This window comes from Vulpes lagopus, chromosome 3 (genome assembly GCF_018345385.1).
Source record: "Vulpes lagopus strain Blue_001 chromosome 3, ASM1834538v1, whole genome shotgun sequence".
Classification (NCBI taxonomy): domain Eukaryota; kingdom Metazoa; phylum Chordata; class Mammalia; order Carnivora; family Canidae; genus Vulpes; species Vulpes lagopus.
In genome coordinates, this window is record NC_054826.1 from 139,938,180 (window position 1) to 140,082,358 (window position 144,179).

The 144,179-nt window shown below is 36.2% G+C and overlaps 1 protein-coding gene across 4 annotated transcripts; it reads right to left on the reverse strand.

The window, feature by feature from the left end:
* Positions 1 to 15,622: 15,622 nt before the first annotated feature.
* SNX7 (sorting nexin 7) lies at positions 15,623 to 109,960 on the reverse strand. 4 transcript variants are annotated; one of them, XR_005986838.1, is made up of 10 exons: positions 109,736 to 109,959; positions 85,873 to 86,055; positions 80,365 to 80,475; positions 79,856 to 80,020; positions 77,819 to 78,017; positions 72,170 to 72,369; positions 69,278 to 69,364; positions 40,908 to 41,060; positions 16,386 to 16,458; positions 15,623 to 16,034 (listed from the first exon to the last, which is right to left on the reverse strand). XR_005986838.1 is itself a non-coding variant. In XM_041749112.1 (9 exons), exons 1-9 carry the CDS (start codon positions 109,913 to 109,915, stop codon positions 15,948 to 15,950), a joined length of 1,365 nt encoding a protein of 454 aa, XP_041605046.1. In that variant the 5' UTR covers positions 109,916 to 109,958; the 3' UTR covers positions 15,623 to 15,947. The 4 variants fall into 4 exon arrangements, 3 of the variants coding, with proteins under 3 accessions (XP_041605046.1, XP_041605045.1, XP_041605047.1); XM_041749112.1 differs by lacking the exon at positions 16,386 to 16,458 and having other exon boundaries at positions 109,736 to 109,958; XM_041749111.1 differs by lacking the exons at positions 15,623 to 16,034; positions 16,386 to 16,458 and adding an exon at positions 30,899 to 35,049 and having other exon boundaries at positions 109,736 to 109,960.
* Between the last annotated feature and the right edge of the window lie 34,219 nt (positions 109,961 to 144,179).

Here is a 144,179-nt window from a genome sequence, read left to right on the forward strand (position 1 = left end):
CTAAGTGGTGAATAATCCTGAGGTTTTGATAATATTCAGCCCACTAGTTGATCAATACCTAATAATTGGTGATAAATGTGTTGATCAGTCTTTTTAGGATTATCCAGAAAATTAATATCTAGGTTGTACCAGGCCTTAGAGAGAAATAATTTCTGTAAGTTCAAGGAGAAAAAGAACAGTATTGGCATTTATTTCTTGAGTGATGTAAATATGTGAGAACATTTTTGAGAATTTCTTTATTATAAGGAAAATATTGAAAACTTCCAAGGCATTAGTAGCTCAAGCTAGCCTGTGTGCTGAGACTAAGTTTCCCTACCCCACAACAATGTAAAGTGAGAACAGACAGACAGATAGATATGCAATGGAATATTATTCAGCCTTAAAAAAAGAAGGAAATCCTACCATTTTGACATCGATGAACCTGACAGAGAAAGAAAACTACTGCATGGTGTCATTTACATGTGGAATCTTACAAAAAAAAAAAAAGGCCAAACTTATAAAAATAGAAAAGCTGCCAGGGGTGGGAGGTGAAGTAAATAGGGAGAGGGTGGTAAGAGGGTACAAATTTTCAGTTCTAAGATAAATAAGGTCTGAGAATATAATGTATACATGCTGGCTAGTTGATAACATTTCATTGCATCCTTGAAATTTGCTAAGACAAGACTTATACTTTCTCAAAAAAAAAAACAAAAGGAAGGGAACTATATGTAAGGTGATGGGTGTGTTAATTAACTCAATGAATGAAATCTTTCACAATGTATACATATGTCAAGTCATTTCAAATATCTTATAATTTTGTCAAATCTTTATTGAGATAAAGATCTTTTTTAGAAATAATTAAACAAATAAGTCTACCTATAAACTGCCATAGAAGAATGGAAGGAAAAGTGATTTGGAGATAGTAGATAAATCAAAGATTGGGTAATATTAAAGTCAATCTTTTTTTTTAAGACTTTATTTATTTATACGAGACACAGAGAGAGGCAGAGACATAAGCAGAGGGAGAAGCAGGCTCCCTGTGGGGAGCCCAATGCAGGACTCGATCCCAGGACCCCAGGATCACAATCTGAACTAAAGGCAGATGTTCAACCACTGAACCACCCAGGTGCCCCTTAAGGTCAGTCTTAAAGGATGCATAGAAGTTTGAAAGCCAGGAGTGAAGAACTTATCAGTACAAAAAAAAAAAAAAAAAAGAACCAATTTTCAGAGTCACGAACATATACTAAGTGCTTAGAGAATGCCAGGCAGATCCAAGCAATTGGAATTTATTGGGTAGAGAGAAAAGCATGGAAGATCATACAGGCCAGCAGTCTTCACAGCCTGAGACTGCAGAAGAAAAAAAAAATTAAGATTTTATTTATTCATGAAGGACACAGAGAGAGAGAGAGGCAGAGACACAGGCAGAGGGAGAAGCAGGCTCCACATGGGGACTTCAGAATCACGCCCTGGGCTAAAGGCAGACACTCAACCGCTGAGCCACCCAGGGGTCCCCAGAAGAGAAAAATTTAAGAGCTATTCTGTCATGGGTAATCTTTTTGGTAACCAATTTCTAGATACTTAACTCCTAAATATAGTCCTTTCTAAAACTCCATGAGAATGTTTCTGTTTTCTAGAAGTCATGCCTTATTTTCTTTCTCATCCTTCCTTTTATAGCAGACTTTCTTCCATTTTACAAAAGAGAGGTCCTTCTCTTACACAACTTGAATTTTACTATGCCTAGTTGTCCAGAGGTAAAAGACACTGGTCACTAAACAATTTATATGTGTGTGTATGTGTGTTTGTGTGTGTGTGTGTGTGTGTGTGTGTGTGCAATTTAAAATGCTGTATTCTTGTCAATGCTGGGAATTTTGGCTACAGTAGATTATTTAGTTTTTATTTAATGACTTCATCTTATCCATCTCAGAAGATCAGAAAAGAATGCATTGCTCCAGTGAGCAGTGAATGCGTTTCATGACCAAAGCTAAGAGTCCATATGAGAAATGCTGAAGACTGTGATGGTTTATTTTAACCAAATGAAAAGCTAGCAGCAGCCTATCTATTTATTTATGTGTGCACCCATCTTCTCTTGTATCACTTATATCTCCAGGCAACTATCTCAAAATTCAGAAAGGAAATGATGGTCATGGAAATATGAATTTATACATTTCTTTGGATTGAAAAATAAAGACACACTTTAGTTTTATATGGTAGGCATTTTCTACAAATTGAATAATCTAAGACTATAAATCCAAAGTTTTGACAAAAAATATATTTAAAATACCTAAGATTAGGGGCACCTGGGTGGCTCAGTCAGTTAAGCATCTGCTTCTCAATTTCGGCTCAGGTCATGATCTCAGGATTGTGAGACTGAGTCCCATGTAGGGCTGGCTCCACACTCAGCGGGGAGCCTGCTACAGATTCTCTCTCCCTTACCCTGTGCCTCTCTTCCCCCACTCTCCCTCTCTCTTTCTAAAATAAAAAAGGAAATCTTTTTAAAAATACCTAAGATTAAAGCACTTTATCAAAACTTATTATAATGGCAAAGATTTACTAAAATTAGCAATATTAATATTTTCCCAAGCCCTTATTCTGTAGAACAGGGTAGGGTGCCTCAATGCAAAAGAATCAAAGTAGTAGTAATTGTCATCGAATAAGTTTTGGTAAAATCTTTCTATATTCCCAGAAGCGGAAAGCAAAGAAAGACTGTATGACAACCACACAGACAGCAGCTGAGTATGTCACCACGAGAGGTGCAGGCAGCAGGCAGCCTCCAGCTGCCACACGCTGGGATCCACGGTGATGTTCAGGTCATGCTTGCCGCAGGCTGCTCACAGCCAGGGACTGAGCCTGGTAGCCGGGTTAGAGCCAGGCCATTTCTGCCAACGCAGGGCTCTTAGTAGTCATCTTGGCTCTGGGGCTGCCTCCTGAGCCCGGGACCTTCTCGGGGCTATGCTACATCCTGGGCCCTTCGAATTGAGACCCAGTCTCCTTTCTTTCCACCTCTCCTTTCTCAGGTTCAGATCTGCATTGCAGGTTGAAGCCTTTCCTTTCTCTACTCCTCTCCCCTTTATCTCTAATAGGTATATCCTGCCTGAATCTTTGACAGTTCCAATTTTGTCTTAGAGCCTGCCTCCTTATCTGATACTCTCTAATAGTAGGGTATGAAATCCTATCTGATTCTCTACTTTCAAAAAAATTGAGAAAAAGCTAATCAAATGGTCCAGTGCTAACTAATAAAGAAAACCAAATTTTGATAATAAACCAAGGAGTGGGCTAGATAGAATGAGTAATCTCATTCCCTTGGGGGTGTTAAGCACTGCCTTCAGCTCAGCTAATGATCTCAGGGTCCTGGGATCTGGCAACATCGGGCTCTCTGTTTAGTGGGGAGTCTGCTTCTCCCTCTTCTGTGTACTCTTTCTCTTGCTCTCTCTCACTCTCACTCTCCAGCAAAATAAATAAAACCTTAAAAAAAAAAAAAAGAGTAGGGATGCCTGGGTGGCTCAGTGGTTTAGCACCTGTCTTTGGCCTGCCTTTGTCCCAGAGCGTCGATCCTAGAGTCACTGGATCAAGTCCCATATTGGTTCCCTGCATGGAGCCTGCTTCTCCCTCTGCCTGTGTCTCTGCTTCTCTTTCTCTGTGTCTCTCATGAATAAATAAATAAAATATTTTTTTAAAAAAGAGCAATCTCATTCCCCTTTTATGAAATTGGTTCAGGAATTCAGGTCTAGGTAAAATGTTGTACAACAAAATCATCACAGGAATTGGTTCAAGTGGGGATAAATTCCAATTTGGAGAAATGAGCCACAAAGAAAAGTTTATTGGTTATTTTGGAAAAGAGTTTTCCTACTCTTCTTTTTAAATATTTTTTTATTTGAGAGAGGAAGAGAGAGAGAGAGAGAGAGAGAGAGAGAGAGAGAGAGAAAGTGGGAGGAGGGGCAGAGAGGGAGAGAGAGAGAGAGAGAATCTCAAGCAGACTCCTCACCGAGCATGGAGCCTGACTTGGTGCTCAATCCCAGGACTCTGAGATCATGACCTGAGCCAGAATCAAGAGTTGCACGCTCAACCAACTGAGCAATCCAGGTGCCCCAAGAGTTCTCTTCTTAAAATCAGAACCATGGGAAGACAGTTTCTAGATACTGTGTATGTGAATGTGAACCACAAGCCATCATCATCACGCTGTGAGGGAAGCAGAAAGAGGACACACAGGCCAACAAGACAAGTACTCAGGGACAAGGATCTGCAGAGGCAGAAGTGGGGAGACCTGATTAAGCTGATCCTAAACCACCCTTTCCTGTAGCTCCTCACTAAGTGGTACATTTCTGCCTAGTTTAAACTTAATAGAGTCAGTTTCCTACTTATTCTAGCCAAATGGATCCTACTTTTTGTCAGTATTAGCTTTCCATCTTGGGCCAGTTCTCTCCAGCAGAGTGGATCCTGTCCTTCATACCTTGGTTGCATTCCTGGAACTGGTGTGCAGTTATTCCTCTGCTTGAAGCCTCCAGCTTCTAATACTTCCTCTGTGAAATGGGACCAATTTGGATGTGGATACCAGCCTGGATCAAGTCCAAATTGCTGGATTTTCTGCTACAGAGTTCATTTCCCCAGCTACATCTCTGTTTCCAGCCTCTGTAACTTCCCTATCAGCTAATGCTAAGACTCATGCATGCATTATTGATATTTATTCATTATTTATGTATGGTACCTGTCTCCTCATTAGACTATTAGCTTACTGAGGGGAGGTTATGTTTATCTTACCATTATTGTTTACAACAGCACAGATAAAGGTGTCCGGCACCTATTAGCTGTGGAATATTTATGGAATTAGTGAATTACTGCATGAATGGACGCATATATGATGATATTTGAATACAAAATGTTTCAAAAGATTTTAGAATCTCAGGTTGTTCAAATAAACCACTTATAAGCAATAATAATTTAATTTTAACATCAGTAATCATAATACTTCAAGTAGAAAGAGAAGATCTTTTATGCATAATTATCAAATGACTCATTTAACCAGCTCTGATTAGCTATTTAAATTGCATGTTCTGGGATGATTCCTCTTAAAATGAGAAAGCATTGTTCTTCTGATCTTACCAAAAGATCACCGTAACTGTCATGTTTTAGAAAAAAATACAAACAATCTCTTCAATCCCCATGACTCATAATAAGAGAAACATAAACAGGAACTGGGGAAGTTCAATTTTTCCCTCTCTAACATGTGTAATTATAGCCTTAAAGAATTACACATGCTAAAGTGGCAGCAGGCACACACAAATAGTTGTCTCATTTTAAAGGATCTCATTGTTCGATAACCTTGCGAACACCAACATAGTTTCACACCTGGGAGAATAGTAATACATGAAGAAGGGAGGAAGATAAGCAGTAGTATGCATGCAGTTGGCCTCCAGGTCCAATTATTTTTAATTCATATGTGTTTCCACTAATTACTATACACATATGCGTACCACACAAGCATACACACACACATTCATGTATGTAAATATGAACTTAAATATGTACCTATATCTATTTTTATTCACACATATGCATCACATTCTGAATCTTTTCTACTGTAATATACTTTAGCCATTATGACCATTAATTTACCTTATCTCAGGAAGTTCTAAATTCATAGATGGACTCTAAGTTTTAAGTATTTGGGGGTAAATAGGAGGAAGCGATGTAAAATTTAATACTTTTTTTTTTTTTAAAAGAAAGTAGTCAAAGTCAGCTGTGTTTAATTTATTCTTGTACTCCCAGCAATGTAGATCTTGGCAGATTAATTTCCCCCTTCCACAGATGGGAAATTGGGGCCTAGAATACTTAACGAACAAGCTCAGAATTTTAAATGCTGAAATGTCTTTTTTTTTCTTTTTTACAGTATGCTCAGAATTTAATTCTACCTCTAACAATCTAAGAGTTTATCTAAAGCCATTATTAAACACACAAGAACATTATTTCTACATTTATAAGCTAGATGTCAGAATTGGGTTGCCAGGAAGAATGTTTCCAGATAACTTTTATTTCTTTCTGAATTTAGGTTGCTCATAGATCACCTTGTTATAACCCTACATCTGGTTAAAAAACATAGAGCTAGAAATTGGGAATGTTTTCTTGATTAGTATAATACCTGTGGGTTTGTCACTGCCTAATAGTTGCATGTTTCTATTTTAGATTATGTAACAGTGAAATTGATTTTCCCATTTAGGAAGAAGCCTATGCTGTAAGATTGATCTCTCTGGGAAAACAATTATATCCTTCTAAGATCCTTTTATTTTTTATGCCCAACCTGTGGCCTGAATATATATCGACCTTTCTTTACATACATTATTTTACGCAATGCCATATTAATTAGTTATTATTATTAGTATTTCTATAAAACAGGTAAAGGAAATTAAGCAATTTTTTTAAGGTCACAGAACTATAAGTGATAGAGCCAGACCAAAGTGTGACTCTAATGCTCAAGTAAACAGAGGATTTTATATATATCATGTAATAGATTCTCACAGTGTGCACACTCCCAATAATGATATAACCTTGGCAATTCAAAATGTAGTCTTTGGGCTGGAAGTATCAACATCCCCTCCAAGCTTGTTAAAAATGTTGAACCCACTCAGATCCACTGAATCAGAATCTGCATGTTGACAAGATCCCCAGGTGATTCTGATGTACATTAAAGTTTGAGAAGCAGTGGTATAGGACACAAAGATTTTGAGAGGAGACTTGGGTTATCCTTGCTCCATTATTTCATAGCTTGATTATAATGGATGAATTAATTTTCCGAAGATCCAGTCTGCTCCTGAACAATAGAGATCATAGTATCTATGAATCTGAATTGACAGAAATGGGAAAGTGCTAGGAAATCATAACCAAGCTTGCCTGACACATAAAAAGGACTTGTGAACTGGTAAATATTATTAAATATCTCAAAATTGCACTTAAGTTTGGAATACTGAAAAGATTATACCTTTTTTAAAATAATTAATCATAGTGGAACAATATATTGGAATACCAATCAAAATTTCTTCTGCCTTGTACTAATTAATATCTTCTCAACTTCATTTAGACTATAAAGGCAAGTGATGGCCACAAGAATGAGATTATACAGTCGGCAAGCAGATAAAACTGAGTGCACAAGTTTAGGCCCTGATAGGCTTAAGACAGAGACAATAGACTTAAAGGAATAGAATGAGATAAAGGAATAGAATCAGATAGAGCAAGTAGAGGGGACAGAGCACAGATTACTTTTGGATTTCTCCAACTAGTGCAATTTAAAAAATGAAAGACAAAATGATGGTGCATTAGTCAGGATTCTCCAGAGAAACAAAACCAATAGGATGTGTGTGTGTATGTTTGTGTGTGTGTGTGTGTGTGTGTGTGTGTGTGTGCAGAGAGAGAAAGACAGAGACAGAAAAAGACACAGTGTGTGTTATAAAAAACTGGCTCATACATTATGGAAGCTGACAAATCCCAATCTGCAGTTGGCAAGCTGGAGACCAGGAAGACCCAATATTTTAGTTTGAATACAAAGGCATGATAAAAGCCAATATCCCAGTTTGAAGACAGTCAGGCAGCTGGAGTTCTTCTCTTAGTTTTGTTGTTCTATCTAGGAGTTCAACTGATTGGATGAGGACCAATTTACCTTAAGGAAGGCAATCTGCTTGACTCCGTCCATGAATTTAAATAATCATCTCAACAGAAATACTTTTTATAGAAACACCTAGAATAATGTTTAACCAACTATCTGGGCACCCTGTGGTCCAGTCCAGTTGACGATGAAATAAATGATTACAGATAGTTAAACTCTTATTTTACCAGTTAAGGACATTGCATTACAAATACCTCATAAAAGAAGAGGCACATTAATGACTTTAACAAACACACGGTTTCTAAACAATTTATAAACTGAATTTTTAGTTTGGCAGTATGAAAACTACAGTGCATTGTCCTTAATTTTCTGATTTTAATGCGAACCAAAGAAAACTCTGCCAGAATGAAATGAGTCAGAAAATTGTGGTTTGGAGACTACAGGGAGAAAGCCTGCAAGGGAGTAAAATATTGAAGGGGGAGATGCTGCTAAAATCCAGGGATGCTGTGGCAAAGACTTGATTTTCCATTAGTGAGAGTATAGAAGGAATGATGAAATTGTTAACCTTAAAAATAAAACTGCCAGGGGTGCCTGGGTGGCTCAGTAAAGCATCTGCCTTTGGCTCAGGTCATAATCTCAGGGTCCTGGGATAGAGCCCTGTGTTGGGCTCCTTGCTCCATGGGGGGTCAGCTTCTCCCTCTATCCCTCCTCCTCCCTGCTGTCTGTCTGTCTCTCTCTCTCTCTCTCTCTCTCTCTCTCTCTCTCTCTCACACACACACACACACACACACACACACTCACACACACACATACATTCAAAAAAATCTTTAAAAAATAAATAAATAAACTTCCAGGATTTTACCAAGGGGGAAAAAGATGTATTCAGGAATAGCAGAGAATTACACTCTGGGACAAGCAAGCTACAGCAAAACCATAGGGCAATCTGGAGAACAAAGGGGAGGAATACTCTTTTATAGGAGAAAAGGGGGAAGTTAGGAAAGCAGTTATAAACAGAAAGGCCATTGAAGTAAACTGAGAGTTCAAAGGATAACGGCTTTTCACTGGCTGAGCCATGAGAGCCTCTCATTGGCTAGGCTGTTGCCTGATAGAGAGGAGAAACTTTTCTTCCTCCTGCTGGAACAGTAACATAGTAGCTAAAGCACTATCTACCTGCAAGATAAGTCTCTTCCTGCTGGGTCTGCAATTGATGACACGTTGTAGGGCAGGACAGCTACCCCTTCGGCCTCCAGACTTCTTCTTAAATGAGGTTTCCTTTTATTAATTTTTACAAAATACAGAGAGCAAGCAACTAAGAGTCATTTTACTCCTTGGAGCTTTTATCATATAAGAAAGGTTGATTGAGATATTATTAAGATCTGGTTGTCAAATGTCATGATTCTAGATTTCCAAACAAAGTACATCTGCCAGGTGACAGAAATAAAACAGTATGACGAAAGCTTAAGCTTCCAGGACCTGATGAATGATGGACAGAAAATTGTGAAGTCATACTATATCTACCAGGTGGCTCTAGTCATTCTGCAGTTGTAAGAAATCCATGATTTGTTCCTTTGATTTACAGAAGAGAAAGAAAATAGGGCTTGATCTTATGTAACAGCAAACTATGTCCTTTGCAAAATATCTATAGAGAAGGAAATAAGAGGGCACGATACTACTGCGTTAGCTGTGAAACTATTTTTTAGATACTGTATATTTGTGCAAGTCCCATTTGAGACATAATGAAAAAAATTAGTTGCTTTTCAAATGGACAATCATCCCTTCTCTGTCACAGGTTGCCAGAATAAAGCAGTAACACTGCTAATGGGGGTAAATATATAACACGGTGGAGGAGTCTAGGAACAGACTGATTATAAGATCAGTAAGAGATGTCATCTGTTACATTTAAATTAAAGGTGCTTAGCTGCCATTTCTTAGGTGATAACCTGGTTTAAAAGATCTGGTTATCTCCATACAGTAGCTTAATTTCATTATTCTTAAATTTCAAATCTTTATGAAACAGTGAGAATATTGAATTGATCTTTAGTGAAATTGAGTGTAGCAGTCCCTCAATCTGCCATTCATGTAAGATGATCATGTATTTGAACATATTTGTAAAAGAATCACAGCTTTGTCATTCAATATATTCTTCACATCAGTGTACTTTGATGGAATCTCAATGCCTTATTTCAGCGTAGGAAGATACTTTATACACTGGGCTCAATCAGACCCAATCTAAAGGTTGTATTTTCAATACAGATGAGTATACTAATGACTCTAATTTCATAGTCTTGTGCTATTTCTTAGCCAATAGAATTATGATTGACTTCCTATGTAATTATATGTGCTGGACTAATGGTTTATTTACACTTATAATCTCTATTCATGTTCTTTGAAGAGCTATTTTTAGTCTTTTCTCATTGAAGAATTCTAGGCATAAGAATAGAGTATTGTTAATTATATAAATGTATAGAACTTGAAAAATTCTAAATGAATAAAATGAAATCTTCATTTTAAAATGAGAACATAGGTTCATTCCTACCATTATGAGGTGGACATAATGTATTATTTTATTTTCCCCAATATTCTTCTTACTTCTGCATAAAGTAGCTCTTTTCTTTTGGCATGTGAACATCTAATATGTGGTCTGAGTGAAAGCTGCCATCCTCGTTTGGTCATAAGCTCCCTGCCTGTTGCAATTTGTATAGAAGTGAGAACTTGACCAAGGCTGTGTTGATAAAAGTATTTTGGCTTCTAGCCACCAAGATTGGCCGGAGGCAGGGCTTAGCGGGGTAGGAAGGCTTTGGTTGTATCCCAAGCCAGATCTTCCCTAGGAATTTTCAACTAAATTAAAACTGGAAGGGAAGAGCTCTTTCCTTCCTCATAGATAGCTGGGAACTCAAATCCAGGAGCTACTAGTGGACACTAATCTAGCCAAGAATTTCTCAACTTCAGCAGTCTTGACATTTGGGTCAAATACCTTCTTGTAGCAGGGGCTATCTTGTGCATCATAGGATGTTTAGTAGCATCCAACTTCTACCAACTAGATGCCAGTAGTACCCTTCTCCCACAGTGTGGCATCCAAAAACATCTCTAGATATACTATACTATACTATACTATACTGTACTATACTATACTATACTATACTTTTAGATTCTGCTAAATATACCCCCGTTGAAAACCACAGAACGAGTCTCAGGTAAAGGTAGCAATAGGAGGAAAGGAAGTCAATTCTTTCAAGAGAAGTAGAAAATAAAGACAGAAAGAGAAATATACCTGTTCAGGACCAGTATATACCCTTTTCCTTTTGGTTATGTAAGTGCATCAATTCCATGTGATCTAAAGTAGTTTGATATGTTCTTTTGTCAAGTGGGATGATCATAATTCTGAAATAATAACAGGAAAAGACAAATGGAAGAACAAAGCCAAAGCACAATAAAAAAGGAAATCAATCCATTATAGGGCTTGATCAAGGCATAGATTCTACTGTGAGTTTTGAAAAATAATAACTTATAAACCTGCTTAAAGCAAGGAGAAGATAAAGAAATTATTATATAGATGGTCAGTAGCATAAGCAGACTTATCTTCACTTCATAGCCTCCTATCTTAAGGTAGTCTTGGCATGAGGAAAAGAAAGGAAAGGGAAAGGGAAAGGGAAAGAAAGGAAAGGAAAAAAACAAACCTAGACTTTTATTTGTATCTTCTTGGGAGTATACACATGTCCAGTGATGATTTCCTATTTAAAGTATGTGTCTGTGTGTGTCTTTGTAGTTCTCTAAACATGGGCCATATATGTTTCCTACCCAATCAATTGCCAATAATACAAAAAGAGAAGGGGGACGCCCAGGTGGCTCAGCAGTTAAGTGTCTGCCTTTAGCTCAGGTCATTTCCCGGGGTCCTGGGATTGAGTCCCACATTGGTCTCCCCACGGGGAGCCTGTTTCTCCCTCTGCCTGTGTCTCTGCCTCTCTCTCTCTCTGTCTCTCATGAATAAATAATTAAAATCTTGAGAGAGAGGGAGAGAGAGTGAGAGAGCGAGAGAGCGAGAGAGAGAGAGAGAAAGGAAAGTACAAACTGTGGACCAGACAAGTAATATCCCCAAATCGGATCTTATACCTGAGTCCACTGACTCCAAAGCTTACATGAATATCCTCTATGATGATGACTTTCATCCAAGTACAACCTCATTTTCCGTGAACACAGGAAATAAATTTCTTTCTCCCTAGGATTTCAGGTCAAAATGACACAGAAATTCAGCATTAATGTTTCTGCTTTGAATAGTCAGTTTAGGTGAAGACTTAATTTCCTTCTAGGTAAATGGAGTGAGGGGAGTGGAATCCACAGGGAGCGTGTGGCAAAGAACAGTAACACCTGGCTACAAGTAATAGTATAAGATGGACTTAAACTGTTTTCAAACCATACTGTCTATTACCAATTCTATATAATAGCCATGGCACATCCATTTAACATCCTTCTTTGTCTTTTTTGAAAGGCTGTACGACTTCAAGAAAACTAACTGAAAGTATGAAATCTGTGTTTGGGAAGCAGGTATTGAAAAAAGGCATGTGTTGAATGAAAAGTACATGTAAACTTCAGGGCAGATCTTTCTTTTAAGTAAAAAGAAAATGAGTTATTTTGTTCTTGTTAAGCAGCTTTTTATGATGAGGTATACAGTAGTCATATTTCCAAATTAATAACAACAACCATCATAACACACATCTCAACAACTAATTCAAAAGCTATACCAGGTGTTCCATCTCTAAGATGACAACATAAGGAGTTCCAGGGACTTGTCCCCTAGTGTTGAAAATTATAGTGCTCAGACAACTGGATAGCCTCATATAAAATAATGAAATTAGGCCTTTTCTTCACATTATATGCAAAAATTAACTCAAAATGGATCAAAGATCTAAGTCCAAAAGTCCCTCTTAGAAGAAAACATAGGGGTGAATCCGCATAAACTTAGATTTGAGAATGGATTCTTAAAAATGACACTAAAAGCATAAGCAGCAAGAGAAAAATAAATAAATAATGAACTTCATCAAAATTAAAAACTTCTTTGCTTCAAAGTGCACTATCAAGAAGTGAAAGCAGTATTTGCAAATCAATATAAGGGATTTTTATATAGAATATATAAGTAACTCTTAAATTCAATAATAAAAAGACCACACTTTAAAAATTGGCAAAAGATCTGAATAGACAGTTCTGCAAAGAATCTATACAAATAGCCAAAAGCACGTGAAAAGATGCAACAGGCAATACAAATCAAAAGTACAATGAAATATCATTTCATCCAATAGGATAGCTATAATACAACAAAAACAAACAAAAACAGAAAACAAGCATTCATCAGGATGTGAAGAAAATCAGAACCCTCATACACTGCTGGGTGGAATGTAAAATGGTATAGCCACTTTGGAAAATAATCTGGCAATTCCTTATATGATTATAGTTGCGATTATGACCAAGCAATTCCACTCCTATGAAAAAAGGCCCAAGAGAAATGAAAATATATAGTCTCATAAAAATGTATATACATTACACATTATAGCATTATTCATAATAGTCAAAACTGAAAATCACTTAAATGTCTATCAATGAAAGAACAAATAATAATGGATAAACAAAATGTGGCATATCCATAAAATTGAATCTTTTGGTCTTTTTTTTAAATTTTTTTTTAATCTTTTGGTCTTTAAAAAAAAAAAAGAATAAAGTGCTGACAAATGCTACAGTATTTGTTAAGATGTGTTAAGTGAAATAAACCAGTCATTAAATATCACATATTATAGGACTCCACTGATATGAAATAATGAGAATAGGCAAATTTATAGGGACAGAATGAATGGTTTCTTAGGCCTGGGGAATATGGGAGGGGGTGGTGATTAGAAACTGATAGCCAAATGGTATATGGTTTCTTTTTGAGGTGATGAAAAATTTGAAGCAAAATAACTATAAACAAAATATCTGCATAAATTACTACATATTCACACCTTGGTATATTGTAGAGCTATTTAAGAAATGTATTAGAGCTATTTTTGACTTTGAACATTTCCACAAGATATTGTTGAGTGATGAAATGAGAGGCAAAATAGCATGTATAATAGGACTTCATTTTTACAAAACAAATTTTAAAACTGTGTGTGTATGTGTACTGAATACTATGAGGATGGAAAAATGTAAGGAGGGATCATACTACTTAACAAGAGTTAGCTGTGTGGGTATGCATGGGGTGTATGTGGGTCGGCAGTCATGTGGTTAGGAAGAGAAGGAGGAGGAAGGACATGCAAAACTAAAGAGGAAAAAGAAAAGTACTGTATCTAAATATAAAGCATTTTTATGTGACTCCCACTTAAATAATTAATGATCTTATTGGTTACCATTTCTCTGGCAGGTATTCTTTCTTTCTTCAGTTTTATTGAGATATAATTGACATCTAACATTTATAAGTTTAAGGTGTATAACATAATGACATATGATTTATTGCAGAATGATTACCACAATAAGATTAGTTCCCTTTCATCACATTAGCATAGTTAGACAACCTTTTCCCTTTGTGATGAGAAGTTTTAAGATCTATTCTCTTAGTAACTTACAAGTCTACAATACAGTATTGTTAACATAGGCATCATGTACACTATACCCCCAGGACTTAATTTATAACTGGAAGTTTGTACCTTTTGACGACCCCACCTAATTCCTTCACCTCCTACTTTCCTCTGGTAGGCGTTCTAAGTTTACTATATCATTTTAACAATCTGTGAGATAGAGATTATTATCTCCATTATATCTAGATGGGGAAACACATTTTTGAGTAGTAAAATAGCTTGCAAAGCAACATGGTTGCAGCCATCCTGATAAACAGGAAGGATTCTCACCCAAAATTTGCATCAGATGTCAAGGCTAGTGATGCCAAAAACACACTAAGAGGTTTTGAAAGGTTTACTATTTACACAATGAGGCTTTCTAGGGAGAGCTAGGCAGGCCTCTCAGGTTGTTCTGTAAACAGTTTGAGAGATCTGGAGAAGGAGAATGACTTGGAGTTTTTATGGTGGGTCAGGGAGTGGGTTTCTGCACACAGAGGAGTTATATGGTTTGAACTTTCTATCAATGCCAAAGGAGGGAGCATTTGGGCTTTCTTAACAGCTTGACCAGAAGCGACAAGAGGGGAAGAGGGAAAGTGCTTAAAAGCTTCCAGTGATCTAACATCAAAGAATGAACCAGGGCAGCCCGGTGGCCCAGTGGTTTAGGCCACCTTCAGCCCAGGGTGTGATCCTGGAGACCCAGGATTGAGTCCCATGTTTGGTTCCCTGCATGGAGCCTGCTTCTCCCTCTGCCTGTGTCTCTGCCTCTTTCTCTCTCTGTGTGTCTGTCATGAATAAATAAATAAAATCTTTTTAAAAAATGGAGCCAGATTCTTCATTATAAATGGGTTAAAAAATTATACATGCCGGTATTTATGAAAAACATTTAGCTTTATATCTGCATTTGTGTATCTATTGCTTTGATTAAAATAACTGTCCAGGTTATTTTTTTGTGACACTTATTTAAGGCTAATACCCAAATGATACTTAATGTCATGCATGTAATACAACATGCATGGCCAAATACCTCAAACTTTAAAGTCTTGAGAAATAATCTATTTTCAAGAAATTAGCAAATATTAAATAATCAACATATTCAGTTTCTGAATATAGACACAAAATAAACATGAAATCACTTTGTATCGTCAGTATTACCAGCTTGCATAGGATTACTAACTAATAACTCAAAGGATAATTTAAATCTATCTCAGTAATGTTTTTTAATTGTGAAAAACAATTATTTTATTCCTACCAAACCAACTTGTGAACACTTATCATTAAATTTAATAATACTAAATAATTCTTATATATTTACTTCAAGTTCCTAATGTCAAAGTGAATAGTATTTTAGAGAAAATCATGATAAAATAGAGGTGAATGCATAGGCTGCTTGGTAACATGCTGAATTCTTATTAGAATCTGCTTCAGAGGCTTGAACTACTAGTACAAAAGGAACACACCACACCCAATCATTTCATATTAAACTTTTTATTAAAATTGAGTCTTCATAATATATTTAAAATGACATGTTCCACAAACAAATATCTGGGCAAAAAATTTCTATATGTAATTATTGGCACATAAATTTAAAATAAAAACTAAGCTAAATATATATATATTTATATATATATATATATATTTCCAAATTCATATCAATTATCTGGAATACCTGAGTTTCTAGCTGTTGGTTTTCCAGATAGTGTGAAATGTTTTTCATCCACCTCGTCAAGGACACAGCCCATCCAGAAAGAATAACTTTGGTTAATAGATGCTGTCTCCCAAAGATCACACAGATGTCCTCAATGGGATTCAGGTTTATCTTCTGAGGTTTCTTCCATATGGAGGTCAGTCTGTGATGCAAGGAAGGATTCCCATGTAGCAAGGCACTGAATAATGGAAATACACCACGAGGAGATCAACAGTAGTTAACTTTCAGTAGGAAAGGATAATAAATCCTTATATATTTGTTCCTAGAGCAATCTACCCTGCTCCTGTCTCCCACCAGAAACCTTGTTGTTTCCTACATATTTTAATTTCTAATGAGGGATACCATTGCTAAATAAGAGGAAAATATAAAAGGTTAAAAAAAAGAGCATGGATTAGTTTTCTGACATGATCCAGTATTACCCCACTGTCAAGAAAGAAAATCACTACATTTTGGAGAAAAAGATGGACCATTTGGATCTGAGGAGTTGGGCATTAAGCATCTAGTCAGAGAAGTGGGGATATAAGCATACCTCTATCAGATTTGAATCCCACTACAAGTCTGAGTTTGGCCAAGCTGACGAATCTTCATTATAGTTTCTCCAGCTATAAATTAGATTAATGACAGTACTTACCACTAGGGCAACTATAAAAATTAAAGTTCCATAATCAGTATAAATCTCTATGAAGAATGCTTAGCCCAAATAAGTGCTCAAAAATTAGTAATTATTATATTATGATGGTCTCTTGGGACTAAGTGGTGAAACTTGGTCATTAATATGCAACAGGAAATGAAAAAGGTTCAGACGAGACTGAAGGTGGTGGGGATACACCAACAGGAATGTGGCCACCTTTGTGATGTTGCTTAGGACTGACCTGCCTACTTGCCTAGTCTCAGTAAGCTGTATGAAGTTTATCCACAGCATAATTTTAATAGTTTACATATATTCAGGATTCTTCTAAAACAGACTTACTCGAACATGTATTTGGCATAAGATTAAATTAATTAAAAGTCATATCTTTTCCAAATGTGGATAGACTGCTACATACAAATACATATATATCTATTTTTTTGATATAATACACTCTGAAGTTGGACTGATTAACACCAGTTTATTTGCCAAACTACTTTCATGTCATTTCTTTAGCCTCTAAACCTTTTATAGCTTTAATATATCTACTTCTGACAATAGGAACTAAGTGACAGACCAGCAATTTCCCAAACATAATACAACTCAAAATTTAAACCTCTCAAATTATAAATGTGCTGTGTTTCAAAAAGTATGTATGTATGGACTTTTGTATGTGTATATATGTGTGTATATAATATTGTTTCAAACTGAAGATTTAGAATATGGGAAGCATTTTACCAAATAAAGTTTTTATAAAGGTCATACACAGTGATTTGACTCTGAAATAGTTTCCAGAGCTTAGGATATGAATAATATGGTTAGAAAATTGTTTATTTGCATGAGAGCAGAAGTACTGTTGAAACCTTAACTGCCAAATTAAAAAAAAAAACAACAACAGTAAATTACTAAGTAAAATGTTAAGTATTTATTTTCTGATATATGTATTTTGAAAGTCAGGCATGGAATAATACAAGTCTCATAAGAATAATCAAATCTATCAAGACTTTAAGGGGTATTTTTTATTTAAAAACTTTAGAGAGTAGTGGTACCTGAGTATAAGCCATAAGGCATAAGTTTTTAGTCACTGTGATGAATCAGTTCTGGGATTTACCTTTACTCTTTAGTAAGTTACTGACTCTCTTATTTTCTCCCTCTTTGGATGTGCAATAATAATAATACCTATCTCATTGGTATGAGGAAATAACAAAGCAAGATAAGGGTAAAGAAGGTGAAGGTAGGGAAAAGAGAGAAGACCAGGTAACTGTAGGGACCATGAGGCAAGAGGGGCCTCTTCTGATGTGGTACAGGAGAAGAAGCAAATGTATTTACATTAGATCCTTATACCCACAAAAGGGCATTAAAGAGAAATACCTCACATTTGACATATGTTTCAACTTTTAGACCTTATGTCTTTTATAACTGTCCAAAGTATACATAATTTGGGAGGTAGGGGTTGACATAAAACATCCATTCACTCAGAAAATATTTTTGAGTTCTTATTATGTCAGGTGCACAATCCTTGACCTTACGGAACTTATGATTTAGCAAGAAACACAAGTAAGCAAATATAATCAATTATGGAGTCTATGAAGTTTACAGGGTATGATGGAAATAAATAGTAGTGGGATCTAAATCACACTAGAATGAGTTAACGAATGTTTCCTAGTAGGAGTATGCCAATAAATCTCTGGCATGTTTGTGAAAGGGTAATGTGAGGAATAGTTTATGGTAAAGTGGGGCTTAGGACTTCTCTTGCTGACTAAGATGGCATAATAAGGACTGAATTTACTCCTCTGATGAGAGAAGACAGAAGGACAGAAAGAAAAGAAGGAAGGGAAGGGATGGAAAGGGAAAGGATGGAGGGAGGGAGGGAGGGAGCGAGGGAGGGAGAGAGAGAGAGAGAGAGAAAAGAAAAGAAAAAATATATGAAATATATTTTTCAAGACCATGAACATCAGGCAAAAAAGGACAAGAGAGACGTGATAAAAACAATCTGAGCCCTATGCTTACCCTACTGTTATGGGCAGAATTGTGTCCCCAAAACTCATTTGTTGAAGTGCATTCTGAGATACTTCAAAATTCATTTGTTGAAGTACCACAGAATGTGTAAGTATTTGGATATAAGGCCTTTAAAGAGGTGATTCATTTGAAATAGGGCTGTTAAAACAGGCCCTAATCAATCTGACTAGTAGCCTTATAAGAGGAAATTGGTTATATAAGGAGACTACAGGAATGACAGCAGAGAGAAAAGATGATATGAGGACATAGGGAGAAGGCTGTCATCTGCAAAGTCAAGAAGAAAGGTCTCAGAAGAAACCAAGAAGCTAAGCCTGCCAACACCTTGATTTTGGGCACCTAAACTCCAGAACTGTAAAAAAATAACAATTTTTTGTTGCTTAAGTCACTCAGTTTGTAGTATTTTGTTATGGCAGCCCTAGCAGACTAATACACCAATTTATTGCCTTAAGAGATTTTCCAAGCCATGGTTGAAGAAGGTGAATTTTGATGTATCCAAGCAGACTCCCTGGGTTGAAGAGATGCAGCTAAGAGTCTACAGAAAAGTAATGCAGGAGAGTTCGTAGAGCATAGCACCAGAGAAGAAAGAGTGGAGAGAGAGCACTCTGGAGATCTGTGGAGGTCTGCCTAGGGAATTCAATGGAGTCCTGCTTAGTACATGCATGTAGAAAAATACTTGAGGCCTGGAAAAAGAAGCCACCAGTTAGGATTAGAGTGAACAGTGCCCATGTTCTCCCCAGGGCCAGGAATAGTACAGGGTTCCACCAAAGAGATGGGAAAAATCTCATAATTCATGAGTTACTGGGTAGAATACAAAAAAGGGTCTTTCCTCAATACTGGGAAATAATTTGCCCTATACTAAAAGCTGCTCAAGTACCACCTAAAAAATCTTAAAAGTAAGACCTTAAAGGATCAAATTGTGTCCAAGCAACTTAATTAACTGCTATAGGAATACAGAAATATTCACCACGCAACAAAATTCAGAATATATGGCATCTAATTAAGGTTACCAGGATAAAAAGCAAAAAAATATGACGCATAATGAGAAAAAAATCAACCAAGTGAAATTTATATACAATGGAATATTACTCAGCCATAAAAAAGAGTGAAATCTTGCCATTTGTAATGATGTGGATATAGCTAGAGAGTATGATGCTAAGTGAAATAAGTCAGTAAGAGAAAGACAAATACTGTATGATTTCACTCATATGTGGGATTTAAGGAACAAAACAAATGAATGTTGGGCAGGGGAAAAAAAGACAAACCAAAAACCAGACTCTAACTATAAAGAACAAACTGATTGTTACTGGAGAGAGGAGGTGGGCAGGGGATGGGCTAAATGGGTGATGGGGATTAAGAAGGGCACTTGTAATGAGCACTGGGTATTGTATGTAAGTGATGAATTACTACATTGTTTTTTTTTTTTTATTTATGATAGTCACAGAGAGAGAGAGAGAGAGGCAGAGACACAGGCAGAGGGAGAAGCAGGCTCCATGCACCGGGATCCCGATGTGGGATTCGATCCTGGGTCTCCAGGATTGTGCCCTGGGCCAAAGGCAGGCGCTAAACCGCTGCGCCACCCAGGGATCCCCTGAATTACTACATTCTATACCAGACACCAATACTACACTGCATGTTAACTATTTGGAATTTAAATAAAAATTTGGAGAAAAAAAAAAGAAACTGACCCAGAATTAACAAAGATGCTAGATTTAGAGACATGGACATTACAAGTTATTATAAAACTGTCCTAGATGTTCCAAGAGTTAAGTAGAGGCATGGAATAAATGAAGAATACACACAAATTGGACTTCCAGAGATGAAAATTACTGGGTGAGATGAAAAAATAGAATGAATGGAATTAATAATGTATAAGACCAATGCAGAAGAAAAAGATTTGTGAACATAAAGGTATACGAATGGAAAGTATCTAAAAGAAGACACACAAAGAAAAAAGATCAATGAGAAAGAAGAGAAAAAAGCATCAGTGAGTCAGAGGACACAGCTTGCAGTAGTATAATATACTTGTAATTAGCATCGCTGAAAAGGTGGGGTGCACAAAATCTTTTGAAAATATTAAGGCCAAAATTTTCCCAAATTTTATAAATTATAGACCCACAAATCCAAGAAACTTAACAAACCCTAAACATAAAAAACAACATGAGAAAGAATGCATCAAGCCACTTTTTATAACCAAATCACTCAAAATCGAAAAGGATCATCTTTAAAGACAGAGAAAAATGATAATCTTAGAGACAAAAGAAGGAAACAGAGGCTGAGTATTTCTCATCCAAAATACTGTAAGCGAGAAGATAGCAGAGGAACATTTTTACGGTAGCGAAAGAAAAAATACTGTCAAGATACAGGATGCTATGTCTCACAAAAATACCCTTCAAAAACAAAGGTGGAATAAAGATATTTTCTGACATACAAAAGCTATAGAGTTTATCACCAACAGACCACACCACAAGAAATGTTTTTAAAAAAGAAAAATTCCATCAAACAAAAAGAAAATGAGACCAGAGAGAAAAATATGAATCCATTCAAAGGAATGAAGAACACAGGGCATGGCAGTGATATGGAAACATGTGTATTTTATTACTTAAATGTATTTAAAATATAGTTATTGAATTTATTAATAATTATTAATAATAGTAACAAGATTTTTTGAGACTTATAATACATGTACAAATCAAATACATGACAAAAGAGCAGAGAGACCAGGAAAAGAGAACAGAAGAATACAATTGTAGGTTCTTTTTTTTTTTTTTTTTTTAAGATTTTATTTATTTATTCTTGAGAAACACACAGAGAGAGGCAGAGACACAGGCAGAGGGAGAAGCAGGCTCCATACAGGGAGCCCGATGTGGGACTCGATACCGGTCTCCAGGATCAGGCCCTGGGCTGAAGGCAGCGGTAAACCGCTGAGCCACCCGGGCTGCCCTGATTGTAGGTTCTTATATGATAGATGAAGTGGTGTGATATTACTTGAAGGTAGACTATGGGAAGATTAAACGACCCACAATAAACCCCAAAATAACCACTAGAAAAATAAAAGGTATGTCTAATATACCAACAAAAGATGTAAAACAAAATCATACAAAATGGTCTATTATCCAAAAGAAGGTATAAAGAAGAAAATGGGAGCAAAGAGCAGATAGAATAAAAAACAAATAGCAAAATAACAAACTCAAACCAAGCCATATCAATAATCAATTTCAATGTCAATAAGCTTAATACTCCAACAAGACAAAGATATTTCTATTCAATAAAAAAACGAGACGTATCTATATTCCACTTATAAGAAATACACTATAAATATAAAGACACAAATACATTTAAATTAAAAGGGTTAAAAAATACATACTATGTAATGCATGTCAAAAGAAAGCAAGATATACTAATATCTAATAATATAATAATAATATATATTATAATATTATAATTATTATAAGCTATATTAGATAAAACAGATTTTAGAACAAAGATTTTCATCAAAAATAAAGGTTATTTCATAACGATTAAGGCATCAATTCATCTAAAGGGCATAATTTAAAATATTTTTATATATAATGGGAGAGGTTTAAAATACATGAAACAAAAACTGATAGAAATGTAAGGAGAAAGCCAAATTCACCATTACGATTGATTTTGGTATGCCTCTTTCACAAGAATTGATAGAATATGTGGACAGAAAACCAGCAGTGATGTAGAAAACTGGAACACTATTATCAATCAAGTTGACCTAATTGATATCTATACAAAGGAAAATTCACATTTATTCTTGTATGCACATACAACACTGACCAAAATAGACCATATTCCAGGCTACAAAAGAAGTCTCAGTAAATTTTAAAAGAGACAAGTCACATAAGTTTGATCCCTGAACACAATGGAATTAAATTAGAAATCAGTAAGAGAGAGATATCTGAAAAATCTCCAAATATTTGAAATCTTAACAGGAAACTTACATATATACTACCTCCCATGTCAAAGAAGAAATCAGAAGGAAATTTAGAAAGTACTTTGAACTGAATGAAAATAAAAACATGGCATATAAAAAAATTTTGGGATCACGAAAGCAGTACATAGAAACAAGTTTAAAGCACTAAATGTCTATTAGAAAAGAAAGGTTCGTGATGAATACTAGGTGATGTATGGAAGTGTTGAATCATTATATTGCACATCTGAAACTAATATAATACTGTCTGCTAAAAAAAATACTGTCTGCTAACCAATTGAAACTAAAACAAAAACTAAAAAAAAGAAGAAGAAAAATCTTAAATAAATGATTAGCTTCCATCCTAAAAACAAACAAATAAATAAAACAAATTAAACTCCCAGACTAGGGAGAGCTAAAAGAAAGAAGAAAGAAAGAAAGAAAGAAAGAAAGAAAGAAAGAAAGAAAGAAAGAAAGAAAGAAAACTGAAAAGATCAGAGTGAATCAATGAAAGATTAATAAAAGTGATAATCATTAACCAGACCTAAAAGAAGAGATGACACAAATTTACAGCTGTGAGGAATGAGAAATACGACATCAGTATCCAGATCCTACTGAAGGAAATAAAGGAACATTAAGAAAAACTTTATACCAATACACTGACAACTTAAATAAAATTTCCCTGAAAGACACAAACTATGCAAATTCAATAGATATAGACAGAAGAAATAGATAACCCAATGAATTTGAATTTGTTGTTAAATATCTTCCACAAAGAAAACTCTAGGCCCAATGGCCATTACTGGTGAATTTTATCAAACATTTAAGGAAGAAATCATATTAATTCTACACAAACTCTACCAGAAAGTTGAAGATATAGAAATGCTTTCCAATGTGCCAAAACCAAAGACAGTGTAAGAGAAGAAAATTACAAACCAGTATTTCTCATAAACACTGATACAAAAATTCTAAATAAAATTGTGGCAAATCCAGCAATCTGTAGAAAGAATTATACATCATGGCCAAAAGGGGTTTATCCCAGGAATGTAGGATTGGATTAACATTCAAATTTTGGTCAATATTAACTGTATTAAATGCAGTATCTTCTCAATAGACACAGAAAGGGCATTTATCAAATTATAATGTCCATTTCTGTTTTTTAAAAACTGTCAGCAAATTAGGAATTGAAGAGAGTTCCTACAACCTGAGGAAGAACACCTACAAAAGACCTAAAGTGAACAGCACAGGCAGACATGCATTAAATATTAGCTGTCATTAACATTTTATCTCTTTTCAATTCCAAGGGAAATAAAGAAAGGAAAACTCAACTTTACATATACTCAAAAATCTCCTTCACCAAATTTTGAGTATCTAACAAATCAGGAAATAGAAAAATACCAAAATACAAATCTCTTTACGTCTCTAGCTACAGTATCTACAAAACAAGGAAAGTTATTAACCGGGACTGGTGGCCCAATAGAGAGCAGACTTTGCATTTGGGAAGAGCCCTGTTTCCCTAGTGAACCTCATTTCTACTGGAGCCGTCTGGCCTCCTCTGCAAATCCACACAGTTCTGCTATCTGGTAACCCTGCAGGGCAGCCCAAAGCTATTACTGCTTTCAGGAGATATCACGTCTTTTTGATAACTCTGCCAAACTATCATTTGAATAAACTTCTGAAGTCCTCAAGGTAAAATTCAAACTGTAATTCTGAGCAGTCTATTCTATTTAGAATTCCTGTCAAATAAGTGATCCAAATTACACGGCAAAGACAGCATTAATTCTCCCGCAAAGAAACTTCTATTGTCATATTCTGCTTCAACTATGGTAGCTTAATAAACATGTAAGGAAGATATTCAGTAGACATCCATGCTGATTAGTGTTGTGAATTAACATTTTCATTTTGCAACTAAGTCCCAAATGGGACGGTGAAATTTAGTAAAAAAGACAAATTAGCCACAGAACTCTTTACCAGCTATCATACTTTGGGAAGAAAAACAATTTATGTATTTTTGAAATAGGAGTTCTAGAATGTTACCATAGAAAAACAGAAAAAAACACGACACCTGCAATATATATCAATATGAATACTTGCTCAGGCATTGAAATGGTTGCTTTATTTTTTTTTTTTTTTTTTCCTTTTTTTTTTTTTTTTTTTTTTTTTTTTTAAATTTTATTTATTTATTGATTTATGATAGTCACAGAGAGAGAGAGAGAGAGAGAGAGAGGCAGAGACACAGGCAGAGGGAGAAGCAGGCTCCATGCACCGGGAGCCCGATGTGGGATTCGATCCCGGGTCTCCAGGATCGCGCCCTGGGCCAAAGGCAGGCGCCAAACCGCTGCGCCACCCAGGGATCCCGAAATGGTTGCTTTAGTACATATTACCTTCATGTTACCACCTTACAATGACTGCTATGTATCTTATTTCACAGATGAGAAGGTTGAAGCACAAATGGTTAAGTACGTCTGTGATATTACAAATCTGGTAAGTAGTACAGCCCGTGTTTATTCATCAGCAAATGGAAAGTAACTCATCTCCTGAAAGACCACCAGGATATACTTAATAAGTTACTGGGCCATCAAGATGAGATACCTTCCTTTTACATACTGGAAAAAGGACAATTTTGGAAAGAGACATGGGTAAGAAAATGCATGACTGCAGGAGGCATTAAGCTGAAAAAGTTTTAGGAAGTGTACATACGCAGGCTGAACGTTAGAAATTGATTCCCTACATACCTCTTGGAAATTCTTTATGTATTTCCAGGATCACACACACTCTTTGAAGTGGACCTAAGTACTCAGCAAATGCAGGCGATTATACAGTAGGATTGTATTGACGACACATACAAACATGCTGGTCATCACAAAAAATGCGGTCTTAAATCTGAATATTAATTAATTGACACCCTGGTTTCTATTGCTCTCTAGGTTCTGAACTAGGTTCAGCACCTGATGCTACCAGACCTCTTTTGGAATTTTGATAGATTTTCTTGTAAGTAAATACATCAGCTGTCCCCTCCTGCCAATATTTAATAATAACCTGTTACCTATTTGCACAATTATCTAATTAATGCAAATAAATCTATTTTAAAATAATAAGAGATAATACCTAAAACTCTTTTAAAAACCTCTTTTCTCTTTTGCTTGTTTTTAAAGTATGAAAAACCAAGTAAAGATTCAAGAAATGGATTGTTTATATCACATATTTAAGCAATTTAGTTCAGTATCTGCTGTGTACGGGACTGTGATAATTGGAGGAGATAAAGAGTCATCAAAACAGTAGCAACACAATCTCAAAATCTAGTATGAGACTTGCTCATAACTGTAAATCATGTTTTTTTAAAAGACATTTCTGTTATTTGGCTTCTCATTGCTTTCTATCAAGGAATTGATTTTTTTTTCCACTTTTAAATCATTACAATTATGAAGCAAGCTAATATCTATTAAAATTATATATTCGCAGTACTGTCAGCCTGACCGTTACCAGTACCCAGCCTCTCATTCTAGTTTTAGGTTCTCATATCACCAGAGGATCAACAACAGGCTGTTAGTTGAATAGTGTGTTATAATCTTCCACACTATCATTTTCTTTGATACAACAATACTTTGACAAAATCAAGGAATTGCATCTTTTAGTTAAGAAAACTGTGTCTATAGATATCAGTACTCTTTTTTTTTTTTTTCTACTGCCTTCTGTGCCTCACTGCAGTAAAGTGAGCCAATAAATATGCTGTACATGCTACTAGGCAGGATGCTGGGTGACCAAAAAGTAAATTGATCACAAATCCTCATTAATTGAGACTCCAGTGCACGCTTTCCCTAGGTGGCTCCTGTTTGTAGCCCAAGGCCAAAAACTGTAGCTTCTCTTTGAAGGGCAGAAGTGAAAAACAAAGCTGTACAGTTAGGAAGGTGAGCCAGAGCTGGGGGAGACAGATCCAGCAGGTAAACAAAGGCCTTTTTGTTCCTATGCACATGCTTAACGACTTCTCAAATGCACAGAATGTTTAGAAAATAGGTTTTAATTCCAAAGCCAGTTTTAAAAGTAAATCTGTTGCTACTTCAACAAAGGTGGTAATGAGAATTCGCCCTCAGAAAAGATTAAATATCTCTTCAGGTCCTGTAAGTGTGTAGTAATCCTACAAGCAGATGTGACTAAGTTTTCCAGAGAATGAATGATACAACACAGCTTCCAATGAAAGCTTGCATGTTTAAGATAATCAGTATTTTTTAACCTGGTAGGATATGAAGGAGTTCTGTCCTACAGTGTGACTTCGGACAAATATCTTCACTGCTCTGGGCTTGTTTAATCAATCATAAAGTAAGGGGCTTGGATTGTGTACGTCCAGTAACTGTGATCCTAGAACTAGGAAGTGAATGCTTCCAGGGGCTAACGGTAGCTAACAAGAGGTTGGGAAATGAGATCACACACAGTTTATAAATCTACCTTGCTCTCCTTGGCTTGACACAGTATGGAAATGCATCAAACATAAAATTTTACCTCTTTCCTCAGTATTTGATATTTACAAGATAATTATCACTATAAATAAATTCCAAAGAGATGATTCATAAATTAATGAAAAATATTTTCAATTACTACTACTGCTGCTCCACTGATAATCTACATTTACTGAAACCTTATTATGTGCTAGGCACCAAGCTAAGGATATCACATATATTTTTATCTATCTATCTATCTATCTATCTATCTATCTATCTATCTATCTATCAGCTTTGAAACTTATTTCCTACATTGACAATTCCAGGCTCAAGTAGAGTAAACTGGCTTGAGGAATAACCTGCAGGAGACTCCTAGGAGGATGTTTATGAGTATAAAAGTTTCAAAATCATTTAATTTTAGTGACTTATAGTGAATATTAAATTTTACTTCTAGGAATTTTCTTTCATCTTTCCTTATTCCATTCCATATATGCATACACATGCACATAGAGACACATTTTAGTACCCAAACAAGGGGTGCCTGGTGGCTTGGCTCAGTTGGTTAAGCGTCTGCCTTTGGCTCAGGTCATGATCCCAGGGTCCTGGGATTGAGTCCCACATCATCGGGCTCCCTGCTCCGTGGGGAGCCTGCTTCTCCCTCTCCCTCTGCCTGCCACTTCCCTGCTTGGGCTCACTCTCTCTGTCAAAGAAATAAACAAAATCTTTTAAAAAAATACCCAAACAAATCTGTGATGTACTATTATTTTCAGCACTTTACAAAGGATACTGAGGCTCACTAAAAGAAAGTCTTCAAAGTCTTTCAGCTCTAAGTTGTGCCTGTTCAAAGCCATGCTCTTAGCCAACATGGGATGTCAATATAAAGTTTGGTGTTTCCATCAGTCATCCTACTATCCTGTTTGTGGAACAGCTAGTAGAAAATTTAGTTTCATCCATATTATCACATAAATCAAATTAATAAAATATTATTTATGTATTCCTATAATAGCATAAAATAACTATAAACTTGCCTAAAACAATAACAATGAAACCTATCATTATGAAATGTGATAAAAGCCAAACTTTACCATGTACTTATAATTGTATGTCTTTTAATAAATTAGAAATGAAAAATATGACTGAGTGTCCTCTAATTATTTTAATGCTCTCTCAAGTGATCTTGGGCATAAATGACATCATCTCATTTGAGGAAACACTGAAGCTCACAGATGTAAACATCTCTGCGCTAGGCCCATTTCACTGCAAAATAAATTACATTATAAAAATTATAGATCATACCTAAAATGAAGGTAATGGGATGTGTAACATTACAGTAATAGCTTTTTACCACCTAAACCTAAGATTCAAAACAGTATTGAAAACTTGCAGGAACTGCATATTTTAAATTGTGAATGTAATCAATCCAGAAAGAAATTAGAGACTATGTTGCTAGAGGAAAGCAACTTCCATTATCTTGTAATAGCTCAAAGTTGCTCATTATATTTCATTTTTGGAAAAGTCTAAATTCAGCCTCTAAGAATCATCTGCCAATTTATAATTTTAGAACTATCAACAACTTTAAAATAACAGAATTTGCATATTTTTCTAAAAATTACTTTAACATATCTCTCAAGAAGATAAGTAATAAGCTTGATTTATAAATCCTGCAAATACTTAAAAGACTAACAGTTAATGCAAAAGGACTCATTAGCTACAAACGCCATCTTGTGGTCCATGCTTTTACTATTTTGTCGTATTAGTCTGTATCTCTAACTCAAGATCTGCTAAAGATAGAACCCTAGATACAATGTATTCCCTTTCTCTTATTTTTACACATGGAAAAAGTCTAATGAACCGGAAATCTTTAGAGGAAGAATTAATACAGGAACTAAAATCTGAATTCAAATCTTTCCAACTCATACTTTTTCTATACCTTACCATCATTGTTTTTGACTGATAATACACATAATGTCCAGTTTAGTACTACACTTCAAACACCAAGCTTTTCTGTGTTTGTTTAACCACATCTTGAAAGTACAGCAAACTATAAAGAATAGCACCTTTGAATTACTGAAAAATTATCAAGATAGAGCTATGAAGTTTTACATTATTTTAAAGCATTTCATACACGTCTTCTAATTTTATTCTCCTAAAGATTTATGAGGGGGATGTCTCGGGTGGCTCAGCAGCTGAGCATCTGTCTTTGGCTCCGGTCATGATCCTGGGGTCCGGGATCGAGTCCTACATGGGGCTCCCTTGAGGAGCCTGCTTCTCCCTCTGCCTGTGTCTCTGCCTCTCTCTGTGTGTCTCATGAATAAATAAATAAAATCTTAAAAAAAAGAAAGATTTATGAGGGCAGTGTGTGGATAAGGGGGGAGGGGGATTATCAATACCTCTACTGACAGATTAGAAAATTGGGTTAGAGAAGACATGACTAAGATTTTACAATTAGCTAGTGGCAAGCATCCTGATATTCAAGTTTAATTTTTTCATTAGTAAATCCACCTTTTTTTCTTCAAGATGTTATATCAGGCAGTGTGTACATGTGCCCGTGTCTTAAATCCCTTTCTCCTTTTCTTTATAGGAATTACCATATTTATTGGCCTGTAGAATGCAATCATCATTTATGAAGCACAATAAGATGAATGTTCTTGATTCGGAAACTAGATACTTTTGAAATTATAAATATGTAATCTATTCAAATCCGTGATTAGCTTAACAGAAAAATTTATCTGATCCAAAGGAAGGGAAAGAGGCACATACAGTCTATGATCTAGTGTAACTGTCCTTTTCATACTTAAATTTAACTTCATTTGTATAGATAATTGAGAAATAATATCACAGAATATGAGATTAATGAGAATATTTTTAAGAGAGGTTTTTAAAGAAAGCAGAAACCTGAAAGACAAAAGCCTTCAAGACTTATATGAAACCTAATAAAAGATGTACATGGTTATGTGAAAACATGAGCTGTAGCTATGGCTTTTGAATGTACAATTCAGAATCGAAATGAACACTTAATAAAACAACAGGACACAGATGACCCTTGAATGACACAGGTTTGAACTACATGAGTCTACTTATCTGCAGATTTTTTACAGGATAGCACTGTAAATATATTTTCTCTTCCTTCCGATTTTCTTAATAACATTTTCTTTTCTTTAGCTTCCTTTAGTGTAAGAATACAGAATATAATACATATAACATGCACAACATGTGTTGACTATTTTACTGATAAGGCTTCTGGTGAACAGAAGGTTATTAGCAATTAAGTTTTTGGGGGATCAAAATTTGTACACAGATTTTCAGTTGCACAAGGGGTTGGCTCCTCTACCCCCCACAGTGGTTACATAATTAGTTTGGAATTCTAAAAATGACAATTGATTTCAAGGTTTCCTTAGAAGTAAATAAAAATCACATTCTGTTGCATTTAAGCTTAATTTTCTAATTGACTGTATATTATATATTTACATGATACTTAAATTTTAGGTAGATTATAAATTTTTAAATGGAAAGTACACTATGTTAAGCGTAAGAGATAAACAGACTCTTAGAAAATAGATGGAACATTAGAGCAGTGTTTCTCAAACTACTGAGGTGAAGAACACAACTTTTTCTTTCAATCTCCAAGGATCATTAAGTGGTCCTACTGAGCGTGACTACTCTGCAGCTGCATGTCACATGAGTCACCACAAAATCTGAACAATACTGGCCAATATTTAATTAGCCAATACTTAATCAGGAAAACAAGTTTAATCATCCACTTGTATGTCATGGTGATGGTTAATTGCTGTAGAAGATGTTAATTGATTACTTTCAACTTTTGACTTATCTTGTTATGAATCTGTAATAAACAACTTATGGACTGGACATCAGTCCACACTTTAGAATTACTTTAGAGATCGACATAATTACCCAAGGTTTCTCAAATTGTGTTCCATGACATGCTAATCCTGCAAGAAGAAATGCTGATCTAGTCAAGGAAATTATACCTTCAGATTCACAAACCATATAAGCACGTAAAATACACTAAGAACTCTTTTAACTTTATTTAATCCAAATTTCTTTGACCACAGAACTTTTTATTTCAAAAGCGTCACTCATTAACATTACAAAACACTGATTTTCTATAAAATGCATTAAGAGGCTCTAGTACAGACAGAATTACTGATTTATATTATTCAACAATTGCTTAAAAATTTCCAGTGGCAAGGAATTTATGTCTTTACAATGCAATTTAATATAATTTAGAAAATTATAACACATAGGAAATAATTTTGTTGCATGTGAGTTCAAATTATATAATTTCCAAGAGCTGGTTTTAGATCTATTAACTGAAGCAAAGATAAAACATGTAATCCTTCTTCCATGACTGCCCTCCAAATATCTTTCTTCTTTTCCAATTTTTTGAATGAAGATGCATTTCTAAGACCATTAGCATCATAACCTTATCCTGATTACATCTTAGTTTGTCAATATTACTTTCAAAATGCATCATTAGGACTGAATTCAGTATTTTGAATAGCTAGTAAAGGATGTAGATAATTACTTTGCTCTATTTTTTTTTAGTCAGAAGTTGTCTTCTAGCATAACAAGACTGTAACTGTAACTCTCATAAAACTTAAATTTTGAATAGAGCAAATTTCAGTGTGGTCACCAAGATAAAAACCTAGTGAACTAAATGAGTTGACCTCTAAAAAGTATATCATTTCACATGCTGAAGATCATTTCATTGCAAAATAATTTGGTTTGAGTACAAAGGCTCCTTTGGAAAAAAACTAGTTAGAGGTAGATTTACGACTTGGAATATGAAAGCAGGGCCCTGTCATCACTGTGGAGGATAATATTTACCTTCTTATTTGTAATAGTAGGGGAACATTCACCTGTATCACTAAAACCATGTATCAAATTATTGAGGTATAAGTTCAAAAGGTAGTTGGCTAGAATAGAGCAGTCTTTTCAGCCAAGTAGAACTGCAATTTACTCTAAGAGCTCATAGTTACCAAAACTTCAGATAGATAGTTTTACAATAAAGGTCCAAGTGAAGATCAAAAGCCTCACATTTCTATTAGTTCCCTGTCTTTCCTAAAGAATATTTGTTTATTCCATAAGCAGCTTCTGTGAGCAAATAAATCTAAGACATCCAACAAAGGTGAACAGGTTTTCTTCCTAAAGAGTTTCTTGGGAATGTAAAGGTGCTAAGGTGCATTGTCGACCTTCTCCAATAAAATGAAGCAGTATAACCTAGATGGAAAGCACTTGGCTATTCAACTGTCATAACCAATGATAGCCAAAGTAAAATCAATGCAAATAAATGACTGTTGATCAACTATGCCCCCAAATATACAACAGTTACAGATCCAGAGAACTATACACAGGGACTTCCTCTGAAACTTGCAATAGTTGATTTTAAAAAGTTACTTACAAACTGTCTTTAACCTGGTTTTCCCTCAGGTCAGATTCTTACATCTTCACTTATCCAAGAATCCTGGTATAATCTATCAAGCTGAGAAGGGAGCTTCCTGGCCTCTGTGGTAGCTAATCTCCAAGGATGCCCCTCCCACAACTGACAATAGAGAACTATAACAGCGTCCCATGAACATTCTAAGCAGGTTTTCACTGATGATTTTATTTCCATATTCAATGGGGAAGCCGCTAATCAAACAGTAAGAATATGAAGTTTTTACATCTTAGGATAACACAAAGTTATTCATCTGTTTTCCTTGCTGTGATCATTATTACTGTGTACCTTTAGATTCTGTGTAAAATAGGAACTGATTGCTCACCAAAAAGTGATTTCCATGGCATAAATAGTAAAAAGAAAGACAAGGTGAATCATCAAATAATCAGCTGTATTGGTTTCTATACTAAAAATATAAAAGGAAAGGAATGCCATTTAATAGTAGGAAGATGAAAACTCAGTGTTTTCTTTTTGAGGATAACCATCCCTAAATGAATTGGATGGTCCACAGAAAAATGGTAGGATGTGGCCTGCATTTGCTAATCCAGACATTCAGGTCCCCCAGTGAATGACTTCCACTAAGTAAGAAAGTAGATAATGTGGGCACAAGAATGTAATGGGTTGAAAATTTTAACTGGTATAAAAATGTTTAGGCTGATTAAAAATCTCAGCATCTTAGACTCTCAAAGATGGGTATGTTTGCTTTCCAGGAAATCTAGTCTACACACAATGGGAATCTATCCAAGACTGGGGTCTACATAATGTAGTTCTGAAACATTCTTCAAAGAGTTTCAAAGATATAGACTCTTCTGACGGGCTGTTTTAACACCATCAAGAAATCTGTCTTCTGGGATCCCTGGGTGGCACAGTGGTTTAGCGCCTGCCTTTGGCCCAGGGCATGATCCTGGAGACCCGGGATCGAATCCCACGTCGGGCTCCCAGTGCATGGAGCCTGCTTCTCCCTCTGCCTGTGTCTCTGCCTCTCTCTCTCTCTCTCTCTCTCTCTGTGTGACTATCATAAATAAATAAATTTTTAAAAATTAAAAAAAATTTTTTTAAAGAAATCTGTCTTCTTGGGTCCTAGGGATCAGGTCAGGTACCAGCTTTAGTAAATGGTATGAGCCATGAATATAAAAAGAAAAGTCCCCTGACATGAATTCAAAAATCCTTGTCTGAGGTAACTGAATTACTCCCAGCTATAGCCAACTTCTTTGTTCTTATGATCAGGTAATTGAGACATTAACTTTAAAGAAAGTATTTGTTTACTTGGTTTCATCCTAAGAGACTGTCAATATAAAAAATAAATGGTTCAATATAGACCATTTATTTGCCTCTGTCCCAACATGTCAAAAACTACCTGTCATTCCTTGGGATCAAAATAATTAAATAAACTCTCTCTGGGTAGATCCTCTGGCACTCCCACTCTCCTCTCTATAAGGAAGGGTGTTCACAAAGACTTAAGGAGTTATTATGTGACTGTATATGGGATATATAAGAAATTACAGAGGTTAACTATTTTGGAAATAGGTGTCACTATTCCCGTATTCCCCCCAAATTTCTCTGAAGCGAATTTTAGTATTTACCTAGGAAAGAAAAGCAGTCTGCATTTCTCCTGGGTGAGCAGAAGTCTGCTGATCTTCCTGACATAAGCCAGTTTAGAATTAAGGGCTATAAGTTACAGGCTTTGTAAGCACTGCTTTTGAGTTGGTAAAGGAAGGGCTTTTGCATTGCTCACTGGAAAAAAGAATATAGTCAGACTTCTCTTTTTGTGGCAATGGATAGCTGCAGTTTTATTATCCCTTCAAATATACTGGATTTTAGTTACCTTTTTATTTAGACTTGCCTAAATCTTTCAACTTATATTTTCATTCTCCTTAATAGAGACAACAGGACTTCCCCAAACCTCACTTCTTCCTGAAATGTGCCTCCTGACACCGTTTTCTCTGTCTTCATCTTTGACTGTATCCGTCTTTTTGGATCTTTGCCTTTCATAATCCATGCAGCACAGGTCATATCTGATTCTTTAGCTGCTTCACTTTTAGTTTTTAGAATTGTTCATTCTTCTTATGTCATATTCTCTTTTTGAGTCTGTGACTTTGAAATTAAAACTCAATTTTCTGTGACTTTTTAAAACTCACATTACTATAATCTAGGGAATATGACTGAAAATGGGCAACCCTGAATTTGAAAAGGATACTTTCTCTCCAGGTTTCTATCATATTATATAACATTTCCCTTTTTGGGATGGAATTAAGACCAGGGAAGCTATTCCCCCTCAGTGTTCTTTTAATTCATGCAGATGAGCACAGAGACCATAATTTATATGATTCCCAGTTTTCAAAAGAAGAAAGAAATTTTGGACAGAAATCTAAACGCCACCCAGAATCCTGCTTGTCTGGCAGTTTTATAATCATAAAAAATCATTATCAATATAGATTAAACTCTTAATGTCACAATGCTTGAGAGCTATATTTATCTGGATCAAGGCGTTTTAAGTTTACAAAATTTACAACACATTCCAAACTGTTGTGCCTCACTGATTTTAAAACAATCAACTCTTGGGATCCCTGGGTGGCGCAGCGGTTTAGCGCCTGGCTTTGGCCCAGGGCGCGATCCTGGAGACCCGGGATCGAGTCCCACGTCGGGCTCCCGGTGCATGGAGCCTGCTTCTCCCTCTGCCTGTGTCTCTGCCTCTCTCTCTCTCTCAATCTGTGACTATCATAAATAAATAAATAAATAAATAAATAAATAAATAAATAAATAATACTAAAACAATCAATTCTTTCACCGGAATTTATTTTACCATTTCCCCAACATAACAAGGAGTACATTTTTAAATAAATACAAGTGTACCTGAAGAACTTCTAGGGTGTTCAATGCTTATCCATCCATTACTTTGTAGAACGATTATCTATCTATCTATCTATCTATCTATCTATCTATCGTCTTTTTTTAAAATTCTCTAATTGTTAAGGGGTCCATAAATAGCTACACTTGTATTTTAGGAAAACAGTAGCTGTATTATTCATCTGGCTGTATGATATCCTTTTGCAATGATTTTTTTCTTTCTTCATTCATTTTCCAGCAAAAGGCCTATGCTATAATCATTTTTTTGTTTCCTACACTTCCATGTTGACACATGTATTCTATTATTCAGTAGTGATACAACCCTTCAATTAAATCTGTTCACTACAATTCAGGTAAATACAACTAATGTAAATACTCTTTCAATAAAACAAAGCTGTAGTAATCAAGTGAAAAATACATATACTTGCTACTCTTCTCCAGTAAACTATTAAGGCCCTAATGGCAAGACTTAAAGTTTGAATTTGGATGCTCCAGAGGACTTAGCACAAGATTTTGATGTTAACAGAATCTTAAATGATTTCACATGAGACAACTGACATTCTTAAAAATAAGATTGATATAATTTGAAATGAAATGACCTCTGACCTGGTTATTTCTTGAATTCTTATCCAGAAAGTTTTTACCGTCTAATGCTCATAATTACTTGTAATAGTATTATCTGTGAGAGCAAAAAAAATGTAATGTGTTATGTTAAGATGCATCATTATTGAGAAAAAGTAAGCAAATAAGAAATTTGGAGCTCAAAATAACATATCTACTATAATCATCATGATGCAAAATAAATAAGGAATCATGTTTTTATGCTGACACATTCAGAAAGGGTCATGTAGAAATCTTAAAATATTTTGATCTGAACAAAGCAAATGATTTTTCTATATTGGATTTAAATATGCCACTCTCTCTAGGAGAAAAGGTTACAGGCATTCTTTGTTTTTAATTTATATATTAGTGTACCTAGCTTTTGTTGTTGTTTTTAGTGTGCGTGTATGTTAATTTTATAACCACAAAAATAGGACTATTAAACAAGGACTTCCATACATTAATACTGTAAAGTAAACTGTGCAAAGGAACAAATTACATTACTTTAAGTATTACATTCACTTAAGTATTTTATTCACTTAACTATAAACTGCATTTTGGCAAAAATTAACATTATGTGATCTTTTCATTGATATTAAAAGTGAATTTTCTAAGAGTATATTCTTTCAGTTTGTAACACTGACCAAGGATCACTTAGCCTTTCAAATCTCTCCACCACCATCATCATCACCATCAGCATAAATAACACATAAACAGAAACTGTTCTCGTGTTTTAGCATTCCTTCACATTTTATAAGGAAGTAATTTTCTCTGGTTATTTGAGTAGCAATATACTTTGAAATTACTCAACCCATGTTCAATTTGATTTTTTTGTTGTAGTGTTTTGTTAATTCTTGTTTTTAAAAATAAGTGAAATTTCTTTTTTTTTTAAGATTTTTATTTATTTATTCATGAGAGATGAGAGACAGAAGGCAGAGACACAGGCAGAGAGAGAAGCAGGCTCCCTGCAGGGAGCCTGATGCAGGATTCGATCCCAGACCCCAGGATCATGCCCTGAGCCAAAGGCAGATGCTCAACCACTGAGCCACCTAGGTGCCCTGAAATTTATTTGTAATTATTCGTTATATAGGACAAAATGAAAATAATTTCATTTTATCCATATAGAGTTCACCTAGAGATATCTGTTTTTTATTTGGTGTCAACCATCTCCAAGTAAATTCACATATCTAAGTACTACATTTCAATATGACGATAGCTAGCTTCCGATAAAGACCCACGCCTCATACTTAAAATCTGATTTTCCTCTGTCACTTTGATATTTAACTTTTAAGTTATAAACAAGCTGTGACCATTTCATTTCATAAAACAAGTCCAAAGGCAAATGTTTATATCCCAATTCATCTATCATACTAGGAACAAACCCCTTTGGGGATTTGTATTTGCAAATGTTGATAAAAAAAAAAGTATTTCCATAAGAATGTGATTAAATTAAAAAAGAAAATGGAAAGATTCTGGAACATTTTACTTCTCTGTATATCTAAGATATTCTGAAGTTAACAGATAACAGCAGACTGTTACTGTTTCAGGCCACACAGTCTGTGTGCTAATTAGGAAGCCTTGATTATTTAAGGGCTCCAACTTCCTGATTATGCTTGGACTGATATGGCAAATCAGTTAAAAGTTATTCACTTGGGAAAAAAACAACAAATAATTGAAACTGTAGGGTTCTTTTGAATTTAAAGGAAACTAATGATTACTTCAAAGTTATACATCTAAGATGTATTACACTCAATACATTTTTTTTTTTTTTTACACTCAATACATTTTTATGAACACTTAGAAATGTAATTCATTTGGAGGAAAGAGTTAAAAAACATACTGACATAAACTGCCGTGAAGAACAAAACTGGCAATATGGCACAGTGATACTAATTTAACTGTTTCTTAAAAAACAGTATTGTATATAGACTGAATTCAGTCTATAAGAATGACAAAAATACGAATTTATGTGACAGGTATAGTCAAAACCCAAACACTTCAGTTATAACTCAGTGGACTGCTATGAACACTTTCCCTTAAAAAATAAAGTCCAAACTTAGAAAAAAAATTTCACAGATCCTATCATTTAAAGGAAAATACAGCCCATGCCTTTGTCATGTGATTTTTATACCCTAATATACTTCTGTTTTATAATCACAGTCACGTATAGTATATTGCATATTTCAATTTTTGAGGCATTTTCTTTTTTCTTTTTTTAAGTTTTATTTATTTATTCATGAGAGACACACAGAGAGAGGCAGAGACACAGGCAGAGGGAGCATCAGGCTCCATGCAGGAAGCCAGATGTGGGACTCAATCCCAGGACCCTGGGATCATGCCCTGAGCCAAAAGCAGATGTTGAACTACTGAGCCAGCCAGGTGCCCCTTAAGGTATGTTCTTATAAATTATTTTGCTGATTGTCATAACACTTCTGTAATATCAGAATGGACAGTTCTAATGTAAAGGAGAGAGGAAGTTATTTTTGTGGATTTAAATAGTTAAGTGTTAGTAAACCCTATGTTGGTCAATGTGCTTTATTCAATAAAATATTTTAAATCATTTCAAAATCTGAGACTTATGGGAAATTTCTTTGAGATATTTGAACTTAAGGTGGTTAACGCAGAATAAAAAAATTAAGGAGACGGGTGCCTGGGTTGGCTCAGTCGGTTAAGTGTCTGCCTTCGGCTCAGGTCATGATCCCAGGGGTCCTGGGATGGAGCCTCATGTCTAGCTCTCTGCTCAGTGGGGAGTCTGCTTCTTCCTCTCCCTCAACCCCTTCCCATCTCTTGTGCTCCCCCTCTTTTTGCTCTCTTAAATAAATAAAAATCTTCAAAAAAAAAAAAAAAGTTAAGGTGAGAGAGAGAATGATCTTTTCAATCACTTGCATTTCCAGGCCACTGCCACTAAATCCCTCTGTCAGTTCACATCTGTCTGGTGCTGCAACAGTTCCCTAACTATCAGGTCTCATCATATCCAGTTTTGTTGCATTCTGACCCATAAAAGCCCAAATGACCTTTCTAAAGGTAAGTCTAATAGATAATGTCATTTCCCTGCTGAAAACTCTTCAATGGTCTCTACTATTTCCCTTAGGATGAAAAATAAAAGACTTCTATGATAAAGCACTCTTTAGCCCAGTGGGGTTCAGGACACATGGCAGCAAATTATGGCACCTGGCCATATTGAATATTTTAAGCTGAAGGGGTTTGAGATTATGGCAGAGGCAGGAAGATCACTTCAACTTTACATAACCCTCATTTTCCATAACCTGATAAAACCCTCATATGGGAGTACCTGGGTGGCTTGGTGGCAGATGCCTTTGGCTCTGGTCATGATCTCCTGGGAGGGAGTCCTGAATCAGGTTCCCCATGGGGAGCCTGCTTCTCCCTCTGCCTATGTTTCAGCCTCTCACTGTGTGTCTCTCATGAATAAATAAAATCTTAAAAAAATAAAAATAAAAAAAACCCACTCATATGAAAGGTCCTTATATCCAGGGGAATGGAATGTCCTTATCAAAGGAAAGGAACAAGCAGGCCTTGTTAAGTTTCCCCAGTTTATTATACTGACCTCATACTTCTTAATCTACCATAATGCTCTATGACTGCCCACCCTTCATCAAACCTAGCATAAAATACTTGGGTCTGTTGCTTCTAGACACTATGTCCTTAGGAAAGCTGTAAGTTCTCGGGGAACTTACATTAAATCAATTTGTGTGCATTTCTCCTGTCAATTTATCTTTCTCATTTCAATTTTCAGACCTAGCCAGGGACCCTAAGAGAGTTCAGGAAAACTTTTTCCTCCCATACAAAAACCTCGTTTTTCAGTTCAATACTACCTCCAAAAAAGAACCTCAACTATTTGAACATGTTCTCTCACTTCTGGGATTTTCTGCATGTATTTTCTCTGACTGGAACTCTTTCCCACATCTTTATCCGCCTACCTTTATTCATCATTCAGGCCTCAGCTTAAACAACATCCTCTGCAGAACATTTCTCATTCCTTCCAGATTAGGTTAGATGCCTTTGTAATATCTTTCTATGCTAGAACGTATTATACTTTATTATAATCTTTTGTATTAATTGTCTGTTCTCCTTGGTGACTGTGACTGCATGAGAAAGGCACTGTATTTGTCTTTCATGCTGTGGTCCCTCCAGGGCCCAGCACAGCATCTGCTGGAAGTAAGGGCTTAAGAAACTCGTTAAATGAAAATATCATTATCAGTTAATCTTTGAAAATATACAATATTTTATAGTATTAAACTGACATGCACTACTAGACCACAAAGCATAGAATAATATTCTTAATGTACCGGTTCCATATAGTCATTAATTCAGCCAGAGATAAGGTTTAAGATACGTTTAAAATGTACCTCCTAGGAACAGTATGTTTAGGATATGGTAGATTTAAAAAAAAAGAAGTGGTAGTATAAAATTCATTTAAAATAATAACTACCTCAGGGAACTGTCAGTTGCAAAAAATAAAAAATAAAAAAACCATCATTTGAAAAGCAAAATGATGACTAGGTTCTATCTTGAACTTCAGAAAAAAAAAAAAAAGCTGAACTAAACTAAACTGAACTAAAAAAAAAAAGGAATAGCATGCTTTTTTGTTGAGGTTTTGAATGGCAAGGTAGAAATGGCAGGGACACAGGATCCAGAACCCGATTTGATTTTCTGCTCATTCAAACCTCTGGTCCTGTTCTCATGCTGGAAACCCTTTATAACATAAGAAAGGGGGAGGAGGAGGAAATAAGACAGGAGGATCAGTAGGAAGCATTACCAGGTGCTTTTGAAAAATTCAAATCCTTCCAAAACAAGAAACTGTAGGGAAAACAAACAAAACAAAATGGTGTCATATTTCTTTCTCACATCAAGGCTCAAATTAGGCACTTGGGGCATGCTGCGTAAGAAGGAAGACTTTCATCCTTCCTCCACATAAACACATTTGTTTCAGTGGGTGGGTTCAGCATTACTCTATTAACTGGCAACTCCACTGGCACTGAGCCACCAAGGAGGCTTTTGAATGTGACACTTGCTTCCTTAATAGACTCTTTCATCAAGGGACAGATAGAAAGTAAAAGAGAGGATAACTTTCATAACATGAAGCAATATCACATATCACTAATTACCTGTTCATAATAGTGGATATTCTCCTCAGCCATATCTGTAAATGCTGACTTGATATCATTTTGCATATTGTGTTTCCATCTTTCCCAATCTGCTTTCAGGGCATTATTAGCACATTCCACTTTATCTTCAAGTTTTCCAATCTCTTCTGTAAGCTGAATTAGATCACAAAGAGAGATGCATTGATCAATGTATTCTCGCCACTAAATGAATTCATCAAATCTAAGCCAAACATTATATCAAAACAGCTTAAGTATAATTCTTTGTTTGGAAAGTCACCGGCATTTACTCTTTGTACTAACCCGTTATAGTAGAAAGAAGACTGGATTCAGCCAGAGATGCTGAGTAGAGTTCTAAGGGCTGCCACGAATTAGCATCTGACCTTGGCTAAGTCCCTCAAACCTTGGGCTTGGGTTTCACTATTTATAAAACAGAGGAAATTGAACTACAAATTATCTCAAAATTCTTTTGCATTAACCCTCACTACCACTATTGTTTATGGTGATAATATTTATGTTAAGCGGTATGGTTTAATTCAACAGCTTCCTCTTGCTGGTCCTCATTTTTCAGTTGTTTTTAGTAGAAGGATCAATTTAACTGACAATGTTGTAACATCCATTCAGATTATGCAGTCCAACCTGGAGGCTCAGGGGATTAACCTGCCAAATTTAACTGAGCTGGCAACAGAGGCAGGTTGATATCTCAAGACACCTGACACCTAGTCCATGAGCCATCAGACAGGCTTAGTGTGATAGTTACACCTCTTCCCACCCCACCCACCAACCTTTGAGCATGTATTCCATTAATTCATTGTTTTATATTTGGTGTATTTACATATTAACACATATAGTTAGACATACATTATTTATATACACTATTTATTCATATATTCAGAACATGTTTATTAAGTGCCTTCTTTGTAAGGCATTCTTCTAGGGCTTGGAGATTCAGTAGTGAAGACAATGGACAAAAATCCCTGCTTGTACCAGACCTTATACTCAACCGGGGAAAGACAAACCACAAGCAAGATAAATGAAATAGGAACAATCAATTGAAAATTAATGCTAGAAAGAAGAATGAAGCAGAAAGGCAGATAGGGAATGTAGGATGATGCAGTTTCACGTAAGATGACAGGGGAAAGCCTAAATGAGAAGGTGTCATTTGATTAAATACTAGAGGCAACGTGAAAATGAACCATGTGGCGCTTAGAAGAAAAATCATTCCTAGCAAAGGAAACAACATGGGGAACAGACAGACTGGAAGTGGAAGCATGCCTAGATGTCGAAGAAGAACGCGGAGGCTAGCATGGCTGTAGCATGAATTAGAGTGAACAAAAAGGGGGAAATTCTAGGAGGTGATATCACAGAAGGAACAGGTGACTAGCTCTCATTGAGCTGTTCAGTTCGTGGTAAAGTGCTTGGATTTTATTGGGTAAGATCTAAGGCCAGGAAACTTCAAGCAGAAATGACACCAGCTCTCTCGTGTTTTCAAAGGGGTATCATACACTACCAATGTGGTGCAACTGGAAATATTGGAAAGAGGCTATTATTTAAGATCCCCATTTCAGAGGCATTAAAATGTGAGAATGTCTTAGAATCAAAATACATTATTTTGCTTTGAATGCTTATATGAATTATTACTCTCATTATTCTTATTTTCATCATCATTATTATTTTCGCTACGGAATTCCACTTTTCTGTCCTTATTTCATCGCAGCTATATTTGTCTTTATTTTCTAAGAATAAACATTTGGTATTATATATATAACCCATTACCAATGGGAGATGTATTTCAATAGCAGGTTGACTTTCATGTTTTTTGGGGGGAGGAAGGGGATTTTTTTTTTACCTGTTTTGTTTGTAAACTATCTCAGTGAGGCCATTTATTACTTTATGAGTATGTGTACTCTTTGGGGTGATTATTTTGTTAAATCTTAGAGAATCTGGGCAGCCCAGGTGGCTCAGCGGTTTAGCACCGCCTTCGGCCCAGGGCGTGATCCTGGAGACCCGGGATCGAGTCCCACATCGGGTTCCCTGCATGGAGCCTTCTCCCTCTGCCTGTGTCTCTGCCAGTCTCTCTCTCTCTCTCTCTCTCTCTCTCTCTCTCTCTCTCTCATGAATAAATAAAATCTTTTAAAAAAATAGATAAAAAATCTTAGAGAATCTGTCTAATGAGTTGTTAATGGGACGTTCACGGGATATCTGATGGTGGGCTGTGGATGCTACGGGATAAGCTGAGAGTAAAACTGCTGAAGGCCAAATGTTCCAAAGAGAATCTGGGTCTGCTGGAAGAAAGCTCACTCTTCTAGGTTGTTGGACAAAACTGTGCCATTTTCATAGCCAGATGGAAACTATTAACAAAAAGTATCTCTTATGTAGGATCAGGAAGGTACCTACACAAACTGTAAGTGCATTATTATTCTCCCCCGCTTAGCTTCTGCAGTCTAAAATTGCTATGCACTGGAGTGGGATTCTTGGCAGACTCCTCTACTAAAATTGGCTTTAGGAAACAGAGTATCTAAGTCATATATTTTATCTTTCTACCCTTCCTGAGAGTTTTAACATGATATCCCTGTCATAAGGGGTTTATAAGAGTTTTCCCTTTATCAGTCTGCAATACCCCCTCATAAAAGCCCTTGGAAGTGGTGGTCTGGCTGGATCGTGCTTCTGCTCTGGCTGAGAGCTACTAGAGAAGTCCTGTCCTGTTCTCTGATCTCACTCCTGCCTACAGAAAGGAGGTTTGTAGCCTTCTCAGCACAGCATTGGGATTAAGAAGACTGATGACTGGTTAGACTGAGTTGTTTAAGCCACACTTCTGTCTTTATAAACTATGTGGCATTGGGTAAGACTAGCTGTTGAAGCCCTAGTTTCTTCAACAGTAAAATGGATATAAAAATGACAATACCTATCACACAGGGATTTTAAATGCATGAAATAACTATTGACTTTCACAGTATCTGACAATTTGCCTACTAGATGTTATGTATTACCATCACCTACCACCACCACCACCACCATCACTATGCCTACCACCATCACCACCACCATCATCATCATGAGTTGGTGAAACTGAAGTTGATTCCTTCTCTTCTTCCAGTATTTTGATCTCTGGAAGTACTTCATTCCTCTGCCAGGGTCTCAGTCTTAAGTCAATTTCTAGTGCTATTTCTTAATCTGTTCTCACCAGAGTGGAAGATGATGCATATGCTTTAAATATATATGATCAATTCTTGTCATTTTTTTGTAGCTAGAGATGAGTAATTTTCCTTTATTTGATGATTTCATCATTATTTTAATGGGAAAGGAGTAAAGAGACATTAGGTATTTCCCCACACGGACTCATCTTCCCATAATTTCAATTCTAGGAAACTCTTAATTTATAATAAGCACAAAATGCCTAATTCAAATGAAGAATGAGCTGGACTCTATCTTTCCTAATAATTTACAAAAGCATTGTATGTCCTTTCCCTTAGTTATCTTCAATTTTATCAAGTTCTTTGGTATAAGGTACATTTGCATGGTGCCATCCAAGCTTAGAACATAAACACTTAAAAAAGTTAACCAAAGTGGGAATGTAAGATGTGTTAGAACCTGGCAGGCCAAAGAAGTCTTTCTAGCACTCTGTTGCCCCTGTTGCCACACAGCAGGTTTCAATAACTCTAAAACTAGAAAATTCAATTCATAAAATAGCACAGAAAAGACTGAATTAAAAAGGATTAAAACTTGAATAATTGTTTTCACAAATCCTGGAAACGACTTGGCCCTCCGTTAGTGGAAAAACAGAAGAAGCAAGCAACCCTTTTTGCCAGGAAAATGTTGTAATACCAGAATAAGTAATATGAGATTGTAAGATAGTAAAAAAAAAAGTGGGGGGAGATTTATATTTAACAGCAAGGCTAATGGGTAATTTCTAGCTTCAGTTATACTCAGCTAGAAATTAGCCACACAATTAAATGAAAACCATTAATACTAAGAGCTCAGGCAAACAAAACAGTCTTTTTCCAATACTGACTCCCTACTATAGTACCAGTAACAGCAAAGAGAATAATAACCATTTATTGGATTTCTGCCGTGGGCCATTGCATTAAGCTATATACTTTACATATATTATTTCATTTAATCTGAATAATGTTACAAATTTGGTGTTATTATCTTCCTTTTACAAGTTAGGAAACTGGGAGAAAAAATGAAAGAGATCACACAGTGGCATAATAGAGATTCAAACCAAGGTCTTGCCTAAGTCAAAGCCCATGTTTTTTTTCCACACTGACTAAACAGCACCAAGCTACAAGGTTGAACTGATTCAGCTTTAACTCAAGGAGTTTGTAATCTTTTAGGATACACGTTTGCAAAAATGAAATAAAAACCAAAGACTATATATAAGCTATGAAGTAGAATGTGATATAAACCACAATGGAGGAAAAAATTAAAGAGATATAGGAAGACACAGGATGGAGGATTAATTCTAATTAGATCAGGGGATATTTTAACTGTCAATTCAGTAGGCAGGGACTGGGGAAGAAACACCTGGATGAAGGTAAGGCATAAACAATACCACAGAGATGGCATGTGACAGACTACGACAAGAGACTGGATAAGAGGTAGGAGTGGAGTTTAGAAGTGGACAAGTGGAGACAAGAGATGCTGCCGGATAGGCTGATTGAAGATTCATTTATACCTGCTTGAGGGTATAAATGATATTGAGCACAAAATGGATTCTGCAGGAAATGGTAAATCCCTAAAAGTTTCTGACCAAGATAGAACTGTATTTCCTAAATCAGAGATATACAGGGATGATTAAAGAGAAAAGAAAGAGAGAGGAAAAAAGGAAACCCCTCCCTCCTGCTTGTGATCTCTCTCTCTCTCTCTCATGCTCTCTCTCTCTCTCTCTCTCTCATGCTCTATCTCTCAAATAAATAAAAATTTTAAAAACCCAACAAAATACCAATGACATTTTTCAAAGAACTGGAACAAATAATCCTAAAATGTGTACGGGAACACAAAAGTTTTCAAATAGTCAAAACAATCTTGAAGGAAAACAATCAAACAAAAACAAAAAACAAACAAGCAAAAACAGAGCTGAAGGTGTCAAGCCTCCGGTTTTCAAAACTATACTACAAAGCTATAACAACTAAATCACTATGGTACTGGCACAAAAAGAGACACAGATCAATGGAAATAAACCTACATATTCAATGGCCAATTAATATACAACAAAGGAGGCAAGAATATACAATGGGGAAAAGACAGTCTCTTCTATAAATGACATTGAAGAAACTAGACAGCCACATGCAAAAGAATGACACTGGACCGGTATCTTACACCACATACAAATAGCAATTCAAAATAGGTTAAAGACTTGAATGTAAAATTAAAACTAGCCAACTCCTAGAATAAAGTAATAGGCAGTAAACTCCTTACCACTGGTCTTAGAAATATTTTTTTGGACAAGCTTCCTCAGGCAAAAGCAGGACTACATCATACTAAAAGCTTTTGCACAGTGAAGGAAACTATCAACAGAACAAAAAAGACAACCTACTGAAAGGGAGAATATATCTGCAAATCATATACCTAATAAGGGATTTTTAGCTGGATATTTTAATGATGCTTAAATTGCCTTAGAATTCTTCTAGACCAAAAAATAGTGATGTGGTTCAATTTGAAAACTAAAAAATTTGTTCCAGTAAAATGAATGCTTAATCCTACTCACTGAAATACAAAAATATATAAATATATAAATCTGGTTCTATTTTGGGGCCATATTCTCTTTTGATTCAATCAATTATTTTGTAGCACTATGCTTTCAAGGTTCTCAGAAAACTGTAGAACATTTTACTGGTTTGAAGTAAGTAATTCAAATGTCGTTTGCAATGAATATCCTCATTTCTGGAACATTTCTGTATGTCCAGTGCTCTGCTGCATATGGGGAGCAAGACATGTACCTGTTACAAGGGAGAGTAACCTGCCTCAGTGACAAGATGCTTTTGTGTCTAGATTGATACATGTACTGTCCACTGAGGCAGCTCCACTCTATTTTATCCTTCTTGGTTGCCTAAAGGTATTAATACATTTGGTTTGGTCTCCTCTTTTATTTTCCTGAATTTTAAAAATTTCATAATCACGTACATGTATAATAAGCTTCTCAAGTTTCCTCATCTGTAATATAAGGAGATATAAAGTCCCTACTTAATAGGATTCTTTAGAATAACATGTTGGTAAAGAACTGGGACTTAAGCATTTAGCACACAAGTGGCTAAGCATTTAGAGTGGCATTCTGAAGTGACCATGAAAGGATTAGTGTCTCAGAAATTTCCTGAATGAATCTGCCCACTCACTCAATTTGTAATACGTATTAGAGAATACGTATTGAAGATCTACATAAAACAAAAAATGCAAATAGACCTTTTGCTCCCATAACTCTGAAGGCATTTTAGAGCATACTTTCTAGTAACTAAAAATACCTGTTCAGCAACTTAAGAAGATCCACCATATTCCCAAACGTTTTCTTAGGCCTTTAGTTTTTCTTATTTATCAGAAATTAGTTATTAGTTTTTAGAAAATATATTAGTTCCTTCAACAGCTACTTGTTAAACCCAACTATGAGCTGAGTACCATGCTAGGGCTGGTGCCTCTGTGAAATATTTTCCTTCTTCTCTCACTCATTTTTTGGCATACTGATTTCATAGAAACAGATCGTTACCTGTCAGAAAAGTCTCCCGATTCTAATACAACTTCATGATGAGACCAATATGGAATGCCTTAACCTATGTTTCTCAAATTGGGATTCCTATGTCCACATTAACTCAGGGATTGCCTAGAGAATTCCTAAGGTCACAAATAAGCATGGCATAATCTTTTATGATATTTTCTGTGGATAGATATTTTATAGAAGGCATATACAAACATTTTTAAATGAACACAAATACAAATATACTATGGGGTAATGATACTCAAATGAGACTTTAAAATAGAAGAGCTTAAAAAATGCTGAGCTTACATGGAGTGGGTCTCTCTCAGATGACTGGAGTATCTGTTCCAACTTTTCCATATAGAAGAAAGTAAACTCTTTTGGTAAAAATGTTTGAATTACATACTATTATTGAAACATGTGTTAGAAGCAAATCTGCTTGACTGCTGAACTATATATTTAATAAATAATTAATATACTTCAGCATGATAATTCTAGGGGAGTTAATTGCCATGATTACCAACAATTTTGTCAAAGTATCATTTATAAAAATTACAGATTGAGAAAGCAGCTTCCACACAGTCTATCTCTACAGGAGTAGCTGCCAGGATGATGGAAGAAAACACCAGTCAAACTTTTTTCAATCACTGTGACCTATCACTGATAAAGAGCGGTCTAGAGGGGATTTCACTTACCTCTCTAAGAATTACCCTAGCTAACTATTCGATCACCCATCTTTCATCACTTATCCCTTACATTACAATCTAGAACTAGTGACAAGTAAACATGCCTTTTCCTCACCCTATCAGTGTCTCCATTTGCAAGTACAGTAGTAAGAACATACAGACAGTACAATTAAAACTGGAGAGTCTCTCCAGTATCATGACTTAGCCCCTAACATCAAAATAGCTTATGAGAGTCCACCCAAAAGCATTATTGGAAGAATTTTTTTCTTCATTAACAAATACTGGCAATCTCACAAAACTTAGCTCAATGTGGAATCATTTATGAGGTTAGTAACATCTTGATATAAAAACTGATATTCCTGGCATAAGCAATAGTAATTACAAGTCATTTTTTTTTCTTTTCCCAGTTTTATAGAGATAGAATTGACAAAATTGCATACATTTGAAGTGTACATATAATGATGAATCATTCTTATTTGGAAATATAGATACAAAAATCCTAAAACACGAGCAATGGGACGCCTGGGTGGCTCAGCGGTTAAGCAAACGCGTTCTGCCCAAGCCATGATCCGGATGGAGTCCCACATCAGGCTCCTTACAGGGAGCCTGCTTCTCCCTCTGCCTGTATCTCTGCCTCTCCCTCTGTCTCTCATGAATAAATAAATAAAATCTTTAAAAAAGAAAAAACAATGCTGAGCAAGCCAAATCTACTAATAGTCAGATTGAATTTACCCAGGGATCCAATGACGGTTAAAATGAGAAAATCTCTAAGTGTAAATCACCACATTAAGTGTAAAATGGAGAAAAATCATACAATTATACGAGTAGATGCAGACAACTACTTAATAAAATTCACCAATGAGGGATCCCTGGGTGGCGCAGCGGTTTGGCGCCTGCCTTTGGCCCAGGGCGTGATCCTGGAGACCCGGGATCGAATCCCACATCAGGCTCCCGGTGTATGGAGCCTGCTTCTCCCTCCGCCTGTGTCTCTGCCTCTCTCTCTCTCTCTGTGACTATCATAAATAAATAAAAAATTTAAAAAAATAAAAAAATAAAAAAAAAATAAAATTCACCAATGAACCAACTACCTATCACAGAGAATAAGAACTATCTGAACCTGATTAAAGATGGGGGAGGGGACTTCAGCCAAGATCACTACTAATGAAAAAAATCTTGAGAGCATTTATGTTAGCATCAGGAATAATACAAGAATGTCCCATCATTAATAACATTATAACATATTTTTAGCCAGCTCAGTAAGAAATGAAAATACATATTTATAAAATATAACAGCTGAATAAATACCAAATATCAAGTAAATAACAAAATTATCAATATGTAGCCACGATAGTATTTTCTACATAATAAATCCCAAAGGGCCTACAAATTATTAAAATTAAAACTAATTTAGAAGATTGCTGTATAGAAGATAAATATGTTCAAATGAATTACATTTCTACACTCAAGCTGAAAACAAAGTTGTAAAATAAATTTTTTTAGATTTATAATTTAAGATAAATACAAGTAGAAAAAGATAAATAAAGTAAAAAAATAAGGTTTTTAGGAACATATTTATCACAAAAAGTAGAACTTTTTGGAAAAGGCATTTTTGAACTTTACTGAGAAATATCCAAGAAGACTTAAATAAATGGTGATCTGAAAAATCATTCTATTTTATATCTTCTAGCTAGTTCTCTTTCCTCTAATTTCAGCTTAAATATGTTTCTCATATAATCCTTTTCAGAAAAGCATTTATGTACAAAGTAGCTTCTTATGTTGTTGTCTATTTCAGTCTGTTGTTCATTTCCTAAACACTGATTAGAAATAGCTATTATTTTTATTTGCCTATGTTGAAATGTAAGCTGTTCCAAGAGGGTCATGTGTCTATCTTTTGACCACTGTACATCCCTAGTGCTCACACTATGTGGGAATTTGATAATTATTTGTAGAATTGATGAATGAATTTAGGAAAGTGAAATATTAGCAATGAACCATGGCTTATTTCCCTACTGCCTTTCCAATGATTATTTCTTTACACTTTGAAATACCACACAAAATTAAAATGTCCCCGGATCTAACCCTAAAGTCATATTATCACTAAAATTTTGAACAAAACAATTTGAGAATAACAGCTATTCTTTCTTAAAAATATCTTCATTGTTTTCTTTTTAAAATGGCTTCTCTATCATTTCCTTTTATGGGAAAAAAGTCAACCATTCAATCTATTTATTCAAATGCTAAAAATTTCTCTTCATCATCAGAAAAGCTGGGAAATTATCATTTCGAAAAGTTCTTGAAAATAATATACCTAAATAAAAAGATTTAGATTGCCACTCCATCAGAAGACAATAGAAAATTCAAAAATCCAATTCTAATCTGACAGCTACGTCTTCTTAACAAGTATTAATTAAATTGCAGGGGAGAGATAAGAGGGCTCTTAACAATAAAATTATATTATTTTCTGATTCGTGAGAGAGGTAAGATGTGTCTGGAGAAATCAGATGCTTGATTATACAATGTTGCTCAGGCATACATATGATTACTAAGTAGTATCTTTGTGATATACTTTACAATACATACATTTCTTAAACACTAGAAAACTTTCTCCCTGAAACCCACCGGTAATTTTGTTATCCAAATGTAATATGTTCAGGAAAACACAATGCATTTTCTAAAATGACAATTTGAGTCATAAACACCCACAAATGTAGTTGACACATCACCTTTCAAGTCAGCATCTCTAGCACCACTAACATCCCTCAAGTAAAGAATATGATTTCTTATAACATTGGAGGCAACAAAGCCAATTATTTAAATGATCCTATTTTTAAAAATATAGTGATCTCCTTTGAATCTTCTGCACAACAGAGATCTAGTAAATACATACTGGACTCAAGAGCATTCATTGCTTTCTAGGTGTTTCCATGAGTCTTGTTCAAACAAACCTTTTTAAAAAGGAATGAGGGCAGCCCCAGTGGCTCAGCGGTTTAGCACCGCCTTCAGCCAGGGCCTGATCCTGGAGACCAAGGATCGAGTCCCACGTCGAGCTCCCTGTGTGGAGCCTGCCTCTGCCTGTGTCTCTGCTTCTCTCTCTCTCTCTCTCTCTCTCTCTCTCTCTCTCTCTCCCCCCTGTGTCTCTGCCTCTCTCTCATGAATAAATAAAATTTAAAAAAAATAAAATAAAATAAAATAAAATAAAATAAAATAAAATAAATAAAATAAAATAAAATAAAAAAGGAATGATGTGTCTCCTTAAAAAGAAAGTCAAGGTCTTTGACTCTTTAGACGCAATAATTTCCTGTGTTTGTTTCTGAAAAGCATATTCTAAATTTAGAAAAACAATATGCTATATTATATTATATTAATATTATGCTATTTTATATTATATATTTATATTTATATGTTATTTATTTTTATTATATAATATATTATAAATAATATATTATTTATATAGTTATATATTTTATATATTATATATTTTATATATTTATAGCAATATGCTATATATATTACATATTTTAACTAATCTCATATTGCTTTTCTAATATGCTATATTACCATTAGGTTTTACTGAGGTTAAAAGTTATTTCAAAGCAAAATCTAAACTTCTGTCTTTCACAGACTTTTAGAGGCTCTAAAATTTTCTGTCCAGTAATGCTTTCTATTCACTGTTTAACCAAACAATATCTCACATATTATCCCATTTAATTCTCACTTGTAAGACAAACATTATTTTTCCCATTTTACTAACAAGAAAAAAGTAAAGTTTTTGAAGTTTCAGTGACTTTTTCTATAATTTCTTCCTGGAACCTGAATTCTCTAATTTGTAATCCAACCCTCAACAACATTACTAAACTCCAAAATGGGCCAGTGAACTTCATTCAGAGCATGAAAAAACAGTTCACAGGCTACATATAGGAACTTCCATTTGTATGTAACTCTTTTTTTTTTTTTATTGACATTATAGTTTCAAGTGTACAACATAATGATTCAGTATTGTACATACAGGGAAAGTGATCACCACAATAAGTCTGGTTAACATCCATCACCACTCAGTTACACATTTTTTTCTTGTGAGGAGAACTTTTAAGATCTACTCCCTTAGCAATTTTCAAATTTATAATACAGTATGATTAACTATAGTTACTATGCTAAACATTACATTCCCATGACTTAGTTATTTTATGACTGGAAGTTTGTACCTTTTGACAACCTTATATTTAACTCTCATTCAATGTTTTTAACGTATTTGCACAGTTTATAATACAGATAAAATATATGAATTTAGTAGAATAAATTGATAATTTATGAATTTAAAATGTATATATAGTAGGTGATATGCTCAGAAATATTATATTTAAGTGATGAAGCATGTGGTCAAAGAGTCTAGTGACTACATGTTATCTTTGCTGAAATACAGTGTACGTTACACTTTTATTCAAGTGAATTCTCTTGACGTTACTTTCAGACATTCATCTCTTTTCCATCCGAATTCCTACCAAACCTAAAACCTTAATTAGATATGACCCTTTGGGACGCCTGGGTGGCTCAGTGGTTGAGTCCCTGCCTTCGGCCCAGGGCATGATTCTAGAATCCCAGGGTCAACTCCCGCGTCAGGCTCCCTGCATGGAGCCTGCTTCTCTCTCTGCCTGTGTCTCTGCCCCTCTCTCTCCCTCTCTGTGTCTCTCATGAATAAATAAATAAAATCTTAAAAAAAAAAAAAAGATGATATGAGATATGACCCTTCCTCTTTGACCCAATCAACCAAACTACCATACATTAAAAAGCAGCTCTTGCAACATATTCTAAAACAGAGCTAGCCAACAGAACTTTCTGTGATGACAGAAATGTTTTATTTTGGAGTGTTCAGAATAGTAGCAATAGCCATACGTGACTACTGAAATATAGTTAGTTCGCCCAAGGAACTGAATTTTAAACTGTATTTAATTTTAACTAATCCAAATGTAAATGTGAACAGCCACATGTGACTACTGGGTACTATCTTGTACAGCATAGCTCTGGAGAGCTATGATTAATATAACTGGAGTAGCATATATGCTCAAGTATATGAGTTACAAGGTTCTCTACCACAAAGTTATCCTTTAATAAAGCTCTTACTTGTTTTCCTAAAAAGCCTCTCATATTATTGAATATTTTCTGAATTACTTCATTCTAAAAAAACATGATAGTAACCTTAGAAGAAATATTAGCACGCAATAAACTCAGTTAATGGTACTTTTGGATATGTATATATCCACTAATAGTCCACTAGTGCAATTAGGGGGTTGTTGTTGTTGTTGTTGTTGTTTTGAAGATGATAATGCAATAATTATTTTTAGGAAATAACTCATAATTTAAGTGTTTGATTGTCATTACAAATAAGTATTTTAAAGTCTACTTTTAAAAACACTGCAAATAGACAAACAAAAAGAGCAACAAGTCAAGACAGCCTAGTTCTATCATACATAAAATATATTCTAAAACCTCCATTATTGAAATAGTATGGTTGTGATGTTTAACAGGTAGATCAAAGGAACATACAAAAAGTTTTAAAATAGGTGCATATGAGAACAAAAATTTTCGAATGTCTGAAAGTATATTTCACAGGTAGCATCACAATTACTGGCACGATTATTCAAAAACATGATTATTTATAGACAGTTTGGACACAACTGGATAGTTATCTAGAAAAGAATATAGTTGAATCTGCACCTCACATTCATAACTAGAATCAATTCCAATGGCTCAAAGATTCAAATATAAAAAAAAAAACACAAAAGTTAACAGAAGAAATATGAGACAATTCTTTTATTATCCTGAAGTGAGGGAGGACTTTGTCACATGTACTTAAAACTAAAATCCTTTAGAAAAAGATAAATCTAACTTTATAAAAACTAAGCATATTTGTATAACAAAAATCACTATAAAGAAAATCACAATACAAATGACCCCCCCAAAAAAAACCTAATAAGATTCCCTAATAAGAATCCTGTAAAAAGCAGGGAAAGACCAAGAATAGAAAAAATCCAAGGATCAAAAAATCAGCAATCACAAAAAATGAAATAAAATTTTACATAAATTAAATAAGATTTAATAAACTTAATACTATTAAACATATAAAAATGCCTAATCCCACTCATCATAATAGAAATACAAATTAAAACTACTATTCTTCACATATCAGATGGGAGCATTCTAGTTTAACATTGAAAAGCCTAGGGTGGAGGGTACAGGAGTAAACAAGCAGTCAAAAACATCCTGGTGAGAATGTAAATACATCTCCCAGTGGAAAACAATTTGGTGGTAACAATAATAACAACATCAATAACAACAGCTAATTCTTTTAACCCTTCCTTTGTACCAGGCACTATTCCAAGCACCTTATATGTGTTAACACATTTGGCCCTCTGAGCTAGGTACTCTTACTTCTACTCTACAAATTAATAAATCAAGAACAAAAAGTTAACTAAGTTGTCCAAGATTCCACATTTAGTAATGAAATATCAAAACTGAATAACCTCTGATTCAGCAATGTAACCTCCAGGTATTTATTCTATGGATCTACTGGTACATAATATTTATATTAAGTTATTCATAGAAACATTGTTTATAGCAGCAAGAGATCAGAAGTAAATAGGCACCAGTAGGAGTCAAATTAAATCAATTCTGATACATGCATACAATGAAATACCATGTAGCTGTATAAGGCCAGTCACTGTAATGCTGACCAGGATATTATATTAATAAGGCAAAGTGCTGAAAACTTTATAGCATATTACTACATTCATTAAGAAAAGGGAAATCAGGATGTATATTTGTATTTGTAGTACATCCATGAAGAAACATGGAAGGCCAGAAAAGTGACTGACCAACAGGATGGACTTGTAATGTGGGTGGCAGGAGTTGGAGGACATAGTCTATGGGGATGGGACGATGACTTTTCATTAAATGTGAGTTTTAAAATTCATAAATTTTGAATCATGCGAAGGTATTACCTATTCAAATAAATCATTTTAGTTTTTTTTTTTAAAACAACATGCTAAATTCTTACTTTAGAATTCAAAAACATACATGTTTTGGAAGAAATGAAACACTGAAGTTCCTTATGTTCATAAATGCATACTGATGGTTGGAGATAATATCTGTAGGGACATATCATGTAAGGATCCAAAAGTAAGGCACAGAAATAGAGACTCTGGGCTCCTTTTTCCTTATTGTTGAACTGTGTGAATATATAACCTTTTCTAATGAAGAGGGAATGTTAGATGACTCAAAAGAGATGTTAAAGATGCATGTGAGTAGAAAAAGGTGATATTTCTACATTAATATATTTACTTGGTTATTATTAATTCTCATTATTCAATATTAGAAAACCATAAATTTATACATTGGTGTGATCTTAAATGTGTATAACTAAGTTAACCTAAATGTTATAACTAAAAATTTGAGATTGAACAAAAACCTCGACTTGTAGGGAGTGATCTTCATTGGAAAGCTTGCGTTTGCCGTTCTCCATGTGACAGTGATGACCATATCTGGTGCGTGGGCATGCCCTTTCTGTATCCTTATTTCTGGACTACCCATGACGTGTCCAGGATTTTCCTGGTGGAAAGATCTGTTTTGAACACATTTCTCGGTCCACTTTCCTACTCATTTGAGATTAAAAGCTTCAGGATCAGAGGGTCTCCTGGCAGGCAGAACCAGTTGAGGTTTGTATATTTTTGAAAATGCCCCAGTGATCTTGAACTCCTACCCTTTCCCAGGCCACACTGCTGTTGAGAACCACTGACACACACTAGGGAAGAAATTGTGCTTCTTTAATTCATTTCACACCCTCTTTTTACTGAGAGATAAGCAAAGCAGGTCAATTTACTCTAAAATTAATACCATGAAAACTGCCAGTTCACCGTGACAGAGTATTTCAAATCACCACTAATGTTCTGCAGCAGGAACGGCAAATGGAATTTATCACACATGCAAACTCTGACTGATTGATAGGAGTTAGCTGAAGCATGTTGATAAGCATCTTTTCAAATGTTGCCCTGGAAACAGTTTTATATCGAATCGAATCTAATTGGAATACAGTTTAACAGCACCCTTTCTGGAGTCCTGCTTCGACAACTCTGACGTGTGCAATATTGAACCTGTACCTTTCTCACTCTATGCCTCAGTTTTCACATTTGTAAAATGAGGAAGTAATAGTTCCTACACCTCACTGTATTATGTGAGATGTAAATGAGGTAAAACATCTATAGCACTTAGAAGCACAGACAGTGATTAAGAAATGTTAGCTATTACCACCAACACCACCACCACCACCACCAACATCATCATCATCATCATCATCATCATCATCACCATCACCACCACCACCACCACCACCACCACCACGATGTTAGTTTTAGCATGACATACTGACCTGGTAAAATAAGTCTACATAATAATTCCTTAAGAGAAGAAAAAGAAGAATTTCAGCTTTCTGAGATCACCACAACTCTCTATGTTCCAAAGTGTTTTCAAGTTGCAATTTCCAATGCATTATGATCTCTAAGTATGATTTTTTGGAGACGATAAAAGGGGAAAGCATAAATAGTTAAAATTCCATTCTGTTTGGATTCTAGTAGAAAATAATTGTCATTTGTCTTAAAATATTCTGGGCTTCTGACCCACCCTATCAGAAAAAAAAAAACCTATTTACAAAATATGGGGTGTGCAGTGCCAGGTCATAGGTCTGGCTCTGCTGTTTGACTAGCTAATGGTGGACAAATCACTTAACCTATCTTATCAAAGTCATCACCACTACCACCTTGGTTTATGCCATCATCTTTTCCTACTGTCTTGGACTCTGCAGGTCTTTTTGTTTCCCTTGCAGGAAACAGAGTGAGCATTTGAAAGCGACTACAAATTCTTCCATTTCCCTTTCTCTTCCTGAACAATTCAGTCCTGAAACTTACTTGATGGGGCTGAGCAAAGCTGATGTCTATGTTCGTGGAGGAAGGGAGGCAAAGTCACAGTGGCCCAGAGCAGGACATCAAAGCATTCACAAGACGATGAAGTAGACCCTTCAAAAAGTAGTCTGGAAAGGGAAGTCACAGCCCAAGCAGGGTGAAGAGAGTGCCTTAATGTGTGTGTGTGGCCGGACAGGGGGCATGGGGAAACAGAATCCTAGAGTGTAAAAATGCCTTGCACGGGTGTGGCCCAGCATAGGGTGCAAAAATCCAAGTTGGGTGAGGTACTTAGGAAAGAAGATGACAAGATCTATGCAACACTGGTTACAAATGGGATTGATCAAATAGGAAGCTATATGAAGGATACTTGGAACCTGTTTCTCATGGTCAGAAGGGAACTACAAAAAAGGAAAGAAGGAAAACTAGGGTGAACCCTTATGATGCTGTGTTTGAACTGGAGGCACTGGTATGAATTCTGTTTTTCATATATGTAATCAGACAAATAAATACAGATACAAAGATGTGTGTTTGTGATTCTACATAGATATATTCCCTATCTCTATCCACTCAGGTCTTAGAATCAGTGATACCTCAATAGCAGCAAACACATCTAATGCCAAGATATTGTATTCTACATACAATTTTTCCCACTAGAAGTAAGCAGGGCTTGTTGGAAAAAGTGCTGATTCCAGGGCTGGTGCAAGAGAAGGATAAGAAAAGCCTGGAATGTCTTGTTGTATGAGAAAGAATGATGGGAGCACGTCAAAAAGGAAAAAAAAAAAAGAAAAACCCACCTTGAAGACTGCCCTATTATTAGCCAATTTGGGGCAATTTGCATATAAAAATACACAGTGATAGTAATGGACCTACTGACTAACACAGAAAACCACACACACACACCCCAATTGGAAGTTAAACATACCATAAGGAATGGTATAATGACACAGTCTCAAAGTAGCTCTGCACAAAGTTTTTATTATCTGCAAAGGTACAGGAGTGATTTTACAGTGGAGAAGCTTAGCAGGCATCACCTTGGTCAACTGTTTAGAAGAGGACATCATCATTAATGGGACAAATAAAAATCCTGTGCTTCTTAACAGAGATCAACGAAAAGATCACAGCATCACTTGAACACTATTCCTGCCAAACACTGATAATTTAAATCTAATCACAGGGGAAAGTCAAACAAGTTGGTATGGGAGGTATTCTGCATAATAACTGGTCTCTACAGTGTCATGGTCATGAAAGTCAGGAAAGATGAAAGACTTGTTGAAGACTGAAGAAAAAATGTAACTAAATGCTGTCAATAACATTATAGAACAGGGGCAAAATCCGAGTGAGGTCTGAGCATTAGATGAAAGTCATGTTTCAATGTTGCTAGTTGTCTCATGGTTATGTAGGAGAGTGTCCTTGTTTGCAAGAAACATGCACCATCAGGAGTCATAAGTACAACTTACTTTCCAATGGTTCAAGGGAAAAAAAATTTTTTTGAGCTGTCCTTACAACTTTTCTGTAAATCAATTTAAGATTTAAAAAATACTGGGACACCTGGGTGGCTCAGCGGTTTGAGCATCTGCCTTTGGCTCAGGACGTGATCCCGGATTCCTGGGATCAAGTCCCGCATCGGGAACCTGCTTCTCCTCCCTCTGCCTATGTCTCTGTCTCTCTTTCTATGTCTCTCGTGTATAAATAAGTAAAATCTTTAAAATAAAAAAGGTTTAAAAAATACCAAACTTAAAAGCACACAGCACACCACATCATATGTCTTCCCTGGTTGGAACTTACCAGTGGCTCCCATGGCAACTAGAATAAAATGCAAGACCTCTGTGTTCTTATCCTGCTTGCTAGGTCCAGTCTTCACTGCCAGCCTCTACCCCTTAGTCTTCTGTACTGTAGCTACACTAGCTGTAACTAAGCTCCCGGAACATGCAGAACTCATTCCCATTTCAGAGTTTTGCAAGGGTTCTTCTTAGAACATTCATGTCCAGATCTTGAAATGATTGCCTCTTGTCAGCATTCAGCTGTCCTCTCAACACTCCCTTTTCAGAAAGGCCTTCTCATCCCTTCTTGGCAGTCTCTATCGATGATTTAATTTAAATTTATTCTTATCAAATTAATTTGTTAATTTGACATTAGCATAGTCATTTATTGATTTTATTTTCCTTTATTTTCAATACCCCCCACCTAGACTGTAATCACCTTTCAGGATAGGGGCTTTGTCGGTCTCCATCCCTGCAATTTCCCCACAGCCAAGTCCTTAGACAGAGAATGAGCTAATAACTTGGCTGATTGACAGTCTAGGCCTTAATTTCCTCATCTACAAAATGGGAATAAATTACTATCTATCTTATAGTATTATACATGGAATAATAAATGCAAATGATTAGCACAGTGCCTGGCACACAACAGTTACTAAATAAATCCAAAATATGCATATACAAGGGAAAGAACTAGTTTGGGTCTAGAACCTCTTTGAAAGTTGAATGGTGCTTTATAGGGTATCTCCCCCTAAATTTACAGCCTTATTGACTATGATTTAATAGAAAGAAGAATGCTTACTTTCCAAAGCCTAGATATATAACTAATCAAAATGCACTTTATTTAGTGATACGGCACTGTGCTAGAAGAAAAATCACTGGTTCTATTCTTTGTAGAAATATATATATATATATTTATATATATATATATATTATTTTTAGAAGTGCTAGTTAAATGATTCATACTTTAAATAATGTTTATGATACCATTATATATTCTCTAACATATTATTCTTTTATACTTTCTTCCTCCTACTTACCAAAATTTTTACTGACACAAGCTCTAGATTTATAAACATTAATTCATCTTCAAAAAATTTTTCTTCAAAGTAAGCATTATTTCTGCATGTTCATGGATAAAGAATAATTAATGTCTGATTAAGGTCACAAGTTAAGTAAAAGTGAATCAAAGCCCTCTCCAGGCTGCAGACTCCCAGTGTGTTATTGCTCTAAGCATAATCAAATATTTATTGAGTGCCCAGGCAGGGCCAGGAGTGAAAGAGATATGTAAGACAGACCCTTAGGACACATTTCTTATTAACAAAAAGTCTAAATTAAAAGGAAATTGAATCTATTTTGAGTTTCTATATGGGACAGCTATTTAAACCATTATATCTATGGTGGGTATAACTCCACAGACAAAACCATAAATCCACAAGGACACCATAAGTAGAATTTCTTAAATCCTGAGGAAATGACTAGAATTTTAAACCACTTCTTTCACTTATCCATTTGTTACTTTTTCTGTTGCAGTTAAGACAGTGGGGGGAAAAATGTTCCTAGAGAAAGACACAGAGCTAACAATCTTCCTTTAGAAAATCATCTACAACAATGTTACACTGCCTCTGTTTTTCTACAGTCTTCCATTGTCTTCTCCCTCCTTCCAGCCTCACCCACCACAAGCATACACAAGCCTTATTCATCAAGACTCTAGGTTTATGTGTTCTTTTTTCAAATCAGTACATGTTAAGGTACAACGCATTCCCTAAGCAAATTTCATGGGTAAAAATTTTGGAAGTAATACAAATTTTTCACTTCACCTTCAAATATTGCCTGATTAATTTTCCTGGTAACAGTTAAGATGAGCTAGTCAGCGTTCAGGGTTGTGTTCATGATAGACGTGTTCGTGTTTGTGGATTCCTCCCCCCCCAAAAAAAAAAGTGACTAAAACATGCGTTTTTTGGTCACAAATATAAAGATGTGTTGATCTTTGAGTTGATTTGAAATACTTTACCTCTAGCTCTTTTTGTTAGTATGTTTCTTACTGTTTCATATTAGATTTGATATAGCTTCAAAAGCTATACTATACAACTAGATAAAACAGTAGTAGATAAAGGAATGACTACAAAGGGGAAATAAGAGTAGGGAAAAATCATGGTCAAAGCCAGGTGTGAGGCTGACACAAAGGACACACATACTTGCCCGGCAGGTCTAGATCTGAATTGAAGCTCTTAATAGCCTAGGAACTAATGTAAAAAGTGGGATGGGATCAGGTATAAAAGCTGATGTGTACATGCTGGAAAAAAGCTAATGGCTCAGGAGAAATTAGATCCTATTGCTGGTGCTGAGACATAAATGAAACTTTTCTCAAGAGTCCTCATAAATGAAAAATAAAATGTAGTCAGTGCTGTTGATGCTTATCATAAAGGGATTTACGGTTCTCCTCCTTAAAATGTCCTTCATTATAAATCAATATCATAATACCAAGTACAGTTTAGTTTAAATAATCCTATAAAGTCCGAAACACAACTTTTTGATAGTCTGTACAATTTCAGATACATGTTAAAGTATCTATTCAATTTCCTAGAGTGACTAGCGGGGGTCAGTCAGAGTGTCCACTTTTCAGTCCAAGTTAATTGCTGCTTCTTCTTTTTTTAATATATTTTTTTGACAATGTGAAGGTCTAAGAAGAGAAATTACAGCTACCACTTACACTTTGCTCCAGAAGAATGAAACATCCAATATATACTTCCAAAAAAAAAGTTTTTTTTTAAATATTGTTTATAGAAATATTTACAATCTAACACTAGAGTTAGACACTGAGTTAAGAGTTTTCAGATGCAAAAGAAAAACCCTTTCAGATGCCGATTTAACAACACTCTAAGGAAGATACTCCCCATGACTGTTATAGTTGAGGAAATTAAAGCAAGGAAAATGTAAGTAACTTGCCTAAAACTACAAAGGCACACAATCCTGTGGTTGAAATCACATGCAACTCTGCAATTGCATTTGAAACCTTGTATGAAATACTTAGCAGGGAGTGCTCTACTTAAAATGCCAGGAGCATAAAAATAAATGTTAGAGGGGAAAATTAATATAGTAAAATTTCAAATGGAGATCCCAAGCTCAAAAGATTCTTAGTCATAGGGTAGACATGACTTTTTAGCATTGAATCAAATATCCATTAGCCTCTTTTAAAGTTTATATAAGGGGATCCCTGGGTGGCGAAGCGGTTTGGCGCCTGCCTTTGGCCCAGGGCGCGATCCTGGAGACCCGGGATCGAGTCCCACATCAGGCTCCCGGTGCATGGAGCCTGCTTCTCCCTCTGCCTGTGTCTCTGCCTCTCTCTCTCTCTCTCTCTGTGACTATCATAAATAAATTTTTTTTAAAAAATTAACGTTATATAAACAGAAGTACATGTTTTGTTTTTTGCCCCCACCACTCAAGCCAATGCCCTGAATGAGAGGCCTGCCAATAAAGGTACAGAGGGAGAGGAATTCTAAGCACTGCCAGGGACTTTGTTCTGGAAGGAGAAGCTGCTGAAGGCCATTTTAATTACAGCCTCCCCCATTCTCTCATCCCTAAATCCTACCCAGCTGTGGTATACTATTCTAATATGTGCTACACTGTGTATTTGTGGCACATATGTATTAGTTGTTTACCCAGAATCCATTCCCCACTTCCCTTCTTACTACCTGAAAGAGCCCTAGTTTTTTTCTGGTGTTTGCAGCAGGGAGCATATTGTTAGCTTCTGTAAGTCCATTCTGATGGTCACATTCCCACTCCAAGTAACTGACTTGATCATGGAGTTTTCACAACTCTGGCTAGTGAGAAACAAGGAACAGTCTGCTTGGATGCCTTCTAGAATAAATGGATAAAAGAAAATAGACAAGAAAAAAGTCCCTTTTCCTTCCACCAGATAGTGTCACATCCTTTACCACTGGATGAGAGTGGTATATGTAAATTGTGTACCTGTGTGTATGTGAGAGACACACACAAAGATGTAAACAGACAAAAAAGAAGCAGAGAGAGGAAACCAGATACTAATAAATGAGGCATACAGAAAGGAATAAACGTGTAAAACGTCAGGGGAGAGAGATAAGACAATAAATAACCAAGAAAAGGTAGAGGTGACCTCTGCTCCCCCACCACACACAAAAAAAGTTATGTCAATACTTTCATTTCCTAGAAGCTTAGAGGAAAGCCAATCCTGCTTTGTGAAGCATTTAGTACACTATCAAGAACATCTGAAGATTAATAGCCACTATTTGAGGCCAAGAGTAAAATACTAGTTCAAAAATAGCAAGTCATACAGAGCGAAGACCAGCTTGAATAAATTTGGTATCTGTTTGCATCTACTGAATGTGGCTATATGCAAATCCAGATCATAATGATCTTATGAAAATGTATTTTTTTTTTTGCTCACATAAATATACTGCTAAACAGCTATGGCATTCTATCTAGATCCAACTCTCAGATTCTATGCACATATTGCTAAATGTCAAATGTATTCATATTCATTTATATTTGAATGCTGCTTTGAGTGGAAAACTATAAATCATCCATTCAAAAATAAAAACAAAAATAAAATGGATATGCAGCATTATTTAGCACCACAGATGAACCTTATTTATCTTGCAGTTAAGCAGAGAAGTGAATAAGCATTTTCAAACAGAAGCTCTGACTCTGAAAACTTAATAACTAAACTGCAAAAACCACAAGTTTCTTCAAATATCTGAGTTTTCCTCATAATCTCAGTTATTGTTATACTTTTAGCTCCACAGTCAGAAATTCTCTTACTTTGACTGAACAGCATCTATTTCATTGAGTATCTTTCCTGGAACACATAAGACAACTCTCAATTTCTCTTGAAATACTTTATTATCTACACTTATCTTAATTATTCTGTATCAAGCTGTTTTTATAAATGCCTCATAAGTGGAGAAGTGGTTAAAAAAGTTGAATGACTCTAAATAAATCTGTTGAGTTCATTTTGTTGGTTCCATCACTTACCACCAGCCAAAGCTATATAAATTCCCTTTCTTCCTCTTCACCTGCTATTCCTTCTCTGGTTTTTAATATTGGAATATGTTATGGCTCAGTCCCAGGATCTCTTTTTTCTCATCCGTTGGTGACCTCAACAAATCTCATGGCTTTAAATACTACCTGCTAACAACTCCGAAATATGTATCTTCAGCTGGATCCCTGAGCTGACCTCTAGATTTTTATATGTAACTCTATACTCAAAATCTTCATTTGGGTATCTGATAGGCACATCAACTTTAAATGTTCAAATACGATTTCTTCATCTTCCCCATTAAGCCTGTCCCTTCTAAAGTTTTCCCCATTTCAATTTAAACCAACTCTTACCTTCCAGTTGCTCAGTCAAAAACCTTGGTATCATCCTTGCCCACTCGTAATCCACAGATGTCCAGATAGCAAACAGCTCTGCCTTTGAAATCTACTTGGAATCTGACCACTTCACACCACTTCCACCTTGCTCCAAGCTGTTGTGTCTCAGGGGGACTATAAGAGCTAGTCTTCAGTGCTGGTGTTCTTCTATTCCATGCCACATACACATCAACCCTCGTCTTACCCAAGCACAGTGATTACTTCATAACTTACTTCTAATCATGTTATTTCTCTGGTCAACTATTCTCTTCCTATTTCACTGAGACCAGGGGTCTCACAATCTGACCCCGCTGGCCCCATTTTGTACAACTTCTTTCACTTGCTCATTCCATTCCAGCAACACTAGTGTCCAGGCTTCTCCTGAAAAGCGCAGGCCTATTTACTCTTTGCACTTCTTGACTCTACCTGAAATGCTCTTCTCCAAAATATTCATATAGTTCAAGACATCGCCTCTTTCAGGTTTTAGTTGATCACCTTCTTGATAAGACCTTCCCTGACCCCCAGTTTTAAATTTCACTGCTCCCAAACACTCCCTCTTCTCCACACTTATCATTATATGACAATCAATTTAAATTTTAATAGATTGTTTCCTATTGTCTCCATCCACTAGAATGAGGTCGGCTTTCTTGACTGCTATCTCTCCAATGCTTGCAATAGTGTCTCTCTTATAGCAGATACTCAACAAGATTTGTTGACAGGTTTCGCTGAATACCTCTACCTCAAAGGTCATCCTATCATGACATAAAGTTGCATATCTCTAACTTTCTCCTCCATTTTATGTGCTATAGTTCAGTTTATAGAGCTACTACCTGTCCCCTTAACAAGCTAGATGTTTAGAGTCACTAACAACTTGAAGCACTGGCTTCCCTTCATTTTTTAACTGTTATTCTATCTTCCACCTACCTCTCTCTCAAATTTACTTCCTTGTTACTACCCTACTACCTCTTCAGTTCAAGCTCTCACTGGATCCACACCCAAAGGATAAAACCCATATTCCTCATCCTGACAAATGACAAGGCTCTCTTCCTATCTGACTGTAACCTACCTTTACAGCCACATCTCCTCATCTCCCCTATACCTACTCTCTGTACATGTACATCAGCCTAGTTTTCTCAGTTTAGCATGCTTTTTGAACCTTTACTACCTTTCATAATACTGACTGTACCTGAAATATGCTTCCTGCTCTTGATGGAACAAGTCTCAAGCCATTTTACAGGAGCCATCTCAAATATTACTTCTATAAAATCATCAAAATAACAGCAGCTAACGGCCACTGAGTGCTTCCTAGGAATTTACTCACATTGTATCATTTAATCCTTAAACAAATCTATTAGAAAGGTACTAATAACTTCCCCCAAATCATACATGATAAAACAAGGCTCAAAAAAGTTAGGAAACATATACTAGGTCACAGACTTAAGCAGATGAACTAGGATTGGATCGTAGGTCTATCTAATCCTAAAGCCTAAATGTCAAAACTCTAAATAAACAGCTGAACTGACCTTCAAATGGGTATTCTGAAAGTCTTTACTGAGTTTAGATCATTTTAAAATGATTGATTTTATTGTTGTGAGATAAGAACTACAAACGACAAACTCCAAGAAACTGACACTTTGCAACTATTTAGATAATAAAGAATTCACTCTAGAAACACTGTTTTAACCTGCAGGAAAACACATAATTTTTGTAGGCATATTTGTGTGATGAGAAAAAGTAACAGAAACACCATTACTGACAATTTACAGCATTTACAAAATTACAGGCAAGCTAACAGACCGGAACCTTGTTTTTGTATACCACAGAGCCCACATAAAGGTTGCCTGATATGTCTGAAAGGACCTCTGGAATGTTACATCTCTGCTAATCTCCACCCAATAATTATAACTCTCCTAGTTTTTGCCTGTCTTGCTAAAGCTTCATCTCACAGACCTTTTCATTATGAGTTGCTTTGCTGGGTTTGCATATAGCAACCCACCCAAAGGTGACTTTGATGGAGCCTCTAAAGGCAGCCCCGGCAGGTCTCCATAGAAATGGCCCCAGGGCTGTCTCCAAAGTGGCCCTGCTTGAGTTGCCATGGTAAACAACCAGGCTAGACTGCTATATTCAGTTCTCTGCCAGGGTCGTCATGGTGACTGCAAAGGATGGCTCCTTAGAAGGACCTCACAAGGGCGCGTTTCCATGGTGACCCTATCCTGCATATTTCTAAGCAACTTCCCTCCGGTTGTTCTGTGACCAATCATGGCAGGTTCAGTTTGAGAGTAACCCTGGAAGGTTTCTCCCAAAGACATCATCATAACATAGGGATTTGAAAGTGAGGTCTGTAAACACATAAACTGCCTGAAAATGTAAATGTTACCATTCATAAATCATTAAATTAGTCCCTATACGTTTTAGGAAGGATCTGTTTTGATGGGTAACAAAAAAAAAAAAAAAAAACACATACACAAAAAACCCACATTTGCAACGTCTGTTAAATGTGTCTGTTTCAAATCTTAATTTAAAATATCTTACAGAGTATAATGCAGATAATTAAAGTTTCAAATTTCTCCAATCTTACAACATAGCAGATAACTAGGTAAAAAATACTTTATAGTGGATATGACACATACACATAAAATGAAATCATAAATACAGATGGATCATTAGGTTATAATGAGATATCAAGGAAATTTTTATAGAGCAAAAGACAAAATATTTGCAAGTCAAATGAAAAAAAATGTGTTTTTTTAGTTGAGTTGGGAAAGCCTAGCCATATTTGGGCCCAAGCTATTTTTTCCTGTATTTTTGTGGTTGGAACAATCTCAATTACTCTTCCTTTCAATTTAAAATATGAATATAAACCATTCTGAACAGATGCTTGGTTTTTAAGCCATTTAACTATTCTCTTGAAACTTTAAAATACTGTACTTTATCTAGTATTTAGTTAAGGGCAAATTTCATCTAATTGCTAATTTCAATATCTTTAAAAATTACTTAACAAATAAAAAGAATCCACAGTTCAAAAATACATATAATTTCTGTACATGCATTAACTCTCTTTTGTTTTTTCCAAGTGACTCTTCAAATTTATACACACACACACACACACACACATTCCTTATAGTGAAGAAAAGGTTAACCCTGGGTTTCCTCTTTTTATTCTCCATCTTGAGGTAAGATGAAGATAAATCAAACATGATTTCCTCCCTGAGCATTAGTTCCTCTGGTTTTACATTTTCCATTATTTTCTCTCTCAGATGCCATTCTCCTATTCTATCTACTGCAGTCCACCACTGCCCATGCACCTTCCATGCAGGAGAAAGAACTTGGGTTTGCAAAAATAGTCAAGGAAGATGAGGATAATAAACATTCACTTCATTCACTTTTTGGTGAAGTCTCAATGTTTTAGATAAAGTCTGAATTTGTAGAGATGTCTCGTTTTAAACCTTCAGTATGTTTTTGTGAATCAGAGCAATTACTGCAATTTTCATACACTCATTTATTTATTCACTAAATACTTATTGAGTGGCTACCATATATCAGGCACTGTTTTAGGGGCTAAAAACACTTCAGGAATCAAATAAAAAAAAATCCCTGCCCTTTAAGTGCTTAGATTATGGACCAGGAGAGAGAGAAAGATAGTACAAAAAAAAGCAGTAAGTACAAAATCGTATCTCTAGTTAGAAAATGATTAAAGCCAGGGAGAAAATTAAAGCAAGGAAGACGGAGGCTGTTGCCAAGCCAGGATGGGATTTTAACAGTAGGATTAATGGGGGGTTTCAAGAACTCCCCAGGCACCTGCCATAAGCATACTCAATATCGTACTCAGTACTAAACAAAATCCTTACATTAAAAAAAGATCACAGAGAAATCAACAGAAGTTCACCAAAGTAATACTCAATTTTTCCCATTTTGATACTTGCGGCACAGTCTGTGGAAGGCAACTGATACCATGACCCCTCATCCTACTTCTGCTTCAAGAACTATATGAACTTGAGCAAGTTACTCCACCTTCAAAACCTCTTTCTCAATTTTAAACCGAGAATAATAACTCCAAGCTGAAAACAGTACTCTGAAGATATGCAAAGATAATAAAATGCTAAAATACTGTGGGTGATACCATAATGTCTGGAATTAACACAAGAACACTACAGGAAAAGAAGTGAAGAGAGAGACAGATGAAGAAAGGTGGTCAAATGTTGGAAATTAATGAAGCCCAGCAATGGCTATATGAGTGAGTTCATCATATCACTTTTTATGTTTGAAATTTCCCGTAAAAATCTACTGCAAGGAAAGATGAAACTTGAAAGCAAAGATACTTCCTTTATAAAAGTGTTTACAAGAATTAGAAAAAAGTGTACAGAAACATTGACTTCTTTTGTATAAACACCTTATAAAATGAGCAAAAGGTGGATTTATCTACTAACCTTCTGGAACAATGCTAGGTACTTTCCATACCTTCTTCTAAAACTCTAATTAAAAAAAAAAAAAATTACGGGGATTCCTGGGAGGCTCAGCAGTTTAGTGCCTGCCTTTTGCCCAGGGTGTGATCCTGGAGTCCTGGGATCGAGTCCCGCATCAGGCTCCCTGCATGGAGCCTGCTTATCCCTCTGCCTGTGTCTCTGCCTTTCTCTCTCTCTCATGAATAAATAAATAAAATCTTTAAAATAAATAATTAATTAATTAAAAAATACTTCCTACTTTACATATCAAAAGAAACAATATAAGAAGGAAAGTAGAAAAGTATCACTGTTAAGCCTGCAGACTCACTGGGTACTCAATGTCTAATAGATTTTTAGAAGACAGTTTAGTATCATTTGCTGAATCCTTAAAAATAAGCATGTTAATAAAAATTTCAGACAATGAATTCTCTATTATTATATCAAGAAACTTAAAAACTTACCAGATCAGTATCTGCCTTTTTATATGTCAAAGCTTCCACTTTGGAATCCAGTTCGGCTTGTATTTGGTCTCTCCTTTTCATAACACCCTTCATATCAAAACACAAGGATGGAATGGGTTGTACTTAGGTTTAATAATATTTGTATGACAAAAATATACATTTTAGAATATAAATAGCCTATCTTCCCCAAGTCATCAGTCCTTTGGGAGATACAATGACTTAAAGAAATTTTTTAATCTCTAAAAGCTAAACTGAAAGCAAGTATTTAAGAGATTTTTTTTTTTCATAAATCTTTTATTCATTTTCCCGATGCACATCTTACTAGTTTAGGTGTTTTATGTACAACTCTTGATGGAGCACTCTAGACATACATTGTTCTTCAAAAAGAGCAAAACCAAAACAAATAAACAAACAAAAAAAAAAAATCAGTGAGAGCACTGAAAATATATGGTAGGGTGTAAAGTGGTTGCAGTTCGGAGGTCATACAGGCCACTCAACCACCTAAAAATGTCTATAATAACTGGCAGTTACCCAATTCTAAAGGCATAGTTAATTGAGTTAATTATAGCAGGGAATCAGAAAAGTGAAGTGTGTACTTATATTTTAGACTTTGTTTTAGCTTAAAATATATCAATATTAATCAATTAGCCATGCTTTTGAGGAGAAATCATAGCCTCTTCTCTGAGAGGAGTTCCATCTTGTTTTCTTAAATAACCATGATTTCATGTTTCAGTGTCCTTAAACTTTAAAACACCCCTGTGAAGGAATTTGAATGCAGAATTCACCTTCATCTTTTATAATGTTTGCCAGTCTTTTACAATGTCTTTCCCTTAGTGACTCACTTTTCTTCCAAGACCTGCTACCAAGGCTTCATAGACAAAAGGACTCTTTTTATATGTACACATCTTCTACTGGTTTTCACAATACTAATTTAAACAATAAAATCATGATAACGAACACAAGTGGCCTTAACAGGTTAAGGAAAAAATAAGGTAAGTTCTAGGTAAGTAAACAATTCAACCAGGAAGAGTAGAAGTGAAGGACATAAAAGAGCCTTAATGAGCCACAGGTCTTTGAGGGGTTTTCAGAGGAAAGGAAGAACCTACCTATAAATCAGCCGAATGGAGACCAGATAACATGGCTATAGTATTCGGGAACTGAGAGGCATTAAGATAAAAAAAAAAAAGCATCCTAAAAATTACTCAGTCTAGTTTTGTGCCTGGTGGAATCACTCTTAAAATACTCCAAAGAGATGAACATTTCTCCTATTTTCAAAGAACTCAATAGAAAATTCAACTAATTATCACAGATCTTTCACATTTACTTCAATGTTTCATTGCCATTAATATCAGGGACCCCTTCTTTCTCTAACGCAAATGACAAATACTACAATTGTGTCTCATTGATTTAAGGTGTATTTCCATAAATATGAAGTATTATGCTTCACGTGAGTAGAATAGTTTAAGTAAGAGTTGGCTTCAGAAGACAACTAGTAAAATTACACAAATTTAATCATTTTGTCAAGGCATACATTTTTCATTATTTTAGCTCACAAATAAAGAAAATCTTCCAACATAAAGCAGAACCAGAAGTGCAATATAAATACTACTATTAATGCCCTAAGAGTCTACAACATAATATAATCAAATGAGAACCTACAAAATAATTCTTTCTGGTGGCAATTATAATTTTTCCATACGTATAATGACACATGACTTAAATTACATAATTTTCATCTTGACGTAATAAAGAGAAAAACACACCTTAATTAAGAGAGAAGAATATACTATTTTTAATTATACAAATCAGATCTCTTTGAAGAGCCACACGGGGGGAGGGGGGGTATCAATAATGAAATGTAGCCAAGGAAATTGATGGAGACGAGGAGACTCCTCCACTGTGAAACACTAGAAGCCTCTGGGAAGCAAGAAGGGTCTGTTTATAGAAGAACCCAATAAAGGTAAGTAACAGCAGCAACCTGAAATATCTACAAAATATTGAATAACTGGGAAAGAAAAGGCTAACTGTGATAAATGCAAAAGGGACAGACCTCATGCTGAAAGGCTAAGAGAGTTTTCCTTACCAAGGCAGAAGCAAAATTAAAAAAAAAAAAAAAGAAATCCGTCTAAACCAAGAGTACAGGAAAACAGACAAGGCTCCAATTACAATCGGCAGAAGAAATGGACTCTCTCTGAATGTAAGCAGACTCCTTCCCCCACTGCCATGCTACAACACCAGAACCCTGAGGGCATCAGTTTGTGCTAGCTGCTCTGAGCAGAGGATAATGGAAAGAAAAACATTAGCTCTGCAGTTAGCATTGCTAAATCCCAAATATCTGGAAACCTTAACTTGAACTGAGGAGGTTAAATGCAAAACTTTGATATAAGAGGAATAAAAGCCTTTGTAAATAGTGAAAGAAAAACATTTTAACTTGAAGGATTTCTTTTTAGGAGTGCCCAGAAAACAGAACAAACATCAAGATCCTTCTCAAGTACTTTGTACATCATGGTACTAAATAAATTGCTAAATCAAATGTGCCTAGAAGTAGGTAACCAACTCTTTCATGAAAGGAAATTTCTAAAGCACTAAAAATTTTTAAAATACAATTTTAAAAGCTTAGAAAAACGAATCATGTTGTCTTTGTAAATCTTGACTGAGGATGTTTCAAATGTCTGTGTTATACGTCACTGGTGCTATGTCTTTTATTCACATATTCTTCTACTCATTAATTCATTTATATAGTGAACAAATATTTATGGAGCATCTGTATGCAAAGCATTCTGCTAGGACAGGAGAATAGTGGTGAAAAAAAAAAACAGAAATAGAAACAGCCTTTGTAAAACTTATGAACAGGTCAGGGACTAAGGTAAAAGTATAATGAAGCATTCTTACCATTAACATTTCACTATAAAGTACATACTCATGTACTACAGGAAGCAGGGCCTCTGAGAGTCCAGACATCCGCTTCTCAGTGGCCTTACAACATTTGTCAATGCAGCTGGCAACCCCCTTTAGAGTATCAACCAGATCTTCTTCTGATGCTGACCACAGAACGTGAATCGGGCCATATTCTTTCATTTCATCAGAATATTCTATAAACAAAAATTAAGTTCTTCAATTTATAGAAGTTTTACAAATCCCTATATTAAAGACAGTAAGGAAGTTTTACAAATCCCTTTATTAAAGACCTTATTTTTCTTACTGTGCTTATGTTCTTCTAAATGAACATAAGTAGATGGATATCATCTTTGATTAAACTGAATAGTCATTCTAATCTACTAAGATCAGTTCTCGAATGACTACTGTCCAAGAATAATCAGTATATTATAATCATAATCATATCATATAATAATAATAATAATCATAATAATGATTATATCATTAATATCATATATCATATCATAATATCATATCATATCATAATATCATATCATATCATATATCATATCATAATAATAATTTTTATGACTACTGTATAAAAATATGTATCATATCACTGTATATCATCTCACTGTATATGATAATTTTTATGACTACTGTATAAAAATATGTATCATATCACTGTATATCATATCACTGTATATGATATGTATCATATCATATCATAATATCATATCATATCATAATATCATATCATATCATAATATCATATCATATCATAATCATAATAATTTTTATGACTACTGTATAATAAAAAAAAAAAGCATCGCTTTTCATTTCTGAAAGTATCCTGGATTGAAATATAAATTATACAGGACCACCATATCTATCATGGGCCTCTGCCTATCAAATAAACTACACCTCAGTGTCTCATAGACAGTATTACCTAAACAAACTAATCTTCTTTTGAATACATATCCTAACAGTAAGTTTAACAGTAAGTTTTTCCAGTGATCTAAGCAAAAAGTCTGGTTATCATCCTATACACAAACTTTGCAGAGCCATTCGATCACCAAATCTAATATTTCTTAATGTCTATCTATCCATCCACCCATCCATCCATCCATCCATCCATCCATCCATCCATCCATCCACCTATCTGTTCTTGCTTCAACTGTTGTCAGCTCATGAGCATCTGTAACTTTAGAAATTAGAAATTAGAAAGTTCTCAATGATCAGTTTCTACATTGTCTCTCCAAGTCCAACTCTTGAGATTCTCTCCCAAAGATATTTTAATTCAGCCAAAATAATTATTCATTCATGAATATCTCATGATTTCTCCTCAAATATTACACATATCCCTTTGCCTTGCCCACTGTCATTTCTACCATCTGACAAACTACTTCTAAACTTTTAAATCCTGCCACAAATAAATTCCTTCAGTTCTGTTTCAGAAAATTCGTAGATGCTTTGTCCTCAATGAGCCGATCATAATTTTATACTTCTATTAAAGCCTATAATAATTTTATGCTTGTAATATCCCATTCTATCATAATTGCTTGTATAAATCTTATGTTCCTAGGCCATATGCTCCTTAAAACAGGGGCTGAGTTCATTATTTTCTTTCATCTCAAAGCCTGATACATACTGTGTTCAATAAATATTTTCAATTAGTGAAAGAATGAATGAACAACAAAAGATTATTCAGTGCTTGATAAGCCATTAATTCAAAAATTTGGAGTCCATTTTAAAATCTGAGTATTTTTACATTTTTCCCTTTATATTATCATCTTTCAATGATAGCTTTTTATGGTAGAGAATGTATAAGCAGTAAGTGATTTTTTTTGTCTAGTATCCATTAAATACAATGAAATTCCCTATATTTTATCATTTTACTGCTCATTAGGATTAGATGAAATATGTCATATTACTCTGAATTAAATCATTAAAATATCAAAAGTTTGATCAAGTGAACTGAAAAATATTTTTAAGAATTTAAAAATAATGAAAATATTAGCTGTCACTGAATAAAGTTATTAGGCCTCATGACCACTAGAGCCTTTGCAATTGCACCCTCCTGATCTAGGCCTATCCTTTGTTTTAAATAATGGCCATACTACACTAATATTTCTGGCAAAGAAAAATGTTCTCCTTTATCTCTTTTTCTCAAATTTTGTATACATCAGTGTGTATCATACCTCTGCAACATTTATGTTTATAGAGAGAGCTTCCCTAAAATTCTCCACTGTGCTTATACAGCACTCAGATCACATTTGTAAGCAAACACTTAATGAGTTGCACTGTGATCTATTAATATACCTGTTTCCCCAACTAGACTCACTGAGCTCAAGGACAGGTACCATTCTATTCCTCCTTTAACCTCCAGCACAGAGAAGCAGCGCAGCATGTTGTCAATACAAATATGGCAAATAAACGGAATACAAAATAAAACAAGATCAAAGAAAAAACTTGAATAATTTTTTTTAAGATTTTATTTATTTATTTGAGAGAGAGAGTGAGTTCGAGCAGGGGGAGGGGCAGAGAGGGAGGGCGAGGCAGACTGCCTGCTGAGCAGGAAGCTAGACCCAGCTGGATCGTAGGGCCCTGAGACCATGACCTGAGCTGAAGGCAGACACTTAACCAACTGAGCCAGCCAGGCATCCCAAAACTTGAATAAAAAAATTTTAAGAAGAGAAACCCTAGCTATGATCACCAAAGTCTCATGATTTGAGTATGAATAAAATGCCCTATATAGCTTAGGGTCTGAAGGCTACAAAAGACAACACTCATCATTTTGAATAGAATTTGACAAGTGGGCTTCACATTGGAAAGACTAAGAAATCCCTCAAGTTTGGGTCAGTGGCAATCACTCCCTGAAAATTAGAACTCAAATTTATAAAGTCTACCATAAAATCCAGTTTTCCCTCTGAAAAATTCAGAAATTTTAGAGTATACCAATGATTTAAAAACTGTTCCCTAAAAAAAATAAATAAAAATTGTTCCCTCGCACCAGCAAATGTGAAGCAGCATATTGATATTACACAAAACTCCTACATCTCAAGAGTTTCCAGGGGCTTCTCTGACTTGCTATCTCACTTAACTAGGTATCAAGAATATACTTAACAGAATTGGAATCATGGAACCCAGTTAAAACAATTAGCCTCTTGAGATTAAGAAAAAGACAAATGGTAAATAACAAGGACAGACCATGAAGTCTTTATTTTTTTTTTTCAGACCACGAAGTCTTAAAAAAATTATTAAACTACATTTAGTTACCACAATGACATCATCAAGTATCAATGCGCGGGGAAAAAAAAGATAAAGGGAAATGTACACTCAGCTATAACAATTTCTTGTTTTTTTAATAACCAATTGATTATTGTTAAAGCAAATTTTCCTACCACCAAATGATATGTTAACTCATTGATTTTTTTCAATCATTGAACAGATTTTAGTTGAGTACCTACTATGTGTGAACTACATGAAGATACCAGAAATAAAACAAATCTTTTCCCTTTTGGTCCTGATAGAATTTACTGTTTAATGGGGGATCAAAAAAAAACTAAAAAATAAGCCATCAATGTAGATACTTAAAGTAGTTCATCTCTCAAACCAATTTATAATAGAAGGTAATAAATAAATTGACTTGACTTAGCCCTTATTTTTAATATAGTTAAATGCAATTAGAAAATTACCAAAAAGTCATTATGGAACCAGAAAAAAAATCATCATGGAATAAAATGTAACTTATAAACCAAAACAAAAAAAAGAAAACTTAAAAAGGAAATGGTGACTGAAAATAGGAAGAGGGACCTAATTTCCAGTATATAAATCTCTGCCATGCTGGGACAGGCCTAATGCAGAGTACTAGGTCCAAAAATAGTACCAGAAAATGTGGAAACCCTATTTTCTGAAACATCACTTGATTTTTTTTTTATTTAGATTTTTATTTATTTGAGAGAGAGAGAGCAAGAGAGCACAAGTGGGGAGGGAGGAAGAAGGAAGAGGAGGTGGAGGGAGAGAGAGAAGCAGACTCCCCGCTGAGCAGGGAGCCCGAAACAGGGAGCCCGAAGTGGGGCTTGATCCCAGGACCCTGGGATCACGACCTGAGCCAAAGGCAGACGCTTAACCCAATAAGCCACCCAGACACCCCCACTTCTTTGATTTTAGGCTATGATCCATGTTATACATTTGAGACCAACTTTATACAACTCTTCTCAAAATCTGAAGCTCAGGGCTTGAGTTGCCACTAATAGTTATTTAAATGAGAACAAGAAGAGCTAGTGATTAACTAAAGCAAAAGGGAACTGACCATAACTACCTTCAAAATCATATAGAAAAAAAAAAGAAAAAATCATACAGAAATAAAAAATTTTCTCAATAGGTCTGGTCAAAAGCCATACTTGAAGGTGAAATTATGTGGTTCCTCATGTAAGGAGCTTAGAAGTCACTGCTCAATGTTAACAAGGAAAATGCTGAATAGACTGAAAAATAACTTCTCTTGATTCTCTAAGACAGAAAAGGCCACAAGACAAACCACTGCTCTCAAGATTGGAAAGACAGATGAAAACAGGAGTCGTGGGTTACCGGGTATATGCTAAAGACCAAAAGAAACCACCTCTAGCCACCCACTGCTGAGGTAGGGAGACTGGAACTGTAATTGGGGAACTGCTGGAGGCTCAGTGTTGACATCTTTAAGAGTTACAAACTTCAGGAGGACCCAGTCATGGGGGGCCCCCTCCACAATATTGTTGAGATTTACTCCGAGGAGCTCAACTAGGTTCCCATAGTAAATACTGAATAAAAATTACTCCTGCTTCTTGCAGAGGGAAATGAATCATCTTTAAATAGCCAGAGCACTCTGTTCTTTTTTTTTTTCTTGTATTTATTTTTCTTTTATTTTTATTATTTATTTATTTATATTTGCACTTTATTCATTTATCTATCTATTAATTTATTTATTTTTGGACTCCATTCTTCTTAACAAAGGCCTGCCCTCAGAGAAAACTAGTTAACCAGAGCATAACCTGCTCAGGGATCATCAGAGCCTACCTGACCTGGAGCAAGGGAAATACTCAACTCTAGTCCACTCTGGCCATTCTGTCCCAACTAAGTAGGGAGGGAGAAACTCTTGTGCAGTTCTCATTCCAGAGGCACTGGCTCACTAAAAGATTAAGACTTAATCACAAAATTATAGAACCGCTCAGGTGTAACAATTTTTTCTGTATTTAAAACTATAGAGTTTTTTCTCCTCTGCAATATCTTACCACGTTACTAAAGGCAGGTTTATAGCAGTTCCTTTTACCCGGGATCATGTCTGACTATTAAGAAAAAATCACAAGGCATAATAAAAAGCAAAAAAGATAATTTAAAGAGACAGAGCAAGCATCATAATCAGACATGGCAGGGACCTTGAAATGATCAGACCCGGAATTTAAGCAACAATGATTAATATGCTAAGGGCTCTAATAGATAAAATAAATGGGATGCAAGAACAGATGTGGATAGTAAGCAGAGACACAGAAATCTCTGAGAAAGAACCAAATCAGAGAAAGAACCAAAAAGAAATACTAACTTAACACTGCTTTACTACACTAGCAAATGTGAAGAACCATCAGAAATTGAACAACTTTGTAATCACATTCCAGTGATTCTACATACCCCTTTCTTCCTTGTAAATTCTCTGAGATATTTTATCTATCAAATTTATTTTCTGGCTGAATATTTCAATAAAGTTATTCATTTCCATGAACTCCTCTGGGCGGCTTTTCACCCCTCTCATTGACATTGCAACAGCTCTGACTGTCTGCCCCATCCTGCTGAGTAATCCAGGCCCTTGCTTCTTGTGCGAAGAGAGTTCCTAGAAACAAACAGACAAACAAATGAAATATTTGTGGCAAAGCAAATATTCCAATATTCCCAACAAAAGGAAATCCAATTGGAAGGATAAAGATTATAAAAATGTTTCATGTACTTTTTTAATGTAGTTTGAAGCAGGTGAGTTATATTAGGGTACAGTTCTTTCTCTAAGTGTGTCTTCTTGATAATATTCCTTTTCAAAGTACTCATGTCAAACATATATACATGTTTCCTCTCAACATGGATCTTTTAAAGAACAAGGTTTAACAGAGGAGATCATGCTTAAGGAGATATTGGAGAAGATAAGAGGATACTATGAGATGCAATCTATATTTTATAACAGGGATTTAATGGGAAAATGATTGAGAGAAGATTTCTCAGGGTCTAAACTACTCCTTAAAAAAAAAAAAAGGAAAATTTCATTAATTCTTTAGTTATAATAATAGCTAACATATACGGAGAGCTTAGTATGTTCCAGGTACTATACTCCCACTTTTTAATATAGAACTCACAATAAACACTATCAGGTAGGTTCTATTATTATCCTCATTTTACAGAAGAAAATACAAGCATAGGAAGGTTAAGGAGCTTGCTCAAAGTCCAAGAGCAATTAAGTGGTAGATAAGATTCAGTCTGACTCCAGAGGCTTCACTGCTAAGCACTAACTAGCTTTGTCTTCATAATATTTCTACAGTAGTTTGTAAGTATATACTCCCTGAGCACAGCTCTTTAATCAACTGAAGTGGGTAAACTATGACACTACCTCTACTGGCTGGCTGCCTGTAGAGAAAGATTTTTAAGAATATATGTAGTGAGTGCTGTTTCATAGTTAACCTGAGAGGGAGGGCTACCAACTTGCAAAATAGAAGAACTGAAATAAAAGGATACATCACACAAAAGTAATCCTTTAGAAGTATGGCATATTAAAAAAGAACACCAAGAAGGCTAAGGGATTCTGGTGATGGCTATAACACTTGCTGAAACATAGGTTTAGGATCAAATAACCGTTGACCAAATAAAAGGTTACCCACAAGAAAAAAAATCTATAAATAATAATGCTGACTACCAAATCTACAGATAAAAATAGTATTATGTATTATTTTCCCAAATATTAAATACTATCTTTATCCAGATTTTCCTTCTGAAGGCCTTACACAAAATAATACATATAAAGTAAACTTGTTTATCTCCAGTATGATTTTTTGTGCATATAACAACAGATGTCACCTTTGACCAGGTAACACATACATCTATCCAGGAATGCTAAAGCATCACTTGATAGAGTAAACATTATCAAAAAGCACAAGTCACAAATGGCAAGCTATTATGGCAGATATGACTACAGAGAATGTTTCTGAAAACTTCTAAGGTTCTGGAGTCAGGCCACAAATTCATTTCACGTAAGTCTCAAAGGGCTTCCAAATGGCAGTGCTATCTGTCAAGACTGAGATGAACTACATTCTAGCCTATATCACTTTGGCAAGAACTGAGAGATAGAAAACCCAATATTGGTCAGCAATTACTTAATATTGACCATTTGCCCTATTTTCCTATTCAGTATTAGCTATATATGCAAGGGGTATCCTGACCATAAAAAAAAATTTGGCTACCAAGAGAAATATGAATACGTGTATGCGAGGAAGATAGAAGATGTGTGTGATGTTTACATGTAGATTTGACACAGGGTTAAATCTGAAGGATATCTCTCCAGTGTCTGATATTCCATTGTAATTCAGGGATGCTGCTGCCTGATTTATAAAGGTAAACAAGAGGAAGCGTACAACCTACTATACATAAAGACACTAAAGGATTACATGAGTGTAAATCAAAATTCTTTACCCAAGCTTGTGCAGTAAGAAACACTTTGAAGTCTTCATTAAATGTTAAAGTTGGATGATCAGCAATTCGGTTCAGGAATTTATGCAATGCCTTCCTGCGTGTCTCGATGAAGTCATCATTAAAGCGTTCCACCATTCCCTTCACAATAAACTTCTCAGGCAATGGCTGAAGCAAAAAAATTTTAAAAGGTTAACTGAGCATCATGTGGCATGGGATTATAAGGAATTCTATACTCTTCTTTTTTGGAAGGCTATTCGAACATGTGATCGTTTCTTATAAAAGTAATTCTTCAAGATTCACAATGCCAGAACCAAAACCTGCAAAATCTTAACACATTAGAATAGTTTAGGAAAACAAATCTGTACATAGATTGAATGTTTAAGAGCAAATGTTTCTAAGATCAATGAGTTACACTGATTTTAAAGGTCTGACATTAGGTGTTAGGCATTCTAATGATTCACAAGACAAAATGGCAGCCACTTTATGAAAAAAAAAAAAAGTACACTTACTGGAATAATCAGAGTAGGGTGTGCTTCTTCAAGTTTTCCTTTCAACCAAAGGAAATCTTGATAACGTCTCCTAACTTCAAATTCACTGGAGTCAAATTCCCCACGAGATGTCTGAAGAAAGTAGGAGAAAATAACAGCACACGCAATATAAGACAGAAGACATTTGCCTCATGTTATTTTAGACATTCTGAAATAAATGGGTCTCTAAGAAAAATTAACAAATTCTAATTATTCAGTGTTTGTCAGCCTGTACTTTTTTTGCAGTCATCAATTCATGTAGCAGATGAAACAAAGCAAACTTTCCAGTATTTCCAGAAAGAAAGCAAACATCATGCTCAAATTTAAAATCCAAACTGAAAAATCTGTCTTAGAGCAGCCATCTGCCTTCCACAAGATTTTAACTACGATTATATTTGGCATGACTTTCTTGCTAACAAGAAAGTGTGTTCTGAATTTAGGTTTCAAATATATTTTTCTCAAGATGATTAGAATTCAGAATTTGAGGAAAGTCCTATTTTTGTAATTTGGAAAATAACCTGAACATAACTGAGAAAAAATGTTTTCCTGGAATTTGCTCAAATGAATTGCTTTGGTAAAATTTGCTTTCAGTATATGAAAATTCTAACATTTTACAGAGTGATTTTACCACTGTTTAAAAAATGTTATTAATGAAAATTTGATGTGAAAAGAAAATCTTCCTGTCATTTCTCAAGGGATTTTGAGTTATATGCCTAAACTCCTAAAAATTAAGCAAATAAATTAAAATATCTATTCTCAACAAACCAAAAATCTATGCCAACACATATGACAAGAAGAACATGGGTACAATATCAACCTCACTTCCATTGCCCGAATCCCAAGACAAATAAAAACATTATTTAATGCACACTCACTCTCACCAATATCTCATTAACTAAATTTTTGCATATTAAAAATTATACACACTAATATTAAGGTTGAAAGTTTCCTGGAGGAATAATGCTGGAATAACACATTGCATGCATATTTTACACTCACCAGAAATATCACTCACCCACACACATGAATGCAATTGTACAATGAAGAGGTTCAAGTCATAGATGCAATCTTAATTGTCATGAAATAAGGTTCACAAAAGTTACACTTTCTAAGTTTATTTTTTTAAAACAAATGTGTAGAATATCATACAATATATTTTATCAAAACATTTCATTTTTAGTGGGAAAAAGTAGAGGTAAATGAGATGCAAAAGTCTAAGGAACACAAAACACTATGAAATCTTAACTATGGGTACAAGTTACGGAAATGGTAAAAATAGGAAAACTAAATCTAGTAGAAACACAGTTTAACAACATATATACGAGTTGGTATGTGTACATATATATGCAAATACACACATATGCATACATATATATGCACACAAAACATGGTTTATAGTCACTCATTAAAAAATACTTATTGAACACCTTCTTGTACCAGGCACATATGCATAGGTTTACTACCCATTTCCAAAAATATAAGTTGGCATAACCAATACTAAAATACCCCAAAACTGGGCAGTGAAGAGCTTTGTGTGTCCTCAAGAATTTTCAACACTTTAAGTAAACATAGAACAATCTGATATAAATTCTGGCAAGAGGAAGATGTAAAATCAAGTCAAATAATTGGTTGATTCTGTACCCATCACTCAGTCATTGACTTAGAAGAGTTTTCTAACATACTGCAATACCAGAGGAAGAAAACAGAAGATGAGTACTAGTTTCAAAAACAGTGTGTTTGTTCATGCTACTTTAAGAATTAATTCTATTGCCAAAGAGTTATAAGACTAAGATGTGGCAAGGAAAACAAGTATTATTAACTAGGTTCAGATCATGATTAATTTCCCAACAGCAGGGACAAAATCATTGTCCCACCTAAAGTGGCCAATTTTGATCATTAGAAGATAGACAGAAGCTTCCAACTACAGGAATAACAGGGTTTGATGACAGATCTCCAACTTAGAACTGGTGTTCCAAAAAGTTATTTTGAAGCACGAATAATGCTTCTAATATAGAATACAGTTTTCCATGGAAGCCATATTGTAAATGGTGTTTAATCTTTCATGTCTGACCATAAAAAGTTGGGTACTTGAAGTTGAGGACTAAACTAACTCATGAGATCCATACCTCAAAATGTACTCATTCAACAAGCAGTGACCTTTGGTCAAGGGTAGTGACTCTGGGCTTTGAGGATTTAGAAAATTGTTTCTGAGGGGAAAGGAACCTTAGGATCAGGAATATACTTTAACCCCTACTCCACACTGGCAGGCATCTAGGAGTCTATCTTCATAATGAGGATGTGAGAGGGAAGACCCCTGTTACATCTCTTCACTCTTGTTTCTGTATGTGTTAAAGGAAGTCACATCTCTTCATCTCCAAAAGAGAAAGTACTTTAGAGCAATCACTTCAGATATTCTAACCTGGAGATTAAAGGGTAATTTCCCACAAGAACAAGAGATCCTTGGAACATGGGCTTCCTGACACTCATAATTATTTACAGCCACGTCATTCTTAAGTATTCCTAAGTAGGATATTGTCAGTGTACATATGTGCACACGTATATGTGCATTTACCCTTATAATATTTTTTAAAAGATTTTACTTATTTATTCATGAGAGACACACAGAGAGAGGCAGAGACACAGACAGAGGGAGAATCAGGCTCCCTGTGGGTTGCCTGATGCAGGACTGAATCCCAGGACTCTGGGATCATGCCCTGAGCCAAAAGCAAACGTTCAACCACCGAGCCATCCAGGTGTCCCTACCGTTATAATCTTAATGCCTATAACTATAAATTTTCATAAAACTAAAACTCAGGGAAACCACTTCTGAACCTCTAAACGAAATGGGGTGCCCATGCTCATAAAGTGCTGTATTTTTCTCTCAAAGCATTTGTGACTATAATTAAATAGTTCAGCATGTAATTGTATAATATCCATCCCCCATGCTAGGCTGAAAGCTCCATGAAGGCAGAGAGTATGTCTGTCTTGATTGCTGGTGAAGTCTCAAAATACAAGCACAGTACCTGGGATGTAATTGGCACTCAACAAAACTTCACTGAATATAGGAAAAAGTGAATAAATGATAATAAGTGAATACTAAAGAAAAGACTCTATTTGATAACAAAATATATATATACCAAATGTTTATACATTTGTATCTGTAATACATATTTTAGTATATATAGTTATAGTCTATATACTAGGATGTAGTAAAAATAATCAGAAGTAGAACAAAGAGACTTGTATTATAGTCTATTTCATGATAGTGAAATGAAAGATAGTTTGCCATAACCATGTAGAGATGCACCAAAGTATAACAGAAAACACATATCACGTGAAAGTAAATGGTCTGGATTTAAAACCCAGCTCAGGTAATCATTATGGTAGGTAACCTCTGGCACGTTACTGAGTTTCGGTGTCCTCATGCACAAAATGGGGGTAACTCCTAACATCTAGGTCCTAGGATCACTGTTAAGCTTTAAATAAGTTAATACGTATAAAGTGGTTAGAACATTGCTTTGCACAAAGTAATCACACAATAAATGTTACTACTGTAACATTATCACTATTACTAGTACTATAAGAGCAGTATACTTAAAGTATAATGTAAATATGGATAATTCATCAGAATTATATGTCTGTGATTAGAGTAAAATTCACAGGGTGGCTTATAAAAAAGTGTCTTTCTAAGTGAAACAAATAATGATGGGAAAATAATTCAGTTGCACAAATTCTTTGCTAGGAAGGATGATGACAATGGATGCTTATAATTAAAATAGTAATACCAGGAGAAATCTGGTTCGATTCTTAACAGAATGTCTGTATAAACACATGAAATATTCACAAAGACCCTACAAGGTCAGTACTGTTATCTTATTTACAACTGAGGAAACTAAGCATAGAGAGGTTAATTAAATTGCCTAAGACACATACCAAGAAAGAGGATAATCAAGATTCAATCCCATGCTATCTTGCTCTACAGTCTCTTGATATGAGTATGATACCATAAATTTCTTCACTCATCCATTCACCAAAAAGTGAAACTGCTTATTTATTATATCCTCTGTGTTTAGAAATATGGATAACTTAAGATACAATTACCTTCCTTGTGAAGCTCACAGACTTGTTAGGAATAAATCCCAATAAATACATATTATCTACTCACAGATAGGCAAATACTGAAAATTCATTATGTGCCAGGCATTTTGCTAAGTGTTTTACATTGATTACCAATCCTAAATTGATTCTTACAGCAACTTTACAGAACCAGGTTCGATGATCATTTCCGTGTTATAGATTTAAAAAGAAAAAAAGACTCAAAGACTTAAAAGGATTAAATATAGGCCTTTAATTTCCTTGCTATACTGATTCTGATGCTTTACATTCTTTAAGACTTCAATTAGAACAACATGTGAAAACAGAAGAAAGAAAGAAGACTTTCAGCCTGTAGGTGCAGGGGGCAGGGGCTAGGCAGGCATCATTTTTAGTTGTGGGAAAGTAAACAGTAGTTCTTCTGTCTAGAAGAGGAAGGACAGACATAGCAAACAAGAAAAAAGTATATGCAAAGTCATGAGTATTCAGATAACAAAGATCAGTGGAGAGCAGGGTATTGAAATGAGCAGGAGATAAGTCTTATACAGTAAGCTGGCATCAGACTGAAAAGTTCCTTATTTGTCATCCCAAGGAATTTGCACTTTGTTCTATAAGAGATGTGGAACCAAGGAAGGATTTTAAGAATCTGAGTGAACAGATCAGATACGTGTTTTTTAATGAAACATAACTAGCAGCAAAGGTGAAATTTGCACTGGAAGAAGTGATTACAGGAAGATGGTCTAAAACCTTTTCATCTACACAAAAGATGTACTACAAAGATTAGGGTGAGGCTTCATAGAGAAAATATTATAACATGAATATAATTCTTAAAAGCTGTTATTACATAAAGGATTTTTTTTAAAAACAGTTATACTATTTGGTTATTTTACTTTGATAGCCTTGTCCTAGGATTAAGGAGAATTGGGTTCTAGATTTACTCTTCCTTTGAGTTACTGGACAACTAACGATATCTTACAAAGCAGCCACTTGCTTTTACTTGGAAAACAAATGAAATTATATTTTGTAATCTTTAAAGAAGTGCTACAACAAAATATTGTATCATGTTTTTAACTAGTTGTCTTTATTAATAAACTGAGGGTCTCCTTTTCCAAAATATTTCTTTATAATTTTTGAAACTAAAAACGAAATGTTCCTATTTCAAGATGGACAACTGCTAAAAAGAAAAAAGAAATGAGTGACTGCTGTAATTTGAATTTCACTGATTTCATACAGAAGAGGTTAAGGGTAGATTAGATGCAATGTCTTACCCAAAATGGTTGGAAAAAAATAAGTCAATTCAGCTAAGATTCTCTACTGTTGAGAGTCATAGCAAACAAAAAGTACTTGCAAAAGTTCAGAAAATAACTTTACTCAAGAAAGTGTTCACTAAAAATTTACCTTAGTAATAATCCTGTAAGTAATGAAAGTTTCAATTGTAGTAACATGGCTTTCAGGTTCATCAACTGTAATGAAGAGATCTTTCAAATCTGGTTCATCTTCAAATTTGACTTGGTTTATCATCGACAGAGGAGATGTTGGCATCATAGGGCTGAAGGAATTCATGTCCATCAATGAGGCATCCTAAGGAATAAACCACATTCAAAACTTAACATCTATAAAAGTAAGTTTAAAATCCTCTTTTTCTTAGTAACTATGAATACTAATGAAATATGTCAAGAACAAAAGGGATGATTGGACTCCTAGTTAAATATGGCATGTTGAACATGTATTTTTATCTGTTTCCTCTTAAAATCCCACTTTAAAAATGACAGAAAAGAAACTAACAAAGTAAAGTAAAGCAAGACAAAAAAGGCATAAAAAGCCATAAACCCTCAAGGTAATAAAGGGGAGAGAGAGAGAGGCACTAAGCAAACAAAAGCAACTACTCTTTGGAAACTGGAAATCTGATTGTTGAGGGATCACTGAAATAGCAGAGCAGAGAAAGCTGAACAGTAAACCTAGGAGATGATGGTAAACTTAGAAAGCATGAAAGAATCTAAGAGAGACTTAAGGGTTACAGGCACCACAAACCTGTGGACACACAGAGTGATGGTAGAGCTAAAACCAGAGGATTGGTTGAAAAGCTAAAAAACAAACAAAAAAAGAAAGAGTACTTCAGATTCCCTCACCTACCCCATGTCATCAGTCACATTTCTTCCCCAATTTTGCTGAAAACTCGAAGTTTACTTTCTCTATTGTCTCTGAACTCAAGGGTGCCAGGCAGAGTGGATGAAGAGATAGCAAGGAAAAGTCCTATAGACTAGATGAGAAGATAGCCAGCCCTGTTCCCTCATCTGGCTCCAAGGATGCTGGCAGCAAGGTGCGAAATTCCCCGTAGTGATCCAAGGGTTCCGCTCTTACCTCACGGTTCTGAGAAAAAATTAAGAGTTGCAGTCCCTGAATGAATTAGCCAGGTCTCTGCATAATCACTCTGCGGTGAAGCCCCTATCATATGTGCTGAATATCTACTCCACTTTTTATTGCCTGATGTAGGAGCTACTAAATATCTAAAATAAGTGGAAAGCCTCTGATGTGAAAGACTCACAAACACAAGACAGGAAGCAGTTAGAGAACAGAATGGTTACAAAAAATAGATGAAATCATCAGAGTTAAGCATGATATCTAATTCATGAATAAAAACAGGAGTTATATTCTTTAAAAAAAATCAGAGAACAGCAGCAAGACAATAAAAAAGGAGGCTCATGAAAATTGAAATATGTTAATAAGATAACAACTCAACAGGAAGTTTGAAAGCTAGAACTCAAGAACTAAGCTGAATTAAAAGAACAAGAGATAGAAAAGGAGAAGGAAGTGTTTTTAGAAATTAAAAGATCCAGGCAGGCAGTGCCTTAATAAAATGGATTCCATAAAATGAAGAAGGAAAATGTACTTTAAACTGAAATGTTTCCAGGTTGCTAGGGCCTCTCCTGCCTCCTCAAAATGAATGGGGCAGTTGTGGGGTGGGATGTGCTCCTGCAACCCTCCATTACTATGACATTTCATAATAGAGGTTAGCTTCCAGAGAGAATAAAAACAGGAATCTCAGGAATCAGAATGGCCTCAGATTTCTCAATGGTAACACAGAAAACTAAATGACAGTAAAATATCTTCCAGATTTTGAGAGGAGACTATCTTCTACCTAGGACTCTATATAGCCAGGCAAACTGTCATTCAAATATACATGTCAATTAAAGCCATTTCAGATATATAAAAGACTTCAAAAACTGTTTTACCCATGCATCCATTCTTTGGAAGCTTCTTTAATTTTCCAAAATAAGGCATATAGCAAAAGAAACAATCTAGGGGCACCTGGGTGGGTCAGTCAGTTGAGTGTTCGACTCTTGGTTTCAGCTCAGGTCATGATCTCAGGGTTGTGGGATGAAGCCCAGGAGAGGGCTCACACTCAGCAGGGAGTCTGCTTGAGATTCTCTCTCTCCCTCTGCTCCTCCCTGCCCTTCAAAATAAATAAATAAATCTCTTAAAAAAGAAGAGGAAGAAATAGGATCTAAAAACAGTAGATTCAACAGAAAAGAGAACCAGATGAAACTCTTTGAATGACTGTGAAGAAATGTTCCAGGTTAACAGCTTTGCAGCAGAACCAGAGAACAACCTATACAGACCTGGTCAGAAAGACAGAGTCACCAGGAAGGCAGGGAGGTGAACAGGGAAAAAATAATAAAGGAAGAGAGGGAGGAAGAAAGGACGGATAGAAGGAAAGACAGACACAGGGGAGTATGAACGGAAAAAGGAAGAACAAGAGAAGAAAGGAAGAAAAAGGAAGGATGGAGAAAGACTAAGAGGAAGAGAGAGGGAAAGAAAGAGAAGAAAGAGAAGAAAGAGAAGAAAGAAAGAAAGAAAGAAAGAAAGAAAGAAAGAAAGAAAGAAAGAAAGAAAGGGAAAGGGAGAGAGGGTTAGAGGGAGGGAGGTAACAGAATACATGATATGTTTAAACATAATGAGAGGAAGCATGCCATGTAAGATTTTGTAGATGAATTGTGATGGGTGCAGAGAAAGCCAAGATGGAGAGAAAGCAAGAACAAGGGATAAAGAAGTAGAGGAAATGAATGAATAAAAGAATAAATGATAAAAAAAAATTAAAAATAAATCTAAAATAAATAAATAAAAGAATAAATGAATGATGAATCTCAAGAAAGCAAAACATATACAAGAATGAAAACATAATCATAGTTCAGTATATGGTTTGACAGTGAACAAAAACAAATAGTTCCTAATCCTAAATTTAAATAAAAATGGTGATATAATTATACTGATCAGAAGAAAAATACTGCAAATGCTTGAAGGGATGAGACAGTGCTTATAAAATAGCTTCAAAAATGCAATTACTGGGATCCTTGGGTGGCGCAGCGGTTTAGCGCCTGCCTTTGGCCCAGGGCGCGATCCTGGAGACCCGGGATCGAATCCCACGTCGGGCTCCCGGGCATGGAGCCTGCTTCTCCCTCTGCCTGTGTCTCTGCCTCTCTCTCTCTCTCTATCATGAATAAATAAATAAAACCTTTAAAAAAATGCAATTACTGTGATGGAAAAAAGGAAGATGAGCAACTGTTCCAGACTGAAGAAGACCCAAGAGACATAATAGCTAAATATAACATGAGATCTTGAATTGGATTCCATATTAAAGGAAGAGAACCTTCATTTATTCTCTCTACACAATGTTATTGGGACAAATAGAGAAATCTGAAAGGGTCTGTGGATTATAATGTAGTATTGTGTCAATATTAGTTTCCTGATTTGGATAGGTATACTGTGATTAGATAGGAGGGTGTTTCTATTTTTGAAAAATATATGCAGACCTAATTAGGGGTAATACAACATCATGTCTCCAATTTACTCAACTTACACATAGAGTGAAAGCAAAAGTTGTGAAATGGCAGTCATTGGGAAATCGAGGTTCAAAGTATTGCAACTTTTCTCCCAGTTTGAAGTTAGTTCAAAATAAAAAAAGTATATTTACAGTTTTTAAAAGTCAAATAATTCTACAAATTCTATAAAGCTTAAAATAAAACAAATTAAAATTAAAAAGCAGCTTCCTCTGCTCCAGAATTGCTATTTCCAGTTCATGCTCCTCAGAAGCAAATGCAGAACTCTATTAGCTCTTTTTGTTCCTTGTTACATTTCTTATTTCAAAACAACATATGCATTGCTTTTTTTTTTTTCCAATTTGACATTATCTGTAGGTTTCTTACTAAGGAGAATAAAGAATATTTATTTACTTAGTCAATTAATTATGTAAGTATAGACTCACAGATTCCTATGTTATTCAGTGGGTTGTAATCCATTAATATTATAATTTATTTTGATGTTATAAGTGTCCAAAACCTACCTAGTGGAACCCCCCTTAATCCTGGCACCTGTGTGTTTTTGATATGTCTTAATTATTCCTTGAGCACTTTATATAACAACTTGACATAAGAAGATGTTTCAGGTTTATATTTTCCCTGACCCAGCTATGGAATCAGACATCTCTCCAAGGAGTTCTGGTTCCTTTTGGAGGAAATTGGAATTTGGAAACCAAGATGTGAATGACAAGAAATATATGTATAATACACACACACACACACACCCATGCACACACTCATCTGGATATATATATATATATATTAAATACCATGAGTTCAGACCAATACCTCCAATTACACTTTGACACCATCTGACCTTTCCCACCTTACCTCTTCCCATATTTGTAACTCTTTTCTCCAGCAGATAGAAGCCTGGCTCCCACTATCCTAAAGATATTTACAAATATGGTCAATCCTCCTACACATATCAATCTCCCAACCAGGCCAGCTGTCTCCTCAGTCCCGACCACATAAGCAACGGCAGTCTTATCTCTTTCACAACCACACTGGATCCCTCCCCAGCCCCAATCCCTCTGGCTACTTCCTTGGACACACTGGTTATTTCCTCAGGCATCTTCAATAGTTTGTTTTTAAAAAAGGGAAGAGAAAGGCTGCATGTTATTTTTTTTAGTAAAAGTTTTTAAATGAATCAAAAGGATAATATGCAGTAAAATTTTAAATACAAGTAATGTGTTATTCATATGCACAGATAAAACAGTTTCAATATGACATTTATTTTTTCAGTAGTAATGACTTATTCCCAATTCTATACTTTCTTTTAGATATCACTTTTTTCCTTCAAAATTAAGAATACAGGTGTCAGAATCAAAACTTTTGTCTGTTTGAACAGACTAAATTTAACCAACACACTTAGAAATGAATTCTGCAACAAAGTCCATCATAACTTAGCACCCGAGTTAGTCAACACTAAATGAAAAAAAAAAATCATTACAAAGGAGGCCCAAAACTGGGTCCCAGTCCTTTCTCTCCCACTCACTAAGCAGATAACTTGAACAATTAATTCAGCCTTTGGAGGTTAAAATGAGGATTTGGAGTTGAAAATCTGCAAAATCTCTCCCACGTGAAAGGCTAAAACAGTACAACTTCTAAATGTATTAATATAGAAAAATGTAGCAAAAACCATATATTTTAAGAAAAGGAACACTTTTGTGGTACTAAGAATTAAAAAAGATTGAAATCCTAATATGGACTTATTTTTTCCCCCAAAACAAATCAACTTAAAATCCTTTTGAAGAAGCATCAGTAATATCTGGAGTACTGTTCTCAAGGTTCTTCCCACACAAAAAGTTAGTTATGTGAACTATAATATAGCATTTGGGTAACTCCTCAATGCAGTAATACAGGAGATACTCAACACCAGTTGAAGAGAAGAACAACAATGGTTGTTTAAATTAAGAAGGTTCAGGTTATTGTGATTACAAAATGATCTGGGAAAGGAAAAAGACTTAGGCATGATTTAGACCAAGGGACAGAAGACAGTAACAGTTGTATTAATGAAACACAAAAACAGAAACAATAAATGTCTTGCAATAAAAGTTTAGCAAAGTAAATTATGGTATATGCCTGTTAATAGGCTACAATAAATTATATCCATATGATAGAATATAGTAAAGTGATTAAAAGTAACATTCTAGGAGTAACTTAGAATATAGTATATTGGAAAAATGGTTACAGTATGTTATTAAAAGAAAACAACAGGATATAAAATTTGTGTACGATTAGATTCTTATGTGTATATGTGTGTGAGAGATAAAGTAGGAAAGGAAAAGTGAGAGAGAAAGGACACAAACTTATAAGCTATACCAAAAAAAGTTAATAAAAGCTATTCCAGGTATTGGGATTGCTGAGGAGTTTAATATTTTCTGTGAGTTCCTGCACGTCCAAATATTCTAAAGTAAACATACGTTGAGAAAGATATTAAAATTGTTAGTGCCAACACTGTGTATAATATGTTCAAAGGCAGTAAGAATGACTGTAATAGGGATGCGTGGGTGGCTTAGCGGGTGAGAGTCTACCTTTGGCTCAGGGCATGATTTAGGGACCCAGGGGTCGAATCCAGAGTCCTTCCCCTCAAACAGGCTCCCAGCAGGGAGCTTCTCCCTCTGTCGATGTCTCTGCCTCTCTCTGTGTCTCATGAATAAATAAATAAAATCTTAAAAAAAAAAAGAACTACTGTAATAAGTTGAAACAGGTGTCTAGGGCCAATTGGACAAAAGACCTTGGATTACATTTTTTTTTTCTTAACTCATCAAAGTTGCATAATTAAATGGGAAATTTAAAAATGTCTGGAATCACATGAAAATTGGAGAGTCAAAGTAAATTACAGAAGGCTAACACAATGGAACACTAAGGAATCATTTAAAAACGTAATTTAGAGGTTCCAAATAAATATGCAATCAGAATGTACAAAAATATCTCTCTGTATAGTATATATATATTGTGTATAGCATAGCCACTTCACCACATAAAGTATCTATTTTTGCAATCCAAAGAGGATTTTCACTCTTCAGAAAAAAAGGCGAAAAGCAAAAATAGTGTTCAGCAACTGTTCCACAGCAAGCCCTTAGAAAAGCGGGGTGCACCCCAAGCAGTAAGAGTGGCGCCACCAGGCTCCTTCCCCCGGAACTACACTCAGCCTCGGGGCATCCAACTTTATGACTTAACTGTGCCTCATCTAGATTTATTTTGTGCATCCATTAGCAAAATGTTTCCTAAGGTATCAGAAAAGCCTAAGAGAGATTGTGTTTTGGGTCTGGAAATGCTCAAAAAAAATTTCCCATATAGATTAATGGTAATTGGTTCTTTGTTTTATGCCATTTCAGCTTACAAAAGGTTTCATAGGAATGCTCTATTTTTAGATGGGTGGGGGGAACCTGTAGTAGCCTTTTAAGATGACAAATTTTTATGTGACAGGCAAACGTCCTTTAAATTTCCCTGACACTGCATACCACCGTGTGCTTTGGTATTCTTTGTAGTCACCCTCTTAACTCACCACAACCCACTTCTTATACCTACTACATAATTTAGCATTCTATTTCTTCTGCTTAAAATGCATCCTTTTGTAGAGTGGGAAAGATCTGCATGAATTTACAAAGGCTCACAATTCCAATGAGTAGTGTGGTGTCAAAAATATGCTTCAATATCGAGCAAAGGAAGAAAATTACAGGCTGAAATTTAGCAACATCCAAGATTTCAGTAGAAGGATTTAAATTACTATGAATCACTCAAAAACATTCTTAAAACCTCAATAAAAGTGACTATCCAAAGAGTTTTATATTCACTTCAAAAAAAAAGGAAAAGAAAATATAATGACAATGCTTAAAAGATTTACACTTGGACATGAATAAGAGAAGAAAGTAAGTGTTTGAGAAGATTCAAAGAAGCAATTAACCAAAAAAGCCCTCCATTTAACCTTTTGTGGTGGATGCTTTTCAGGAGAAATGGATCATTAAAATTTGTTCTTTCCAAACAAAGGTTTCACCTCCACAATAATGTGTGCTTCTTTCTCCTGTTAGTTCTCTCTCTCTTTTCTGTCTCCCACCCCCATCCCCAAACCTTATTTATACATTCATTCATTCTTAGCATTTGGATAGATGTCCATCATCCTATGATCTTTTAGACAATGAAAGTACACCATTTCATTTTCTTTCTTCAAGAGATTAAAGCAGAAGTGAAATTGTGTGGTAAATCTCTACTTCTTAAATAACACTGAATGCCTTTCTTACAGCCAGCACAGTGAAGACACACAGGCACACACACACCAAAAATCTTGGGATGGTTTCAAGCCCAGATGTGAACATACATGTATAATAGTGAAGCCAAATTATTACTGAAAGTAGTTGCCTTCTACCCTTATTCCAAACCAACAAACCCATCATAAGAAAAAACAGTTAAATGATTTTACAGAAATAAACGGACATTACAATTATATCGCCATGATATTGATATTTATTGACACAATCACTTACAAATTAAGTGTAAGTTTTCCTTGTTGTTACATTTGGTTTAGTAGAAGCATTTGTTGGTATGAGTTAAATTGTGTCCTTCCAAAATTCCTATGTTTGAAGAGACCTAATACCCCATACCTCAGAATGTGACCTTATTTGGAGATAGGGTCTTTAAAGAGGTTATTAAGTCAACATGTGACCACTGGGGTGGGTCCTTATGCAATATGACCAATGTCTTTATAAAAAGAACAAATTTGGAAACAGAGACATGTGTAGTGGGAATATGGTTAGGAAACATAAGAAGACACCAAGGTTGAGAGGCCTGGGAACAGACTCCTTCCTCACTGTTTTCAGAAGAAACCAATCCCACTGACACCTTCACTTCAGACTTCTAGCTTCCAGAACTGTGAAAAAAGTAAGTCTCTTGTTTCACAAACCTAGTCTATTGGACTTTGTTACGGAAGCCCTGGCAAACTGACAGCATTTCTACATGTAGAGTTGTACACAATAAAAATTTAAGAAGGAAGCAAAGGTACAAAGGAAGTAAGGACTTAATGATTACTGTATTTCATCCTGGCTCCATTCGTTCATTCTCTTACAGGTTAACAATCAACTCCAGTAATTTCTGAGAAATGTTTTTGCCTCCCTCCTTGAATGCTTTTAGATGGTTCCAAAGTTCCACTACTGAAATAAATAAAATACATCCCTGAAATTTAAAACAATGGTCTGCCAATACTTGAGTACTCAGGAAATAAACACCAAAAGAAACAGGTTAAAAAGTGAGATATGACCTTTCTAAGAAATGTCCTTCCTGAATATCTCCCACTAAAAGGCTACTTGGAAACATCTCATAAATATAACATGAATTACTCTGATAATACTAAATCGGATCCACCATCTGTGCACAAACAGCTATTTTCTTTTTTTTACAAGTAGAGGGGGAAAAAAATCAATGTGAGAAGTGTGATAAATCAGAATAGTGGCATGAAAAGGCCATGCAAACAAAATTTGCTGATGCGCAAGAAACACGCGCACCAAGAGACATCTGGTAAAAAAGCAACTTAAAGTGGAAGGAGTTTGAGAAACTGTGTTATGAGGGACACTCATCCTGATGGGCCTATATTTAGACTTACCAGCTGTGTTTTGGTTTACAGCTCCTTCCAATCTGCCTGCTTATAATAATAATACAAAAATCAGAAAGGCCTTCTGTGGAACACTGCTGAAAATGTGATTGGGGGAAAAGCCAGCCTGTGTCATGTTCTATAAAGGGGCATACAACACTCTAATCTTGTTTGACATAATTTCCAGGGCTATGTAGTATATATCCCCTTGTATGCATATACCATAATTTATTTATCCATTTTTCTGTTTCTAGCATTTCTATTTTCTAACAGTGCCGCCTTGAATGTACTTGGACTTCCTCGGGTTTTGTGCACTACAAAGCTATATACTAACCACAGTAATTTTTCACATCATTCTATTTGATGTAACATTCCCTTCTGTCCACCTCCCCCAAAATGTAGTACGCTAAAAGAAAAAGTCTCTGTAGCCAGGCAGAGAGGTCATATCTCACCTTGGATCGGAGAGGATAAAAAACGAGGAATAAATGTGATGTACACATCAGCTACTTGAAGGCTTTATATGAATTATTTTATGTAAACCTTACCACAACCCTGTTGAGTATATCCTAATTCTCCCCCAACCTTTTCTTTAACCAGATAGCAATATTTAAGATTTTTTTATTTTACAATGGTGAGAAAGCGATACACATTCAGTAAAAATCAAACTTTGATTTTGAATTTTGATCTTTTCTTGGGCTAGCGATATGCACATGGTACAACACTCTCTGGTGATGCTGGATAGCAAGCAGTGTTTGGTTAGCTATGAGACCATGAGGATAAATCCAATACACTTACCACCACACTGCACCCACACAATCAATCGGTTTTTCACTTTCAGGGACAGTATTCAGGACAAATTCAGTATCTCAGGTGAATGAAATATTCACCACTTTATTATAAAGTGGCCTTTGTGTTAGATGATCTTGGTCAACTGTAGGCTGATGTAAATATTCTGAGCATGTTTAAGGTAGGCTAGGCCAGCTATGATATTTGGTAGATTAGGTGTATTAAGTGCATTTCAACTCCCAATATTTTCATTTTACGATGCTTTTGCCAAGATAAAACCTCATCATAAGTGAAGATCTGTATATTTTTGTATGTGTGAAAATATTCTATAACAAGAATCATTTAAAAAGTTATAGAAGGTGTGTTCAAACAGGATAAGGATACATTGTTGATTATTGAAAACTGTACAGTAATTTTCTTTTAAACTTTTCTAATAAAACTTAGAAATAAAAATAAAGTCTGATTGAGGTAGGCAAAATTAAGTAAGTTCTGGATTTTTACCATTCGTATTCTTTTAAGGGCTTTTTAAAAAATATTCAGACACACATACACAAATTAATATTCTTATTCACCTCAGTAAACATCACTGCATATGTAAGCTAGGACAAGTAAATAATAAGTAAAATGTTAAGGCTGAAAAACAGGCGAGGCTCCCACATGAAGTGTGTCCTCCAAACCACTGGTACGGTTATAGGTGTGCCTCACCAATATGTCATGTTACTGCATGCCAAAGATATTTAAAGCCCTTAATGCTAAATCCACAAATGACATAGGTCTATTAAACTTGCCTCAAAATAAATTTGGGGTACACCGATTAAACACAATATCAGCTAACAACCTCTTATAGATTCAGTGATGACTAAGTAGAAGCAGACCAAGCCAGGAAAAAAAAAAAATTGCTCTAACCAGAACTCCTGATAAAGTTGAAAATACATTCTATGGGCAGACAACACTGCAGACCTAACTCAGGAATGTAATAAATAAAATATAAATTTAAAAAATTTAAAAAACCCGGTTCCTAAGGAGCCCAGCCAATTGACTGTACACTCAATAGGCATGACTAAAATGCATTCTGGCACATAGTAAACTACTCCCCTAAACCAAAGCTCCATCTTTCCTAGAAACTACAAAGATAGTTGAGTTGCCTCGGAAAAGGTTGAGTTGCCTTGATATCCAGCCACGCCAACAACCTTAAAAGCATTCCGAAGAGACTTAATATATGCTTATAATATATCAAGAAAACTAGTAGACAGTTAAAACAACTGTACCAAGAGTATTCTTATCGCCTAGTACTTTCAAATAACATGACAAATACTATGTATCATGAATCATTCAACGGGGAAGCTATATACATACATCGGAACACTGGGGATGTTGAGGGTTGGATTCCAGACAACCATAATAAAGGGAATATTGCAATAAAGTCAGTCAAATGAATTTTTTTGTTTCCCAGTGCATATAAAAGTTATGTTTACACTAAACTGTAGTCTATTGATTGTGCAATAGCATTATGTCTAGAAGACGTATGGTATATACCTTAATTTCAAAACACTTTTGCTAAAAACTGCTAACCATCATCAGAGCTTACAGTGAAATGTAATCTTGTTGCTAGTGGAGGGGCTTGCGTGGATGCTGATGGCTGTTGACTAACCAGGGCGGTGGGTGCTGAAGGCTGGGGTGGCTACGGCAATTTCTTAAAATTAGATGACAATGAAGTATGCTGCATCAATTGAACAATTTCTCTGTAGCATGTGATACTGTTTGTTAACTTTTACCCACAGCAGAACTTCTTTCATAATTGGAGTCAGTCCTCTCAAGCCCTGCTGCTGCTTTACCAACTAAACTAAATGTATGTAGTATTCTAAATCCTCAGTTGTCAGTTCAACAATTTTCACAGCATCTTCACCAGGAGTAGATTTCATCTCAGGAAACGACTGTCTTTGCTCATCCATAAGAAGCAACTCCTCATCCCTGAAAGTTTGATCATGAGATTGCAGCCATACAGTCACATGTTCAGGCTCGACTTATGCTTCTAGTTCTCTATCTCCACCACATCTGCAGTTACAGCCTCCAATGTAGTCCCGAACCCCTCCAGGTCATCCATGAGGGCTGGAATAAACTTGTTCCAAATTCCTGTTCCCGTTGATATTTTGATCCTTTCACATGAAAACAATGTTCTTAATGGCACTCAGAATGGTGAGTCCTTCCCAGCAGGTTTTTAATTTACTTTGCCCTCAGATCCATCAGAGATCTTACCATGGCAGCTACTGCCTTATGAAGTGTATTTCCTAACTAATAAGACTTACGGAGTTGAACTCACTCCTTGATTCATGGGCTGCAGAATGGATGTTGTATTAACAGGCATGAGATGAGATCAACACCAATCTCATTGTCCATCTTCTTCAGAGTTTTTGGGTGACCAGGTGCATTGTCAATGAGCAGCAATATTTTGAAAAGAATCACTTTTCTGAGCAGGAGGTCTCAATGTTGGGCATAAAATATTTGGTAAGCCATGTTGCAAACAGATGTGCTGTCATCCAGGCTTTGTTGTCCCACTTATACAGGCAGAGTAGATTTGTAATTCTTAGGGGCTCTAGGACTTTCAGAACGGTAGATGAGCAGTGGCTTCAACTTAAAGTCACCAGCTGCATTAGCCCCTAACAACAGAATCAGTCAGTCTTTTGAAGTTCCAAAGCCAGGCATTGACTTCTCTCTAGCTATGAAAGTTGTAAATGGCATCTTCTTCTAATAGAAAGTTGTTTCTTCTATGTTGAAAACATTTGGTTTAGTTTAGCCACCTTCAGTAATTATCTTTCTAGATTTTCTGGACACCTTACTGTAGCTTCTTCATCAGCACTTGCTGCTTCACCTTGCACTTTTATATTATGGAGATAGTTTCTTTCCTTAAACCTCACTAACCTCTGCTAGGTTCACACTTTCCTCCAGCAGCTTCTTCACCTCTCTCAGCCTTCACAGAATTGAAGAGTTAGGGCCTGGCTCTGGCTTAAGCTTTTAGTTAAGGGAGTATTGTGGCTGATTTGATCTTCTATCCAGACCACTAAAATTTTTTCCAGATCAGTAATAACACTGCTTCATTTTTCTTTTCTTTTTTTTTTTTTTTTTTACCATTCATCTGTTCACTGGAGTAGCACTTTTAACTTCCTTTATGACTTTTCCTTTGCATTTACAACTTGGCTGTTCAGTGCAAGAGGCATAGCTTTTGGAATATCTTGATTTTCAACATGCTTCCTCCTTAAGCTTAATCATTTCTATTTTTCATTTATCTTTAAGATTTTATTCATTTATTCATGAGAGACAAAGAGAGGAAGGCAGAGACATAGGCAGAGAGAGAAGCAGGCTTTCCGCAGGGAGCCCAATAGGGGACTCAATCCCCAGACCCCAGATAATGCCCTGAGCCAAAGGCAGATCTTTAAACCATTGAGCCACCCAGACATCCCTCTAGTTTTTCAGTTAAAGTGAGAGATGTGTGCCTCTTCCTTTCACTTGAACAGTTAGAGGCTACTGTAGGGTTACTAATTGGCCTAATTTCAATATTATTGTGTCTCAGGAAATAGGAAGGCGAGGGGAGAGGAAGAGCAACAGGGGAATGACCAGTCAATGGTGTAGCCAAAACACACACAATATTTGTGCATTAGGTTCCCTGTCTCATATGGGTGCTGTTCATGGTATCCCAAAACAAATACAATAATAACATCAAAGATCATTGATCACGAGTCAATAAAAAATATAATAGTTTAAAAGTTTGAAATATTGCAAGAATTTCCAAAATGTGACATAGAGACGCAAAGAGGGAAAATGCTGCCAAGAGACTTGCTTGACACGGGTTGCCACAAATCTTCAATGGGTAAAAAATGCAGTATTTGCAAAGCCCGCAATAAAGGAAAGAACAATAAAATGAGTAAGCCTATAATATAGCATTTAAGAGACAATACCAAAATTCTGGTAGCACTCTAAATAGTAACTAAAAAGAATATACGGGAACAAATATATGTTTGTGAGTCTCTGAAGATATCATTACAAATGCAAAATAGAGGCTTCTACAACTTAAAAACATTAAGCTTCTGTACCATAAGAGCAAACACTGAAATTTTCTAAGGGACAGGGACTGTGTGCCTTAGCACCATATGCTTACATTACTTCATTTAATCCTCTCAACAACACGATGGAAGTAAATGCAGTTATCATCATCTGCAGTTTACAGATAAACTGGTGGATAGGGATAATAATAATTCTTCCCAAATCACTTATCTCAACCGGCAGAGTCAAGATTCAATCACCACTACCATTACCACCAGCCATGTGCACACACAAAACGCACCCAGTGTAGCAGCTTTACTTCATTTTACAAATGTTCACTGAATGTCAACCATGTGTCAGGCACTGGGTTGGGGTTACAACAGGAGTCAAGACTGGGATGTTTCCTGAGCTCTTATGAAGCTTATACTTTGGTTAAATGGGAGGGTGGGAGATAATAAACAAGTAAAACATAGAGAAAAAAATTAAAAATTCCAGATTTGAGTAAGTATTGATAAAAAAAAAGGTTATACTTTTTTAAAAAAAAAGTGGGATGTGTTGCTGGGTTAAGGGGGGAAGGCAGGGAGAAAGAGGAATGCTTCTGATAGTTATCAGGGAGGGTGTCTTTCAGGAGGTCATACTGAAAAGGAGCCAGTCATGAAAAACACTGAGGGATAAGGATTCCAGTCTGGAGAACCAATGAAGCCTGTGACAGGAAAGGACTCAGAATGGCAGAGGACCAGAAAGGTAGCAAATGGCTGGCACAAAAGCTTTCATGAAGGTATAAACAACAAAACTCATTTTACTATTTACTGTGTCAGAATTGTAAGTATTCACATTTTCTTCTTATAGGTCTTTAAAAAAAAGGGGAGAGGATAACCCTATGATAAATGGCTGTTCCACCTAGAAATACAAAAGTGAGACATTTGTTGCACACAGGCTTTTAAGGATCTGTATGGCCTCACTCAGACTATCATGAGCATCAGCCAAATGGAGATTATTAATCGTGACTAATGCTTTTCTATTTTTCTCAATTATGCTCCTTACGTAGCAGAATTTTTTTTTTTATACTTAACACCCTATAGAAAAGAACTGCTTTTCCTTATTCAGAAAGGTCCAATATGCCATTTGCCTCTAACTTTGCCGCAAGACCACTGTGGGAGACAGTATGATTGTTCCCAGTGGCCCTCTGTCATCCTATGAAAGGGTTTTATCTCCTGGTCAACTGCCAGCTAATTTTTAGTGTCCCGTTATAGAAGGAAAATAGTTTCCCACCACAATGGATTTGATCAGTGACTTACTTTGGATAATGGCATGTGTCTGGGCAGATTTGGGATCCATTGCCTATTTCTACCAGTGCTCATATTCCTTTCCCTCTGCTAGAGGAATGAAATGTCCCAGTTAGGGGTTTCTCCTTCGGTCTTGATCTCAAAATGAAGAAGACATGTGAAACAGACTCAAAACTTGAAACAGACTCATAGTTCAGTTACAGTTGACAGGTTCATGAAAAAGAAATAAGCTCTATTGTAGGTAAGCCACTGAGATCTTGTTGCTCTTACTACAGCATAATTAGTGAAAGCTGATGAAAATATTATTCAATGTTCAATTAGATTAAACATAAAAATGTATTTATAGGGATCCCTGGGTGGCACAGCGGTTTGGCGCCTGCCTTTGGCCCAGGGCGCGATCCTGGAGACCCGGGATCGAATCCCACGTCGGGCTCCCGGTGCATGGAGCCTGCTTCTCTCTCTGCCTATGTCTCTGCCTCTCTCTCTCTCTCTCTCTCTCTCTCTCTGTGTGTGTGTGTGTGTGTGTGTGACTATCATAAATAAATAAAAAAAATTTAAAATAATGTATTTATATACGTATGTATGTATAAACACACACAACTTTTTCAGAATTAGTACAAAGGAACAAATCAGGGTGGGTTTTTTTTTCCCCTCAATTTTGAAGATTCTCAAACAAAGAGTTTGTCATTTGCTTTTGGTCACACATAATAAGACTCTCATTTTAATATTAAACAGAATTTCTACTCCTAACATTTCATTTCAAATGATTAAACTCTGTTTTTCATTTTAAAATAAAAACTTAATTTCTTGTACCAAAAAATTAAAGCCATGACTGAAAAACAATAAAATTACAAGAAAAATGAACCTAAAAATATTATGTTAAATGAAATAAACCAGACACAAAAGACCACATATTGTCTGATTCCATTTATATGGGATTTCCTGAAAAGGCCAACCTAGAGACAGAAAATAGTAGATTAGTGTTTCTCTATGGCTGGGAGTGAAAACAGAGGTTAACTGTAAATGATGTGATGGATTTTGGGGGGTGGGGATATAAAAATGTCCTAAAACTGATTTACAGTGATGGCTGTACAACTCAGTAAATTTAATAATTAAAAAAAAAAGCACCTCTGGGTGAAGTTTATACTATTTAAGTTATACCTCAGTGAAGTTACTTTAAAAACAATCAAAAAGAGTATGTCATACCAAAGCATTCTCAAAATAAAAAACATATATGTATACATATAATTATTTCAGTTTTAATTTTAAATCTACTGGTTTATCCCTCTGTTCTGTTTTTTCTTAATTGCATTTTACTAAGTTTTTATGTCAGTATTTGCTAATAAATTTGATTTCCTGACTCTATCCTTTTTTATTAATGCTATAGGTGACCACACTGTAATCCAGCATGATTGATATAAAGCAGGGTCACAGTTAATAAAATATTTCATCTAAAACAGAGAAAATCTTTCAAGCATATAACTTTTCACTTGTTTATTGAAAAGCTTTAACATAGATTTCTAAAGTGAGTAACTATGAAAGTTTACTTTAACTTTTATATCCTAGTAGGAAAGTATGGGATACAAATAACAAGAATAAAATACATTTTGAACACTACAACCACATAGCTATTTCATCTGTGTTTCTTTTTGATCACACTAGCCATTTGTAAAACTGTAGCAGGTTATCAGTTAAAGCGTTATACTAGAGCATCCTACCCAAACCTCAAGAATGCAGAAATAAAATTGCACCTTTAAAACGAAGTAACATACATTTTTGGGGGAATATTATGTTCAAATCTGGAGCCTTTTGACATTATTTTCCCCAAATACTTTTGATAATATTCCCTACTGTCATGAATCAACAAATAAATACTGTTGCCAGCATAAAAACCTTTCCTAAAGGTTACCATGGATTTTTTTTCTTTTGACTATACAATATCCAATACTCTTTCCAAATATAAGATTGATTATAGTTTCTGCTAGTGCTTATCCCTTTCTGTACCTGCCATCTCCAGCCTTCAAATCTACTGTGAGTACCTAATATGGACCATTTCCTTCCTTTCCTGCCATAATAAGTTTTCATTGCTTGCAACGAAGCCTCTTGAGATAGGTGCTATTAGCTTTAAAAATTTTATTTTTCCTAGTAAAAGAAGGTTTCTAAATGATTCCTTTGGAGTTGTTGGGTTGTTTTGTTTTGTTTCGCTTTGCTTTGTGTTTATTTCCTCTCATACAATTCAAAAAGGAGATTTTGTCCAGGTTCAACATTCAGCATAGCTCTGTGTCATCCAGCAAGAACATTTATTCACTATTTATTAAGACCAATTTGCTTTAATCCTATTTAGTTTAGTATCCTGATAGGAAGGACCAACACAATACAAACTGAATTTACTGAAAACAGATCATTAACAAATTACTGTAATAACTGGGTCTCTCCACAGGAAAAAAAGTAATAGGCCATATCATTCATTAACATATTTATCCCATAAATGTCTGAAGTTCCTACTCCACTACCATCAAGAAGTTTAATCTATTAAAGACAGAAAAGCAATCAAGGTTTTACAGATGAGAAATAAATATCTATTCATAAGGTAATGTAGTAAGTATTACAAGATTTGAAACGGTATTATGGGAAGCGCAGAGTGGAAAAATTAATTCTAGCTGGAGAATGAAGCAGCTCTTCAGTAACAGATACCTTTACATGAGGCCATAAGAAGCAGAAAGGAGTCTGCTGTGTCAACCCAACAATAACTACACAGAGGTAGAAAAATACGAAGCAAGCTCATGTAGTGGCAAGTGAACCAACCTAGGTCAGTGCTTCTAGATCGGTACTTCTTCAAATTGTAAGGTGCAAACAAACCAAGGTGGACTCCTGGTATCATACATATTGATTCATTTGGCCTTGAAAGTGGGTTCTGAGACTACATTGCTAATGAGCTCCCGATGCAACAGATTCAGGGACTCTGAGTAAAAGTAGTTAAGGCAGGAGATGACAGGGTGGTGAGGCAGGAGAACCAGCACGCAGCCCCATCAAGAGTCCTGAATGGCAAAATGTGACAATAGGATCAGAACTGTGTGTACTGCAAACATCAGTGTGCTTGTGAATATATGGGATGGACTAGAGGCAGAAGAGAAGATGACTAGGGCTTTATGAGGCTATTTTAACGGTTCTCAGAAGTTAACAACTCTGATTTGTAGCAGTGGAAACAGAAAGAAGTCACAGATTCTGGAGATATCAAGAAAATTAAACTGATGGGGGCTTCTTAGATATGTTGGACACATGGAGAGTGTCCATTCATTCAGTGTCCAGTCTCTATTCATCATAGAGAGTAACACTCAGTATTTGATCCCGGCTATCTAAGAAACTGTCACATCATTAGCAGAGAATTAAATACAAACCGTAACCAATGTTGCAAGAGAAATATAAAAACTAGAGAAATGGCCATGGGTAATTTGATTTGGGAATTAAGTCGAAGAGATGAGTAGGACCATCTAATGAAGACTCTTCACTGCTCTTGTAGTTAAATTCAGTGTAAGCTAAAATTCCACTTGTCCCAGCCTCTTAACTGCGGAAAGGGATAGTCCAACTGTCACACCCTCTTCTCCTCTGGGACAGTTAGTCATCCAGCTTGTGCGGGAACATTTTTAGTGACAGAATTCATGACCATGCTGAGTAATCCTTTTCATTCTGGAACCTTCAATTAGAAAACTCTTCCATAAATTGACCCAAAACTTGTCTCCTCAGATTTCTGGCCTAGCAGTTCTAGCTTCGCTCCTCAAAACTACAAACATCTAATCAACCTAGATTATAATAACTCTTCATAAGGAACTAAACCCAAGTCTTTTCCAAGCTAACCTACTTTTTGTTTTTGCACAGCCTTTCTTATCAGGCCACGGTTGCCCAGACATATCATCAGTGAAACCCCCTTGTTTATTCTCCTTCACTATGGCAAATGTGTGGCAAGACTGTGGCTGGGGCAGCCCTCTGCACTACTCATGCTAGTGGAAAACAGTGTAGATGGATCCAAGCCCTCTTTCTGCTAAGCCCAGACAAGATTGCAGGCTCAGTCTCAATACAGCATTCCAAAGAATCAATAACAGGATACTGGCATCTGCAGTTGAGATAATATCCCTTTGATGTTTTCTGATATAGACATCGATTCCCCTTTAAAATACAGAGGATGAGGGGCACCTGTGTGGTGCAGTCAGTTGGGCATCTGTCTCTTGGTTTTGGCTCAGGTCATGGTCTCAAGGGTTATGGGATCGAGCCCTTCATCGGACTCTGTGTTTTCTCTCTCTCTGCCCTTCCCACTCTAGTGGGCATGCACTCGAGCTCTCTCTCCCTCTCTCTAAAATAAATAAATCTTAAAAATAAAATATAGAGGATGGAATGAAACTTTGGAAGTGGCATGAACAATTCAGATCACAGTATAATTAATAGTCCATGTGACCTTGAAAATATGGTGTTTGTTTAGATTCAGTATCATGTCATTTGCGTATATTGACCTTTCAGTCACTGAAAACCACTAGGAATGTTTGTACATAGAATGGTCCCATACAAGGTCTCCCCAAACTTACTTTGAAATTTCCTTATTTACTTAAATTCTATTGTTGACCATATATGCTCACTCATAAGGAGAACTTGAGGATTTTTTTATCTTCTTCCTACTTCACACACCAGTCTTCCTCCTCTGGGATGAATATAAGAGTACTTAACATATAAGAAGGCTATGTTGGTAGATGGTGGAACCTCTAGTGGTAGGAACCTCCTAGATCAGCCCTACTTTCCTTTGCTTAATGGGTCCCTCTTTTTTTACCCATCAAAATGGTAAGACCCACTGAGGCAGGATCAGGATACAGACAGGGAAGGAGAGCATGTGACCTAACTGCTGTAATTCCACATTCTAGATTTTAAGTGAGTTGGAAGGTTGAGCGTATACATACAAATATTTGCATATATTCCTAGATGCTTGTGCACTATATACACACAAATAATATATCTATACACATCCATGCATACACACTACACACATGTATGCAACTATGTGTGTGCATATGTTGTGTACAATGCATGTGTGTATTTTGCGTATTTCAGTGCAGATCACCAAGGGAACTACTTATTCATTCAAGGATATTTCTTGAGTAACCATAAGTCAAGCTCGTAATAAAGATCTGGTTAGACTCCTACTGCTCAAACTGATACAGCCACTAGCCACAGGCGGCTACTTATATATAAATGTAAATTAATTAAATATAATTAAAACGTCAGTTCCTCAGGTGTACTAGCCACATTTCACATGCTCAAAAGCCACTTGTCACTAGGGCTGCCCCATTAGGCAGATACAGAACATGTCCATTATTGCACTTGTTTTTGGACAACAGAATCCTATGGTGCCTGTGTATAGCTGATCAATCAATGGGCAAGAGTTGGGATTGACAGAGATCCAATCTACTTAGGAGCTGGATGTCTCAACAACTATATCCTATTATTCTTTCGAAAATAACTTTTTTCACAAAAATGAGTGATTCTTTCAAAAGCATTGTTCAAATAAGCATGCTCATTGTTATATTTCTGATTTACCACAAAACTATTTTCTATCATTGTTATAAAAAGTAGATCACTTCTTTCTTTTCAAAGTGTTTATAAACAAAACGCTAAATAGCTGTATAGCTTTGATAGCTTTGCTGGAGATTGAAATGAAGCCTATCTATACCTTCTAGAACTTCCTTTTTACCCATTATATTAAAAAAAAAAGATTTTTTTTTAATTTTGGTGTACCATTACCTACAATCCCTGTCCCCTCAAATGTGAACAGTAGTGATGAAGATAATTATATCTGTAAATTCCCTGTTTATTCTAGATGATACAGATCTCATTTTATGGTCCTAAATACCATTTTAAAAGACCAATAATAAGATCTATCATTTACCGAGTACCAGATAAGTACACCTCTGTTCTTCACTGCGACCCAGTTACCTTTACTATGTTTGAATTGCTCCCTCTTCTACACATTGCAGTATTTAACAAAAATAAGGGTTATTTATTTTAATGTATTATTTCCAAAAAGCAACTTTTGTAAAAAAAAAAAAAAAATAGAGAAACCAGACTCTTCTAAATTGTTGGCAAGCCACGTGTCATTTTGGCCCAGTTCTAACACTATTCTTACACTACTGTTATAATTTTTATCCTTTTCTTTTTTCTGTTTTTGAAACATTGGTCATGTTCCCCAACCTTCCAACATCTATATTTACTCTTTAAAGTCAATACCCTCTGCGCTTTCTAGGGTCTCTTGAGATTTAGTTTCATTTTCCTCTCACTGGATTACCTGAAAACTCTGAACAATACTTTGTTTCCCATCCCTCTTGCTTTATATTGCCATTTAGAGTTTCTGTTACATCTTCCACCTAGACTCCAAGACTGACAGCAACAACTGAATGGTGCCTTGATTTCTTCGAAATACTTAGCCCAGCATCTTACACAAAGCTATTCAACCTGTATTTGCCATGCGCTTGGAATGTATTGTGGGAAGAAAGAATTAATAATAAGCCAAAGATTCTACTCTTTACAAAACTTCTGGAGGGGGGTATGATATATACTCACAAATAACCTAAGGGTGTAAGGAACTACAAATGTAAGCTGAATAGTAAAGTAGTGGAGCTCAAAGGACTGAAGGGTAACGATAGTATCCTTTAGAAGTAATTGTTGAAAGCATCCCAGGGTAAGCTGGTCAGTGGAAGAGGCCCACAGAGGAGCAGGTTGGAAAGGGAGTGGTGGAGAGACCAAGCCAAAAGGAGAAGAGTTTCTTAAATCTGCTTCTCTGTGGTTAACAGCTGTAAAATTTAACTTACGGAAATATAAGTACGCAGCTAACTTAAAATTTCTCCAAGTATTCTTTTCAGACTTTAAGGAGCATGAGATCTTTACCTTAATCTATGTGGCCAGTCTCTAAAAAAGTGGTTCTTAACTTCTAAGTATCCATCATGCGTAGTTACAAAACACCAACAGGTAGCATGTATCCAGGCGTGTGGAGCTGAGGCTTACACCCCTTTAAAGAGACTACAAACTTATAAAATTAGGTAGAAAACCAAATGTTGATTTAGAATGAGAAAAGAAATCTCAACAACTCTTTGGAGCCTTGGAGATCTAGATTCCTTTCTTCTGAGACAGCCTGAGGCAATTTACCAGAAATGCTAACTTAGAAATGCTTCTGGTTGCAATCCTTCATTCCCTTCCCACCTGGAACATCTACAATTCCCAGTAACTCTCAACATTTCCAGAGGCCTAAGCACAAATTTCATTAGTCTCATCTCAGATCTGCCTCTGACAACAGGGGCTCATTAAAACAAGGATTCTTAAGAGGCACATTCAGAATCTGGGGAAAGAGAAAGCACAGGGCTAGTTTAAAACAATCCTGGATGATCTGACACACCAGGGCCACTCCCCACACTCTCCCTCCCCCATGCTGGAAGTTTCGCAACTCAGAGCCCTACACTAACACGCCAAGGCCAATAGTATCTTAGAAGGCAAAGTAAAGGATGGGCCGGTTGTCCTCGATTGGAACATAGTGTGTTCCATATAAAACGGCCGTGTTAATTCTTTTATAAGCGAACAACAACAAAAAAGAATAATAATTCCATTGTTTTACGATTTAAACACATCGAAAGGTCAAATAACTTTCTCAAGAACACAAAACCCTGTGTGGTGGTCTAGGATCCAAGGGCGCCTACCATTTCATTCAGTCCTAAGGGGAGAAAGGAGCTTTAGAGAGTCCTCTTTGGGGTCAGGGGACATACTTGATCACTTTGTAACTTCGGTTCACGCCCCCAGAACACAGCGGGGGGTTAGGAAGGGGCTTTACCCGACACCTCAAGGTGACACTTAGTTACAGGCTTCTCATTAATTGATACATTGTTCTCCTCTCAAGTCTTGTACCAGCAGCCACGTTCAGAAGCTGGCTCGACCTCTTCACCGTGCCGGGAAGGTATCTTTCTTTTCCAGAAAAGAGACGGCCCCCTCCAGTGTGCAGGCACCACACGTCTACCACCAAGCCAAGCCGGTTTGGCTGCAAGTGCACGACGCGTTAGGAGGGCCCTGGGGTCCTCGACTGCCCGGGGGGGCGCGGGGGGGGGGGCAGGAAAACCGAAAGCGCCGCGGTGGGTGGGGAGGCGCCAGCTCCCCGGACTCCCCGTCGGACACGACCCGTGGCCTCGCGACGAGGGGACTCCCGTGCCGCCGCCCGTCCCGGGCCTCGAGCCTCCCCTCGGGGCCTCGCGTGGGTCGCCCCGTCCTAAGCACAGCCCGGAGCACTAGGTCGGGAGGGGCCTGTCTCAGCGCGGCTGAGCTGCCCAGAGTTCCGCGCTCGGGCGGGGGCACCCCTGGGCCACCGCCTCCCGGGCTCGGGAAGCGTCAGAGAAGACCCAGAAAGGGAAGGGGGGCGCTGGGGCGGGGACCGCAACTTTGCTGCCGCACAAAGCCGCGGCCGCGCCCCTGCAAGGTCAAAGTGCAGGCGGGGGAGGGCGCGGGGCGGCCCGGGGCCCGCCCGGATTGCAGCGGGCTGCCCCGCGGGGCTCGGCGGCCTGGGGGTGACCCCCCGCGCACCCCAGCTCGGAGCCCCCGCGGCGCCGGGAGCGCCCGGGGCCGCGCCAACTCCTGGAGTTGACCGGGAACTTTCCCGGGACGCGCCGCCGCCGCCGCCGCCGCCTCACCTTGCTGAACACCTCCAGGTCGTCCTCGTCCTCGTCCAGGTCCAGCACCTCGGCCCGCGGCAGCGCGGGGGGGCCGCTGCGGCCCGGGACGGGGGCGTCGACCCCCGGGCTCGGCGCCGGGGCGCCCCCAGCCGGGAGGCCGCAGGAGCGCGCCCGAGGAGCCCGGCGCTCGCCCTCCATCCCCACAGTGCGCGCCCCGCCGCCGCCGCCGCCGCCAGCCCGGCTCCCCGAGCGCGCCCATTGGCTCCCGCGCAGCCTGCGCCTCCCCGGCCGGCCCCGCTCCAGCCCCTCGCCCGCCGCGCAGACGCGGAACCGCCGGCCGCCGCGGGGCCGCCCCGTCCGCACCTGGCGGGGGGCGCGGGGGCAGGCGGGGGCAGCCGGGGGCGCAGGGGGCGGCGGGGGGCGGGGAGGAAGCGGGAGGGGCGCAGGGGGCGGGGGCGCAGCGGGGCAGCGGGGGGCAGCCGGGGGCGCCGGGGGACAGCCGGGCGCGGGAGGGGCAGCAGGGGGTGCCCGGGGGGCAGCAGGGGGCGGGGAGGAGCCGGGAGGGGAGCAGGGGCGCGGGGGGGGGCAGCAGGGGGCCGGAGGGGCGCGGGGGTGGGCAGCAGGGGGCCCGGAGGGGCGCCGGGGGGGGGGGGGGCAGCAGGGGGCCGGAGGGGCGCCGGGGGGGGGGGGCAGCGGGGGCCGGAGGGGCGCAGGGGGGGGGCCAGCAGGGGGCCCGGAGGGGCGCGGGGGGGGGGGCCGGGAGGGGCGCGGGGGGGGGGCAGCAGGGGGCCCGGAGGGGCGCGGGGGCGGTGGGCAGCAGGGGGCCCGGAGGGGCGCGGGGGGGGGTGGGCAGCAGGGGGCCCGGAGGGGCGCGGGGGGGGGGGGCAGCAGGGGGCCCGGAGGGGCGCGGGGGGGGGGGCAGCAGGGGGCCCGGAGGGGCGCGGGGGGGGGGGCAGCAGGGGGCCCGGAGGGGCGCGGGGCCGCCTGGTCCGCACCTGGCCGGGGGGCGGGGGGCGTCCTCGCGCTGCCGGGGCTGGCGGGGCCACCTGGGGCCCCTGGGCGGGGCTGCGAGGCCGCCGCCCTCCCTGCCTGTTCCGCGGTCGGCCGTCCGGGTGGTTGTGGTTTGTGGGTCCCGCCCGCCGAGGCTGATGCAAAAATAAAAGACCTGAAAAGCGCCTCTGGTTTTGTCGTTGATTTTTGACCCAGTGGCCGCACTGTGTGGTCATCTCGCTGCCGGGCCAGGGAAGTTAGGTTTAAAACTATTTTCAGCCACTTTGGGATGCGCCTTTACTTCTGGAGGCCTTCCCGAGCTGAATGAGCAGGAGTGTTCCTAAGAGCCGAGGCCGAGGAGCAGGACTGGACGTTGCCACCAAAGAATGACCGTCGACCTTGTTGCTGCCAGGGCGAAGCCATCATGAGTTGTTCACTGCTTATGATTTGTCTAAAAAAAAAAAAAAATCTAAGTTCCCACCGCCCTCCCCCCCCCGAAATGGAAAATTGAACACAAATTGATATATTTCGGGGCTATCTTTGTGTTTCATTATTTACTCCCCTCAGCCCCGGCCAGCTCTTTTTCTCCATCAGCCCTGGAAAAAATGTCTAATAGGTTTGCACATAGGCAGGGAGGAGGCCAACTTAGACTTGATGCCTGGAAAAATATTTAACCCAGTATTCAGAATTCTTAATATAAGTATTATATTAAGTACATATATGTGTATTTGTGTGTGTATATATAACTTCTCATATATTTATCATATATATGGGGAAATAGAGCATTTCTCTACTTCTAATTAGAGGACAGGGGACAGGCCTTACTATGTTCCCTCTCAACTCTTCATCTGTACCTCCCATTGCTTTCAGGTCACGTATGCACTTCTTCAGACAGGCTGTTCAGCCACCCTGTGATTACAGTCTTCCTACATTTTTTCTTCCTGTACGCAGAATACCATCTCCTGCTCATCCTTCAGGAATTAACTAGAGTCCCATCTCTTTCTGGAAGACTTCCCAAATTAACACTGCCTGTTCCCAATTTAGCAGTTAATTTTATGCCATCTTATACATTGTATTCATTTCATGTAAATGCCTTAAACTCCTTAGTAAACTATAATATTTTAAGGTTGGGGCTCACATTATTTATTAATAAACCACAATGTCAGATATACTTACTTAAAAAGGCTCTGTGCTAATGTCTAAAAGGAATACAAGTTATTAAAAGACTTCCCCCCCCCCCCCCCCAAGCTCATTTTGGCTAGTGAGAGATTCAAGGTTTTCTAACTGCAGTCTGAACCAGGAAATTCCTAAGGATACTGTGACTCATACAATTGCCAGAAAGCATAGAGACAGGCTCAGAAAATGGGCAGAACAAACCGAGACTACACAGCTTGGATCACAGCCAAAACCATGCCACAGAACCAATGCGTAGACATTGCTGCCACCACTGCTGAACACCGGATGCTATCGTACCCGCACACACTGCCATTGGCACTGATGTCACTGGACTCGGGGTGCTGTCACCAATATCAGCATCGCAGCTGCCTCTGAGAAGTACCTCTGCTCTATTACTGCCACAAAAATGCCCCACAGTCCTCTTTCTCAGTGTTAATAGTTCTAGTTTCAGAACCCTGGAGGAAAGATCTTGGCCCACCTGGCCAAGTCCCATAGAAATCTCTAAGGCAAAGAATTTTCTAAACATAGGCCATTTTTATGTTGGTCAGAAAAAAAAAAAAAATCCCTACCACTATAATTCACTCCTTTGGCTGCCTAACTAACATTAATATCATGTTTCTCCACATACTTTCTCTCCCTCCGCACTCCTGCTGAATATAGTACAGCTATGCCTCAAGCACTTGGGAACATAGTCCTTAGCTCCCCAAAGGAAAAAAACCCAAACCTATTCATTACTGGTGCAGCTCCAAGTCTACTGTGTCTATTCCTCCTGTAGTTCTGCAATCCTGTTGATATTTTGCAGCTTATGAGCTAAATTTTTAAATTTAATTACCAACATGACATACCTGCTTATTCAATGGCATGAAAAATCCTGAACTGCCACATTACAGTCTAAGCTTCCCATTAAATGGGATCATCACTGGGTTCTTTAATGGAAGAATTATTTGGGTACTAAAGCCTCTAAACCGGCATAGTTCAAAATTTTAAGTATAGGTGTAATATTAAAAGGAGGCCTACCCAGTCCTGGCCCTTGGTTCATGAACTCTTATTCTGATTATGGGGAAAATAGCATCATATATTAAATTTTGGTTCTGAGAATGTACATCCTGTCAAAAACCTTCTCTCTCACCCTTCCTAGTTGGGATCTCCTAAGACCATAGGTGAGTCTTTAATAGTGAATTCAACCTTCCATAAAGTCAGCTCTTTCTGGTAATGGGATTCATGATAAGATAAGTCACCCTTTTGGGCATTGTCCAATGGCTTTGCTTCTTTTGCTAGAAGAAAAAAAAAATGTTATGCATACAATCTGATAGGAAAGCAACCAGTCAGTGAGTTCATGGATGATCACATTGGGAGAAACTGAGCAGGAAAAGCAAACCCAATGTGTCTTTGCCACTAAGGTCAAATCAAGGGATCCTCTAGGTGCATAGCAGCGGGTGACCAGAAGTAGTTGCTGTCGTGGCGAGATGAGCACTTAGCCATGGAAGTAGCCAGTTCTCCTTTAGAGTGTAGGAAATTCGTGTTGTTAAGCTGGTGCATAGCATATATCATCCCTACCATCATGGCCACTTGACAGGTGAGGCCATGGATAAGCATAGGAGTGCCTGGGAAAGCAATAGTATTAGCATCCACAGAACAAGAATTCTTATCAAACATACCATTTGATCATATAAATCCATCAAATGGAGTGTTTGGAAAAATTGCCATGGGCTACAAATAAGCTTTTATTCTGGGACCATTCTAAAAGGCCCATCCACATACATTTTCTCCAACCTTCTTGACTTCTAGATCCTACCTTGTTCTGTCTAACTTCCACCCAACAACCCTTTAGCCCATATCCTGGGAGCAGTATAGAATCTTCATCCCAAGCTCTCTCCTTTAAGCCTAGTGGGCATTGTTAAGTACCATGGGGAGGATTTCTCTATTCCATTGCCCTTTTTCACAGCAGCACACTGATTCCAGAATATGATAAAGAACCATCTGTAACCCAGATTTGAAATTTTTACCCATTTCAACAGTTAACTGTTCAAATGGAACTCCCTGTGAGATCCTAACAGTATGCCTGTTGGTAGCAAGAGCCAAATGCTCATGCAGTGTATGCTTTTAGGACTATTTCTATATATACCATTTCCACATAAGTATGGTTTGCCGAAGGCTTATCTAATTTTATGATTTTTTTGTTAATGCAGCCCCCATTTCAAGATGAGCTTCTCAGGTCACATAGTCACATGATGCTCCATGCTTAGGTATTTAGTATTTGTCAGAACCCCAGAGCAAGCCAAGGGCTGGTATCTTAAGTGAAAAAAGGAGGGCATGTTTTGTCTTAAAACTTTAGTGTTTTTGATTCTCTTTCAGAACTTGTCACAGGTTCCAGAGAGCATCCTGTTCCCACAGGCCCATCAGTAATATTATCAATAGTAGCTAATTGGTACCTCCTTCGAGTCAGACAATGTTATTAGTAATTATGTATGTTCACTCATTTAATTCTCAAAAACACTTTATGATAGGTGCTATTATTAACACCCTCATTTTATAGATGAGGAAACTGATCAACCGGTTAGTAACTTACTTAAGGTAAGTAGTAAGTGGTAAATAATTTATAGCTCACTGAAAGACAGTGTTATGTATGTTGCCTTAAACCAAGTAGAAAAGAGGAATTGTAAGGGTATTTGGGGATTCTTGGTTCTTGAGAGAATGAGACTAAACATTTCAGCTGATGCTCTGCTTGACTCATGGCGGGGGTGGTGGTGGTAGGATTGGCCCTTATAATTTATTTATTTATTTTTAAGATTTTATTTTATGTATTTATTCATGAGAGACACACACAGAGAGAGGCTGAGACACAGGCAGAGGGCAAAGCAGGCCGCACATGGGGAGCCCAATGAGGGACTCAATCCCGGGACCAGGATCACGCCCTGAGCCGGAGGCAGACGCTCAATCATTGAGCCACTTGGCATCCCTGGCCCCTATAATTTAAAAGTTTGAATTATCATTAAAGAATAATGGAAATGACATCTTTTAAAATTTATGCTTAACAAAACTTTTCCCCATCAGCCTGGGATCCATGTGGGAAAAAGATCTCCCCCTAAAATCCCAACTATGGTTCAAGAAGTAACACTTCAAAAAATTCCAAGTCTCCCTGGGTTAATGATATATACCTGGGACCTCTGGCACAAGCAAACACTTCTGACAGTGTTTCTACAGATAAAGCTGTGATGCAGACGAGATAACAATTCAAATTAAAATGTTCAAAGAAACCATCTACCATGTGTCAGAATCACTATATAAAACTATTAAAAGTATTAGAGCCTAAAGGACATTCAGCAGTATACAAAAATATAAACTAATAAATAAAAAGCATAAAAATAACTACAATATGCTACAAAAATAACTAAAAATCGAGAAGTGAAAAATACAGTTATAGTGCTGATGGTCAATTTTTTACCTCTCCACTCCAGATCAACTGCTGTTGCCTGCTCTGTAGTGATAGCACTGGGCCTTGTCAATACTTCTGCTTTGCCACCTGGCATGACTTTAAGTCTTGTCCATAGAGGGCCTGGAGGGGCCCTGGAGGAGGAAGGCTGTTCCTCTTCCTGTTTCTGGTATGCTATATTACCAGTGTCCTGTGGAGAAGCTGTTTTTCCTCCTTCGTTCAGCCCCTACATAGTTTCTCTAGTGTACACTTCCTACAGGGCACAGTTTTATGGTGTTTTACCCACTAGCAAACTCCTTCGGCTGTGGTGGCATAGTAGAGACCCCGACATTGTAACTCTGCCCCTGGCCTAGGTTGCCTCCCCCATTCGCTCTCCTCAGTCCCAGGCACGGACATACACCAGGGGCACTGGAGGTCTTCCATCCCCTGACCTTTGTCCTGCACAGCTAGCCCAGAGCTGACCCAGTCTGAACTGAATGTGGAAGTGCAGTAGACTCCTGAGGAGGGGGACCTCTCAAGCACCTGACTCCAACAGTGTCCAGCAGCTTCTCTTGGTCCCTAACCAGTTCCAAGGCTTAGGACCTCCAGAGGGTAGACAGCCAGCAGGTTCCACTTAATGAAGCACTTTCCTGACTTCACCATTCAGGACACCAGCATGGTAGCCTTTCCAGTAATATCTGGAGCTTAGCCCTAACAGCAGATGACCTTTTCTTCGGTACTTATCTCAACCCTAGGGGCAGTGGTCACGTTTCATATCTGCTATTCTTACTTCTTTAGACTTCTTTGAAACACTCACTCTTTACTCCAATTCCTTTTTAATAAAGCTTTATATTAAACTTTCTCTTGAACAATATAGAATTAGGACTAGGAATGGTCCTAGGAGATAGACCTACAAAAATGGCATTCTGGGAATCTCCTTACAACCAGCTGACTGAGGAAAAAATAACCCTGAGGCAGGTCTACAGATGAGTCTTCATGATATGCTAGTAGCTTATAGTACCTCAAAGTAGCAGCTACAGCACTATAGCCCCACTCAAGGGTGAACCTGAAGAACCGTGGTGAAGGAAAATCCTCCTAGTGGGTCAGAACTTCAGGTATGAAATGTGGTCATCTACAACATCTGGAGTGAGAAATGTCTAGAAATATAAGTCTATACTAATTCATGGGTAGTTGTAAATGGTTTGGTTGGATGGTTAAGGATGTGGAAAGAATAATATTGGAAAACTGATGAAAAGGGAGCTTAAGGGAGAAATATGTCAAAGGGCTTTTCAGAAGGGGCACGGACTGTGACAATATTAGGGAAAGTGAGATGTCCCCCAAAGGACCTCTACTGCAGAGGAGGTTCTTAATGATCAGGTGGAAAAACTATAGACTCTAGGAACAGCAATCGTCTTTTCTCCCTAGCCATCATATTCCTTGGTTAATGGGTCTGTGAATAAAGTGGCTATGGTGACAGGAAAAGAATCTATGCATGAGCCTGATAACAGGTACATCTTTACCAAAGCTGACCTGACTAGTGCTACTATTGCATGTATAATTGGCCGACAGCACAGACCAACACTGAATCCTCATTATGGCACCATTTTGGGAATATGCGAAGGCAAACCAGTCATGTGACGGCAAGCTGATTGCATTGGATAAATGCCTTCATGGAATAGGTAGAGATTCATTTTCATTGACGTAGAAATTCTGGATGAGTTTTTCCTTTCCCGCCATTATTTTTGCCAACACAACCATTGATGAATTCACAGAGTATCCTATTCACCATCATGGCATTCCACGTAGCATTCCATCTGATCAAAATGAAAAAACTCATTTCACAGCAAAGAAAATAATGCACATGGAATCAACTGTTCTTACCATATACCCCATAACCTGCATACTTTTCATCCCATCTCTTCTGGCTTGAAAATGACTCATGTCTCTTTTGTTTACATCGAGTTGGCCAGAGCTGGTCATGCGGCTCCATCTAACCCCAAGGGGTCATGAAGTACAATCATATGTTCAAAAGGCAGAAGGTCAAACATACATGATGAATAGCACAAATAGTACAACCTATATGTGGTTAATTCTAGGTAATTAACATGAGGCAAAGGCAAGATGATGGAAAGCAATAACCCAAGTCTGTGATTAATACCCATTTATTCTGCAAATGTACAGTTCTTTAAAAAGATTTCCTTACTGACTTAAAAAACTCAACAAGTATTTTAAATTATTAGCTTCAATTTTCCCATCTACAAAGTGGGGATAATTGTTATATACTTCAAAGGCTATAAGGATCAAAGAAACTAATATATGTGAAATAAAGACATACACAAATATTGTTTCATTACTATTAATATTAATGTAAGCAGTAGCTGATGATTGCCACATTTTCTCCATTATTTCATTTAGACATCCAAGTAGTAATGTCTGTGCTGGTTCCCATAATGTAACATAACGCTTTGCAGTTTGATTAGAATACAAAGGGTTCGTTTTTTGTTTTTAAGTTTTCCCTTACTATTAAGGAACACTGGCAATTTCAAGTCTTTTGTCATTAATTGTGACATAAAAACAAATAAATGTGTTAGAATAATAAGGCAACATGATATTAAACATCTTTCACTCATCAAAACCCAAAGGACATAGAATATGCATGTAATTCCATGACCAATAATGGCCTGCTTTTCTGTTGAATGTAAAGCAATGATCCTACTATTAGGAAAGCCAGGAATGATTTTCATTGAAAACAAGAAGCAAATTTACTATCTAACATAACTAGACGTACAGAGGTAAAAGGCATAAGAAGGCAAGCATAATAAGATAATTGTTCAATAATTATTACCACCTAATTAACTGGATGAATGAATTATTATTTTTAATTTTTTTTTAATTTTTATTTATGATAGAGAGAGAGAGAGAGAGAAGCAGAGACACAGGCAGAGGGAGAAGCAGGCTCCATGCACCGGGAGCCCGATGTGGGATTCGATCCCGGGTCTCCAGGATCGCGCCCTGGGCCAAAGGCAGGTGCCAAACCGCTGCGCCACCCAGGGATCCCTGAATGAATTGATTTAAAACAGCTTACTATTGCCAAATTTGTTTCTAAAATGTTGTTGTTTGGGGTGCCCAGGTGGCTCAGTCAGTTAAATGTCTGACTTTGGTTCAGGTCATGATCTCAGGGTCCTAGCATTGAGCCCTGCATGGGGCTCCCTACTCCGTCTCCCTCTGTACCCCCTTCTCACCTCTCCCACTACTGCCCACCCCCCTCTCTCAAATAAATAAAATCTTAAAAAAAAAAGAGAGATAAAATGTTGATGTTTTAACAAATGTTCAGTTTCTTAGATGTACCATACTCCTTTTCTATGGACAGACCCATTGGACAAATCATTGTAATCATGGTATTTCATTTAAGTGGTATTTAGTATAATGGGAATTTATCTTCAGTTCATTTCAATTCTAGAAGAAAAGTTCATTTGAGGATATTTGCTTTAAGGAATCTTAAAAAAAATTTTCAGATAATGCTTGGTGATGCTTTTTTAAAAAAGATTTATTTATTTTAGAGAGAGAGAAAGAGAGCATGAGCACAAGTGAGGGGAGGGGCAGAGGGAGAGGGAGAGAATCTCAAGCAGACTCCCTGCTTGCTATTCACAGAGCCTAGGGCAGGGCTCAATCACAAGACCCTGAGATCGTGACCTGAGCTGAAATCAGGAGTCCGACGCTTAACTGACTGAACCGTCCAGGTGCTTTGAGTTTCTTTTTATTTTGATCTTTTGCCTTATAACCTTGCTTAACTTGATTATTCAGTTTAATATTTTTTTAGTGAATTCTTTAAGATTTCCAATATGCACAAATAATCTTCAAATCAAGATAGTTTCACATCTTTGTTTCCAATATAGTTGCCTTTTATTTCATTTGCTTGCTGTATTAGGGTTCTCCAGAGAAACAGAACCAATCATATAATGAATAATTGGCTCACACAATTACGGAAGCTGACAAGTCTTAAGATCTGCTATCAGCAAGGTGGAGTTCCAAAAGAACCCATTGTATAGTTCCGGTTTGAAGGCCAGCAGGCTCAAGACACAGAAAGAGCCAGTGTTCCAGTTCAAGTCCAAATTGTCTTAACTACTTACTTTCTGTGAATAACACAAAGTAAAAAAAAAATCGTTGAGAGCAAGAGTAGTTTTCACCCCTTTTCATTATTTTTTTTTTTTTAAGATTTTATTTATTTATTCATGATAGTCACAGAGAGAGACAGAGAGAGGCAGAGACAGGCAGAGGGAGAAACAGGCTCCATGCACCGGGAGCCCGATGTGGGATTCGATCCCGGGTCTCCAGGATCGCGCCCCGGGCCAAAGGCAGGCGCCAAACCGCTGCGCCACCCAGGGATCCCTACCCCTTTTCATTATGATGCAGACTTTGGAAGACAGGAGTTTTGTAATATGGCATGATCCCAGGGAAAACTTCTATTTCTTTGATTTTTCTGAATTAAAATTGCATTTTTATTTAAAAAAGGAATTTGTCAAGCAATTTCCTTAGTATCAGAACTTAGTATCAACACAGTGGCCTGGAGAAATATTTTAAAAGCTCTATGTTAGATACAGTTTAAGAAAATTAAAGTGTTCTTGTTTAAAAAATCAACTCTTAAAACAAAAATCAACTCTTTAAAATTCCTACTGGGTTGTAAAAAATGATGCAAAATAAATAGAAAAGACAAAGAAGTACATTATAACTGCCACATTTAATCTCTTCAGGAAAAAGAAAATGTACAGAGAATATTTAATATACTTCGAGAACAGAAGCAACAACGTTCAATGTTCTTAAGTATGAAACACCAGTTTTATAAAGCCTCAACCATCACCTCTCAAAAACACTGTAGTTGTTATTAGGAGATGGAATATTGCTTCAAACATGTTATGTAGAAGTTTGATATTACAAAATAAAACTACCTTGTTTTGTTTTAAAAAGATAATGAGACTTTTATATGTAGAGGTCTAGAGTAAAAATGTTTCCCTCTGTTTCAAATGGCTACATCCAAAGAATGATTTAGTTGTGACAATATGGGTGAACCACCTGACTACACAGCCTTTGAAGGTAGAAACCCTGGCATACCATCTTTCATAAGAATCTAAATATTATTTGTTCGCTAAGAGATCTTACATATCAAACTCCATTGAGGCATTTGCCATTTGATATAGCACACTCTTCTCATTCTTGGTAATACCATCAGCTTACTTCTCCATTGCTCCTTTTAATATATAACATTTTTGGCATGGGGGTCCATTGCTTTTCTTTATACTCAGAATCCTACACTCATCCTGAGTAAATCTATTCTGCATGATGACCTATAAGCTCCTCTTCTTCTTCAACTCTAAAGTTTTCCATAGCCCCTTGACTCAGTCATTTCTACTGTCATTAAAATATATATATGATATATATATATAACATAACTTGATTTTAAGCATATAAAAAGACATACAAATGCAAAGGTAAAAGATAAAATTTACAGTAAGTTCCAGTTTTTTATCTATATGATTATATAAGATCTCAAAGTTTACTTTTTAAGTTTTATTGCTTGGAGAATTTGATAAATTTGGTAAAACTTCTTTGGAGAGAAATTTGGTTTAGCAGATAAAAACTGTACATAGATGTTATTGCTAAATTGAGTCCCCACCACCACCACCACCACATGACTGTATTTGAAAATAAGGCCTATCAAGATTTTATAAAGGTTAAATGAGGTCACAATTGTGGGACCCTAATCTGATAAGACTAGTGTCCCTATAATAGGAAGAGCAGACCCCAGAACATTCTCTGTCTCCACATGGACACAGAGGAAAAACTACTTAGGAAATGACAAAGATGCCGTCTATAAGCCAGGATGAGAGGCCTCACAAGAATCCTAAACCCTAACAGCCCCTTGATCTTGGACTTCTGGCCTCCAGGACTGTGCGAAAGTAAATTTCTGTTATGTCACTCAGTCTATGGTATTATTTTGGCAGCCTGAGCTAACTAACACAATAGCTTTGACTCAGAAATTCCAGTCTTTTCTTTAGATAAAGACATGGGGACACAAATGGGAATGCTCATTACAGTGTTTTTGTAATTGCAAAGAATTGGAAATAATTCCAGTGCCCTTCTTCTGTGTTACATTGTGAATTTGCTAATTCGTATTTCATTTTGTCTACTGTTCTTCAACTTTGGAACATTAAGAACTTTATTTTCCAGACACTATTGTAGATAGGACTTTGGGTACAAACTGGGTCAATCACTTAGATGTATTCGTGTGGCATCTGGAAGTGAGGTGGACACCATCTTCTTGCTTTTACTTGGTAATTTCTAAAGGTCAGCAAGATGGTACAAATGTACAGTCTTTTTGCTCTTGCTCTGGCAGGTTGACTGTTCCCAGAGCAGCATCATTCCAGGGTCCATTTGCCAGCTTCCCAGGTGTTGAGAGGAGGTTGTGGTGGAAGCGGTAGAAAGTGTTGGCATCTTGATTTAGTTACAGCTTCCGAGGTAGTCTCAGAGGTAATAGCTATATTAGTTGGTCAGTTCTGTATTGTTTTGGAAGATATTCCTGAAGGTCCCACTGAGAACCCCCTCTTTTTAGCCTTCCTGATGATTTTCTAAGCCCCAATTCCCCATGTGTTATCTCTACCTGCTTCATCTACATACAGCTATTTGTTTCCCGAACTAAGCACTGACTGATGTACCTCCAAGAAGGAAATGACAGAATTAAGTATGATCTATTCATATGATTAAATGATCTATGTTGGTTAAAGGGATGAACAGTAGCTCCATGTATCAATAAAGTCAGATGTGATTGTTAAATAAAACATTAAATGAAAAAAAGCAAGCAGCAGAATATGTGTATATATATATACATATATATATATATGTATATATATCTCCATACACACAAACCAATCACGTATATATTTTATGTGGCTAGGTATGTTTGTACACAAGATAGACATCAAAGTGTTATTGTGGTTTACATTTGCAGAAAGAGAGAGTGGATGTGGGTAGCCAAAAACGGCTTTAGCTTTTACTCAAATGCATCGAAGAACTCTGGTTTTTCTCTAACATTTAAAGGGGAATGTATCCATGTTTTCATGCTTTATAAAGAATTAATTTTTAAAAAGCTCCTCTGCCACCAAAACACTAATCAAGCATTGTGTTTCCTGAGCACAATCTTTTATTATTCTAGCTTTTTCTTTCCACTGTTCTCTCTGTGATCATTCTTGTGTCTCAGTGGGCCCTCGGGTCATTGCTCTTGCTACTTCTAATACATCACTTTCAGCTTAGATTTTCTGCTCCTTCATTTCAGTTATTCTCATAATTTGTCCCTCACCCCTTTTTTTCTTCCTTTGCACATGCCTTTAATACCCTCAATCTAGATAATTACAGCTGTTCATTTTCTCAATACCTGAGTAGCTGGAATTACTGAACATGACAAATAGAACATGTTCTCAGTGTAACTTCATAATCACCTACCTCAACTGGGTCCTCACTGATGCCCAGTTATTCTGCTGTTTCTTTGTTCAACTCCTATTCTTATTCCCTGTGATGACTATTTCAAAAGTTGGATAGAACTCAAAAGTTCAGAGAAGACTCTGAACCTTGCTTGCATAACCTCCCTCCTTACTCTCAGTGGGTGACTTTATCTCCTACTTTATAAAGCAAATGGAAGTGTCAAACATACAGACTCACTCTCTTCTGCCTACATGCAATCCTCCTTCCCTCTCCTCTCCTTTGGAATACTTATTCCACTTCTGAAGACCTGGAAGTTATTGATTCTAGATCTGACATCTGGGAATGTTGAGCCCATTCTGGGACTACAGGAGAATTTATCCCTGAACAAAACCAACACTATAAAGTTAACAGACAGAGATGAGAAAATATTCGGATTCAAAATGATAGTTTTTAAGCTTTTATCAAGCAAATTTTGGAAGTTTCCTCATTGAAGATTCCATGATGTGCATGCAGATTGAAATTGTAGATGTCTTATTGTTTAAGTTATTTGAGTCACTCTTTTTTCTCTACATTCTGAAAAAATACCAAATTCAAGTTGACTTGAAAATGGCTACATGAGGACTCCACTTCCAGTCTACTCTTACCCATATAATTATTATGGAATGTGAGAGGGGTGAAGATGTGAGATTTCTTATCTACTCCTGTGAGACTGGAAAGACTAAAATCATACTTTTGGATTGCCAAATGCCTTCAAAACAAAAGTACATTTCTGAATACTTAATTCAGTATTTTTTTCTGATAGAGAAGTTGATCTGAAATACCTAATCTACTGTTACTGGATATAGATGCTACTATAGCTTTTAAAGTTGGAATCAACTTTACTGAGGTATAATTTATAGACAGAAAATTCCACCAAATTTAAATCTACAACTTGATCAATTTTGTCAATTATATATAATAGTGTGACCACAACCAGAATCATGATACAGAGTATTTCTATCAGTTAAAAGAGTTTGTTGGTAGCCTATTTGTCATATATAAAACCTAAATTCACAAAGTTTGACTTAAAGCCATAATAAATTCTTAATATGTACCTATTCTTTAAACTTAACATATTTGTAATAATTTGAAACAAATAGCAGATGACAAAAGATTAGACAGGAAGCTAGGTGACACTGCAATGGAGATGGGTAAGCAGTACCTGACTTCACACACCAAAGAAGGAAAGTTTTCAGGAGTTGGGGGGAAAGTGGGAAAAGTGACCTAATTTCCACTTCAGAAATCTTTAGGAACCTTCAAGGCCAAGTACCTTTGACTGAAACTATCTAGGCTAATAAACAGTTACATATGTAGATCCCTTTCCTCTGCCCTGGAATCAAGTGACGGCAAAAGAAGACTGGCAATTAATCAGACCTGCTGTGGTTGTGGGCACAGGTAGAAATTACTCTCCTAAATCCAGTGGATAGATAAAGTATTGCACCACTTTGGGAAAGTAATCTCATGATATATGCTAAAATGTAAAACATATTTTGAAAAACCCATTAAAATTTAAAATTGACTTCTAGTCCTTAAAAGCAAGAGAATCAGTCTATAACAATTTTTATTCTTAGCAGTTCATATAGTGGTTGAGACTAGAAAGGATATGAATGCCTATCTATAAATAATTAGGTGAATAAATTATGAAATTTATCCCGGGATATTATGCAGCCAGTATAAGAAATGAATTCCAGCCATACATGTTGACCTGGCAGGGTTTTCCAAAGTATTGTTATACCTACAGGTAAAAATATGAATAGAGACAAAAAATAAAATTCATTTTATAAAACAATGATTTCAAAAACCTACATTTGTATATGCATATGTATTTATACTTAATAGTAATGTTTGGCTATGATCACATGATCATAAAATGTTTGAAACTGAATTTAGGGGAACAAAGTGATTTGCAGAGAAATGATTGGGAATTGGCAGAAACAGCTTTGCAAACGTGAATAGAGATTTTAAGTGTGTCAGATATAGGGCTAGGATTGTCACTTCAAAAATTCAGTCAAGATAGAATAGTAAGGAAAGAAAAAGCAAGATCTAGCGTGCAAGAAATGAAACAGATAGCTGGAGGCTGAGGAGGCTCCAACAGTCCTGGGAGAGATGGCAAAATGAGACACCTCAGGGACCTGGAAAAAAGGATCCAGTAAGACAGTCCAGTTGTCCTCCAGGAGTTTTTGTGGGAAACTGCCTGACTCAGTTGCTTAAGCTTGTAGAGTCTAGATCAGAAACAGTGATGACAATTTTGAAACTTTGCTATTATTAAGCTGAACAGTTGCACTGTCACTACCCTTAGAAGAAGAAAAGGTAGCTGAAAGTCACTTGATTTGGTTTGATTTAAAGGTCAACATACTGGACAAAGTGAACTAATTTTATTCTCATGCCCTTTAAAACCAATTTTTAAAGTTTTTCACATCAACATATTCCAAATATGACAGTTTACATTGTGACTATTAAAAAACCATTATAAAAAACATTTTCGTGACTTACATTGTTATTTAACACAATTATTAAGCATTTGTTTATATTTCAAAAAGAAATTTTCTATAAATGTTTTATTAGTTATTTTTAATCAACTTAGACTCCAAAAGCAGTGACATATTTTATCTTGATTTTATTTGCCAGTTCAGTTGACAACTGCATAGTTTTTAGTAATTAATCTTAGTTCTTTAGGAATTGAAATATTGTGGAAGATGACGTGAGAGAAAGTGAAGTAGTATCAATACTACTTTCAATAGTATCCATAAATGAGGGAAAAAGCAGAATATGAGGATGATACAAACTATAGTATATAATTATATAATAAGGGATCCCTGGGTGGCGCAGCAGTTTGGCGCCTGCTTTTGGCCCAGGGCGCGATCCTGGAGACCCGGGATCGAATCCCACGTCGGGCTCCCGGTGCATGGAGTCTGCTTCTCCCTCTGCCTGTGTCTCTGCCTCTCTCTCTCTCTCTCTCTCTGTGACTATCATAAATAAAAATAATAATAATAATAATAATAATTATTATATAATAATATCAATATTATACAAACTATAGTATATAATTATATAATAATATCAATATTATACAAACTATAGTATATAATTATATAATAATATCAATATTATACAAACTATAGTATATAATTATATAATAATATCAATATTATATAATAATATCAAAGTGAAAAATAATAGCAGTCTTTTCAACAAATTTACTTTTGACATTGGTATATTTTAAATTCACAAAAGAAAGTTATCCAGAAAATTGTGAAACTTAATGTATCTACATCAGTAATTAATACATAGGCAATTTTCAATTTTCCAGTGTTAGTACATTTGATAATACTTCAGTAAAAATAGTTTCAGTTTAGTGTTAGAATCCAATTGTTTTTTCCAACTTGACAATGTTTTAACAAATTCATTTTGTTTCAAACTTACAGTGACATGCAAATGACTACATTCATTCCATTTTAACTCATAATGTAAAAATATTATTTATTCATTCAGACCTTTAGGATGAAAATATCCTTTCCCATAAGATTGTTTAAGAATACCTTTTTATTTTCTTTTTTTAATGTTTCAAGTTCTTATTTAAATTCTAGTTAGTTAACATATAGTGTTATATTAGTTTCAGGAGTAGAATTTAATGATACATCACTAACACCCAGTTCTCAGCACAAGCACCCTCCTTTATACCTATCACCCATTTAGCCCATCCCCCTACCCATCGCCCCTCCAACAACCCTCAGTTTGTTCTCTATTGTTTAGAGTTTGTTTTATGGTTTGCCTCTCTCTCTTTTTTTTCTTTTCTTTCCCGTATGTTCACTCGTATGTGGAATTTAAGAAACAAGAATACCTTTGTATAGGTGACACCAGAGTATACTGATAAAGCATGTGGGCTCTGGATTCAGAATGCCTGCTATAAAATTATGACTTTGTTCCTTACCAACTATGGGATAATTATTTAATGCCTTCAAGTCCTAATTTTCTCATCTCTAAAGTGGAGTAATAGTTGTGACAACTGAATGACATAACCCCTAAGAAACATTTTGTAAAATACCTTGCAAATGAATATCAGTTCTTACTGTTTAAAAGGATGCCATGCCTATGTTTAGAGGCATGCCATCCCTCTATGGGAGCATGATCCAACAGGGCTATGAACACTTTCTGCCTCCAAACAACTTTTGTCTGCAATTAAAGGCCACTTGGTGTATGAAGAATACATTGGGTTTTACATTAGAATACAGATGCTAATGGAATCTGTCTCTTACAAGCTATATGACTTTGGGAAACCTATTTAAAAAATCTACACTTGTTAATTTACAATGTTATTAAAAAGATCAAAGTGGATCATATATGAGAACCCAAAGGATTTTATTATTAATAGGATGGAATATAATGGTCACAGATATATTCCTAGTCAGGTTCATTCATATTTTTGGATTAGAGCATTACTTCTCAAACTTTATTTTTTTAGGCAGAAGAATTCCTGGTTCAAATGAAATCTTAGAAAACTGCAGTTAGAAGTAGATCCGTGTATGTCATTAGCCACTTGATTAAAATGGGCTGGTTTAGCTCATTTTTGCATTTGGATCCATAAAGTTTCCTCCAGCTTTCCTATGTATCCTTAAAATAGCTCGAATACCACTTTTTCCATAAGGTCTTTCCATACCATCTCCAGGCAGTACATTAGTCATGGGGGCCAGTTAACAAAAATAAATCCTTTCGAAAATACCCAACTAAAGTATTTCATAAAGAAGATTTAGCAAAAAGAACTAGTTACATAGATGTTAGGGGGCCGGCAAATCAAAACACAGGCCATGGGTAACGAAGAAATAATAACGACAGGAAGCAGCTACCACACAAAGGCTGGGTAACAAAGGGAGGAGGTTAAGGTTATCAGAACTAGATGCTCAGAGGTAGTCCTATGGAACTGAGCTTGAGTCCTTTTATAGAGGGAGTCATGGCTGCTACTGATGGCTCCAATGAAGGACCAAGATAAGGATGATTCTGGGAGTCTTGAAAGAAGCTGATATCTGAAACCAACTACTCCTGGCTGTGGCATCACTCCATGGGTGAGGGACACTGTCAGGATCAGCAAGCAGAACACAAAAAGGAAGCCCCTTATCTACCTTCTCTTGCCTTCCAATCTTTTCTTTCTATTGGCAAAGCACGGTCCCAATCCCAGGGTAAGAAAAAAATATAAAAGAGTGATTCTGGATCTAAGAGATAATAGCTAAAAAACTTGCACACAGAATTAGTTCTTTTTTCTTTCTTTATGTTCTAGTTCTGCAACACCTTGTTCGTGTCCTGTTAATGTCTCTATTTCACCATATTATATCTCTGGATATGTTACTAACCTACTACACACAGTTCATTATAGTTTACACGAGTTCAATGAACACTTAGAGACTGGCTATTATGTTATAACCAGAAAAATGAGGGTGATATATAAATGAATATGATGCAATTTTGTTCTTATAATCTTGGCTTAGAACTTGTTATTTTCAATACAATCAAGCAAACACGATGATTACCTAGACTCCAAGAAACCCAGAAGAGGAGCAATTAGGGAAGCCTCCAACAGGAAGGAATAATAATAAGATATGAGAAAGGGGTGCTGGAATGGGACTTGAGTTTAATCTTGAAAGATAAGGAGAGATGCAAATATGAATAGTCTGAGCAATGTGATTTCAAAAGAGCATGAGACATGACCTAAGAAATGAAGTGAGATAAGACTGGAGAGATAGGCAAAGGATTGTGCCTCATTTTCACATGTAACCCCAATAATTAGTGTGACATCAGGCACACAGTGAACACTCAATAAATACTTGATTAACAATGGAATAAATGAGGGACCATTTATAGGATTATAGCTTGCCATTAGATACCTAAGGAAGCATACAGCTAAAAATGTATAGTGGAACCTCAAATATAAACTTCAAACAGGTATTTTTCTCATAAAGAAATTGCTTAAGAGAGAGCTGTGACTAATTTCCAAACAGTCAACTATTATCTGGATGGTGATTTAATATTAAACCTATGTGCTCAGGAGAGAAGTCAACTATTATCTGGATGGTGATTTAATATTACACCTATGTGTTCAGGAGAGAAATAATAAATGAGAGAACAAACTGTAAGAGAATGTGAAGAGATGTTCTTTTGACATTGGCTCCAAGTTTGGTTGGGTCTGCAGGTGAAGCCTGGGAACAATACCTTACACTGATGACCACTCAAGAAGAGAGAACAGAGAAGTTAAATTGACCTGCTGCCTCATGAAATCCTGAAAGATAGATCTGCATGTATTGGGCTATTTCAAGTGTAATTCCAATGAAAATGAGAAAGAAAATGACTTTAGGAATGTCTCTTTGAAAATGATGTACATTTTAATTCTCTGGCCAATCAGTTGTAACAGTTAAAAGACGTGGACAAAGAAGCCCCTGGATGGCAAGATCAGTTAAGTGTCCATCTCTGGATTTCAGCTCAGGTCATGATCTCAGGGTCCTGATATTAAGCCCTGCATATGACTTTGCACTCAATGAGAAGTCTGCTAAAGTTTCACCCTCTCTCTCCTCCCTTCCCCACACTCTCTCTAAAATAAATAAATAATTCTTTAAAAAAATAAAGATGTGGACAAAGACTGGGAAAAAATGAGAATGTAGTAAATACTTCACATCTCATAAAGGCTCAGCTAATATTTTTTTATCATGAATGGATAAAAATGGTAATATTTTGTTTTCAGCTTGTTTTAGTATCTTTATTTAGTTCCAATGTTTTTCCTTGTTAATTAAAATTGTAACTCCCAATGAAGATATTTAACCTGGTTAGCTGATCAAAGGGAATTAAATTTCTCCAATGACTAAAGACAGAAATTTCCTGAAATATATAGTTAGGACATATTCAGGCTAAGAATAAAATCAATATATGAAAGTGAGAAAATTTAATTACTTGTTTGAGGAGTCAAAAAAAAAAAAAGATGATGGTATCTTACTATGAAGCCCAGGAATATTTTTAAAGTCATAGTGGATGGAATCATCAAAGATAGTGTATTTTAATAGAAGTTAAATACAGCGTAATTTTTATGGAGAATTTCTCTAATGCTTATTCTTTTTCCTTTTCCAGAAGAGAAATAAACTTGGGTAAGAAATAGAGAAATCTATAAGTGTTATCAGAAAGAGAATAGTTATAACATCTAAAGCATAAAGGAGATTTGAGTTGATAGCTCTTCTAAAAAATATATTAAATTAAAAAAAAAACACATTTTCTGATTTTATATTAATGGTATTACCCATTTTTTATCAGATGAATTGAAGTATTTTTCCCAGAATGCAGGAGACTTTTTACTTTTGCTTTTGGTGGCCTCTGTTGTGAGATAGACTACTTCCTCCATTGGCCTTCTATATAAAGTAAATTTCTTTAAAATCAGAAAAATAACTTACTTTCTAATGTTGAAATGATTAATTGAAATAAAAGCCTGATTAGTGGAAGAAACTATTGGGACACCTGGGTGGCTGAGTGGCTGAGCATCTGCCTTCAGTTCAGAGCATGATCTCGGGTGCAGGGATCAAGTCCCATCTCAGGCTCCCTTTGAGGAGTCTGCTTCTCCCTCTACATCTCTGCCTCTCATGAATAAATAAATAAAATCATTTTTAAAAAATGGAAGAAACTATTAAAATTACTTTTAGATGTGATTTTACCATTGGGGTAAGAGTCTCCTTTTATTAAGGATTATTCTTTAATACATTCTTCTAAAAAGCATTTTACTTTTTTAAAGATTTATTTATTTAGAAAGAGAGCAGGAAAGGGGCAGAGAGAGAGAGAATACCAAGCAGACTCTCTGCTGAGCGTGGAGCATGACACAGGGCTAGATCCCATGATCCTGAAATCATCACTTGAGCCAAAATCAAGAGTTGGATGCTTAACCAACTGACCACCCAGACACCCCTCAAAATCATTTTAAAAATAAGCAATGGCTGCTGACTGGTATGAATACTTGTTTAAGCACACTCTATTGATTATAGAAACTTTTAAAAACAAACTGCTGAATATATTCTTAAAATAATTTATCTAAGATATATAAATGTTTGTATAAATAAAATTCTGTATACTATTCTTTTCTGCAATATTTGTTGATTTGGGTTTAGAATTATCTTAGATCTAATTGGGCAGCTCTTTATCATTTTCCTTAGCCTGGAATAAATTATGCTAAAATCAGAAAAATCTATTCTTCAAAATATTAAAAATTCATGTCCACGAAACCACATGACCCAAAATCTTTTGGACACTGGTAATTATAATTATTTAATACTTTTCCTTAACAAGTCTATTTAATTAGTAGTGATCTTTCTTTGTCAATTATGATAATTTGTAAATTTCTACAAAAATATCTATTTCATTAAGATGCACTAGCTTGGATTTTGTATAATACTCCTTTAAATTAAAACAACAACCAGCTATTGTTAACTTACTTGCTTTTTTATATTACTTTCAAATTTCTCATGTTTTACGGTTAAGCTTATCTTTTTGAGTTTTTCCCAATATTCTTGTTTCACAGAGTTAGCAGTTCAATCTTTTCATGATTTCAAGTTTTTGTATAAATTTTCAAATCTTATTTATCTTTAAAAATTATTTTCCCTAGAGCCTTTTTGCATTTTAAGAATAAATATATCTTCCTCAATATTTATAAATAAATTTTTTCTTTGCTAGAAAATGATTGAAACTTATATATCTCTACTTTGTATGTATTTTATGTGGCTTCTGTCTTTGATCTCTGTAGAATTTGTTTTGTTATATGGTATGAATTAAGGATACAACTTTTTTCTACTAAGTGTACCAAGGGATTGCAATGCTATTTATTTAATCAATAATTTTCTTCACTGACTTGAAACACAATCTTTATACAAATAATGACATTTATAGTTGTGTAGATTTTTATGTGTACTCATGGATTTTTTATTTTATTCAATTGATGTATCTGACACCTTAACCACACTTGTAATATTTGTGCCTTAACATCAATATTTAGAATCAACATCGATATCCTTACACATTTCCCTTTTTCTTATCTTACTCAACCTCCCAGGATTAGTCAACAAATTATTTTCTTAGTCTTGAATAATCTGCTTCTTTGACTTTCATCATTTCACATTCTCTTGCTTTTACTTCTGTCCTATGTATTTTTTTTAGTCATCTGCAAATGAATTTCTCCTATGTCTAACAATTACATATTTTCCATAATAGACATATATATGAAAAAAACTTTCTTGTGATGGCAATAAAAAATAAAAAGTTATTCAAAATGCCCACACCTCAGAAGTACCTAATTCAGACTTCCTCCTTTGGCTATTAAGAATTAACTTGTATTTGACCAATATTTGAACAATAGACAACTGTAAATGCTTTCTAGATATAAAAAACAAAAGCTGTTCATAATCATTAGGGAACAACCACGGATGGCATTCAGAACCTGAGAGACCAGGATCCTTGAAAGAAAGAAAATGCATTGAGCTTAGCCTAACATTTGGTGTCACTATTCCCCTTGTGTTTTTGTTTGTAAGTTGTAGCTAAAAGTGAGAAGTCAAGCAGAAAGCATCAACTAAAAAGCTGAGAAACCTAGCAGAATTTTCAGCATTCATGCAATGAGGAAGACAAATTTTGATTTAGAACCTACCAAGGATGAAGCCCCTGGAAGTTACACTAGATACTCAGTTGGGATTCCTGAATGCATACATCCTACAAATACATAGGATAAACAAAAAATCCTACAAAGGATAAACAGAAAATAGATTATCCCTCACAAAGATTGAAACCTAGTTTTTCAACAGCTCAGTTCACAAGGATTAAGGTGATCCACTCCTATATCAGGCTGATAGGCAGAAACAAACGTAAATCTATGAAGAATGAGGACATCATCTAGAGCCTCAATGTGCATACACATTGCCTGGCATTAAAAGCAAAATCAAATAAATTCCTGTGAGATAGGATACAGTATTAAATAATTGAAAGCAACAGAGAAATAGGCAATATAAACAGACCCACAGGCGATACATACATTGGAGTTACTAGACTTAGACTTTAAAATAACTTTATTTTTAAAAATATATCACAAAACATATACTTTGAGTAAGATAACTGAAATCCATTAATGAGCAAATGGATATCCTAGAATGCACAAATAAGATAATTAAAATTAAGAAATTAACACATTGATTTAATACCAGATTACAGACAGCTGAGGAGAACATACTAATGTTTCTCCCAGCTCACTAGAGCTGGGAGAAAAGTCGATATAAAATATCTGGACTGAAGCACGAGAGGGCAAATAAGATGACACATTCAGAAAAGAGCCTAAAGGATATATGGAAGTGATTTTAAAAATAATAATAATAACAATAGGGACGCCTGGGTGGCTCAGCAGTTGAATGTCTGCCTTTGACTCAGGGTGTGATCCTGGGGTCCTGGGGTCGGGTCTCACATCAGGCTTCCTGCATGAAGCCTGCTTCTCCGTCTCCCTTTGCCTATGTCTCTGCCTCTCTCTTTCTGTGTCTCTCATGAATAAATAAATAAAATCTTTAAAAAAAAACCCACAAAAATATTTGTACTAAAGTCTCTACGTAGAGGAAAAAATGAGAGAGAGTCAAATATTTGAAAGACACAATAGCTAAGAATTTTACAAATTGAAAATTGGAGTCATCACTGATAGATTTGAGAACTGTTACAAACACCAAGCAAGAAAATACAAAGGAAATGGCATTGAGGCATATTAGACAAAGAGAATAGTGTAAATTGTCAAAACGAAATAGACTTATTACTTTAAAATAGAAAAATAAGAGCTTCAAGACAAGTAAACCAAAACCAGAAGCAGAGTATTAAAATGCTGCAAGAAACCCACTGCTAGACAATGAAATTTTTTTTCACAAATGAAGGTGAATTTAAGATCTTTGAACAAACAGAAACAGAATTCTTTCCTAAAAGATTCACATAAAACTGATATTAAAGTAAATTCTGTAAGCCAAGGAAAATGCTACTTAAAAATATTGAAAAATCTTTTCAGTACTACAAACTATCATTACATGGGTGAACCATAATTTATTTCATCATTGCTATGAAATGAATTTTTATTCTTCCCACCGCCCACCCTATTCATATGTTGAAGTCTTCTCCTCCAATGTAATGCTGTTTGGAGGTGGAGTGTTTGGGAAGTCATTATGTTTGGATGAGATCATGGAAGTGGAGGTGGAGCCACTATGATGGGTTTGGTGCCTTCATAAGGGGATGAAGAGACCCAAACTCTTGCTCTTCAACATATTCAACACATGCGTAAACCCAGAAGGCAGTCCTTACCAGAACCTAACCACAAGGGCCTCCTCACCTCAGACTCTTTGGCCTCCAGAAGAGTGAAAAATAAATGTTTGTTATGTAAGCCACCTTCGTTTATGGTATTCCACTTATAGCAGCCTGAATTGACTAAGAAACTATCAAGGAACATTTATCCATAATCCAATTTTTTGCTATTAAAAACAATATTCAATAAACTTGTACACATGTCATTTGGCAGTTTTGCCAATATATCTGTAGATATTACTCAAAATTAAACTACTAGATAAGAGTGTGTACATTTCTAATTTTGATAGACATCACAAAATTGATCTCCAAAAAGTTTATGCAATTTATACTCCTACTCCAATTTATACTCCAACTCTGAGGAAGCCTTTTCTCCTACCTGTGCTTCAACAGTGTGGGTTTTCAAGTATCTTTTCATTTCTTATCTTAAGAAGTGATATCATCACTTTTATCTTGCATATCTTTATAAAATAAAACAACCTTTAAAAAATATTTAAGCACCTAATATTTTTCATTTTCTGAGAACTATCCTCTGCCCACATTTCTTTCTTTTTTCTTTATTTAAATTCAATTTGCCAACATGCCCATATTTCTTTATTGCTGGTTTTTTTTTTCTTATTGATTTGAAATATCTCTACAAAGATGAAATTAGCCATTTGTCAAATGCATTGCACTTTTTCTTACCTTTTGTCTTTTTGTTGCACTTTTACTTACTTTTCTTACTTTGTATGTTTTTTGTGCAGATATTTTGATTTTCATATGGTCAAATTAATCATTCTTCCCTTATGGTATATGGGGTTTATGCCCTATAAAGCATTCTTAATTCTGAGATTATTCTGGAAAAATACTCTCATATTTCATTTTAGATCCCTTATGGTTTTACTAAATCATTGATATATCAAACCTAATTTGATAAAAGGAACATGGTAGTGCTTATTTTAATCCATCCATCTTTTTTACACCTTGATTGCATATATTTTCATATCAGCAGAGTTTTTTTTTTTTTTTAGCAGAGTTTTAATTGCTGTGACATTATAATGTCTGGTAGGATTAGTCTTTATTTCCTTTTTCAAAGTTGCTGGCTATTCTCAGTAACTTGTTTTTGTCTGTATAAACTTCAGAATTAGCTTGCCTGGTTTCAAAATTTAAAGAACTGCCATAGTTACAATATTGTCTCCTCTTATCCAAGAATATAATAAATCTTGGCATTTATTCAGATCTTTTTTAATGTCTCTTAGTAGCATTTAAATTTTTGTTATATTGGGCAGCCCAGGTGGCTCAGCGGTTTAGCGCTACCTTCAGCCCAGGGCATGATCCTGGAGACCCGGAATCGAGTCCCACGTTGGGCTCCCTGCATGGAGCCTGCTTCTCCCTCTGCCTGTGTCTCTGCCTCTGTCTGTGTCTCTCATGAATAAATAAATAAAACCTTTTTTAAAACAATAAATAAATAAATTTTTGTTATATAAATATACTACCTTTCTCATTAATCTTTTTTCTTTAGTGTCTCACATGGAATGTTCTTTTTAAATTCAACTTTTATTTCCATTATCTTTTCTAACAGGTTGCTGTTTATATAGAAATGTAATATATTTTTAAATATTTCATATTTCATAGTTACTGGTTTCTTTTTGTCTAATAACTTGATAGATCATTCCTTTGGTTTTTTTTTTTAATAATAGAATAATACTTACCTGCATTAATGAAAATATTGCATTCTCCTTCTAAGTGCTATCCTTCACATTTCTTTCTGTTGTTATTTACCTTGGTTAGATCTGCCAGAATAATTAATGGTAATAGCAATAAGGAGCATTTTGGAGCATTTTTCTTCTTTGGTTTTAAAATGAATGTTTCTATTGTTGAAACATTCAGTCCGATTTTAGCTTTTGAACTGATATACACACAAACACACACATCCATGTTAGTGCTTTACATTTATATATATAACATGTATTTACATATATGTCCATGTATATTTATTCATCATAATAAGTAGTTATTTCTGTGTTCCTATTTTAATGGGAATCTTTTAAGTGGGTGTTTTAAATCTTATCTAATACTTTTTATTCTATGAAGACAATAATTTTCCTCCCCCTCAGACATACTAAATGGTGGATCCTAATAGCATGCTTTATATTAAATCATTTTGACACTCCCAGCAAGAGCCTATTTAATCATGGCAAATATACACTTTCAATTCTACTTGCTAATATTTTACTAAGATTCTTTTTTTTGCATTGATATCCCATGGTACTATTAGTCCATATACTTACTGTGTCAAGTTGGTTTGGACAATAACAAAAATAAGCATTTTCCCTCCTGATTTGCTCTGAATGGAGCAACACCATTCTGGTCAATTTGGTATAATTGTTTTCGTGTGAGGCAATATGGTCTTCAACCTCTCTTTCAAAAAGAGGAGGGTAGGCAGGGAAGGCCATTGTGCCACACATGATTTCACCTCCACGTTCCTACTCTGCCAGCTTGTTTTTGATGGAGATGGTGCTTCCTTGCATTTTCTCAATTATGTCAGTGTCTCTCACCTCCCCCGATATCAGTTATTTATTTTTAAAACGTGTCCATGATTTTACTTTTTTAAGTGCAGGACTAGTTCTGTTAACCCATTCTCGTTCCCTTACATTATTTCTCTTTCAGCTATACGCCTTTTCATTTCTGCCTTTTAATTGTTCCTTGATTACAGTACATTGGGAAGATGCCTACTTGAGTTTCAGAAGATACGAAGTATATTTATAAAATCCTCCTCTGTTTCCCACGTTAAGACATTTTCAAAGTTAGTGTTTTCTCTTCGTGACTCTTTTCCCTCGACAGCAAAATGTTTTTCCAAAAGCTACATATTGTCATTCCTGATTCTGTTTCTTTATTACTCATTTTCAAATAGAAGAGAACCATGCAGGTCTTACATTTGTTGTCAGATAAGGTTAAGATGCAATTTTCTTATAGCCCCTTACATTCTGCTTGTTTGTTACGTACTTCACCTACTTAGATCTAGACCTAGAAAGTAGGCAGAGTTCATATACAGTCTTTAGCTAAACTTCTAAGTGTCAGAAACGTAGGGGGCAGGGATTATTTGAGCAGCCAACTTGGAGACCAGTAACACTTTCCATAGGAATGTCTTTAAACACACACACACACACACACACTGCATGTGTGCTTGAAAAGAAAATTTAAAAATAGACCTCAGAAATTTTCTCCTGGGAATTTTTTTGTAAGAATAGACTAGTAGTATGTATGCCCTTCATTCTGAAGCAGAAAAGAATTAGTAGCCAAAAGAAGATGTATAAAATTTTGAATGACCTCTGGAAATAGCATCTAACATTCGGTTGCCAAAGTCATTCTATCAGGACATGAGGTGAAGCTTCATGCATAAACATCAGTGTGCTTCCTCACCTTTATTCCTTCATCACACCAACATCTAGTCCCCTCCCCTGCCTTTCCTTCCGTACTATACCAGCATCTACTCTCTTTGTACATCCATTAAGAGACTACAATTTCCAGGAAGCAAATGTTGGAAATAGTAAATGATGGGTTGTGTATTATGTTCTAGAAAATGAAGCCATATGAGGAAAAGTACTACTGATGGGACATTAAGAGGAATAGTCCTTATATCCTTGAGAGATGGGTAGCTAATGTATACATACACAAACACACATAAATATAAGTTTAGAGGCATAATTTGTCCTTCATTTATTAATGTCCTTACAAAAGTGAGTATTTTTTTTCTATTTGAGAACATGCTGTGCCAATGTTAGAAATGCCCAGAGTTGAATAGAAAGAGTACATTATACTTCATTAAAATATAATTCAGAGAAAGAAGTTGTTAGCTTAATCTATGAAATCTAAAAATAATAAACTTGTCACATCCTAATTTTGTGTGAGAAGCTAAACTACTTCATTCAATCTCTAACTTCACATTTTCTTCCAATTAAATGGGGATGAGACTATTGAGCTAGATCACTGGCAAGTGATGAGCCAAAATTCAGAAATAACTGCATAGCACCTTAAATATATAACTTTATATAAATTCTATGAGAAGCTGAAAACAATGAATAATCCATAAACAGTATTGGGTTTATACTTCCATTAAAGACTATGTTCCCTCAAGCCTTGAATATTCCATGAACAATTCAATTAATCTTTAATATATAGCAGACACAATGAAAGTCACTGATACATTGTATACAAAGCACTTCATAAGATTTTTAAAAATTACCTAAATTATATTTTAGCTCACCTTTGCATTTTCAAAAATTGATGATAAATGCAAAAAATGAATTCTTTTTCACATATTGAAATCTAGTTTTAGTTTTATGTATTTTTAAGACTTAGTGACAGATGAACTCACTCTAATCTATTATATATCATACTTTTCTATCTTTTATATTGTCATTCAAAAGTAAAATAGATAAGTATAAACTTTTAGTTAGTGGGTTTTATAAATTGCACTGGTCACGTCAACAATTTCAGTCACTATCCTTCCATCTCCTCCTCTTCATTCCACATTCTTAATGATATTCAGTCATAGCTTATGGTTGCATTTACTCATTGGTGCCTCTTGTTGGGGTTCTTTTAGCCACAGGGAAAGAAAAATTCTGTAGTCTGGTTTTATGATGAATTTGAGAATGGAGATTACTGGGGAGCTTTCAGGCAATAAAAATGAGTTTTCTGTATCAAGGATGGACATGTTTCTGTTTCTATATTATAAATATTATTATCCATTTATTTACATATTGATACGTATTGAGGCAGTGGTGCCTAGAGAATCAGTAGACAGCTGCCAATGTGCTTTTATTTAAATTATAAAGGATGGGACTAAAATGAAGAAAGACTGAAAAAAATTAAATTCCACAGAGATGCATTTGATTGCTTTCCATAGAAAAAATAAGTACCAAGTACTCAAGGACATTTTAATCAGCATTTCATGCTAAAAGGAATATCTGTATCACACAATTTTATCTTAGATGGCTGAAAGATTGAAAATTGAAATATAAAACTTTTAGAATTTTTAGGATTAAATTTAGAATGATCTTCTGGTAACATTTTGGGAAAAAAAAAGCATTGTTAAAATAAATGTCATTGGTCAAAAAACAGTATCTAAAGTAAAGTATATTTAAATCTCATCTAGTGCTGTAAACTTGATTAAGTTCTTTTTCCTTCAGCATTCTCATCTGTAAAATAGAGGCAATAATCTTACCTACTTCAAAGGCTGTTGTGAGGATAGAATTTGCTCAGTTTATGTAAAGCAATGAGGACAATATCTGCAACACAGCAATGTGTGAGTCAACTGAGACCCAGATTCAGGGGTGGCACTTTTCAAAGATATGGTATTTTATGGTCAAGAATGGAAGCACTCAGCAGGACAAGTGGGAACGTGGGGATGCCTCTAAAGGCCTAGACACACCACATAATCCACTGCATAAAACAAGTGACATGGCCAACCACAACTTCACCATGTCAGGGAAATAGACAATTCCCATGTAATTGTTGGGGTAAAGAACAATTATTTTGGAAATATCAAGCATACTATACTTGGTAAAACCACCATTTGCAAGATTGGTTCTTTGGGGTTTGGTGTGGCTGTCTGAGTAAAAAAGTCAAGATATTTGTTCACAAGCTTTGTTTGGGATAGTTTAAATGAAAGAATCATGAAATCATTTGCATTTGCGGAAGTAAAGCATAAGAGATTTCAAGAACCGTGACTTTGATCTATTGTGCCCTTCAGTTTTCAAGAAAAGAAATTAAAAAAGAGTTATTGTGAAAGCATTTTTTGCTTGCTGTTTCTTTGATTATGTCATCAACCTGGGCCTGGAATGTATGAACAGTAGCAACCAAGTCACTATAATGCCATAAGCTTTTTTAAAAAATTTATGAAGTAATAATATTAATATCATATTCACTTTGCCATACACATTCATCATGCATATGTAACTGCTGGTGATGATTTGGCTTATAAGCTTGTCAAGTTCTCTCTAATATATACAGATATAGTTAAATACATATGATTTTATGTGAGAAATGTGTACACATTTTTATATAAGAATATTCTATTTATATATAAATATATATTGGCCTATGCATATATAGGAATAAAGTATTCATTTAACTAAATATGTCATATTTGTCTTAATAGGTCATTATGTGTAGATCTACTTAACTCTTTATAATAGTTGACTACTATTTTGTGGAATGAATGTTATGTAATATATGCATGAACTTTCCCTTAGTGGGATACCTTACAGTTTTTGATATCATGCATAATGTTGCAATAAACAGTCATGCATCTTTACATACTATTTCTATAGTTTTTGAAGGGAGAATTCCTAAGAATGGAATTGTTAGATTAAATAAATAATTTAATAAATAATTTAATTAGATTTTTTATAAGTATTTGTTGCCACAGTATTCTACAAAATAATTTTTACAAGTCTTATTAATTGTGTTTTAGATAAAAAATGTGCCACTAAGCAATGAATGGATCAATCGGGAAATGAAAGAAGAAATTTAAAAATAAAAATACATGGAAACAAATAAACATGAAAGCACACAGTCCCAAACCTTTGGGATGTAGCAAAAATAGTCAAAGAGGTAAGTATATAGCACTACAGGCCTACCTCAAGAAGCAAGAAAAAACTCACATACACAACCTAACCTTTCACCTAAAGGAATTAGAAAAAGAACAAATGAAGCCTAAAGCCAGGAGAAGAAGGGAAATAATGAAGATTAGGGTGAATAAATAATACAGAAACCCAAAAAAAAAAAAAAACAACAACAACAAAAAACAGTAAAACAAATTGATGAAACCAGGAGGTGGTCCTTTGAAATAATTAATAAAATTGATAAACCCCTAGCCAGACTTATCAAAAAGAAAAAAGACCCAAATAAATAAAACCACAAATGAGAGAGGAGAAATCACAAGCAATACGACAGAAATATAAACAATTATAAGAGAATCTTGTGAAAAATTATATGTCAAAAAATTGGGCAATTTGGAAGAAATGGATAAATTCCTAGAAACATAAATTACCAACACTAAAACAGGAAGAACTAGAAAATTTGAACAGACTGATAAGCAGCAAAGAAATTGAATTAGCAATAAAAAATCTTCCCAACCAACAAAAGTACAGGGACAGATGGCTTCCCAGGGGAATTCTGAGAAACGTTTAAAGAAGAGTTATTACCTATTTTCAAACTATTCCAAAAAACAAAAATGGAAGGAAAACTTTCAAACTCATTCTATGAGGCCAGCATTTTCCCTGATTTCCAAACCAGACAAAGACCCCACTAAAGAGAACTACAGGCCATATCCGTGATGAACATGTTTGCAAATATTCTCAACAAAATACTAACAAATCGAATCCAAAAGTACATTAAAAGAATTATTCATTATGGTCAACTGGGATTTATTCCTGGGTTGCCAGGGTTGTTCAATATTCACAAATCAAAAGCAATGTGATACAACACATTAATAAAAGAAAGGATAAGTATCGTCTGATTCTCTCAATAGATGCAGAAAAAGAATTTGAAAAAGTACAGCATCCATTCTTTTTTTAAAAAAAAATTATTCTCACTTTTTAAAAAATATTTTGTTTATTTATTCATGAGAGATACAGAGAGAGAGGCAGAGACACAGGCAGAGGGAGAAGCAGACTCCATGCAGGGAGCCCTGACATGGGATTTGATTCTGGGTCTCCAGGATCATGTCCTGGGCTGAAGGTGGTGCTAAACTGCTGAGCCACCAGGGCTGCCCTGGTGTAGCATCCATTCTTGATAGAAACTCAACAAAGAAAGGATAGAGGGAACATCCTCAACATTGTAAAGGCCATATATGAAAGACCCACAGTTAATATCAACCACAATGGGGAAAAACAGAGAGCTTTTCCTCTGTGGTCAGGAACAAGATAGGGATGTCCACTTTGACCATTGTTATTTAACATAGCACTGGAAATCAGACGACAAAAAGAAATAAAAGGCATCCAAATTGGCAAGGTAGAAGTCAGACTCTCACCATTTGAAGATGACATGATACTCTATATAGAAAATCCAAAAGACTCCACCAAAATATTGCAAGAACTGATATACAAATTCAGTAAAGTTGCAGGATACAAATTTAATGTACAGAAATCTGTTGCGTTTCTATAACCAATAAGGAAGCAGCAAAAAGAGAAACCAAGGAAACAATCCCATTTACAACTGCACCAAAAGCCAGAAGATACCTGGGAATAAGCCTAACCAAAGAGGTAAAAGATCTATACTCCAAAAACTATAAAGCACTTATTAAAGAAATTGAAGATGACACAAAGAAATGCAAAAACATTCCATGCTCATGGATTGGAAGAATAAGTATTGTTAAAATGTCTATACTACCCAAAGCAATCTACACATTTAATGCAATCCCTATCAAAATATCATCAGCATTTTTCACAGAGCTAGAATAAACAATCCTAATTTTTTAAAAGATTTTATTTATTTATTTATTTATTCATGAGAGACATAGAGAGGCAGAGACATAGGCAGAGGGAGAAGCAAACTCCTCACAGGGAGCCTGATGCGGACCTTGATCCCCAGACCCAGGATTATGCTCTGAGCCAAACTCAACCACTCAGCCACTCAGGCACCCCAACAATCCTAAAATTTGTATGGAACCACAAAAGGTCCTGAATACCCAAAGCAATCTTGAAAAATAAATCTGGAGACATCACAGTTCCAGACTTCAAATTATATTACAAAGCTGTAGTCATCAAGACAGTATGGTACTAGCACAAAAACAGACACGGAGATCAATGAAACAGAATAGAACACCCAGAAATGGGCCCACAACCAGATGCTCAACTAATCTTCAACAAAGCAGGAAATGGAAAAAATGACAATGGAAAAAAGACAACTCTTCAACAAATGGCGCTGGGAAAACTGGACAGCACCATGCAGAAGAATGAAACTGGACCACTACTTTACACCATAGACAAAGATAAATTCAAAATGAATGGAAGACCTAACTGTGAGACAGGAAACCATAAAACATACTCTAAGCTACAGAGAACAAACTGAGAGTTGCTGGAGGGGAGGTGGGCAGGAGGACCGGTTAAATGGTTGACTCATATTAAGAGGGCACTTGTTTTGATGAGCACTAGGTATTGTTTGTAAATAATGAATCACTCAGTTCTATACCTGAAACTAATATTACACTGTAGGTTAATTAACTGGAATTAAAATAAAAACTTGAAATATAAATAAATAAATAATTCTTAAAAACCCAACTCCTCCCCCCACCCCCCACCCTACCCCCCCCCCCCCCGACACACAAGAAAGTGGGGTTTTACAGCAACCTCTGCAAATCTCTGACATCTGCCTGTGGGAGCTGGGACAACTGAGAGAGATTACCACAGTTCTTGGCCTAGGCAAGAGTAGCAACTTCCTGGTTCCCCAAAGCCCAGCGGTGAGGCTCAGAGCCTCAGTGACCTTTCCTGACTTTTTTCTCAGCTATTTCAATGAGAATGTAAGCACTTGATTTCCTGTAATAGATTTCTTCCTGTTAGAAATGCTTGTTGTGATTTCTGTTTTCATTACCTGATAGATTATTTTCCATGGTGATAGGCCATTTATATTTCCTTGTTCATCAAATACCTATTCATAATCACGTTTACCACATTGTTCTTTAAAATTAATTTTAGGATTATTAATTCTTCTTCCGGGATCCCTGGGTGGCGCAGCGGTTTGGCGCCTGCCTTTGGCCCAGGGCGCGATTCTGGAGACCCGGGATCGAATCCCACATCGGGCTCCCGGTGCATGGAGCCTGCTTCTCCTTCCGCCTGTGTCTCTGCCTCTCTCTCTCTCTCTCTCTCTGTGACTATCATAAATAAATAAAAAACAAATTTTAAAAAAAATTCTTCTTCCCTTTTGCTAACTTCTTTTTCCTTTTTTGTTTTTGACTTTAGTAATATTCTCTTGTCATACAGAAATTTTCATTTTTATATATTCAAATCAACTACTGTTTTTCTTTACAGCTCTTGGTTTCCTTTAATGCTTAGGAAGATC

What these genes read in the sequence shown, in the direction of transcription:
- SNX7 (XM_041749111.1), bottom strand. Translation starts at nt 109,915, where the DNA reads ATGGAGGGCGAGCGCCGGGCTCCTCGGGCGCGCTCCTGCGGCCTCCCG. An exon ending in ACCTGGAGGTGTTCAGCAAG is followed by an intron (nt 86,056 to 109,735) that starts GTGAGGCGGCGG and finishes TTTATTCCTTAG; the next exon opens with GATGCCTCATTGATGGACAT. An exon ending in TTTATAGTGAAATGTTAATG is followed by an intron (nt 69,365 to 72,169) that starts GTAAGAATGCTT and finishes TTTGATATGAAG; the next exon opens with GGTGTTATGAAAAGGAGAGA.